The sequence below is a fragment of the Ammodytes marinus genome, assembly GCF_949987685.1.
Source record: "Ammodytes marinus genome assembly, chromosome: 18".
NCBI classification, from domain to species: domain Eukaryota; kingdom Metazoa; phylum Chordata; class Actinopteri; order Uranoscopiformes; family Ammodytidae; genus Ammodytes; species Ammodytes marinus.
In genome coordinates, this window is record NC_137222.1 from 16,815,783 (window position 1) to 16,959,961 (window position 144,179).

Below are 144,179 nucleotides of genomic sequence, written 5' to 3' on the forward strand. Positions count from 1 at the left end.
AATTAAATATACAGTATACAGTATATATTAGAAATCTGATCTATCTGTGGTCACGAGGCCGATCAAAAAAATACACAAATAATTTGTGAAAAAACTGCAGGCAGCCTCATCAGTATGGCTGATGTAGAGAAATGTTAGCTTTTCCTTCATTTTCAACCCAAATACTTACCTTGTAATCTATACTTATTTTCTATTTCAATAATCAGACGTCTGGGGGAAAAAGTCCCTTATGGAAATATTTAAGAGCCTACAGCAGGGAAGGCCAAGTGAAATAGACAATGCATATTTCTTATTTATTACATTTTTCATGAGTGATATACTGTGCCCTAAATATCAGCATTGGCATTGGTTATTGAAAAACACATATTGTTATATATATATATATATATATATATATATATATATATATATATATATATATATATAGAGAGAGAGAGAGAGAGAGAGAGAGAGAGAGAGAGAGAGAGAGAGAGAGAGAGAGGAAAAGGAAACAATATGAGACCAAGTGAAATAAATTGAAACAAAAGGAAGATAGATTGACAGGCATAGATCCTAATCCCTTTGTGCCCTGTGTGTAAATAACATCTAAGCGTCTTATCCTGTTCATTTATGTAAGTGTTTATAAGCTTTTAGAAGCCTTAAATATATTTTGCATAAACCTTTGTGTGGGTGTGTGTAAAGTCATTGTGCCCTTCTGTTTCTAGAGGTGCACATATTCGGACAATTAGTTAGGTTTTTTCAGTATGTATGTGTGCACTCCTTGATTAAACAGCCTCTATATTCTAAGCTGCTTCCTGCTTTCCCAAGGTCCTCTCCAATAAGCTTAACTATAACTCCAGACCACACTGTAACTGTGCTTTTTAATACCAAGTGATGGTAAGTAAAAATAACCTGAGTGTAATATCTTCAGATTAAATACATATTTTCCCCCTGCTGTGCTACCGTAAGCTGTTACCACACACACACACACACACACACACACACACACACCACCACCACCAGGCGCTATACTTATAATCACAGTGGCATAACCATACTTAAAGATATTAAATGTAGCTATAGAAGGCTTTGCAAATTGCACTTTTAAACGTGGCCTGACCTGCAAGGATTTTTGGCACCCTGGAAAAAAATGACTCTGCTTGATGAGTACGTAAACCATCGTATTGTGCCGTATGCAGTCAAACAGAGAGGAGAGGAACCTGTTAAGAGTAATGACTCACTGTAGGTTAGACCAAGAGCAAATACACTAACTGCCAGAGTTGCAGATTTAATTATCAGTGGGACTTTGGAGTTAAGACTCTTTACTTTGGATAATGTAGCAGGCTGATCCAGGCAGTGTGTGGTCCATTATGTTGCAGTTTGTGATGGAATCTTGATAAGGTTGTCAATTGAATGATCTAAAAATGAATAACGATAGAGATGAAAAAGAACAAAGTAAGGATGGCGAGAAAAGCCAATATAAGACTAAAGAAATGGGTAAACAGAAGAAAGAGACAGAGGGGAAATCAGATGGCTTACGTTTTATCACTTTGTAAATTATTTCTCTGGTTAATTTCCTTGTGTATTTAGATGCTTCGTTAATACGGTTCATCTGAGATTCACGCCAATAAAAAAAACTACCGAATGCGAGGGATAGAGGAAGCCGTTTAAGTCGAGAGAACATGAGCCAATATGAGAGGAAAGAAGATTTGGATTGATCATTAGAGATAGGTGGATGAGATAAAGAGAAAGACAGAGACATACAGATATTGGCAGTGGTCCAGTCATCATGCTGAGTAAATCATTTGACTCTCATCAAATGTAGGGTTAAAGACTCAATGTTGCAGTTGCCCTGTTTATTCATAGGAGAAATGCAGATAATGCGTGCATACATACAATATGTCATTGTTCTGTCATCTGGACACCACTGCGTTGGGGGTTGTTGCACATAAACACACATACGCACGCACACACACGCAGTCACACACACACCCACCCACACACCCACACCTGAAGCAAAGCATGCTGGTCTTCAAAGAGCAAGTGGAACCCCACCGTGCGACAGAGTTTCCTCCATTACCTTCTGATATCACACAGAAATACTTGCACACACATGTCTATCGCTCTTTTACCACACACACACACACACAGGAGAGGAGAAGAGACAAAAGGCAAGAAAAGAACAAGAAGAGAGGACAGATGTAAAGGGGACGAGAAAGGAGACAGGAGAGAAAGATGAAAGTATGGGACCAAAAGGAGAGGAGAGAGAAAGACGTGAAAACAACACTCTCTCTGAGCGTCAACTATCGCTTTGTATAAACATAAACAAATATTTGTGGGAGATCGCTGAGTATGCCTTTAAATTCATTTGAATAACTAAATGACTTGATAGAGAGAAAGGAAGAATTTAGAGATAAGAGGTAACAAGATAAAAGGAAAAAGTAGAAGGACAGTATGAGGAAAACGGAATGGGGAGGAGAGCGCATTACATGTGTGTGGAAATGAGAAGGAAGGGGAACAGCCAAACAGAAAACGAGATGAAAGAGGAAGAGTTGTGAAAACTAGGAAAGAAGAAAAGGAGAGGAGTAGAGAAAGGAGATTACACAAGGCAAGATGAAAGGAAGGAAAGAAGAAAGAAGGGGAGAGAGAGAGAGAGGGGAATGTTTTAATACAAGTTGAGAAGTGGTTGAGAAGAAAGGAAAATAAAAAAAGCCGGAAAACGATGAAGGAAAAGGAAAAAGAAGAACAAAAGCCGAGTCAAGGGGAGTGCGTCAAACGATCTCGTCTTTGTTTGTTGCCGCATCTGTGTCAGCGTGATTGCAAAACAAAACAGGCACCGGCAGCTCAGTTAGTTAGTTAGTTAGCAGGGGAATCAGTGAGTACTTAGGCCCAATTATCCACTAAATCTGCCTCTCTCTCTAAATGAGATTATTGCCACACACAGAAGCTGTGGCTCCCATTGGGTTCCATTAACTTTGATTACTCCTCATTATTTACTTACAGCTCTGCCACTGTTATTGCTTTCAACTCACAAACACACACACACACAACACACACACACACACAACACACACACACACACACACACACATACTAACACATAAGAAGAGAGGACGGGGGGCCATGTAAACAGCGAGACACACATTCAGTGTATATATAAAACACATATTAAGACTGGGGAAGCTACACTTAACCAAAGCCCAAAGTGTAAGTAATAAAGACGATATAGTAAAATGACATGTTGGTGTATGGACCTTTTAAACATATGTTTTGGAGCTTAGCAAAATGGAATATGGACACATGATAGAAAAGTGATGCCGAGAGAGCAGGAAACGCAAACAGGAATGGGAAATAAGACTTGGTAAAAGTATACGTGTGTGTCATTGGGGATGTAAGGAGCAAAGGAAAACAAAAGAAGTGAAGAAAAGAGAAAATGACTATTTAAATAGAGAGACCGGGGGAAAGCGCCAAACACCACCGTGAACATTTCATTTCATTGCACACATGCTGCGAGTAGAGTTTTTGAGGTAATAGCGTCAAGCGAAGGAAGGAAGAGGGGAGGAGAAGGAGATGAAGAAAGAAAGCAAGACAGGAGCATTCGTGTAATCCTGGACAGCAACACAAACAGAAATCCAAGGAGATAAAAAGGGGGGGGGGGGGGGGACAGACATTACTCGTGTATTGAGGGGTAAAAAGAAAACATGTCATATCGACGTTACTACATACTGCCATTTATAGTGTTAGCTGACAGCTTTCAGTGGATGGAGTTTGTTCCAGTGAGCAAACTATTTAAGTTGGATTCGAGTTGGGAATATTGTGTCAAACTGCGAGTAAGGCAGAGACTAACTTTCAAGCGTCGGTCATATCAATCATTTTTGTCAATGTTCATATGCACTTGGAAAGATAACCAATGTTGTCCTGCCGATATACAGTAGCTGTATCTTCTTTATCTTACATCAGAAATAATCCATGGGATTTCATTTTTCAAAGTGCTATATGATTACTATCATAATAAAAAAATATCTCCTATCTTTGATGTCTTCCTCAATAAAGGTCTTTGAAGTACAATAAATAATACATGTTTTATTCATGGAACAGAATATGTAACACAAGAGAAAGTGTTGAATTAAATTGGTAGCGAGGCACAGGGGACCTTTTTCAACCCCTAAGCAAACATACTTATTTTCTTTCAGAGTAACACTTATGTATTTAAGGAGGCCCCCTCACTACACAAGAGCCCCCTCCCACAAACCTTTACTGTAGAGAGGAAACAAGTTTGTTTGGTGACTGGAGAGCTGTTCAGTTGTTGTTTTGGGGCCGTGCCGAGCGCTCACGGCACACACCACTCTAGTGCCACACTCTTTGTGCACTGAGCTGCCATACAGGCCAAATCACTAGGGCACAAGTGCATGTGTGTGTAAATGTGTTTTGGCATGGTGAGGTGGTGTGTGTGTGTGTGTGTGTGTGTGTGTGTGTGTGTGTGTGTGTGTGTGTGTGTGTGCGTGCGCGTGCGCGTGCGTGCAAGCATCAGAAACCCATTACCACATCAGCATCAAGAGATCACAGCGGTTTTGCCCCCGAACTTTCTGACGGCGAAGAGAGTGAAAACTACACAGAAAGAGAGGAGTGGATAAAAAAAAGAAAAGAAAAAGGCAAGAACTCAGCTCTGAGGCCTAATTTCACTGACATTGTCCCTCGCCTAATTGCAAAAATCCCTCCGTCTCTCCCCCCTTCCCTGCCGCGCTGCTCTGCCACGCTCCGAGGTAAAAGAGAAGTTGGGTTCTAATTTCATTTCGGTTTTGTCTTAGGACAACTCTTCGATGTTTAATTCTATCCCAATTTCATGTAATCAGGCAAAAGACTTCCCTAGAGGGAGGCCAATGCAGGCCAGGGCCAGGCGTGTGCTATTTGCAAATGTAATTGGTCCACCTTTATTCCGCTCTCCCTGATGTTCAAGGCTGGTCTTTTCTTTTATTTCTCTGGTACATTCTCCATTGTCTTATACCATCCTTCTTTCTCTTGCCATCTTTTCCAGGAGCCCCCACGTCCCCCTCTTCTTCTTCCCATCTCCTTCCTTTTCCTCCTCCCCCTGTACCTCCCCTCCCCTCTGGGCGAAATCCAGCGCGTTTGTTATTGTGATTTCATATTTCCGTCTCATCCCTGCCTCTGCAGCCTCTGGACATTGACTACAAAATCCATTATCATTTGTATATTTTAATTATGCAAATGAGGATAGCTCAGCTGGCCTGTTGGAGGCTGCAGGGGAGGAAGCAGGAACTCCATTGCGGGTGATTACAATTCATCCGCTCGTCTCGCTTTAATTGTAACAAGCTAATTACCTTGTTTCCATTTAGTTTGAACAATGCCAAATAGAAAAGGGAACAGTGATAGCTTTGGCTAAGTCACATGGCAGAGCTATAGCTGACAGGCATATGAGGAAGAGAGGGAGGATGGATGAGGGAGGAGGGAGAAATGAAGGAAGAAAAAGGAGAGACATTTATGATACCAGGAGTTTACAACTCTGGGAACGTATCATTGCAAACATGGTACACATTAGCATGGATGTGTGTTAGCATGCATTTGATTGGCCAATGCAGTGTGTTGCCAGATAAGTCATAGTCAGCCAGGTTTAACTTTTTTACTGTCTTTATGGTCATCGTTCTCTGTATCGTCTCCCCCTGCTGTGCCAACTAAGTGGTCTCTTTGAAATCAGTGAGGGGGGCTGTGTTTTTTCATTCAGGGCTAATGCTGGTCTGAACATACATAGTCTCCCTTGGTGTGCATTAAGTGTTGGTAATAAAATAACTGCATGCTAGGTACTATATGTTTGAGAGTGACACAGCTAGTGATCTTTGGAAGAGAAAAATAATGTTGTGGTTGACAGCTATAATACGACGGGACCTACAGCCTTACATTAGGCCTCCTGCAAAATCATAACTGTCGACTTCAGATAGCTGGGCACATTGAGGCAGAAGTGGAGGGAAAAAAAATCCAAAACAATGTTCACCCTTTAAAATAGGAACAACTTCGGCTATCGTGCCAGATTGTAATTGGCTCATAGTGCATAACACGCTCATAGTCCGCTTAGATCTCTTTTCGTGAGACCAGGTTTTGTGTTTCTGCCAGAGGTGTTCAGTCCCGTGTTCACTCTGTTCAGAGGTTTGTCACTGAAATGAGTCCAGGGCTTCTGGGGATCAAGACCAGGCCTCAGCTGAACAAGATCTCATTATCTCTCTCACACATAGACCCATGCGCACACACACATAGGCACATACTTTACACATGCATACACACACACACACACTGACATGTATTCGCATATGCACCCGCCCTGTCATGCTACAATGAGTAGCATGTCACAATGAGGGACCCCTTTATGTATGTCGCCATGTCCCGCAAACACATGCCTATGTAAAGTACGTATATTACAGATGTAAAGGAGTATACAGTATATTATTCTAGGGAAGGTCCGAAGCCCAAACTTGTCTGTGCAATATTTTTTCTAAGCTGCTTGGCTGTGCCTCTGATGTGTTCCTTTTCTAGTCTTTAATAACTGCACACACAGCCATTTGCATACTGTCTACATACAGTCACTACAGAAATATGTATAAAGGTGCACTCTGATGTACTTATACTTTGTGAACACCACACTCATCAAGACACACAAACACAATCCCAACAATCATGACTCATGCCTCCCACCTACATGCACACATCCACATCGACACTTGACCTACAAACTCTTTTACACACACATTACACACTCATCCCTGCTTCTGTACACCTTGACAGGCGTGTACACGTGCACACACACACACACACACACACACACACACACAAATACAAATACCCTCAGTGTACTTTCTCTCCTGTCTAACATTCAACTTGTCATGCTCCTCTTACCAACTCCCACCTTCTCCATTGCCCACCTACTTTGCGGTGCCATCAGGGAGAGACTTGAAAGGTATTTGAAACTGTGTTCCTTAATCATTTCCCGGATCCCGCAGGACACGCAGTGTGACGTGACAGAGGAAGGACTGAGAGGGGGGGGGGAAGTGTAAGAGGAGGAGAGACATGGAGGGAGGGGGGCAATGTCACACATCACTCAAGTCCTCTCCAAGGGTTCAGAAGAAACGCCCAGTGACACAGATGTAAGGAATTAAATGCAATCAAAAAAAAAAATCACAAACGATCCCAGGTTTTATTAACGATTACAATAAAATGTGTTGAATTTGAAGTGTTTTTTCGCAACAGAGCTGCAGGAATTAGTAAAATTCACAAGACCAGTGATGTGACTCCAGTTATAATCTTTTTTGCAATGAGATCTAAAGTGGGTCACATGCCTCTTTCTGCCACCTCCATCCCCGTCCCATCTGTGACATAAGTAGTTGTATTTTATAATGACATTACATTGCATGGTGAGAGGCTGGATTTATACCCTATGTTGCCTGGCCATTACATTTTTTTAATAATCTATGCTGTTGCTACTTTTCTTAGAATATTCACTAATGCTGTATTCTTAACTCAGCACTCAAAATAAGTAAATTTAGTCTAAGGCCCAAGTTCCTGCCACAGTTGAAGGATCTTGTGGTCTTGTTCACAAGAGAGGGTTAGATGGTGCATGGGCCGAGAAAGTGCACCAATGCAAGTGATGTTGGTATTTTACCAAACTGTTGAGGTGACTGGAGCTGAATGTTAAGGGCAAGCTCTGGATTGACAAGTATTTATCCAATCTCCAACCCTCACTCATGGCCATACAGTCTGGCTGGTGACCATACAGTTTGTTGTGTGACCATACGAATGGGTGAGATCATGGATTGAAGTGGTTAAAAGGAATTTCCTTTGCTGGATTCCTTTCTTTTCAAACAAGTTCATTTTAAGTAGAGAAATAATTAGAATCAGACATCCAGATTTGCTCATTTGCCTCTAAAGTAGCCAGTTATCCGATTAAGATACCAGGCCTGTGTATGCCTCAATCAGGCAGAGCTGAAAACACATTGCTGATTAGAGCCAGTCTGCTACTACTGCTAGTCAGACCCATAAGCAATGAGCCGTATGTTAGATAACCTTTGGTAATCACAGTAGCCTACATGTTCCGTTAAGACATGTCTTTTTCGGGACATTTTAATTAACTTTGCTTTGTTTTTTCTTGCAAAAACCTTCCTCTCAAAACTGTCTCTGTCCGTGGTGCTGAAATACAGAAACCCAAACCAGAACAAGTATTTTATTTTTTCTACTTTGTTTTGTCTGTTCTCCTTCTTAAGTGTAATACTCCCTGCTTTTTACATTACAATTAATATTGAGCAAGCAACAAGAAGGGACACATTATGATCTGTCTGTCCTTAAAAAAATGTGTGGAAATCTGCAGTTACAAAAAATTAGCTGCATTACTTTTTAATCCTAATCCCAGAAACCTATGTCACACAACAATAAAACCACAATGGAAACATCTGGAGCCAATCATTTACATCTCCTTCTACTAACATGTGGAGAGTTAATTTATTTTACGAAGCTGCCGGACACACATATTAATGTATGAATTTTGTATCCTTGCGTGTTTATGAATGACAAATCTCCAGTTCTTGCTGTCCCTATTACCCATACTTGTGTGAGTGGAAGGGACATGAAAAATCAAACACTACAGACCAAACTTGAACATCATTTATAATAATAATTCATTAAACAGACTGCCAGTAGTCGGCTGTTCCATTCTTAGTACTAGTTCATATTAGAATATGATGATGAAACAATGAAATCAATCAAGATCTTTTATTGCAAACTAAGGTGTCAACCATACCAGAAAAAGAAAATCTCTTACACAGAGATTATTTACATCTCAGATGGTCAGGGCGTACTTAACATTAACGTAACCCTCTGCATGAAAATCCGCCACTGGCCAAACCTCTGATCCTGTTATAACTCTCGATTACTTTAATATTCAGATGTCAGGCTATGGGTTTAAGCTTCTGTAAATACCAGAAAGTCTTAATGTATAGAGAGACAGAACGTAGAGTGATTTGTTATCCTTGGTAAATATGCCGCGATCACGGATCACCAAGGACAGTGGCTAAGTGACTTGATGCCTTTTTGACCTATATGAACGGCATTACTGTAAAAAACGCTATGTGTCTCCATCTACCTCTTCTCTCGTGTTGAAAACCCTGTAACTTTAACATTCACATTTGTCCATACTGAAACTTTATATAGATAGACTTGAATACGACATGGCCTCTACGCCTTGAGCAGTTCTCAAGAACTCAGGGCCCAGGCAACACACTTCTCTTCACTTCACTAGTCACTAATAAGCCGTCTTTGTGTGTGTTTGTGTGCGTGTGCGTGTGTGTGTGTGTGTGTGTGTGTTTATTTATTTATTATTCTTTCGGACAATTCCACACAATACACAATTTTCTCTTGCAAATATTCATACATCATACTTTGTGTTGTCCGAAGGGAGACGGAAGAAGCCAAAGGCTTATCAGGTCCCGCCCCCATTTTCATCAAATTCGGATTCAGATACACAGATTACTGTTACAAAATAAAAATAAAACAAACAAAAAACATTATTTTTTATATATATATATAGCTATATATGTATATATACATATATATACACACACACATATATATATATATATATATATATATATATATACACATACTTTTTTTTTAAGAATCTGCAGTCCAATACACAGTCAATTTTAATCTAATTGCTTAAGCTTTTAAAATCAGTTCAGCACAGTTCAGTTTTTCTGTGACAATGCCAAGTGTATAAAGTGTGAAGTGGCCTTGTATTTGGCCTGTTCCATTACTAAACTGGTAGTCTAAACACTTCTGCAAAAGTATTCCAAAACAAGTCTGTCTGCTGGCCTGTATTATTTGTTACAACATTGTAATGAAAGTGACATTGACATTGTGCTCAGGTTATTAGTCTGTAATTTTCAATAATTTTTGAAACATAATTTGCTTTGAAATTGCGCAAACTGCAACTCCCTGTGACAACTTCATCAAGTCCATTCCACAGCTTAATACCATTTACAGATATCGAAAAGGATTTAAGTGTGGTCCGTATATTTTTCTCAGTGAATTTACCTTTTCTTCTTAAATCATGCGAAACTTCTCTGTCTTCAAACATTGCTTGTAAACTGTTAGGAAGGCTTTTCTTTGAAGCCTTGTAAATAATTTGTACTGTGTGGTAATTTACCACATCACGTAATTTGAGAATTCTGCCTTCAATAAAAAAGTTATTAGTGTGTGCCCTGTAATTGGCTTGGTAAATAATTCGTATTGCTTTCTTTTGAAGAATCTCCAACGGGTGCAATGTACCTTTGTAAGTGTTTCCCCATATTTCAGCACAGTAATGCAGATGTGGGGAAACTAAACTCCAGTATAATACAAGCAAGGCCTTTTGATTGAAACAATGTTGTGCTTTCCAAAGTATAGAAATACTCCTGGCTATTTTGCCCCTGAGATGGCTAACTTGTGGTTTCCAGCTTAATTTATCGTCAATTATTACCCCTAGGACTTTGTGTTGCTTGACCCTTTGAATTTCAATCCCATTTACCTTGATTTTTACAGCGACATCTGATGCTCTCCTGCCAAACATCATGAATTTAGTTTTTTCTAAATTTAGTGATAACTTATTTCGGTTTAACCACCCATGTAACTTAGTCAATTCACTGTTTACGATCTCAACCATATTATTCAGATCTTTCCCCGAATAGAAGATGTTTGTGTCGTCCGCAAATAAAATCAACCTTAAGACTTTCGACACTTTATATATGTCATTTATATAAAGCAGGAATAATTTCGGCCCCAAGATTGACCCCTGAGGGACCCCACAAACAATATCTAAGCATGTCGATGTGAACTCCCCTAATTTCACAAATTGTTTCCTGTCATGTAAATAACTTCTGACCCAGTCATGTGCCAAACCTCGAATGCCATATTTCTCCAGTTTATTAAGAAGGATGTCATGATTAATAGTGTCGAATGCTTTTTTGAGGTCTAAGAAAATTCCTATAGAGTACAATTTGTGATCAATAGCATTACTAATAATTTCTACCGATTCAGCCAAGGCCAGTGCGGTGGAATGATTCTTTCTAAAGCCGAATTGACTGTCATACAGAAGTTGATGTTTAGTAATGAATTCATCAAGTCTATTGCTGAATAACTTTTCCAGAATTTTAGAAAATTGTGTTAAAAGTGAGACTGGTCTATAATTAGTAAATGAATGTTCATCACCATTCTTATGTAATGGTATAACCTTAGCTACTTTCATGTTAGAAGGAAAAATTCCTGTTTGAAAAGATAGGTTAAAGAGGTGTGCTAGGGGTTTAATAATACTTTCTTGCACTGATTTGATTACTTTCATGTGAAACCCAAGCGCGTCTCTAGAGGTCTTTGTTTTCATTCCGAGCAATATCTCCCTTATCTCGTTGGCCTCGACTGGCTTCAAAAACATGGAGTGTTGAAGAGACGCTTCATTTTCGCCAGACTCCCCTACACTCTTCCCACAGATCCCTTTTGCTAAATTAGGTCCAATATTAACAAAAAATTCATTTAGTTTATTTACCGCAGTGTTCATGCATTCAAACTTAACGTTATTTTCATGGAAATACTGAGGATAATTATGTATTCTGCTGTCATTTCTTAACACTGTATTTACTATATCCCACAATTTTTTGGGTTGATTTGCATTTGTTTCTAACAACTTACCATAATATTTCTTTTTACAGTCTCTGAGAATGCTATTTAGCTTGTTACGATAGATTTTATATTTTAACTCCGCCTTTGGTGTCCTTGCTTTTATGAATCTTTTGTACAATGTATTTTTCTTTTTGCAAGCATTTATCAAGGATTTAGTTAGCCACTGTTTATCATGTCTTTGCTTTAAGGCCCTTTTTTTTAGTGGACAATTTTTTTCATACAGCCTTTGAAATATCTGCAGGAATAAATCGAAACTTGCATTAACATCCTTCCCCTTGTATACAGAGTCCCAATTTTGCGTCAATAAGTCATTTTTCAGTGCTTCTATCCTCTCATCAGTTTCCAACCTTACAAATATATCTTTGTTTGTTCTCTGCTGCAACTTTTGTTTCCAATCGTATATAGCAAATACAGGTAAATGGTCGCTTATGTCATTAATCAGGAGTCCACTTTCTATTTCATCCCCCATAACATTCGTAAATATGTTGTCTATTAACGTGGCACTATTTACTGTAATCCTGCTTGGCCTTGTAATTAAGGGCTGAATACCCATAACATGCAATGTATTTACAAATTCTTCAGTCAGTGAATTAGTAGTATTTAGTAAATCAATGTTTGTATCCCCACAGATAAATATCTTCTTTTGATTTGACTTAGAAAACAATTCTCCCATGTATTCTATAAAGTCTTCCATTTTTGAATCGGGTGTTCTGTACACACAGCTGATAATTAAACATTTATCCTTCATTAGAATTTCAATAGTCACACATTCCAAAAGGTTATCAATTGCAGTGCACATGCTATTTACGATTTCAAACCTTATATTTTCATCCACAAAAAGGGCCACTCCTCCCCCTCTCTTGTTCATTCTGTTGACACAAACCAGTTTATATCCCTTTAATTGGAAGTCCATGCCTTTTCCATCATTAATCCATGTTTCTGATACAGCAATGATGTTAAACGGGTTGGAGAATTTCTGTAGATAATCCTTAATCTGTGAAAAATTTGTGTAGAGACTTCTGCTATTAAAATGAATGATGGACAATTTCCCATTTGAATGAAAGCGACTTATGAATTGATCCTCAGTATGGTAATGACAGTCTCTATTCCCGATATTGTAGAAATGATTGTCTGGGTCAATTATTTCATTTGGGTCCGAAAATGTGGGTTCCACATAATGATTAGCTAATAACTCTAGCCTTTCATGATCATTTATCCAATCAGTTGTGTTACTCATCCTCGCTGCTTGAGTCGTTCAGGTCCTCTTCCCTCCGGAATTGAACCAGATCTTCCTCGGTTCTGATTTGCACAATTTTAGCTTCTTCGGGTGTAGCTCCATTCATTTTGATGAAGATTCTTCCATCTCTCGTCCAAGTTTGTTGGACCTGTCCACATTTTTTTAACCCTCTAGCTTGATAGGCCAAATAAGCGTTTCTCTTGGTTAGATTTTCGCTCATTCCAATTTGTTCGCCTTTAAGCTTCCTGCCTTGACTGAGCAAATTTATCTTGTGCTTTCTACTCACAAATTTCAGAATGACAGCACGCTTTTTGGCGAATTTTCCCTTCGGGAGAAGAAAACAGGAATCCACGTTCTCCAGATCCAGACTAATGCCTTTGCTTCTCAGGAACATTTCAACCTGGTTTTCCACCGACACATTCCCTGTATCGCCCTCTTCATCTCCACTCACGGCAGTTGCATACGACCTTGGTTTAATAACCATACCAGTCAGTATCACATCTCTGTTTTTTGCTTGTTGATCCTGTTCATCAATTTTATCTCCAAGCTCTTTCAAAAGCTGATCTTTCTTCACATTGACGGCATGAAGTTCCTTCAATTCGTTCATCAGTGGCTTCAGACCAGCAGCAATTTTCTCTTTGATTTTAACCTCAAAACGCCCCATCACTTCTTCCATAATTCCAGCCAGCTCAGCCTTCCGCACTGCTCGCTCATTCTCCCTCTCACTTTTTATTTCTCTCTTCAACTCTGCCAACATTCCTTTCTTCAAGTCTGCCAACTGTTTTTTCATTTCTTCGGCAAAGCCTTTGTCCTCTTCCTTATCAGTGTTTTTTCCTTTATTGGGCATCTTCAGAGAATTTTCAGAGTTTATCAGAATCTGAATTCTCCGCTGCTCTCAGTAAATAGCTGTTCACCCTCGACAAGCCGGAAGTGAAGTTAATGTAGAGTGTAGGAGTGTAGTGCAGTGTAACTAATGTGTAATCAATGAATGATTGCAGTTGCAGTTAACATCGTAATCCAGGAACAACAAATTATCTACATTCAAGATTTACAAGGTGTTCTATCTAAAATAACTTGCCAGTCTACTTTTCCACACCACACAGACTGTCCGATATACCGTCCATTATGTACAGTATGTATATACATACAGATATGCAATAAGAAAGGCCAAATCACTAGGGCACAAGTGTATGTGTGTAAATGTGTTTTGGCATGGTGAGGTTGTGTGTGTGTTAATGTGTGTGTGTGTGTGTGTGTGTGTGTGTGCGTGTGTGTGTGTGTGTGTGCGCGTGCGTGCGAGCATCAGAAACCCATTACCACATCAGCATCAAGAGATCACAGCGGTTTTGCCCCCGAACTTTCTGACGGCAAAGAGAGTGAAAACTACACAGAAAGAGTGGATAAAAAAAAGAAAATAAAAAGGCAAGAACTCAGCTCTGAGGCCTAATCTGAGGCCCCCTTCCCTAAGTAAAATTAATTTCAGATGTTTATGAAATATGTTTGGCCGATGTTTCAAATACATCTCTGCTTATAAAACTGTGATATCCAACAGCTGGACAGACGACAGCCATATAACTAATCTCTCATGACCGGAACGTAGGATTTACAGCCTAGCAGTCTCTAGCAGCAAACTCAAAAAGTCCTGTCCACTACTTATGTTTTAGGATGGGTTGACTTCTTTTTTTCTTTTTCTTTTTTAATATATTTTTGTTGGCATTTTCTGTTATGCTTTATTGATAGTGTAGAGACATAGTTGAAAAAATGGTGCAGAGAGGGGAGTGACATGCAGAGAACGACCGCGGGCTGGAATCGAACCCGGGTCCGCTGCTGGCCGAGGCCCATGGAGGGGACGCCTTACCAACTGAGCTAAAGGCGCCCCCGGGTTGACTTCTTTTTCATGGAATTGAGTGTCCATTTGCTGTTCAGTAATGATTGTGTAACCATGTTGTAAATTGGCTTTTCAGCCATGACCAGCACACATTGTTTGTTTGCTTTCTCAAAAGAGATGTGCATATAGTTTAAAAGTGGTACAAAACTGTTACTTTATTTTAGATAAGACAGTTGCCAACAGACAAATGTATATTTTAATCACAGTGATGGAGCCAGTCGAACACCAGCATATGTATCTGCCTGTCCGTTACCCGTGTGTGTGATATTTTATTTTCTGTAGGCTGTTGATATCTTGTACCAACGTCTACCCAATGAGACCACATCCTTTTCTACACTCCCTTACTCCAATACAATACATGGCTACCAGCATCCCTTACGCCTTTAAAGGCTCTTTAACTAAGTGTGCCCTTTGTGTTTCACATATGACTTACAGGTTTATCATGCTTCTACTGTAGCTCAAATGCAAGGATGAGACTAAGCATAATCCTTGTACTGAATATTCCCCGAACCACCTCAACTGGCTCCATTCCACACAAAGCAGAGCAATGATTATACTCCAAGGTCCTCACAGAAGACTGACCTGCTCACCTTATCTCTAAGAGAGAAGCCAGCCACCCTCCTGGGACAACCCATTTCAGCCACTTGTACCCTTGCTCTCAGTCGTTGGGTCATGACCCAGCCTTCATGACCATAGGTGAGAGTAGGAATGAAGATTGACCAGAAGATTAAGAGCTTTCCCTTCCTGCTCAACTCTCTTTTTATTCACAACGGTGCAGTACAGCGAGTGCTATGCTACCCGTTTTTTTTTAGGAAGGTGTTTAGGAAGGCCAGCAGACAGCACATTCAAAGATCTACTTTCTCTTACATATCTCGTCCGTAGTCTTTGGGGTTCAAATACAACTCAGGGGTTTACCAGCAGGCTGGGATCAGAGAGAGTGAGGCAAACAAATCAGAGAGAGAGAGAGAGAGAGAGAGAGAGAGAGAGATTTAAACGTTCACACTCATTTAGAGATCAGACACTCAGAGGATCATCTTAAAACTGTGTCTGAAAAATGACCATTTTAAATCCCCTTAAGGTTTATTGCGCAATATGACCTCGCATTTCTCTCCTGTACTTGTGCGTGTGTGGCATGAACATGCATATATATCCAAGCAAGCATATATAGTGCAGACACAAACTTACTGTATACTTGATGGACAAAGTATGTCAACACCCTCACATCTAATTCCAAAACCCTAGGCACTATAACAGCCTCTTCTTTTCCAGGAAGGATTTCCGCCATATTTTGTAGCTTGGCTGCGGGGATTACACTTTACAAACCCTAAATGTGTTATTCCAAAACCGGCCCCTGATCTATATTGACTACTAGAGTTCAAAAGACTTTGAAATAAGTGTAAACATGACCTAGTTATTGATACTAGAGAGCACAACGACCAGTAGGAACAATTACACGTTTAAATATAGCGGGAACTAATAGGCCTCACCCCAACCATTTAGGCTAAAGTTGTTCCAGACCAAGGATGTAACCATGTCCACATAGTTTTGACCATATAGCATATACTGTGTGTGACAAACTGTAATAGGTTTTATTTGAATCTCTATTTTTAAAACGTCTATACTTGCGTGTGTCACTTCTTGTTCTCGGCACACAGAGCACTTCATTGTTTCTAATGCTCTGCATTAATGTCTCATGATTAAACTTCTGGGCCAATCAGAATGGCAGAGGGCCTGGGATTACTGTTGCAACATCTGCGGACTATATGCTAATGGACACATATGTTTTTAATGTTTAGATTTAGAAGTCAACATGTTGCTCTTAATTTCATGTCAGAGAAGAAGAGAGGGCAAGTGAGGTTGGACAAGGCATGAGGGGTAGGGGTGGGATTTAGTCTTAAAATAAGTAAATCACGACTGATGACAAGAGACCCACCCAAAGTGTGTGAGTGTCCCTGAGCACTTAAGGAAAACCAAATAGCCCCATCTGTCAATTTTACACTATGTGATTCTTACTTAGCGCGCAGAGCCCCTGTAAGTGTAATATGCTGCGGGGATTTGATAAAAACCAAATACACACGGCAACGGAACAAACATATTTATGCTGTCAGCTATGATTTTTAATCCATGTTTTAGAGTGAAAGCCATTACAGAAAGAGTAGTTTAATGTTTCAAATGTGGGGCAGCAGGGCTGGTTTAGGACAAGAGGAACTAACTGTTCATCTTACAGTTTTTGTCTCTCTATATTGTGTTTGGCAGAAAGTGTGACTATCTAAGTAACAGTATTTTCCAAGTATTTCAGTTTCACTTAAACATTGCAGTCTCTCTGAAAGACATGCTGTGGCGAACAGAACTAAGCTTGCAGTAATGTAAAGACTTAGCCACAGCTGTGCTAGGACGTTAATGCTAACATCAGCACGCTAACATGCTCATAGTGAAAATGCTTACATTGACCATGTTTACGGCCTTAGCTTAGCTCATTAGCAACACAACATATATCTTACGTTGTGGTTACCACGTGTTGCCTTTTCACATCAGATGATGGTGCTAGATAAAAATTTAAGAGATCTCAAACATCGTAAGAATTTGTATTATGGGTAACATGATTTATTTTTTTCAAAATGTAATTTATCCGTCCAAAACTTTCAAATGTTTGAAAATATTTATTTTGAAATATTTCAGTATGGACCAAAGCGGTGGACAAACAGGTCACAGAATGTCAGTTTATTGTGATTGTATGTGTCAACTTGTGGACTGTTTTTTAAAGAGATTGTACGGAATGTATGTTAAGACAGTACTATGTAGCATTTATATTAAGCCACTCAAGTCACTATTGAAGTTCAGGAACAATGTGCAACGACAGGTTTACAAGAAAATCCACTCTGATTAAAGTTAGCCAACAGAATAGATTTAACTGCACTGGTAATCACTCTAAAATGTAATCAAACTCAAACATAAGTATTTTAATTATACAAGGATAATGTATTGCATTTACTGCAGGCTATATTAATGAACCTCAGCTGGTGTAAAATGTTGGTATTAAAAATGTTTTCAATCTCTCCTTTATGCATAACATCTGTCATTAAAAAATGGATAACACTGATGTTGAGGGAAATAATAATCCAACAACAAATAGATGTGAAAAACATCTTAAATGTTCTAATATTTGTGTAGGGATTAAAAAGGTGCCGCGCGTGTGTGTGTGTGTGTGTGTGGGGGGGGGGGGGGTGTGTGTGTGTGTGTGTGTGTAGGCCTATACTTATGTCAGTGAGCATGCATTGTATATGTTTATCAATTTGAACATGTGACTCAAGCTTATTGTGAAATCATCATCAAAAACAACAGACTCACATTATTGTCATCGTTAGCGCCGTCAGAGCAGTGGCAGTGACTCTTTGGTTAATCCTTCCGTACTTCACACAGTGTTGCAGAAGGGTATTTACGCACCAGTGGATCATCAGTAATTCAGCAAGAGATCAGGCAGTGATATTAATAACAATAATAAAGATAAAAGCTGTTTTGACGCCAAGTGGGGGATTACAACAGCAAAAACAATACAGATGCAGAGTACGCCCATATGTGCTGTGTATGATCCTGTTTGGATGAGCAATAAGTCGTATTTTCCAAGAAATTGTGTATGTTTTTGTTGTAAAATGGTCAAATTATTTACACAGTAAAACCCACAATGTCCCAAACATTGTCATGTTTTCCTAATATGTACTTACCAGAAAAGATGGCAAACTAAAAGAAAATAACTGCTTATTAATGACTGAGTAATTCCTTTGCATATAGAAATATATTTAATAAAATAAAATAAATTGTATTTATTATTTATTTTTGTATCTGCAAACCTGCTGTGTGTGTGTGTGTGTGTGTGTGTGTGTGTGTGTGTGTGTGTGTGTGTGTGTGTGTGTGTGTGTGTGTGTGTGTGTGTGTGTGTGTGTGTGTGTGTGTGTGTGTGTGTGTGCGCGCGCGTGTGTGTGTGTGGGTATGTGTGGGTCTGTGTTTGTGCACGGGTGTGTGTGTGTGTGTGTGTGTGTGTGTGTGTGTGTGTGTCATTGTGTGTGCCTATCTGTGCCTATAAGTGATTCAACTTAAGCCACCCCATCCTCTCTCACACACAAACACATGGTATTGTCTCACAGGAAAAAGAGGGCTAATACTTGTTGTTATTTAAACACCAGAGCAGATAGGCGGCTGAGGAATAATTATTTTCTGGAACAATAATTATTACCATTTAATTCTGTTGTTTACCATTTTGCCCGGTGGCCCCACTTTAAAAGCTAGCCGTTCTATCTATAATGGTGAGCCCTTTAGCAGAACTGCATTTAAGACAAATATCAAATAATTAAAAATTAAATAATTGAAAAACAAAAGTGCTGCTTATTTTGTGGGTTTGGACATTGATTGCCAGTTAAACATTTGAACTAATTGTTTCCAGAAGACTGTTTATGGCCGGGTTTGGTATCAGATTACATTTTACCTTATACAGTCTTTAAATGTGTGTTTAATAATTATATGGAGTGGTTAGTTTGACCAAAAATAAGCATATTTCTTGTTTCATGTATGTATCGTAAAATATTGTGGTGTTCTAGCAGTATACGTGTTATATTAACGCCATTGCAACTGCTGCTGAATCACAGTTGTCTATTAAGTTTATGCTATCAACGACTGTACTGTATTCACTCCTATATAAACTCCTTGTTATCCATTAATGTTTTTAATGTCTTCACTCTTCTTTATTTTGACCTGGCAGATGTGTGTCCATGGTGAAATGTTGTTGATCATTTTTGAATTCGGTCTATTTTTCAACACCATACAAACAATAAATAGAGATCAACTCTACACCATGTAATCTGGCAGAGATCTCTGACATTGTACTGTTTGTTTGAGGGGATTACAAACCGGATCACTGGATTACACAATTACAGTGTGTCTGGGGTGAGGAGGTGGGAGGAACGCTGATATGACTCTATGACGACACAAACACTAGACAGACACACTCTCACACACACACACACACACACACACACACACACACACACACACACACACACACACACACACACAACAAACATGCTATGACTCATGCATTTATCACCTGAGTGAAAAAAAACATGCTGATATAGGAATACATATGCCATCTGGTTTGATACTGACTATCATCCGTCTTTCATCTATTATAATAAAACATTTCTGTGTATACCTCTACAAGCTATGCTATACCAACATACTTCAGTTACGTCACTGGATATATTTGCTGTTTCTCTCTGGAAATACATTGGGTATGCAACGAAAAGAGAACATCAGTGGGCCCAGGCTTCCCACTTACAACTTCTCTCCGGGTTTCATTTTTCCAACATGAGAGTTAACTGATCCCCAGCCTGTTTTAACTAAAGAATGACACGGCAACAGTGCACTAATGGGATTGATCTCACAGGAACAATTACAGATGTTTTTACACATCCACATTTGTGGCCAAACATTTGCTGATTGATATCGATGTTGATGAGGTCACAAATGCCTCTCCTCTCTCTTTCACATCCTCCGTTTGATTTCTTTTTGAAAACAAACTCTCTCCTCTTTTTTTTTATTCACCCTCCTCCGGCCTTGTGTCTCTGCATCACTCTCTATGTTGCCTGGTGATTAAGCGGTAGATTAACCTCGAGTCCTCATTAATAATAGACGAATAGAAAAAGCACCGGTGGTTCCGTTTCCTGTCTGCAGCACTAATAGAGCCCTTAACGTTCACATTAACATAGCTCTTGTTTACTCGGGTTGATGGACAGTCAGAAACATTGCAAAGCAGGAAGACGAGAGACACGCAGATGCAGCATGTCATCTGTACAGCGCAAAGCATTCAACCTGCATGACCCAAAGTGTGTGGACACATGAACGTTACACCCATTCAATCCAAACCCCAATTCTGAAGTACACATAGAAACATGTGAACAGGAGTGTCTACAAAAGGTTTGCCTTATATTTCCATATGAATCAGATTCAGGCTTCTGCTGTTGGTTAAATGTGGAGTCTGGAATTCTGGAGAGGGCTTGTCTTGAATGAGCTTTTTGGTCAAATTCAGAAAAAATCTCCTCACGATCTACCTGTACCTGTCTGTACTGTGTGTGGGCTGAAATAAAATATAATGTTAATACCTAGGCTCTACAAATGGGCTCGTTGCTATAGCTACGATGGGCCCCCTTTGTTTACACACCAGTTTATGGATCTTAAACTGTGTATTAACACCAGATTATATTTCAGGGCACACAGAGTATTGACAGGGAGCGGACTGTGAAGAGATAATCACTGATTTTAACAAAAAGTGATTTTGACAACAAGCATTCTCCAGAATCACAGGCCCCACCTTTAATTATCTGGGGCTGTAACTGAGGACAACCTGTGTCCGACAGGTTACAAGTTCAATCCCCACAGTAGCCAGAATGTGTCCCGCTGATGTGCCTTCGAGTTACCTGTCAATTGTTCCATGAGAGCCCCACTTAAATTTAAAATGTAAAAAGACTCAAACACAGGATAAAGAGGATACCTTTTATTTTCAAATGTGCTCATACCAATTATGAATAAGGCTCTTTTCTTACGAGTACAAGGTTTAATAACAATTACGTTTTTTGATGGGAAATAAGGTTACGCACGCACACACACACACACTTACACACACACACACACACACACACACTTACACACACGAAGAGTGAGGAACTACTGAGTACAGGCCTTATGGGACAACATTTGTGGTAATTCATTCAGATTCCATTTTAACGCATTGTGCAGGCCTAAGTGCCAATCTTCCTTTTTGGTGAGTTTCCATGATTTTATGTCCCATATGAAACGATGCAGTTCCCTTCACAATGGCCTATTTAAGTTACATTACCGCCAAATCTTCCCCAGTAAAGAAAATTAAGCCGTGATACTCTGAGATCATCTCGGTTAGTTATCTTCTCCCCGCCGAGATGTGCCGCTTTGACACCCCGTGGAGAACTGAATGATTCTCTTGGACGAGAGATAATAGTCTAATACGGTGTGTCGCTTGCCTATGATCTCTCCCTCTTTCTCTGTCGACTCTGTCTCTTCCTCCCTGATCCAAGAAATAGGTTATATTGTTATTGTTCGGTAATGCTGTTAACCATAATTAGGCATACACGGGTTGTCACGCACACACACACACACACACACACACACAATATGTATTTTATGTATGAGTGGTTCAGCAGACTTTACCAAGCGTGTGCCTTGTACACACTCATAAAAAACAGGTTATCTTGTTATCAACGTGAACGTCATGTAACAATAAGATGATAAGAAGAGTCACTATTCTTCCCCACTGCCTCTTTATTTATTTTCTAGTTTTAAGTTGCTTTTTCTCAACAGCATCGGATTCATTAATAAAATATAAAAACAGCCTGTACCAAAGACTTTCTTGGAACGTCGATATGAGCTATATTCAGAAGTATTAAAAGTCTAAAAACACTGTACTTATGGTTTAACATGCTTTAGCCCATTAACCTCAAATTATATGATATACAGTTTGGCAAGTCACTGCTGACAATTTTCTATGGCATACATGGTTTTTTAATAGATTTCCTGGCTTGGATTGATATCAGAGCTTTGCCACAAGCACTTGAAACATACAAACCAGGGAAAGTGTTGTAAGGAAGCTCTTGGCTCTGAAGTCCATTATGAAAACATGATAATAACACTTTGACCACGAGATAAATACAACTAGACTTTTTAACCTTCAAAACTGGTATATGTTTGTAGTCCTCCATGTGTGGTGGAAAACTGTAAAGCGCTTACACTTGCTCCAGCATGCCATTATTCTAACCCCTTTTAAAATAAAGCATATAAAGTGTTAGATTCAAAACGTCACTGCCTTTACTGTTTACCCTATTTTGTAACACATTCCATAAAGATTTGTGTTTTGGAAGAGCGTCATAAGAGTGTGTGTGTGTGGGGGGGGGGGGGGGGATCACCACAGAAATGAGCAGTTAATACCAAAGATGGAGGGGGAGTTTTATCAAATAATAAAAACACATCTACAAAAGTCTTTACTATGATGAATCTTTGCATTGTCCTAACCACTTCAGACAAGTTGTCTGCACTGTCCTCTCTCACACACACACACACACACACACACACACACACACACACACACACACACACACACACACACACACACACACACTGTCCCCTGCCCCCTCTGACCTTGTTGGTTCTCTGCTTGCCTTGAAAGCGCACTGTAGCGCCCAGCAGTCTGTCTACACTGGAGCTAATTGGCCTGTGCTCAGTGTTCACTGTTAACGTCTCATTACTCATTCCACTTAGAATAACTTCCACAAGTTTGCTTGTGTTCGAGGGTCATTAAAAGCCAAGCTAGCCTTTAATTACGAACCCGGATCATTCAGTAAGTAAGGTTGCATCGCCCAGCAGCTACGAATGTACAGTATCCACACTGTAATCCAGGTATACACATACTATGACTTATAGCTGTTTTATATATATTCATTGCAGGACTGGTTGCCTTTGACCTTTGACCTCTCTGTTTGCATATGTGTCTCAGGGTGAAATTCCAAATAATCAAATATTTTGATTTATATGCAAATTAAATAGCTTCCATAAGTTCCATTGAGAATGTAAGATATTATCTAAAGTGTATGTTTGAACACATTTTATACTTTTTTTTCTTATCACTATGGTTGTCACAACAGGTTGTTTACTTATTTTGCCCTGTATGGCATCATTATGCATTGCCTACACCACTTTAACAGTTGGATATTAAACAGTGACACACTAGCACTCACACCCCTGCACAAACATGCAGTCCATAAACACAAACAATGATCTGCTGTCTAGAGTTTGAAGTCATTTGAGGGATTCAAAAACTAAACACAGTTTAATCTTTGACCTCCCATCATGCAGCCTTTATCTTACCTCCATTACAAATATAATTAATCACATAGCAGAAACCTGGGGGGAAAACGCATTACTTCCTATAGAGATAAAAGCAACACAAATTACAATCCTATGAGGCCTATGAATTCAATCAAAAACAAAGGCAATGCAGTTGTTTAGACAGCTTCTCATTGCTACATTCCAAAGTGTTGTTTTTATTTTATTTTAAGAACAAACATTTATAATAATTCACTCAGGCTTATGTTCCTGATATCTGCTGAAATATGTGAATCTTTAATGGTTGGTCTGCCATGCTAATTGGTACAACCGCCTCAGGCAGCAGGCTGACAAAGTGAGGACAGCATCGTTCACATGGCGACGTCTGTATGCACTGCAAAATAAATACAATCGTGAAAAATAAAAGCTTAATTAGAACAGATGATCTTAACATTTTAAATACCATTATGAATAAAAGAATATTGATTAACGTTTTATAAAACAGAAAACAATGTTTTTTAAGAGTGGCCTGTTAGGCCAACTTTCGTATGAGATGCAGTGTGAGGAGGACTCATATGTTACAAGCCTGAATGTGTAAATAATTAGTTAAGAACTCATTGAATATTTCTTTAAAGGCTGTGTAGCCTAAATATACTTATTTTTCCGCAAGCTCTTCTCATCTCACGTGTTGATAATGCAATAAAACACATGGAAAAGGAAAGAGCGCATACGCATGGGTTCATTCACAGTGGAAGGGGCGCACGCGCGCGCATTCGACCCGCTCGACCCTGTCCCCCTCCACTCCACAATATGTTTTCCTCATCAAGATGAGTGGGTTGACTTAAAAACAACTTAATTTAACTGTCATTATTATTATTTTTCCAATTTATTTAAGATGTGTGTTAATTGTAATGCACAGTAGGCTAAATCTTCACTGCAGATGATCAGAAGACTCCCATTCAGTAAAAGACGTGCGGCATTAACTAAGGATTAAAACTGGGACAAGCAGGGCGACTGCAGCATATTGTAGCCTACATCTGCCTTTAAATCCACAATAAATTAATAAAAGCACTGGTGGCTTCTTACAGGACAGGGTGGAATATGTTGCATGCACCTGGTGCTGTGTCTCAGTTGTATAGGCCTTATCTGAACAATTAAGAGTGAGTTCCGGAAATAGAATGGTAAAAAAAACACACATCACATTTGTTTAAAAAGTTGAGTTAAAATTAATTTTTCGGAAAATAACTAAAAACAAAATGCAAACGATGCTGTGTGGTAATTCATGATAGCCCTAGTGCGTGTTGAGAAATAAAGGTGAAGCTTTCTTATATGTTAATCACTCACCCGGGGCATGTTTCATTTATTGACAGATTTGATGTTAAATGTCTCAAGCTCACTTAGTGTTGTAGCTCTTCATTTATTATGTTTTGAGCTCCCTCTTGCTCTCTTTCTTTCTCCCACTCCCTCTGACTCCCTGCTTTGACCCTTCGAGGTCACACAAGCAATCCTTTTTTTAAACGCATGATTAATTTCTCAGTGGGGCGACCGGCTAATGCATTATGAAAAAAGTGAAATGTATTCCAAAGGGGCTAATAGCGCTATTGTATTCCAATAAGCCTTTCCCTGCTTCACGTGGTTTAGACACGCTCCGCTTTTGACAACATGTCAGAGACGTCTTTTTGTATTTATTTTTTGTACAGGAGAGCCGTGCATCGTTATGCTGTTTCTAAAAAAATGCGCAGTTTCAGTCGCTTCAAAGCTCGCTACTGATTATTTTATTACAGTTGTCTATATTAGATTTGTATTATTAGAAACTAAGGCTATTCCACATTGCTCTGTGAGAGAGTATAAAAGCTTCCAAGCAAACTCATGAATAAATTAATAAAAACATATTTATAGCCTATAGGCTATAACAATATAACTCTAAAGCAATTTTCCAAATGGTTTAAAAACTTTAAAAAAAGAAAAGAAAAACTAACTGATAAGAGTGGACATAAAAATGTAGGCCTACGCTCACCAGGTCAAATATTAGGCCTATAGAAATATTTGCTGACGTGGATTTTTTGTCTGGGCAATGATTTGTTATGCTCATTTAAAGCTACTCAATCTGCTTTTTTTTTTAATTATCCTATTTTGATTTCCTCTCGTCACTCTATTGTGACGTCACCATTTTCAAGCGCTGCACGGCCCGTGCGTGGCTCGTGCCTGTCAACCTCCTCCTCCTCCCCCCCCTGTCCCGTTGTAGCTACAGTGTTCCCGTGGCGTCCGTCCGCGAGACAAAGGCACGCGCGGTGACAGCCTAAATTGGTTTGAAAAGGAGCAGATGGGGCTCGTGCTCTGTCTCTACTGTGTCGCTTATGTTCACACACCCCGGTTTAAGACGGAGCCGAAAAGCGACCCTGTTTTATAGCCTACATATGTTGTTGGGATGAGATTGGGCCAGCAAAAATAATAGTAATGAGCCTTAGAATCCAAAGGCCTTTTAACCATGAGTCTATTAGAACAGGAAATTGTGACAGTGTTAAATTAATGGCGGATATCTAAGTATCTCTTGAATCATCATTATTTTCTAACCAAATCGCTCACAGAACAGTAACAAAAAAAAGACAATAAATGACCTCAGCTTTGAGCAGAAATGTTATAATAATCTTTGAACGAAGCTAGTGAAACAATAGCTGCTTCACATCGACTCTGCTTGTTTTGTCCTCATGGGAATTATTTGACTTAATCTGGATAAATATTGGCCCATATGCCCCAATAACAACAGTGAATGTGCATTGTGCAGAAACGGTTTCTATCATCAGCCATTAAAAGAAAATGTAAATCATCATCTTCATCATAAAAAAAACACATGTTAGAAATGTCCTTGCCCCTGTGGTGACAGTATCCATTCTCATTCTCACCTCTTATAGAGTCCTGTAATAAACTTTAGGGGTCAGTTGTGTTATATTTGGCATTTGAATTGGGAAACTGGCATCCCATTCGAAACAAACCTTGCAGCTGTAAAATTTGTGTAAAATGTTCTACATGATGGGCCACAGAAGAAATGTGTCCTGAAAACAACTTCATTAAGTTGTTTTAATTAACAAGGACAATCTGTTTTTTGGGACACCACTTCACTACACACAGACTTAAATGAGATCCTTTTTTGCATCCTTCAGACATTTGCTGATTACCACGAGGCAGCTAATATCTAGGTTATAGACTTCATATTTAGGTCTGCGCCTTCCCATCTGTAATTTGCATGCATATTTTTAGTGGGAGAAGTAATTGAGCAGCAGGAGCAACATGCCTGGCTCAAGAGCTTGGAGCAGGGGTGTATCATTGGAATCCTTGACCAGTAGAGAGAATAGGCCTACTGATCCGGAACCCCCTCCCAAAAATAAGAATCTTACACTGTTTTTGAGGGCCCTCTTCAGGTGAATTGTAATTGCCTTTTTCTGGCCCTAGATAGAGGATTCTCAGATACTCAATGACAACAGAGGATATACGTAAGCCAGTATGATTCCTGCTGCCTTTAATCTCTTGGGGACAACCTGCACATACAAAGAGAGGTGTATTTCAAAAGGCCTTCTCGTGTTGAATGAGTTAATCAGATGTAGCCTACTGACATTACTCTGATTCTCAGAATGTCTGTCTTCCATCTCAGCCTGTACTTTTTCCTTCTCCAACCCCTACGGCCAGGCTAATGTTTTACTCCACACTGTGTCTGTGTTTAAAAGCCACATTTCCGATGCCAATCTCTTCTGCTGGCTGTGTCTGCTGCCAGCAGTCACTTTTGACATCAGTGTGTTGGTAATTAATTTGCATCTCAGGGGTTGTGTATTACAAAAACTATTAAATGTCAGAGACCCCCCTCCCCACCTCCCCCAACACACATACACACATGGAAACACTCCCCTCGCCTTAACCATGTGCAGTGGACCAGCAGACACCCATCTGATGGCGACAGCTTCTTCTACTGGTTGTAGAGCTGTGCAGTGTCACATTTATTTAAAATCAATAGTGACTAATTCGGTGAATAAACTAAATAGCCTAATGTGATGCTAAATTCAAGGTTTGGTCTATTGTGTTGTCAATATCCTAGTGTATCCTATGGTTAGGCCTAATAGTGGTTTAAACGAATGATCGTTGACGTGCACGCATATATGTGTACCAGGGGCGGTTCTACAGGGGGGCAAGGGGGGGCAGCGGCCCCCCCACTGAAGAGCCTTGCCCCCCCAGCTGCCCCCCTAACTTTTGCATTCTCAAAAATGTACTTATAAGAACAAACCGCCACTATGTCAACAAGCCACTCAAATAATTGAAACAAACAATACATTGAACAAAAGTAAATTATTTTAAATCTAATCTTATGCCCTGCCCCTCAAATACTTAGCCACGGCCCTGCATCATATGCGCATATCAGCGATCACACAGTTTGTCACACACAGCGACTCAGCGCGCTGCTGTGCCATGCAGCCCTGCGAAGAGTAACTGACCTGCTCCGAGCATCTTAAGGTGAAGTCAGTTTACCCTTGTGAATTTTAAACACACCAATTTAACTTAAAGTTAAATTTGTAATGAATGTAATGCAATGTAAAAGTAGCTAATTCATCGATAAGAGCACATCCATTCATCGTTGGCCAAAAGGGAAATCACTCGCTTGTGACTTGTAGGAGCATATTGCCCTTTTATTAATTTGTAGGCCTATTGTAGTACAGGCAAGAGCTTGATAAAAATATTTAAAAAAAACTTGCATGTTCGGATCCATACAATTTAACAGTGGATCGCCGTTTCGAGAGAGAGAGAGAGCGAGCGAGAGAGAGAGAGAGAGAGAGAGAGAGTTGCCGTTTCTGAGGCATTGAGTTACTACAGTGACAGTGCTATAGGAGATCGATCATGTTTGTTTGAATAGCCAAACATAGCCTACTAAAAACTCTCACATATCACAGCAAACGAGCTGCACAAATTAAACCAGGTTACATTAGGCTATCACATGTTAAAGACATGAATAAATAAGTGGAGGAAAAGAAGAAATAAATGTGAGGGATGAAGAGGAGGTTTTATATTCAGATAGAGGGACAGAGGCAGGCAGCAGGAAGATTAAAGGTAGACAGAGGGTCTGACTGCAGTCCCAGTCTAAACTACTGTATTGTTATTCTCCTTCCATATAAATTCCACTAGACTAGAATGATATGTCATGTCACTCAAAATAACATGTTTCAATGATTGCCTGATTTCTGTTGTAGCAATGTGTTGTAGGCCTATAGGGTAAGCTATGTAGGCTTAAGACATAGGCTACAAATGTCTTATTTTATCAGAAATGATGACCAATATAATATATATGGGGATTCCAGCTACCGTCCTCCAATGCCCCCCTGCCAAGACCTCTTGCCCCCCCTTCGCCACCCCATGTAACATTTTCTAGATCCTCCCCTGATGTGTACGCATACTATCCAGGCTCGTGCATCCCGGTAGTCCTGGCTGTTAGTTTGACTTTTCAGCATTTGAGCTATCAAACCGTTATGTTGGCTGTTGTTGGACGGGGCAGCACAGCGCATGAACTAGTGTGTGCGTGCACACGTGTGTGTGTGTGTGTGTGTGTGAGTGTGAGAGAGAGCGCGCGCGTGCGTCCTGGATGGTGGGCTGAGCTCGTGCTGCACGCCAATCAAACCCAAGGCAGGTGCGTGGTCGAGAGAGGGAGAGCGAGAGGGAGAGAGCGAGCGAGCGAGAGAGAGAGAGAGAGAGAGAGAGACGGATTAGGACGGCGCGTGCTGTCTCTGAACGCGAATAAAGCCGGCGCGCGAGCCTCGCAGTTTACTCACATCTCACGAGCAGCTCACTCGACAGTTGTGGACAAAAACTGGTTCCGATTCCGTGTGTTTCCCTCATATCATTTGGGGAAAGTCGGTTGATTTGCGTGATAAATATGACTTTTCTAGAGGTTTGTAGGACGAATCGATTTCTGTCGTAACGGGGATATTTTTGACGTTGTGACCGCTTTGGAATCAGCCGCAGGAGTCAGAGGTAAGGATTGCTTTACCATCTCTGGTGTAAAGTTGGTTTAAATGTTGTTAAACGTTTTTTTTTAAACTGCGTGGGATAGATAACAGGCTTTAAAAAGTATTTTAGAGAAAAAATACTTGTGTGTGTGAATAGCAGCTCACATTCCGTTTCATTAGCCATAACTAGGCTATGTATTTTTATAATAATTATTTTTTAATTATTTAATATTACTATTATTATTATAAGCATTTTGTTAAAAGCCTTCTGTAAACAGTTTAGCCTGCTGTCCCATGGATAGGTTAAACGGACGCAGGCTAAAGTGTGCTGTTTAATAAAGGCCTTCACCGTTCAATTCCAAATAGGCCTACTTACATTTTGATTCGAACTAATCATAAATATGTACGCATAAACATTATGCAATGTAAAGGCAGATTGTACACTCTTGAGTTCGAGTGTAAAGTGTTTTTTTAGGTTCCCTGCATTCTCTTGCGTCCCACTTCTCAGCGGCCAAACAGTTAGTTTTTCGGCCCACACAGTTACACCGTATTTGTCCACATACACTCATAACTGGTTGAAATGTCATACTCATCCCTGGCTCTGCAATGTCAAGACAATATATTGTATTGTATTTTTTGTAATGTGATCTTGAATATAATGTGTAAATAATTGTTTAAAAATGTATTATGAATGTATTTGTTAAACATTTATATTTTTTAAAATTTTGTTAAGTGTTTTTTTATTGAAAATAACTAAAAATAGCATACAATTCAATAAAAATAGTTTAATATTACTTTGCTGAAGGTACAATGAGAATTTCTGAGTATCAATTTCAGAAGATAACTTCGATCCGATTTCCAAGTAACAACGTAGCCTATTTATTGAGCAGACTTTTATTATACAGTAAAAAACCATGCTTCGTATTATACATTCAAATCATTACAGTAGGCCTGTAAATAATTAAAACATCAGCACAATAAATTAAGCTGTTGTCGAGCATATAACAATTTCCAGTTAGACAAAGCCATTATTATTATTTCATGATGATGATTGAAACAAATTATAGACAAATAAATATGAAGACTGAATATTACGAATTAATACAGTATTGGGCTACAGTGTGGAAGCTGAACGTGCCACCGCATCAAAGTGCCCTAGTCAACTTTCATATAGGAACATGGTGACATAACGGTTGACTAAAACTGCTCTGTTTTAAAAAGTACCACCTTAAGTGCCTTCAATTATATCTGTGTGCTTTGTTTGTTGTCTTGATGTCCAAGTATGAACTTTTTAGGTTACACCGTTTCCAAGATATAGCCTAGGCTATTACGAGATGTCAGCACAGAAAATATATACATTAATTTGTGTTAGGTCATAGGGGAAATCTGAATAATGTTATTGCATACACCAATTATTTAAGAAGAGCGTGTCTTTCATATAGTCCAGTTGAAAACACACGCAGGCAAACACACTCATTATTTCAGAGTTATATATGAAGATCTATACAATGGTTGAGAGGCTTTGATTTTTGGTGAAAAAATATTGACTGATATTCTTTTTATTTATTGATATTTGAAATGCCACGTGAAGAAACAAAAAAAGTGTATTTATGTTTGCTGTTAACCGAACACTTCACGTATATAACGGAGCAATGATAATCAAGTACATTCTTAGTTTATAATTTAAGATTACACTCATTGCATGTTGGAAGCAAATCTATTTTTAATTTTTAATTTGTGTAGTGTGAGTGGTACTGTATTTACAGGGTTAATCATTGATTTAATAAATAAAAAAGTTAATACATTGATGAATAACATTTTAGTGATTGTCTATCAGAAACATTTAATTTGAATACATTTAATTTAAAATAATAAAATATTTCAATATCTTCTATGTTTTCTTTTTATTTATTTATTTATTTTTACTTCTATGTTAATTTTTTGAATACAGATTCCACATATCACACAACAAGTCAGAACATATACAGTATTTACACTCAAAAAGGTTTCCGGGCACACAGAACATATATTTACACTGGTTTCCGGGCACACTTATGTGTTCAAATTGTATGATTAATTCTTTTAGATTTCACACATTACCCAGAGAGAAAGTGCATGTCTCTAAACTTGAAAATAAATTGATCATGGTAAAAAAGGGAATTAACACATAGATCTTTGTTTATTTTCATGCAGGTCATTCTGCTTACAGATTTCTTCCAAGTATGGACAAGACCCATATCTCCAACCCTAATGACATCATAATGACGAGCTCAACAGGCCCCTACCAGCAGGAACCCCTGACCCCACCGAGACCCGCCCATCACCACTCCTCCTCCTCTTCCCTCTCCTCCCCGTCTCCCACCTCTTCCCCGCTCAAACCCAACCAGGTTGGCCAGGTCATCCTGTACGGCGTTCCCATCGTTTCCTTGGTCATCGATCACAACGAGAGACTTTGCCTGGCGCAGATTTCCAACACCCTCCTAAAGAACTACAGTTACAATGAGATCCACAACCGTCGCGTGGCTCTGGGCATCACCTGCGTCCAGTGCACTCCGGTTCAGCTGGAGATCCTCCGCAGGGCCGGTGCCATGCCCATCTCCTCGCGCCGCTGTGGCATGATCACCAAGCGCGAGGCCGAACGCCTCTGCAAGTCCTTCCTGGGAGAGAACGCCCCTCCCAAACTGCCCGACAACTTCGCCTTCGACGTGACCCACGAGTGCGCCTGGGGTTGCCGCGGGAACTTCATCCCTGCCCGCTACAACAGCTCCCGGGCCAAGTGCATCAAGTGCTCCTTCTGCAACATGTACTTCTCCCCCAACAAGTTCATCTTCCACTCGCACCGCACGCCCGACGCCAAGTACACCCAGCCCGACGCCGCAAACTTCAACTCCTGGAGACGACACCTCAAGCTCAGCGAGAAGATCCCGGCCGACGAGATGGCGTTCGCCTGGGAGGACGTCAAGGCCATGTTCAACGGAGGCAGCCGCAAGAGAGCGCTGCCCTCCTCGTGCCACAGCTCCTCCATGGGCTCCATGAAGAGCCTCCAGGGGTCGGTGGTGCCTCACATGATGGGACAAGACCCTCAGAAGAGAGCCCGCTACGACGACGAGGACGATATGGACGGCGGCGGACTGTCTCCCCGTAAGATGCAGCGTAGCTACCCCGTCATCCCCGTCCCCAGCAAAGGCTTCGGCATGCTGCAGAAGTTCCCTCCCACGTCGCTCTTCCCCTCGCCGTACCCCTTCCCTGCGTTCGGCCTCTGCCAGCAGAAAAAAGACGACGGTGATGTCTCAGGCGTGCAGAAAGGAGCAGGGGGGTTGTCGGGCCTTTTATGGCCTGGCCGCAAAGACACTTTTTACCCTCCTTTCTGCATGTTTTGGCCTCCGAGAGCGGCGGGAGGAATCCCGGTCCCCACCTACCTCCAGCCTCAGCCCAGCGCCCTCTCTTCCCTGGCGGACAACCCCTCTCTCAGGCAGGCCTTCCTGGATCTCTCGGACCACACTGAACCTGGAGCTGGCAGTGGAAATGGTGTCAGCACTACAATGGCCCCCGGTAGTGAGAGCACCACACCAAGATCCACACTGTTTGACCCAGAGTGCACGACGGTCACTCCCGACCTCCGCCCCCCTGTGACGTCAGAAGGCTGGCTCAAACTCCTGGACGCACCCAACCTCCAGAGCAGGAAGTCCAGCTACGGTTCAGCCTTCCGCCCCGTCGTCAAGGACGCCGAGAGCATCGCCAAGCTCCACGGCAACAATGGAGGAGGAGTAGGAGGAGTCGCCGGGGCAACAGATGAGGACTTTGGGGTAGTTGTTGCCAGGTCGGACCGCCACCACCACCACCAGCAGCGGCTTTCCCCCACCAGCAGCTGTAGTTACGGCAGTGACAGCGGAGGAGAGGTGGAGGGAGCGGAGAGCGAGGAGGAAGGGGAAGTGGATGTGGAGTCGTCGAAACAGGAGGATGATGAGGGGGAAGTGGGCTTCACTAACAGGCCGTCACAGACTCAAAGCAACCTGTACCTTCATCCTGGAGAGCACAGCAGCACCTCCCCTCCCTCCTCCTCCTCTGACCCAGTCCAGCAGGAGTCCCCCATCAGCCTGCCCTCCTCCTCCCCTCCACCCGCCAGCCAGCAGCCCCTCTCCAGCTCCCCCCCACCTCACCGAGAGGACCCGGCGCCTTACAAGAACGTAAGCAATATCCCCCCCAGGCCACTTTAGCTAATTATTATTTAAATGGTGCTGCAGTCAGGCGGGCGATGTGATCTGCATAAGCAGATTGATAGGCTGGTTTGGTTTGGGTCCCTGTAGAAATTGAAACAGTCACCCCGCTCTGATCCGGGCTAATAGGCCCAGGTGTGGCTTGTTTAATGGCCACGGTGTGTTTGTTCTCCCACTGTCACTGCATGCCTGTTAGGGCAACTCTAATCTTTAACCTGTCGACCCCAACATTAGCCCAGGCCTCCGAGAGAGAAGAGGAGGAGGTAGGGAGAGTTGTGAGGGAACAAGTTCAATCAGCCATTGAGTAACTTCAAATGAATGCCACTTATTTCATAGGAATACATAGAATTGATGTATGAACCATTTTTATCCAACTTAGATTTTTACAAAAACGAATGCCACCGTTAGTTGATAGAAAAAAACAAAGCAGAGGATTACATTTCCCAAGCGATAGATGACATTTAAAAATATCCATAGCAGGTGCTGAAAATAAAAAGGAAACCCATATTAATAAAAATGAACCATCACATCAGTACAGCCATTACACATTGCCATATTAAACTACGTTCTACGTTTGTTGAAATTGAACTATAGCCTATACAACGCATATCAGGTATATGAAATTCTAACTGACTGTGTTGTTTCCAGGTGCATAAAAACAGAGATGAAGGACTTCCTGCGTACGCAACCAAAGACAACTCCAGCATTTCTGGTGAGCACAGACACTTTAATCTTTTGTTTCTAAAAAAAATTCTCTGCATATTTTTCTGATGCAAAAAAAAAAATAGATAAAAGGTTCAAATTATACCTAAAAACATTCTTACTGATACGGTTGCTTGCGTCAAAAGTAAAATACAATTTGGGTTTTGGGCAATTTGTCATTTTACAACTGTAAAATATGGCTCTCTTATAAAGTAAAAAATACCCAATACAGTATTTCATTAATATATCATTCAAAAATCACTTTTCTTTCTCTGCTGTTCGCATGGGTGGCTTGAACACTATATTTTTCACCCTGTGGTTGTTTTACAATGTCTTACTTTCATCAAATGTTTGAACAGGTTTTTGCGCCCGTCTCATCAAATCGCATCACACAATCTATTTCGTCCCAAACTGTTACACACTATCTGTTCCATCAGACGTCTGAGTCGCTCGTATTATTGCATCTTTGTTTCATTTAGTGTCTGAGTGAGTGCTTTTATAGTGTCTCTCTCTCTCTGGGTCCCTGTGAGGCTCATATTCCTGTGATGTTTCATTTGCTCCTCTCATCTCCCACTCTGACCTCCTTTGCCGGAGAAAATGTATTATGTGTGTGTGTGTGTGTGTGTTTAGTGGTGCCGGGCGTGCTCACAAACACACATACACACACTTAAATGACACACACCATGCGCACACTTAGTTATCTCCATGTGTCCGGATAACCAGCTCAACCAATGGGCCTTACTGAAACTCTCTCTCTCTCTCTCCGTCTCATTTTCCCTTCAGATGAAAACAAAGAGCAGAATAGTTTCTTTGTAGCGGAGAGTGAGACTTCAGCGCCCGACTTCTGGAGGGAAAGCTCAGGTATTCAAATGATTCTTTCTTTTCTTAAGGGGCTGCACAGGCAGCTGCGGATAGTTAACAACTATTTAATGAGTGAAGACAGCAAAACATTGTTTTTAAATTGGCATGCCATAGGTTCTCCCACAAGTATCATCGTAATCACGGCTAGGTTTAATTTAATTTTTTGCATTTGGTTTGACTCTAGTGTATTAGAATTTCACTTCGCAAATGTGAGGTCTTCATAAAACCTCAGATTGAATCGTGATCAAACATTTAGATAAGGAATAAAAAAAAACAATTGATCCTTTGAAAGACAGTCTAAGCAAAAAAAATGGCAACTAAAACACCCTCACAAAGAAATATAACTTAATTACCTACTTAAGTTACAATGGCATTTTTATTCTTATTACACAAATGAGACAAATAATACTTAAAGCAGCTTCCTTCCACCTCAATCTAATCCTGCTCTTAGAAGTTGAGTTAAGGGATTCATATGAATACACAGAGAGAGATGAAACAGCAGAGGGGAAAAAAAGCTGTTTGTGCCGGCGCTCTGACACGGCTGCTCTGTTTAGCGGCGTTGTCGCCGGGGCTGTTAGTCTCAGGGGGGCCGTTATAGTTCAACAAGAAAACATCAGCTCAGTGATAAGCAGCCACGCTGGCAATCTCCATTCTAGACCCATATCGCCGCCGACATAATTGGCTTTTTTTCCCCTTCCTCAGCGCAAAAAAACCTTTGCTGTTTGAAAAAGATCACAGCTTATTGCCTTTTTATATCTGTCAGGAAGACATTAAAAGTGCTTTATGACATCTGTGCCAACATTTATATCTACCCCCCCTACTCCCTCAAACCCCTACACACACACACCGTAATGATCCCTGCGCATAATGTATAATGTATTTCGAAAAATTACACGAAACAAATTAAATGAGACCACCTTTCCCCTGATTGCCAAACGTCTCCCTGGGCGGTGGGAAGCTCTACGTGATTAGAAGGCCTGATTCCTCTGAGTCCCACCCCCCCTCTCCACTGTCTTTAAACTCTCCCTCTGTTTCTAGGGAGAAAAAATAATCTAATTTTCCATTTATGTAATGCAAACCGCCTTGGCTTTGACTATTCACGGTTAATTGACTGTCAAACGAGGTTGTTATCCTCGGGCACTGTCTGCAAATTTGCTTGTCAAATGAGACAGAGAGGAGAGGAGAGGAAAGGAGAGAGGAGAGCTGCTCTAAATGGGAGAGAGAGCGAGAGGCATAGGGAGGCTTAAGGAGCCGGGATATGAAACGACTGGAGGAGAATATACATATCCAGTTTGCTGGATCGCTTCATTTAAGGTGCACAATGCCTCATTGTCACAATTCAGGCGTTATAGCGCAAACACATCCATACACGCAAAACAATGTAGAAAACTTTCAGACTGGTAAATTTGAAAACAGCATGCGATGAAGATGTTTGTTTGAAGATAAAAGGAAGATGAAGGATGGTGGAAGTTTTAAAGCAACATGTCTGCAGGGACAACGCTTAAAAAAGTCCAGAGACAAAACATATAGGCTATCATGTAACACTGCACAACTATAGATCAAATGGTTTCACAATAATGTACACCTGTTATATTCTCGTGCAGTTTTATAGCAAATGGCGTTTTGCCTGTCTAAACAATTACATTGCTGACATTGTAGTGCAACAGTGTGAGAGAACAGTGAAGAGCAAGCTAGCCTATTTGTGCAGCATAACTGGTGGAATGGCCTTTTAAACATTAACTTTTTCATTACAGACCTTAAAGTCTGTTCTAACAGCCACACAATTAATTTCTGAATGTGAGTGGAGTTTTCTTATTTTCCTTTTAGAAAAAAACAATTTGATCCGACAGCAACAAGAGACTAAACGTGTCAGGGTGTGAGTGCGGTAACGGTTTCAATCTGCAGTGCCGTCATACACTGTGTTAACTTACCACACACTTACGCTGACACCTAGAGGCCATAGAGTGAATAACAGTGTCACAATTCAGACTGACAGACCAGTTAGAGCGAGGGGAAGGGGTCACACTTTTGAATGCAAAAACAAAAGAGAAGATACACAAAGATACAATCAGACAAAACTGTGGGTAATTATTCCATGATAAGATTATGATTATGTTGTTTGAATATGTGTTGCATATGAAATATACTTTCTGATGTCATGGCAAATTTGAACGGAACGACAACTATACTCTTAGTTCCAAATGTAACCGATAAACTGTAACTAAGTCTGAGTTTAAGTATTTATTTTTTGTTCATTTTCAGGTGATCAAAGCCAAGGTGCTACCTCTCCTGTGCCGCTAAAGAAGGACGTCGAGAACATGGAGAAAGGTAATAATTGTTTGTTATTACATGAAGTTTGGCCATACAAATCTAACGCAATTATTTTAGATTGATATGGACTAGAGGAATATAACACAAATGATATATTCATTTGTTTTTCTCCCTCGTCTTATTGCAGAGGAGCTCCAGAAGGTTCTGCTGGAGCAGATTGACTTCAGAAGGAGACTGGAGCAAGAGTTTCACGCTCTGAAGGGCACCTCGCCATTTCCTGTCTTCCGTAAGTCATCCCCCCCCCCTCACTTTGCTATTCTTTTTTTTATGCTATGAAGGGCGACTTCTCCTTCTCTGTCTTTCTTAACTTCTTTTTACTCCTGTGTGCCCCCTCCACACATACCTCTTTCTCTCTCTCTTTCACCCTTTTTTCTCCTTCACCCCTTCATCAGTTGTCATCTATAACTGTTCTTGATCAGTTACCCGAATGGAAAAAAAATAATAAACTGCTCAGGCTAATCTTAGACTTCTACGCTCAATTTTCCAGATAATTTCCAAGACCAGATGAAACGAGAGCTCGCCTACAGAGAGGAGATGGTCCAGCAGTTACAGATGGTAAGACTACTAATGATACAATCAAGTGCTGAATACTGATGGAAAATAATATATTTTTCTGCGCCTTCAAATGACAAATAAAACATCCTTTTATAGTCGCGAGAATACATTTTTTTTTAAACACACTGCTTTGAAAAACAACATTGGTAATGATTTTGAGAATGAATATATTCAAGACTAATTAGGAAGCACTTTACAAAAAAATTAAGTTGCACCGTTTGAAATTGAAAAGAAGAAATCAAAAATGTCAAATGCGACGGGAAAAACTCAAATAATGCTGCAACTACGGCACGCTCGCAAATCCTACAGGCCACAAAACTAAAACACAAATAAATGCAGAATAAATAAAGTCATCAATATAGGACACATAGGTTGTTGCTTATTTGTCCATCAAATAGACGGAGCCAATCATCTAGTTTGTCTTTCATGGGTGAGCGCTTCCTCTACAGCCGTCTGAGTGTTTCCGTCCACATCAATCAGCAGAGCAGCTGGCAGACAGGCTGACAGAAGGTGTTTGTCTTTGCCTTCTGACACATGCAACAACTGCACACACGCTTGTACACACACATGATCGCAAAAAAACCCTGCACATGCACTAAATGTAGCCAGCTCATTTATAAGCATGCACGCGCACACTGAAGTGCACATGCATAAAACATTCCCAATTGACAAATGTGTCTACAAGCAGCAGATGGATCATGTCTGAGAGTAATGACACATTCATTTCACCCAGACAGAAATCTTAAGTTTGTGTTGCTGTGACATATCTTACAATATGACTCAACTTTACTGCCATATTGTCCTTGTTAGTGTTCTCCAGACTTTTTCATTGCTCTCTTTAAAAAAATTAAATTAGAACTGTTGATATTATTTAGGCCTATGGTCAGTTGGATTTCACAGAAGTCTGTATTAATAATCTGTTTCTGTGACATTCATTTTTGAAAAAAATAATGTTGCTTGAGTATACACATACAGTATCCAAATGCTGAGTGTTTAAAAGGAATCTAACATTTGTCTCTAACCTTTGTTTCTCTCAGATTCCCTACGCAAACATCATCAGAAAAGAAAAGATCAGTTCCCATCTCAACAAGTAACTTAAAGGTGATTGTTTTTTTAATTCTCTAGATAATTCAAATCTTGTCAACATAGTCACATCAGGATACAAACATTTCATTTTTTATGACAGAAAAGCAAGCTTTAGTGAAGGACTTCTTTGGAAGTTAGAACTCATATAGCTTGGATCTGTCTTTGACAAACAAATACACTGAGATTGACAATAATTTTGTTTTTTTATTTATATTGTGTCTTCCCAGGCTCAGAGTCAACACAATCCTGTACGAGAGGAAATAACTGGATTTCTGTGGATGGCCCTTCAAAAACAAAAAAAAATAATAATATGAAAATTGACAGAGGAATATTCGAGACAAGAGAAAAACAGACACTATATAGTATATACATTTCTTACCTTTTCCAGAGACAGCACACAGTGCAACCCCTGTTAATAGCACTGCACTTAAATGCTCTCTGGTAAGAATACATTTGGACCAGTTTGCACTGCCAGGAGCAGCACACTGGGTCCAGTTTATTTCCCAAACTGACTGAACTGAAGGGGACACAAACCGGCGACATCAGGGGAAACAGAATGACTCTTACTCTCTCCTCATTGATGTGCTGGCAGTCAGACTCAAAGCTTTTACCAAAGCAACCACAACCTTCCTTTGGTGAATCTTAGGGCTGTTGACGACCACCAGGAAGGCAGCTGTTAGATCCTTAAAAAAAACTGAACTTTTCCAAGCTCTTAAAAATGAAGAGCAAGGGGAGAGAGTGATACCTACAATAATACTATGTGTTATTGTTGATGATGCTGACTGCTGGCCCAACTGTACATACACCAAACTGTGGATGAGGATGGACTTCGCACTAACTTCATTGCTGTTGTTATTATTGTTGTTGCCATGGTACCACCACACGGGGAACCTAATGCAACAAACATACCAACTATAATTTATTTATTTATATAACATTTGATCCCAAAGGGATTCTCCTCGTCGTGTCCAATTGTGTTTATTTACCAAAACAAACTTCCCCTGTGAACACAAATGATGAACATAGTCAGGGTCAGGTCACATGTTGGTGGTGACTTGAAAATGCCAGATGAAGAACAAAACAAAGGGAGACAATTCATTAAGTAGTCTTGGTGTTTAAAACATTGAGATACAATTAGTCCAGTATTAATTAAGGGCAATGTCACATAAAGGGTTTACGCAGTATGCAAACTGTAAACTGGCAGAACAGTTTGTACCCATAGTTTTAGTATTTGGGAGGGATTTCTGACCATAAAAAGGCAGTATTATGTTGCACAGAGATGTTGCTACATCTGATTATACATTTTCACCTCTTCTACTGGAAATCCTGTGACTTATTTGCTAAAAGGTACTTTTTGATTTACCCTCCACTCAGATTGTCTAGCCTTCAGGCTTCACTTCCACACAGCGGTGAAGGTGATGCTGCCATTATAAGCTAAATGTGTTTGGAGCGAGTGAGATGATCAGATGGCGAATAGACATTTAAAGGCCAATTCTGTGAACTTGGTTGCTCTCCAAAAAGGTGTCCGGGCCACAAGTAGAAAAAGACTGAAGTTTGTCAGTGTTGTATATCTATCTGTAAATGATTTCACCTGAATGTATAAAATGTCATACGTGAGAATACTGAACCCCACAGTCAGCCTACAGTATCTATATGTGTTTGGTTGTTTGTTTATTTATTTGAGTATCGGGACCTATGGTCCCTGATTGTGAAAATATTATTTATAATAATGTTAAAGAAATAGAGAATGAGACATGATGATGATGATGCAGTCACATGTTTGTCAGAAAGAATAAAAAGGAGAACTGCCCCACCTTGTTTAGAATGAATGGATAAAGTTGTCATTTACTGAGAGAGATCTTATCAGTATAAACTGTCAATGCATATGTATTTAAATATGTTCTTGTAGTTTCTCTACTATTTATGTGTAAATTAAAAGTCTATACAATAACCAGAATGTCGTTTCATGATAAGGCCTACTTGGTGTTTAAGGGAAATAAATCATTTTAAAGGGTGCTTATGTTTTGATTCAAATCCCTACTTTGAATTGTCTGATGATGTGCAGAATGAACGTATTCCCAATTAATTAAAGAAAAAAAATATGAAAAGACATGAATGGTCAAATACAGTAGGATTCATACAAAATAAAGGGGGGGAAGCGGTGTCACAAATAGCAGCTAAATACCACACATCTGAGACATTTAAACGTGATAATATCTACATTATTTTGTAAATGTGGCTTCATAAAACCAAGTCAGTTCTCGAGATGAAAAACATAGCCTACAGGTCTATGCTTGTATTTAAGCCTATCCCTTTTTCTTTTTTTCTTTAACTTTTCAGGGAGGATGGTTAATCAAATGTGCAATACAATCACTTTTAATTAAAGCTCTGTGCTTAATTAATGGGACACAGTCAGAGCCCTTAGCCTGCATGAAGTGGACGAAGGGACGTCCGTTAAATCTATTTTGCGACCTCGGCTGCCTGTTTACGGCATGTGCATATCTCGGATTGATGAACGGAGAAGAAGAAGCAGAGCAGGAGGAGTATCATAGAGGAGTGGTGGCAGTAGGTGGAGTTTACGGATCTGCCAGCATGGCGTTTACATTGTACTCTCTTATCCAGACCGCTATTCTGTGCACTAATGCGATAGCTGTGCTGCACGAGGAGAGATTTCTTAGCAAGAGTAAGTATTTTTGCCATGGTTTATACAACTTACATCATAATGTATTGTTATGAAGACGGCAACGGCGCTATAACCCGCTAGCCATGGGTTATTAGCTTCCCGTATACGTGTATTGGTACGTACCCTACCCTCTTTGATTAAGTCAATAGGTCCATGCCCGTGTAGGCTACTGTCTATTGTACTGCACTCATTAAGCTAACGTTGATTTGGAGAGACGTGCAGTGTGGTTGGTGCATTTGTTTTCCAAGCTTGGAGCTAAGTATGGGGGGGAATGGATGTAACAATAACATCACACACCTCTTGTCTGTAGTTGTCCTCCTGTAAATGCCCCTCTCTCTGTCTCTTTCTCTCTGTGTCTCCAGTCGGCTGGGGTGTGGACCAGGGAGTTGGAGGTTTTGGGGATGATCCAGGAGTCAAATCCCAGGTCCTCAATCTCATCCGCTCAGTCCGGACCGTCATGAGAGGTTGGAAAATGCTATATTTCCTACATGTTCCTTTATGTTGAGTGATTGTCAGATTCATGTATTATTAGTCAGGCAGAATATCTGATGCCAATGAATGCCTGATTTACCAAATGTTTTGATACTCACAGTGGGTAGAAAAAAACGATTTTCCTTTCTGAACACAAAGCAGCCACCCAATATTTTGTTTAATGAACTGTAGGCCTACACAGTTTGAAGTGATTGTCTTGATATTGTATTGATATCATAGAATAATACATTTACCTATCAATAGTCTTGGTACTTGGCAATTTTCCATTGTCGTTCATTTCCCAAAGAGTAGCCTTCTGCAGTTTGACAACCAGCACTAATATTAGAGGTTGAGGATTTAGCTATTTGTTTACATCTTGTTTTTTTCTTTTCCTGTCTTGTTCTTCACAGTGCCTTTGATAATAGTGAATTCGGCCTGCATCGTCCTGTTGTTACTGTTTGGTTGACAGCGACTATGCCATACACCACAATGAAGCCAGAAGACCAGACATGTGCCAAGGACCACACACACACACACACACACACACACACACACACACACACACCCACACCCACACCCACACCCACACCCACACCCTCACCCACACCCACACCCACACCCACACAGACAGACAGACAGACAGACAGACAGACAGATATATATATCTGTCATTCAGAGACTTCTGCCTTTGCCAGTCATTAGCAGAGAGGAAGAATAATGGTCTCCAAGTCGAACGTATGGATGGTCTGGATTTCCTAACCTGTTTTATCAGTTTAACACCAAAAGGTTGAAAATAATGCCATGCTAGACAGTGAATCTCTCACAACCCAATACTTCTGCTCTCACCACATGTCATTCTGTTCACATTGAGTGGATACCGTTTGACATAATAATACTTGTCAGTCATGTGTTTTTTTTCATGTCACAAAAGGGAAACTTGTTTAATGTTAAGTATTTATTATGTGTTATTGCATTTCCATCCAGGGCTGTTGCTAGCTTTGTCTTTGGCATTATTGGAGTTTCAGAAAGCTCAGTGTTAAATATTTAAGTCTGCCTCCATTTTTTTTTTTTTTTTTATACAGGTATATCCCATTGAGACCGAAGACTCTTTTGCAAGGGAGACCTGTTTTCCTTTCCCACATTACCATTCACACACACATTCATACACCGATAGCAGGCTAACTATCGACATTCACACCAGGCAAGGTGGGTGAAGTGTCTTGCCCAAGGACACAACAACTATGACACAGGTGGCAGGGCGGGGATCGAACCTCCAACCCTTTGATCATCGTTCGACCCGCTCTACCAACTGAGCCACAGTCGCCCAAATTTGTATTTTAGACTTTAGTTTCACTGTGTGTTGTTTTGGTCTACTATGTAAAAGGTTTTAATCTTTTTTCAGGGGGGGGGGGGGGGCACACAGAAACAACATTGTGACCATTGGCTTTAATCAAACTGTTAAACTCTTTAAAATGATTCCAGTTGGTCTTGTCATTACAAATGCAGTGGATTTTTTGTGTGTGTGTTATATACATTTGAAGCAATACTGCCTAATACAACTCAAACCAATGTTTACACAGTGATACCGTCTCAGTGCCTACGCCATTGGGATGCTTTGTTTGTCTTCAAAATAAACGTATTACGCATTTTTAATGAAATTATTTTTGTTGTCTTAGTCTTCTCTTTAAAAAAACCAAAATGTCGATATGAGTATCTGTTGTTTTCCATTTAAATTAGCCTCTAAAACTACTTGATTGTTTGATTTGGTTTGCTGATGCTGAATTCCGGGGTATGGATCAGTGTATTTATTTTGCACAATTTTGCAGATTTATACGTTTTTTTATAGTGTTGTAGATGTAATCTGGCAGAGAAAAACACTCAAAAATAAAAATAAATAAAAATAATAGTGCATTGTCTTGTGTGCAATGCAGCAGTATGTATCCATCCACTTCTCTGTGTAAATATTGACATATTTCTCTGGACTCCGATGTTTCCATCTATCCCCCCTGATCCACTTCATTAATAATCCCCGTATGCTGTGAATTATCATTATTTCCTCCCCCGCTGAGCAAACATTTGTATTAACACCGCTGGCGTTTCAGTTGTAAATAGGTGGGAGGGTGGGGGCTGATCTGCTAGAATTAGAAGCATATGTTTATCAGGGAGATTTGCACAGTAAAGCCACTTTGATCTGTGATTAGTCGCAGTTTAGCCGCGAGTTTGCAGTGAAATCTGTAAGCGATCACGGACGTGGGTTAGTGTCAGGGACCATAGACTATATTAGTGTGTTCAACAACAACTCCTAAAATGTTTTGACAGATACGTTTCCACTCCTTTTTTTTGTTAGTTTTCTCCATTTGAAATTAGAGATCAAATCTATTTAATAAAAAAATGAATTATGATATGGGGGAGAAAATATAAATGAAGCCTATACATAAATAAAAATGATATCATTAAACTTCTTAACATACTAATGTTTCTATTCCAATGATTGTTAATGAGACACAGTGCAGCACACCTGTTTGACTCTGATGGACTACTTCAAGAGCCCAACTCCAAGTCACCATAGGTCTAAACAGATTGTATTTAAATGACATAATTGGAGTCTTCCCCCATCTGTAACCAACATTTCACAGAATTGATATCAACAGCAAACTAAGCATCAAATGAAAATCAATAAGTTAAACTTGTTAAAAAATAATTTAACAACAATGAAATCAGACACCACACATTACATTAAATTAAACCCAGAAGTGTTTTTATATGAAGGTAGTGATTAAGATATTTCATCCAGACAAACACGTTTACAGTGAGAGATTAGTTCTCCGATATCATGTTTTTCACAATTATGAGATATGCCCCAAAAAAACTAAAACTGAAAACTAAACAACAACATTGTGAAAACAGTGTTATTCCCTGGAGGTAGGCCTGAAAGAGGATTTGGTTCAGTGTTGTCTGGCATCATGCAGAGAGAAGGTTATTATCTCTTTGATAATACCTCCCACCATATTAAATCTATCGGAATTCCCCAAAAAGACCCACTAATGCTCATACATCTGTTGGTTGTTAGTGGAATGGGACACATATGTTTTTTTTGTTGCATTATTCTAATGAGTGATTAAATGGTTAAAGGTAGCCTAACCCTCTTATCTGATTATAACCTACATAACATATTGGAAAATAAAAATAATAATAGGGAGGAAGAGGGAGTTATATTAAAAAAAGGAGAGTAGTATTCTGTTAATGTTTTGGTTGTTTTTGACCCCTAAAAAAGTGAATACAAAAAATAAAACATTTACAAATAATAAATAGTTTAAAACACGGGACTTCAAAGAGTAAGAGTAGGTGTGGTTTTTGAGTTACAGGGGGCAGCACAGAGCTCAGAGAACATAGCCCGCTAAGCAGCGAAGAAGAATTTGTCAACAGGAAGAAGGAGGGGAATCTACTGCTGTTGTTAAAAGGTTAGCATACTGTGCAGTTGTTCTGTCTTTCTAAACATTTTAGCCGTTTTCAGTTATTGTGCCTTATTTTGTGGACAAAACCGACGCATTTGGCTTCAGCAATGAAGTCGCTCAATGTGCATACATTAGACCCATAGATTAGACCTTACCAGTGGAATGAATGAATGAATCAATGTCACTTTAATATTCTGCTGCAAGTAGGCTAATGAAGGTTTTTAGAATACTCTTAACTAGGCATGTAGTAGCGTTTGACAAGCATTTTCTTTAATTATCTCATTGCAAAGAGGGGCTAAACCAGTATACATCAGTGATAAAGTTATTATAAAAAAAAATCCAAATTCCATTCCAATAAAGTCTTTACCTAATCACCACATGCACTTGGAGAGCATTAAAGTATTATTAAACTGACTGAGTACTAACATTGCAGGTGATACAGTGAACCTTAAAAGCCACACAGCAAGGAGTTGCACAGATGTGATCAATGCAATTAACAATGGCTGTCTGCATTAGTGTTTGGAATGGTGAAGCATGTTCAGTCACAGCTCTGATGTGATCACACAAGCACGCACACAAAAGCACGTACACACATGCACGGATACAGAAAAATAAGCTTATTCTCAGCTTGGCATATTCTGTCTGCACAGCTTCCAGTTATCAGTTGAGCTAAATACAAATAGTAGATACATGGCCTACAGGCTGTGTGTGTGTGTGTGTGTGTGTGTGTGTGTGTGCATGCTTTGTGTGTTTAAGCTATTTGAGGTAGGTATTAAGAGCATTAATTGTACCCTTTGCATTGATAACTACATGACAGAAATCCAAGCATGTCTAAATAATAGGGGATCACACAGTCAAATATTAATAAAATGCAATCCCAAAATCTGTGTTTCGGGCAGGAGGTCCTAAATAATAATAAAACCGGTCAATAATCCTCTCAATATGTTCTGATGCAGGTTTGAACAACGCAGTAATCTGATAAATTCCGCCACTACCGATGTGAATTATGATTATCATCTCGGAGTCTGAATACATTATTATGAAAGAATAAGCTTTTTTAAATGGAGTAAAGCTCTGTTTACAGCGGGACTTTGGTCATGTTAATCAGAGAGACTGTTCTCCAAGCTGATCTTATATAACAGCGGGCCTGAGTGCTGCAGGTTTTTTGTAAGGACAGTAATCTTTTGAAAATGTCCACAGTTTTACATAATATCTGTTCATTCAAAGGAAGTGTAAGTAGAGTCACAGCGCTCAGCATGTGCCCCTTGCAGGTCTCCAGCATGGCGGGTAGAAGGGCTCTGAAGGCCGTGCTCATAGACCTGAGTGGAACCCTACACATAGAAGACACAGCTGTGCCCGGGGCGCAGGACGCACTCAACAGGTAGAGTGAGTCTGGCATAAAGATGGAGTGTTACTGCCAATCTGAAGCACACACATTTTCTCAGATTATTGCACAAATCCATTTTGATTTCTTCAGGTTACGCCAGGCGTCTGTAGCTGTCAAGTTTGTCACCAACACAACAAAGGAGAGCAAGAGGAACTTACTGGAACGACTGCAACGTCTCAACTTCAACCTCCAGGTGAAATATCCAAAGCCATGTTTCATTTAAGACACAATGCTTTAACTGTAATGTTAAAGGAGTTCATAATGGAGGAGAGGAATTTTTTTGTCAAAAGCTGTTTTTGACCTTTGGAGTGTATTTTCTTTAACTTGATCTTCGGGACATAGGGACATTGCTGCCTGCTGCATTGCCTGTCTTTTTATAACTGCAACTCCCCCTGCAGGAAAAGGAGATCTTCACTTCACTGAGTGCAGCGAGGAGTTTGTTGGAGCAGAAACAACACAGGCCGCTGCTGCTGGTGGAGGACAGCGCACTGGAAGACTTTAATGGTACAGAGCTGTGAGTGTGTGTGTGTGTGTGTGTGTGTGTGTGTGTGTGTGAGTGAGGCAGAGAGTGTGTTTGTGTGTTTGAAATTATTCCGTGGCAAACAAGGGCGTAGGGAGGGTTGTGTATATTATTTTTTTGTTATTTAAACATAAATAAAAAGCTTTTTGAAATAAGTAAATAACTAGCTAGGGCTCGTTCAGCCATTTTGTTTCACCAACGTCACCAAGTAAAACAGGAATCACACTATGTTACACTTAAGTTAGAAGGACATAGCTAATATTTGTTGAAACATATAAACCTTGGTAATCTTTGAATGCACTTGTAGCTATTCTGTACGTATTGCCAGGATCCTCAAAGACTCATCTAACCATCCTAAACAATAAATGTTTTTGTCTGTTGTACAATGACAATATTTACATTTTATTTAATGACTATTGAGTCCTGTTGACCTGGGGTTGTAATGGTATTTTAAGAAGAGGTTGAACGTTTTATTGTTCTGCCAGTGGTGGCTGTATTTGATCAAAGTGAGAATATTTTGCCTGAGCTTATACCTACTGGATATAATGGATTTTAATTCACTCATTAAAATAGACTAATAAATAACAAGTCCAAAGCTCAGCCCTATACTAACTACCTCTTCTGTCTTTGCACCACTCTCTATGTGTGGGCATATACCACAGGCAGTGTTTGTTGAAATTCAGTCTTGTTTGTCAGTGCCCAACACAGTACATCAATATACAAGCATTCATTTAGAGAAGCAGACAAAGAACACTGTAAAAACTCATCACAATTTCGGATTTTATTCAAATAAATGTATCACTGACAACATTTACATGCACAGAACATTCTTTGAAAATAGATTGTTATCTCAATTCATTATACATGGTAAAAATACAGGATATGATTGGTTGAAGGTCCATACTATGGATAAGACAACATTCCAAATAAGGTGTTTCCAGGTCCAGCATCTGCAGGAATATTCACGTTTACATGTCAATCAGCATATTCTGATTGCACCAGTGATGTGGTTGATGCGTCAGACTCATAACATCTGACACTCCTTCTTTTAAAGAGCTTTGTTGCATGTTTACACTCTAGTTCAACAGCCATACACCAGGGCGTGGGTTGTAAAACTGCGGCACATACCGAAGAACATGCAACGAAATCAGATGGGGGAAACATGTAGTAGTTAGGAGAAAGACAGGTAGGGAGAATCCACCTGCTGGACCTGATCTTGATCTTTACTTGTCGAGTTTTGGCCGAACCGCTGCAAACAGCCGCACCAAAAAAAGCAAAGCGCTTGGTGTGATGGCCTGCTGAAGAATTCTTTCTTTTCTTCTCCTTCCTCTCATCCTTTTTGGGAAAATAAAAAAACAACATCAGTTCAGCAATTTTAAATGAATGTCTATAGTTCAAGAAAATCATAAAAGATTATAAAATGACCATGTAAATGCATTCTTACCTTTGACAAGATATTGCCAATTAGGTGAATGAAGCGGTGGCTGTCCTTAGCTTTAACATGTCGTCATTGTTAGGAATATTATATGTGGTTTGACCGGGAGCCCCGAGCGAATATAGCCTAGCTGAGCTGAGCTACGCCGAACTGACACACCTGACACACAGATCAGCTGGGTTAGCTTGTGCCTATTCTTCTCGCGAGCCGCGCGTCCATCAGGACAAATACAGTAAAAAGTATGTTTCACAATTCTGCAGACACACCAACAAATGCATGTAGGCTAGAGCAGAATTAGGCAGATCCCCCACTGATAATTAACATTCAACCCTCAACTTTTTTAACCACCCTCCACTACAAAGCCCTCCAAACCCAAGAGCTGAGCCCAGAAAAGAGTCCCCTATGTCAGTTGGTACAGAGGCTAACTGCCCCCTCTCAGACACACTCTGACTGAATGCCTCACAACAACACAGCTCTTCAAACAGAGTAAAGCAAATTATAGCACAATGTAGAAACCTATCTGGAACATTGGGAAGAAACAACTAAAAGTAGATTGGAATTTTACAATGTACAACATTTAATGAAACAAGGAACATAGTTTTTTTTAACAAGTTCAACTCTGTAATCTCAGATTCCAAAGAGCTGAATGACCTCTCACAATTAAAAATACTCCTCGGAGAAAGAGACAGGGCATATCTTGTGACATGCCAAAACCTGAGGGACAGTGAATGACACACACGGACCCGCACATGCACACAATAATTAATATGATGTTCATATGTGTTTTGTCTTGATATTTGGACTTGTTTTTAGAGCTCTCATGCCAATAAAGCCCCTTTGGATTCAATTGAATTAAATTGAGAGCGAACGGGAGAGAGAAAACGATAGACAGATCTCAGTAGGAGGATAAACTGTTTTTATTTAGATTGATATTTCCATTTTCATTCTTCTGAAACCCAATTTGCTTTTGGCAATCAAGTCAAACAACCTGATAATTGGACATTTCTGCTTAGTTATTCGTGTTATTGTTAAACGAAAAGCCCATAGTGTTGACTTATTGTGACCACTACTGGGAAAACATAAACTAATCAATTTTAAACCATATGAAACAAATGCAAAAAAAACAGCTCCTTTTTGCATTTGTGAATCTGTAGTTGTTTTCTTTTATAGTAAATAAATAATCGTATCAAGAGTCAAACGCACCAATCCCTCTGTGTCTCTGTGTCTGTGTGTCTGTCCATCTCCAGGTATCGACACGTCAGAGCCAAACGCTGTCGTTGTTGGACTCGCTCCTGATCACTTCAACTACCAGACACTCAACAAGGCTTTCAGGTGCTGAACTCATTCATAAGAGAAATTCCTTCAGGGAACATCACATAATGGGTTTCTGAAAGCTTAGATGATAGAATATCCTGATAAGGAAATGTTATAAGACCTTTACTAATTTTGCTCTTTGACCATGGGAAATTGTCATTGTTAGAAATTGCCTTCTCCTGCCAGAGTCCTCTGTGCCAAGAAGGTCTAAACGTTGTTGTTCTTCTCTCTGATGTATTATTTTGATGAATACAACACAGTCTGTTAATCAAGTATGTTTCTCTCTCGTAGAATGATTCTGGATGGTGCTCCTCTCATCGCCATCCATAAGGCTCGCTACTACAAAAGGAAGGACGGTTTGGCCCTTGGCCCCGGGCCCTTTGTGACAGGACTTGAGTACGCCACGGACTGTAAAGCCACTGTGGTTGGAAAGCCGGAAAAAACTTTTTTCACACAGGTTAAAAATGTTTTGTATTTTTACTCAAGCAAGACACTACTTTAGTATTCCAACACAGACAAATAAACATGTTAATACTTTAAATATTATATTTTATGGCCTGGAATCCACCTAATGATATTCTTTGTATGTTTTTGTCAAACTGTAGAGGCCATTTTTAGGAAGTCAGTTTTCAGTTTTGTCCCCCTCTTTTTTTTTGTATTGTTTGATTGGATTTCATGGTTATATAACATGATTCTAAATGAGGCCTCTCATTTTCTTTTTCCCTCAAATAGGCCCTGTCCGATTTAGGTTGTAGCGCAGATGAAGCTGTCATGATTGGAGATGTAAGTATATTGTCAATTGGGATTCGTTAACAGAATGTTTATGAAGCTTATGTTAATACGGTAGAGACGTTAAAAATTGGCTTGTGTTTTCCAATAGGACGCCAGAGATGACGTGGGCGGGGCTCAGGATGCAGGAATGTTAGGAATTCTGGTCCGAACAGGTAAGAACAAAATGTCTTCCTCCCTCCACCACATTCACTTCTGTTTCTATTCTTTCCCTTTGCCAACTACCTAAACTTATAAAAAACTGTGAAATTGTGTCTTCAACTGTAATGTCTTCATTTTATAGCATCCTTTTCATGCATTGCCCTAGGATCTTATCTACATAACTATATATAAAATATACTGTATGTATACTAATATAATTCTAATGATGATTGTTGTTTTTGTGCTTGATGACATGCCACCTTCTCTCCCGTCATCTCTCAGGGAAATACAGAGACGGCGATGAGAATAGAATCGAGCCTCCTCCTCACCTGACATGTGACAGTTTCCCAGCTGCTGTTGAACACATCTTAAAGAACCTGCTATAAATAACAACACACCTCTAGTTTCATTTGTCTTATAGAGTATTTCATTTTCATTGCAAGAAAACACTCCACCACTACTGTGGTACACTAATTGTGTTTTGACAAAGGATGGGGGAGGAATCTATTAAATTATTCCCCTCAGACTGCATAAGGAAAAGTAAGCATTCTGTTATAATCATAATTGTTTCTGTGCATCCCGAAATCGAAAGGATACATTTACACAAATTTCTATTTGAGTGTGGGGACTATTTTTCTCTATAATTCCAAATGGTTAAATAGTAAAAGTAAAATATATTTTACCACTGTAATTATTCATATATAATAACATCACCATGTACAAATAAAAGTTTAAGTGAAACAATATTCAGCTGATTACTATTGTTTGTTATTTTATTTCATTGTGATTATGATCATTGTACAGATAAAACCTTTTATAAGTATGGTAGCACTGGTTAAGTATACCAAAAATGTGTACTTGTTGTTTACACATTTTTTTTCTCGCACATTACGAGATATTAAATATTAATGTTCAAAGTAAAAAAAAAACAATACTTGCCGTGTGGGATTTTTTTTTTAATGAACTTTGTTGTTAAATATTCCACCAGCATTTATATCAGGGGAACAGGTTAATTCAGTTATGTTGAAGTAAGTAATGATGCAGCCATAAGAGCAGTAAGTGATTCAGTAAAGACATACTAGTTGAGAGCACATTCTTGTGACAGTAGCAGGTCAATTTATATACAGTAATACCAATAAAAAGAAAGCTTCTCATTCAGATGTGTTAGTGCAAAGGTCAACATGTGCCTGTGTGTCAGACAGACTCGTACTCTCTCTCCCAGGCCGTGTATCTTTCCATCAGGTTTCGGGTCGACGGTTTGGTGTGCGTGAGGACTTCTAGGAAGTCAGCTGTTGTCACGGTTTCCAGCTGGATGACAGGCATGTCTGTGTCTCCTGTGTGGGAGAATCACAATGAGGATATACAGTGATTTACAGAAAACAGGCTGTTGTTGAGGTCGGTCTTGTAGGTTGTTGAACCACCACTATGTGTGTGTGTGTGTGTGTGTGTGTAGTCGTACCGTCCTGATGCGACTCCAGAGCATCAAAGATCTTGCGGACTGGTCTCATGGCAGCTTCCTTACAGACAAGTTTCACATCAGAGCCAGAATAACCCTCCATCCCCTGAAACAAACACACAAAAACACACACACACACACACACACACACACACACACACACACACACACACACACACACACACACACACACACACACACACACACACACACACACACACACACACACACACACACACACACACACACACACACACACACACACACACACACACACCTTTGCTGATGGGGACTGTTTTTCTTTTCTTTAAAGTAGCAAGCAGGAAATACAGAAGTGAATACATCCCAACATCCAAAGCATGCCAATTATTACATTATACATTCTTTAAAAAAGTATAGAGTAGATACATTACTTAACACTTGTTAACATGTCTTGACAAGTCTTATTGTTAAACACCTTGGCCAGACTTTCATAGTCCAGCTCAGTTTGTAGCTCCACCCCTCCTGTGGAGCTAAGAGGAGGCAGCCAATGAAAGATCATGGCTTGGCGAGCCGGCGGCGAGGGCAGACCAACTAGAATCCTCTTCTCTAACCTCCTCAGCATGGCATGGTCCAGTTCCCTGAGAAAAGAGCAGGGACAGCTACACATTTGCAATGTCATTACAAACAAAGAAAATGCACCTTGCCTGTGTAGGATTCATTCCTTTGTGCAAAATAAAAACACTGATGGCCATTGATGTTTGTTGTTAATGTGGTGTGTGTTGATTTCCCTGCGTTACCATGGCAGATTGGAAGCAGCCAGTACAAACACCAGGTCGTCTGATTTGGCCAGTCCGTCCATCTGAACCAAGAGCTCAGTCTTCATCCTGAGACTCCCCTCATGCTCCCCTCTGAAAACACACACACAAGCCTGCTGTCACATCAACCTCTTATTCACATTGGAAGAACGCATTCATGAAATTACCCCTTTTACATTCAGACCTTTATAGTGGTAGACTAAAGTTCATGTAAATTAACCATAATATTTTTGCATAATAATTTGCATTCAATGTAAAATGGTTGTACAAAACCCAGTCTCAGTGAGATATCTGCCCCACTCAAGGACATTTTGGCAGGACATGTGGCTATACATGGGCAGGCATAGTATACCCTGCGTTCTTTTTACTATACTCCATACTAAAGCATGCAGGTTTGCATACTGAGAAATGCAATTGGATGTAGGAGGACATCCGGGTATTTTTTCAGCATTTGAAATCAGGTATTGGGACATCCTCAATATTTTTTTCTGGCATACCACATAGCACGGATGTATGTTTATTGTAATGCGGGGAAAGTGTATTGCAAGGGGGCCTTCAGCACTGTGGAAAAACAACATTCAGGCAGGGCACTTTATGGCTCAGCAGCTCACCCCATGCCAGTCCCTCTCTGGCTCATCACTGACTCAAGCTCATCCAGGAAGATGGTGGACGGGGCGTGGTACCTGGCCAGCTCAAACAGAACCTGCATACATATAGATAGATTAGATTAAGACAAGATTAGATTTTTTTAAATGGGTAAAACATGTGTAATTGATTATTTTCTTATTTGTTACGTTTGATCAGTTGTGTGTGTGTGTTGACTAATGACTTACCCTGACCAGTTTCTCCGAGTCTCCTCTCCACTTGCTGACAATGCTTGAGGCGGATATGTTGAAGAAGGTCGTCTTACATTCTGTAGCCACGGCCTTGGCCAACAGCGTCTTACCTGTACCTGTGTGTATGTGTGACTTAGTCAAACTCTAAATTACACCATTGATTAAGAGCACACAATCAACATGCTTTTCCTTCATCAGTGGAAGTCCTACCTGGGGGGCCATAGAGCAGCAAGCCCTTCCACGGAGACAGGATGCCTGTGAACAGCTGGGGGTACTGGAAAGAAAGAGAGCGAGAGAGAGACATAGAGAGACAGAGAGAGAGAGAGAGAGACAGAGAGAGAGAAGGTGCTTAATATTAAAACTACAACAACGCATTCAACTCATTTGTGAATTACATAATAATTCTATATAAGAATGTTTTATAGCTGCAAATAATTCTTCTCGCGGACCAATCAGAAGCTGAGCTGTGGGCAAAGAAAACTCATTTTGCCCTGATGTATAGCTGAGTCAGTGCTGCAAATACCACATAGCACAAATTATTCTGAATTTAAAAAGGTGACAAAACAGAGGCTGAAGTCAAATCACCAAAGTGACCTTATACCCCGGACTCGGAGAATGAATAATAATGGATAGAGGTTTGGGAATGTGGAAGGTAGGGTGTTATTCAATAAAGCAGGCCGGCGCAAAAGGAGAGAGACACATCAGTCCTCATCTCCGTCTGCAAATGTCATAAGGGGATGCAGACAACCTGATTTGTTGTCATCATATCCATGAAAGAGGTCTAGGTGATGATGATAGAAGCGTGTGTGTATTTTCTCTGTGTGTGTGTGTGTGTCTTCTACTAATGCTTTTTTTTAGAACCGGTTTTATTTGTGTGTGTGTGTGTGAATTGGTCCGTGTGTATAAATTCTACATGGCATTGTGTGTGTGTGTGCATTTCTCCTGTCTCCCTGCCTATGTATCAATCTGTGTATCTATGTGCGTGTTGGCCCGTATTATCCCCCAGATATAGATTTAATGTCAGCCTAACAGACTGGCCTGACCCCACTGGCCTCCTTCTCTTTAAGCCCTTTAAAGGAGATGTATTCAGAATCGAAGCGGGCCGACCGCTGCTGAAATACCAGAGTGTCCCGGGTAGCGGGCGCACCTTAATGGGATAGACGACGGCCTCTTTGACTAATCGCTTAGCGTCCTCCAGGCCGATGATGTCCTCCCAGCGCACGTTGGGGCTGTGCAAATAGATGTCCTTTAAAAGGGGGGTGACAGGGCACACACACAGACAACAACAAAGCGTGAGGGATGTACATGGAAGATATCAGCTAGCAATCCTGGTATGGCAATTAGGGCGTGTGTAAACAGGTGTCCTTTAGAATGACAAAAAAAGAAAACGTCAGATAAGGCCAACACGGGCCTTCATTAGAACAACAACAGATCAATTGAATCAGGACAGAGCTCTTTGCTGCTCTCTGGTGGACACATTATGCATCAGGTAAATTACTCAAATCAGATTTTTCAAACTATGAGTCTGTGCAACAAGTTCCTATTAAATCGGCAACTCTACTTTTTTATTTTTCATCGTTTGCATTATAGTGTGTGTGTGTGTGTGTGTTGTGTGTGTGTGTGTGTGTGTGTGTGTGTGTGTGTGTGTGTGTGTGTGTGTGTGTGTGTGTGTGTGTGTGTGTGTGTGTGTGTGTGTGTGTGTGTGTGGTGTGTGTGTGTGTGTGTGTGTGTGTATTACCCTGCTGATAATTGCAGCCAGTTCTCTCATCTCACCGGTCATTCCAGAAAAGCCGCTGAGGGGCTTCAGCAGCCGCTCCTGCAACACACCATTAAATCATTGATTTGGCAGTAGTGTGGTACTACAAGGAGTTTTTACTTTTTGTTTGAGTTGTTAGTCCTCATTTATTGTGTGCCATTCTATCCATGTAAGAAATACTGAGAATATTCTAGCATTTTGCATATTTTTTTTGCATTTTCTCAGTTGTGGCTCAGAGGCTCTGGTGTAATTACCATGTGGTCTGAGTCACAGCCAGCTCCTTGGATTAAACCTCTGCCATCAGTCATCTGGTGGTAAGACACACAATACAAGTTTTTTTTTTAATACGTTACTTTTCATTGAACACAGGCATGATAACAAAGTAGACAGCAGGAATTCAGCATACATTTAAATGAATGGTTGTGTGCATATGTATCAGTTTATGTGTATGTTTTGTATCCACTAGGGCCTTGACATAGTCCGCTGTTTACGTTTATCCCAAAATACCTTGCAACTAACTCGCCCATAACAGTGAAAAAATACACATACAATGACTGATTCAGTGACACATTCCAAGATGTGTTCAATAAAAAAAAGCTTTACAAAAAACTTTAAGTAAAACATTGTTTTTACATAAATAATATCATTTATATATAAATATACAAACATGTGGGGAGATCATTTCTCATTTTTAGTTGGAAGATGGGTGTCTCCTTTTCATTTCTACATTTACTAAATTAGGGTGGATATTGAATAATGTCTGCAATGTAAACAAATTAAAGTGTCCTTTAAAAAAATCAATCATAGTCCAGAACCTTTCTGTTCACGGCTGCCTCCCCGGCTGGTCCATTTCTGATGGAGGAAACGTTGAGACCAAACTCTGACGACTCTGGAGGAACACAAGAGCCGTTCTCCTACAAAATGACACATACACACACACAGTCAACAAAAGAATCACCTTTTTCTCTTAATATTCTGATCTTGGCTCCTTCTGTGTGCTATATAGGCTACATTTGTGTTTGAGCTGACGGCTGTCCTCTTGGTTACATTTCCGGACAGTGGGCTCTGGCACTGGCTGATTTTGGGAAGAAGCTTCACAGCTGAACAGGGACTCCTTAGGGACAAAGAGAGACACATAAGACACATAAGTAACTGTGTAAGTTACTCAGTTTGTTAATATTGTGAGCATGTATGGAGACTGTATGACTATAATAAGATTAGAGATGAATAGACTCACCTCTTTACTCCACCACTTTTTGCAACTCTGATTTCAGCTAGAAAAAGGAACAGAAGACATGAATTGACAGCATTTGAGACGGAATGAGTACATCCCCCCAAACTATTTAAAATGGTACCATTGAGCATGAGATATTGTTTTGCTGTGGCTCAGTGTCATATACTATACCTGGTTCGGCCGTTCTTCTGATGAGTTTGGGATACCTCTGGAACTTGACGTAGTGATAGCTCTCGTACTCCATCAGCACCATCTCCAGATCGATGTTATCGCAAACCTCGGACTTCCTCACACCGCCATTCGTCTCCTGGTCCAAGGCCACCGCTGCAGCCACGTAGCTGGTAGGACGGACAAGCCGAATAATTCATACCATAGCACACACATTAGAAAGATCAAAAGGTAACCCAGACAAGGTCAACTATGTCTGATGTCTTGCGAGTCTGTGGGGAACATACATGATTTAGCCTGAATGTGTTTTGCTGATGAATTGCAAGTAGCCGATTAAGTCAGAAACTGTATCTTGGACAGGACACAAAGACTTGTATGGCCTTTTTGTAGGCTTGTTACTGTGGACCCAATATAAATTGGCAGACCCTTTAACTGGCCGTTACTGACTGACATACCTTCTTCTTCAACAAGTGTACTGTGTAGTGTACTATACACTATAGTCTTTCTCCTCTCGTAACATTTGCTGTAACAACTATTGAGTCTAGGCTATGAAATGAGCAACAACTCACACCTTTCTGCTACGAGACCTAACCCTGTCCCAACAGAACAGTCCGTTAGTGACTAACAAGAAGATTTGTACTTTTTATAGGAACTCTAGGCAAAACCAACATTTGAATTGAAAAAAAAAAAAAAAGAATCACACAACCTCATACTGACCCTTGCCCCAGCAGGTGTTGGTAAATGAGGATGAGGAGGCTCTTCCTCCTCATCTCAGTCCTCAGCTCATCCTGTTGAAAGGCAACACAGAGCACACTCAGCACTTAAACTCAGTAGCACCTCAAACAGACCTGCTACACTAACACAAACAGCAATCAGATTTTGATTAAAAGGGGGGAATAGCTAAACAAGTAATTGTTGTTATAATATGGTCATTCTGACGGCAGACATTTCGACTTGACACAGTTATATATTTAGTCTATTTATTACAGTGTCCCAGTTGTAGCATGATAATGATCCACCTAAATGGAATTTAGCCATCAATAACTTGTTATTTACAGTGTTTATCCTCATGGGACATGTATGTGTTGTTAACTAAATAGCTTTTAGTAAACAAATGTCACTGTAACTTAAGTTATATTAAGTACAGTTGGACTAATCTATCATAGGCCTAACAATCATAACACAAAAAAATAGGACGCATCCCTAATTTAATTATATTAATAACACACCTATATTTTGACAAGTCAAACTGTCAGCTGCAAAATAAAGTTCCAGTAATAGAGCGTGAGTAGTGAGTACTATTATAGAACCCTTTCTTCTCCTGGTGGACATGAATAAAGCATAATAATGGGTAGTTCCCTATAAAGTCTATGAGAGTCGTGGACCTATTATACAGGGATGTAGAGAGACAAAGCTCCAATAGAGGGCGACAAATAGCCACAATGACAAGTGAATACCACCTGACCTGACCTGGGTATCTAGGCAACAGCTAGACGCTCTTTAATTGCATGCAAAGCTAGCCTGATTAGCTTAACGGCTAACTGTAACTGTGACTTTTTAGTTACTGTTTATGAATAACACATCCATAAAATACAACGGCATGGGCATGGATACATGTTATAACCAGTATAACGTTACTTAACGTCCGGGACTGTTAATTTGGCCATTAAGCAAAATAAACGTGAAGTTACATGCCCCTATCCCAGGTTAGCTCAAAGTTGTTAGCTTGCCATCAATTGTCAAAGCTGCTGGAAAACACAAACCAACTACACTTCTTATTCACTCACCGCCTCCCGGGCTTGATGTGCCACTTTCATAGATTGATATGAAAGTTCCATCATGATTTTGAAAGGTTAGGTCAGTTTTCTGATCTTCGTCAGGTGTTTCTAAAGTCTGCTCGCCGTGTTTTCGTGTGGGGTCTTTTGCTTTTCCCTCTGGGCTACCGTACCGTACATACATTTAGGCATACAGGTGCTTTCTTTATATGTCCATGTAGGTGTAGTGTTAATTATTTGTCTTCCTGTGTGTGAATGTAAACTACTCTAAAACAAATAATATGCTGCTTAACAATGAATATGTAAAATAAATGACTGGTCAAAACAAGGAGGACAGTAGGCCTATTCCTGTTTGGTAAAGTAAACCATTTTTAAAGTTATTCAAACTGAGGTACCTGGACAAGGAAAAGCAGAGCCTGAGATTAGTTGTTAGCTTTGGAAAATACAGCATGTAAACCTCTGCATAGGAAGGAAATCACGTGAACAGTCATTAAGACTGGTAGGCAGGCTAAATATGACTAAACTATGATTTAATAACAATAACTTATCTGACTGTAGGCTACTTGACTGTACATTGTGATACTGAATATGTCCACCAGAGGGCAGGGGAGAGCTGTATAGTGAATACATTCAAGCTTTGTAATAATGAGGTCCAAATGACCAATGGTTCTTTAGTGATGTTTCATTTGAAAATACACTTATTTATGCAAGCTCAATTGCATGAGGATGTGTTTGACTATTTGTGTATGTATACAGAGACAGGCTTTTTACTAATGTGACTGTTAATCTAGTTTAAAAAAAAATATATTGTTTGCATCCATCCTTTGATTTTTTGTTCTACTTGCATCCCCATGCCGATATTATTTGTGTGTGTGTGTGTGTGTGTGTGTGTGTGTGTGTGTGTGTGTGTGTGTGTGTGTGTGTGTGTGTGTGTGTGTGTGTGTGTGTGTTAAAACTAAAAGGAGATCTGTTTTCCTGATGTCATTAGTCAAAGATGCTGGTATTTCAGCAGCGGTCGTCCCGGCTTCGATTCTGAATACATCTCCTTTAAAGGGCTTATAGAGTAGAGGGCAGTGGGGTCAGGCCAGTCTGTTAGGCTGACATTAAATCTATGTCTATGAAAATATATTATAACACACATACACACTTGAATGGACAGACAGGGAGGAATGAATATCAGAGTGTGCATATGGTTATATATAATGAACACACACAGGCTTCATGCAGTATACATATGGGCTATGACATGTAGGTGTAACCGCACATGCACACACTATCACCTCTATGCACACACCATCACCTATTTGCGCGCGCACACACACACACACACACACACACACACACACACACACACACACACACACACACACACACTTCTATCATCATCACCTAGACCTCTCTCATGGATATGATGAAAACAAATCAGGTTGTCTGCATCCTCTTGGCATTTGCAGATAGAAAATGAGGACTGATGCGTCTCTCCTCTATTCCTCTGGCCTGTTTATTGAAAACACCGTCTGTTCACACGGCGTGCTTCTGCTGCCTACCCACAATCCCCTAACCTCATCTCTGTTTTTATCAACTCCCTGGAGTATATGAAGTGAGCTATGTGATTTCAGTCAGCTTCTGTTTACCACATTACATTACCCCTGATGTTTATTTTTGTTTTCTTCTGCCGGTGAAAGGCATCCACACTAGATCCATAATAACATACTGCTATTTGTAGGTCACAGAAATACAATATACAGGTCCTTCTCATATAATTAGCATATTGTGATAAAGTTCAATATTTTCTGTAATGTACTGATAAACATTAGACTTTCATATATTTTAGATTCATTACACACAACTGAAGTAGTTCAAGCCTTTTATTGTTTTAATATTGATGATTTTGGCAAAAAAGTAAAGAAAAACCAGAAATCCCTATCTCAAAAAATTAGCATATTTCATCCGACCAATAAAAGAAAAGTGTTTTTAATACAAAAAAGTCAACCTTCAAATAATTATGTTCAGTTATGCACTCAATACTTGGTCGGGAATCCTTTCGCAGAAATGACTGCTTCAATGCGGCGTGGCATGGAGGCAATCAGCCTGTGGCACTGCTGAGGTGTTATGGAGGCCCAGGATGCTTCGATAGCGGCCTTAAGCTCATCCACAGTGTTAGGTCTGGTGTCTCTCAACTTCCTCTTCACAATATCCCACAGATTCTCTATGGGGTTCAGGTCAGGAGAGTTGGCAGGCCAATTGAGCACAGTAATACCATGGTCAGTAAACCATTTACCAGTGGTTTTGGCACTGTGAGCAGGTGCCAGGTCTTGTTGAAAAATTACATTTTCATCTCCATAAAGCTTTTCAGCAAATGGAAGCATGAAGTGCTCCAAAATCTCCTGACAGCTAGCTGCATTGACCCTGCCTTTGATAAAACACAGTGGACCAACACCAGCAGCTGACATGGCACCCCAGACCATCACTGACTGTGGGTACTTGACACTGGACTTCAGGCATTTTGGCATTTCCTTCTCCCCAGTCTTCCTCCAGACTCTGGCACCTTGATTTCCGAATTACATGCAAAATTTGCTTTCATCCGAAAAAAGTACTTTGGACCACTGAGCAAAAGTCCAGTGCTGCTTCTCTGTAGCCCAGGTCAGGCGCTTCTGCCGTTGTTTCTGGTTCAAAAGTGGCTTGACCTGGGAAATGCGGCACCTGTAGCCCATTTCCTGCACACGCCTGTGCACGGTGGCTCTGGATGTTTTTACTCCAGACTCAGTCCACTGCTTCCGCAGGTCCCCCAAGGTCTGGAATCGGCCCTTCTCCACAATCCTCCTCAGGGTCCGGACACCTCTTCTGGTTGTGCAGCGTTTTCTGCCACACTTTTTCCTTCCCACAGACTTCCCACTGAGGTGCCTTGATACAGCACTCTGGGAACAGCCTATTCGCTCAGAAATGTCTTTCTGTGTCTTACCCTCTTGCTTGAGGGTGTCAATGATGGCCTTCTGGACAGCAGTCAGGTCGGCAGTCTTACCCATGATTGCGGTTTTGAGTAATGAACCAGGCTGGGAGTTTTTAAAAGCCTCAGGAATCTTTTGCAGGTGTTTAGAGTTAATTAGTTGATTCAGATGATTAGGTTAAGAGCTCGTTTAGAGTACCTTTTCATGATATGCTAATTTTTTGAGATAGGAATTTGGGGTTTTCATGAGCTGTATGCCAAAATCATCAGTATTAAAACAACAAAAGACCTGAAATATTTCAGTTGGTGTGCAATGAATCTAAAATATATGAAAGTTCAATTATTATCATTACATTATGGAAAATAATCAACTTTATCACAATATGCTAATTATATGAGAAGGACCTGTATATACTTTGACTATAGCTGTCCGTTACAAATGAAGTAAACCTGAATAGAGCACTATTATGTTTTCAAATGTTACAATAATGGCAGTTGCCCTCTACTTGTGTGTGAAGCAATAAGTAATAAACCAGTCCCGTGTTGTTTCCTTCAAAAACATTTATTTCTTGTGGAATTGTCAGTTTTCATCTTCACCTTTTTCAATACATTGCACATCCACTCATCAACATTTAAAGTACAGTGATACGTCTTAGTTTTGCCAACAATCCGTGAGACCACACTGCTACTGCTGCTGATGCATAAAAAAAACACACAACTCCAGTGTTATGTAGTTCTACAGTATAATCTTTCACAGAAACCCGAAAAGATCTTGCAGCTGGGTTCAGGCGTCTGAAAATAAGGCTGTTATCCGAACAATAGCAAACTGGGAGATGGAGGATTCAGGATAAGATTTTTTTTCCATTTGCGCTCTGTTGTATCATATTGCCATGTAGAGGACAAGGCCCGTGGATGGATGCGGTTTTGTTTATGCCCTATTGGACTAGTGCAAAGTTCCAGACAATAGACGGAGGCTGAGGACACTGTATTCAAGTAGTTTCACTTGGTCGGAGCACAACATGATTCAGGTATATCTCTACAGTTACATTTTCTAAATAATTGTACCAAGTCTATTTAGGCTCATGAAACTCCTCATGAAACTCTTCTATAACAGATACTGTTTAATGACAAATTAAATCCACCCAAACATTAATGTAGTGTAGTGTCACAGTATAATATACTGCATATAGAGGTCTAAAGTACAGGACAGTAGTGCGTTTTTTTCTCCATTTTCTTAGCCCACGATGAATTGACCAAACATTTCAAAAGGGCTCCCAAAAAAAGTCACAGGGCTGCAACTGTGATTACATTGAATGAATAAACCTGCACCAAAGTTTCAACAGAGCCTGATTTTCCATTTTAGCTAAAGAAAGTTGATATATTTCTCTACAGAAATCTGTCTGTGCACAGTAGCTGTCACACATCATGCCATTGTATCTATAATCATTAACCCGCTGCTGTCTCTGAACTGGTATGAACAAAACACCCCCTTATGATTTTCAACATTTTCAAAAAATATATATATATAATAAACAGATCATCCCTTGTGAACGAGGCAATGTTAAGACAGACATGATCTTTGGAACAAACATGCTTATTGAGGTTGGTCTCTTGTGTTTGATTTAAGACGTTATCTCCATAAAGACCCTCACAGAGAATCCACATGCATATACAGTATCTCACAAAAGTGAGTACACCCCTCATATTTCTTCAAATATTTCATTATATCTTTCCATGGGACAACACTGAAGAAATTACACTTTGATATAATGTAAAGTAGTCAGTGTACAGCTTATATAACAGTGTAAATTTACTGTCGCCTCAAAATAACTCGACACACAACCATTAATGTCTAAACTGAAGGCAACAAAAGTGAGTACACCCCTAAGAAAAAAATTCCAAATTGGGCCCAAAGTGTCAATATTTTGTGTGGCCACCATTATTTTCCAGCACTACCTTAACCCTCTTGGGCATGGAGTTCACCAGAGCTTCACAGGTTCCCACTGGAATCCTCTTGCACTCATTCATGACAACATCACGGAGCTGGTCGATATTAGAGACCTTGCGCTCCTCCATCTCCCGTTTTAAGAACCCCCAAAGATGCTCGATAGGGTTTAGGTCTGGGGACATGCTTGGCCAGTCCATCACCTTTACCCTCAGCTTCTTTAGCAAGCCACTGGTCGTCTTGGAGGTGTGTTTGGGGTCGTTATCATGTTGCAATACTGCCCTGCAGCCCAGTTTAAGAAGGTTGAGTGCACGTTTTCAGCGTCATACCAAGAGGTTGGCTTTGGAAAATTGACGTATGAGTGCTGCCAGCATTGCTGCAGGGCTTGAAGGGGTGGGGGGTCAACCTGTCAGTGCTCAGACCATACGCCACACTCTGCATCATACTGGTCTGCATGGCTGTCGTCCGAGAAGGAAGCCTCTTCTAAAGATGGTGCAAAATAAAGCCCACAAATAGTTTGCTGAAGACAAGCAGACTACGGACATGGATCACTGCAACCATGTCCTGTGGTCTGATGAGACCAAGATAAACTTATTTGGTTCAGATGGTGTTAAGAGTGTGTGGTAGCAACCAGGTGAGGAGTACAAAGACAAGTGTGTATTGCCTATAGTCAAGCATGGTGGTTGGAGTGTCATGGTCTGGGGCTGCATGAGTGCTGCCAGCACTGGGGAGCTACAGTTCATTGAATACCAACATGTACTGTGCCATACTGAAGCAGAGCATGATCCCCTCCCTTCGTAAACTGGGCCGCAGGGCAGTACTACAACATGATAACGACCCCAAACACACCTCCTAACGACCACTGGCTTGCTAAAGAAGCTGAGGGTAAAGGTTATGGACTGGCCAAGCATGTCCCCAGACCTAAACCCTATTGAGCATCTTTGGGGCTTCTTAAAACAGGAGATGGAGGAGCGCAAGGTCTCCAGTATCCACCAGCTCCGTGATGTTGTCATGAATGAGGGGAAGAGGATTCCAGTGGCAACCTGTGAAGCTCTGGTGAACACCATGCCCATGAGGGTTAAGGTAGTGCTGGAAAATAATGGTGGCCACACAAAATATTGACACTTTGGGCCCAATTTGGACATTTTAACTCAGGGGTGTACTCACTTTTGTAACCGGCAGTTTAGACATTAATGGCTGTGTGTCGAGTTATTTTGAGGGGACAGTAAATTTACACTGTTATATAAGCTGTACACACGCTACTTTACATTGTATCAAAGTGTCATTTATTCAGTGTTGTCCCATGAAAAGATATAATGAAATATTTGAAGAAATGTGAGGGGTGTACTCACTTTTGTGAGATACTGTACATATGAGCGGGGTATTTAATAAGAAAAATATAGGTTTTTAGATTTGCTTTAAACTGTTTTTTAAGCCACGTTTACTTTTGCATATGTGTATTAAAGAATCTATTGGTCCAAGGTCAACAACAACAACAACCAGTTTTCGTTTCACAGCTTCAGCAATTTATAGATCAACAATTGTATTAAAAAGTGGTGTGTTGCTAAAAGAGGTATTACTTAAAAGACCCGGTGACACATGTGGCATTATAATTTCTAGAAGAATTTTAGATTTGGCACGAGTAGAAACTGCATGAAAAGGTTTTTTGGGGGGCCTGATTCTTTACGCAAGATACTTAAAGAAGGATGAATGACGTTTTGTTCAAGGGGCATTCAAGGCCTCACACATTGACTGTGCAGGCAGTTTGAGCTCTCGGCGGAATTCTTATTGTGTAGAGTAAGATGCTGAGTATCACTTCTGCTGAGGGATTCTGGGTGACGTGCTAGGGCTTGATTCAGTGACATGTTATTGAACGTTACATATATTTTGGTTAGTGGTAAATGTTGCTGCTGTGTCAAGTTTGATGTCCCAGGGTGAAGGAGGGGGAAAGGGACTCAAACACTTTTCTCATGGACCAGCCTCACTATAGCAGGAAGAACTTGAATACTGTTTTTTTTACTGATGCAAACATTTGGATTGTCTACAATAGTCCAGGTAGAAAAACAAATTATCCTTCACAGATTTGTTTTCCTCATGCTAAACTGTAGTGGTGGTCAGGGGAGAAAAAAAATGATGTGCGATGACAAGTCGTTGGATGTTAACTGTCCCTGTGCGTGGGGTTGTCCGAGGCCTCAAAATACTCCGGCCTGTGCTAGCAGTGTGCCGGCCTCCAGCAGCATCCCCTTGGCGTAGACGCGTACGGTGTAGAACATAGTGAGGAAGTCCTGGGTGCTGAACAGGGTGTCGGCCAGAGCGAATCCCAGCGTGGAGGGGATGAAACCTCGGCCGTACTCCACCATCCACGTCCCCCCGCTCCATTGGACCGACGTGGCCTCGCCTGGGCTGTGTACAATGGTGTCACCTTTAAAAAAAGGGACAAAAATAAAAGATATGACAGTAAAGGAAGAGAAAAAATAAACACTACCTATTTCTGTCAATCAGATACATTTACCCTATTAAATAGGTGGAGTCAGCGATTCTGGCGAAAGCTTGTGGTCCAACTCACTTTTTTGTCAACATCAGTGAGTATCTCCTCCTCATGATCCGCTAACTTTCCGTACTGTGTGTGTGCACTGAAAACTGAACATTTGGTGTTTATACACAGCCTAGGCTCTGTAAAAGCCAAACAGGGATGTGTGGGCCCCATTTGTATACAAACCCTTTGATTACAAACCAGTTAACAGAGCCTAGGTTGTCGTAACAATGGGATTTTTGTTCAAGGGGCACAGAATACGTTCTTCAGAATCGCTGTCTCCATCTTTAATTTAGGATAGACAAAACATTCTTATGACAACACAAAACAGCAGATAAGAAGTCAGTTAGGTGTATTACCTGGGTAGTACATTTCACTCTTGGTCGTGCCCTCCTTCCACTGTCTAAAGGTGCCCGATATGATGGTGTCAGAAATCTCCGCCCAGTAACGACCTGATGGAAATAATTCAAAAAGATTACAAGGAGTCAAAGTTCCACAAAAAAAATAGTAAATGTATTTAAAAAAACAGATGTTGGACTTTACAAAAGGCAAGAGTGCATTCATTCTTTTAACAGTACAAAGACAGCAGTGTGGGGGTGGTCCTCGTCAACATTATTACATATTTCACAAAATGAGTCATACAATCATTTTATTTTCACAATACTTTACTTCCAGCAACTATTTTTTTAATTCAGTGGTGTAGTATGACCACCAAGACAACATCTCTTTCCAATGCCTGTGTGGTTCCTCACCTGAGTGTCCTCCAGTGTCCACTGCAGTGCCAAACAGCAGCACGTACTCTGTGAGCGAGGCGTGGAGGAGACACATGGAGCCCATCCAACCTCCAGCGTTCACAAACACCCACTGCAGGTCCTCATCTGGCAGGATGTGGCCAGGATACCTAAAACAGGTAGGTCAGGTACACATGATTAGCAAGGGTTTTTACACACACACAATTTATCAGTCAATTCATAAACAACATATAAATAATTTGCAACAGCCATTTCTGAAACAGAATGGAGTGGATAGCCACTGAAATAAGCTCACCAACTTGACCCATTTTCAGTCAATCACTATGCTGATAACACATTGATTACTCATTGTAAATACAAAAAATAAAATAAAACACTTTATAGCTGTGTGTATGAATAAAGTTCTGGTATGAAAATCAAAGTAATAGTTACTTCTTCCTGAGCTCCACCACTACTTTGGAGAAGGCCTGCTCATGGTCCTGTCCTGAGAATAGAGACAACAACATTATGAATGGGAGGGGGGAGGACTACCTCTTGGGCTACATACATTGCTGTAGTTTTAGCTTGTATAGAGGTTAAGTGCAGGTCGGTCTCGACTTAACTATACAACTCGTCCGTTACTAAACTCACCTGCGTACTGTTTAGCTAATTTGGCGACGTCTTCTTTGTTGAAAACATACTGCTTGGTGGCCATCCAGTGCCGCAGCAGCAGCACGGTCAGGACGGTGACCGCGGCGAGCACCGACAGTCTTAAACATGTTCGGACGAAAGACATTTTTGTGACAAAACGAAACAGAGAGGGATACAGGGGTAGCAGCAGCAGAGTTGGACTACACGTGTAAACAGCTACAGACAGGTTGCTCCATGGGGCAGGGGGAGTCAGGAGTCCAGCTGACAGCTATTTCCTGGTCAGGTGGGGGCGGGATGCGGCAGCTCAGCCAATCAGAGGACGAGTGAGTCGCGTGGTTGACAGGCAACTTCAGGGTTGCCAGCAAATTGTAAATCCCCCTTTAGGTAGCTTTTCTTTATTTTGCATATTTACATAAATATAGTTATTCCCGTGAGATACATTTTAAGAATGTGTGATTAATTCGAAGATTTAAGTTTAACTGTGTTATTATTTGGTCGTTTTCGACCATACTTTTGTATTATATAGAGGTTTTAATCACACGTTTGATATTTCCCAAAGAGCCCATTTTTTTCGCCTGTCAAAAAAAATCAGGAAATAGGCTAAGGGGTTTTGTGGTCAAGGGGCAGTTGTTTTTATATCGCTGTAAGCTGAAGTTCATAAGGATTTGATGGTTTTAGTTTGACACCGGTGGGGAGACACTCAAACAGCAGACCGACCGACATGAGCGGAAAAAACGAAGTCAGTTTTGACCCAAAAGGTATGGAGCTTTGTGAATTTACCAGAGTTAAAGGCTAATTTCATTCATCCACGATATCGATTCGGGGGCGAGCAGCACAAGGTGCTGTTTACGTCCATGCTTAACCCACAATCCATACGAACAAACCCTTTAAAAATATCTGGCTACATAGGATATGCCTAGCCTACACCATTTAACTTCGCATGGTTAAATTGCACTACAGATCGATCAATTCAAATAAAAAGTTGCCAGTCCAGTAGAGTGGGGGCAATCTGATGATGATGCTAATTTCTTAGTGACATGGTGCTGCTTGTGACAGCCAGCTGTAGCCCAGTCTCGTGACTGTAGTTCCTGCATGCTGTTGTTACTGCTCAACTTGTGCAGCAGCAAACAGTAATCCACATGCTTTAATCATATGTGCCTGAACGTTTTCGGACCAATTCATTGATAATGAAAGTGATTATTATTAGTTGCAGCCATGCCTGACAACATTCAAGTTAACACGTACTATCCTTTACATTTTGACGCTACAGCTAAAGCACTTGACCTTTAGTGACTGGCTTTAGTTGATCAGGTTGACTTGTGTGTAATAGGTCTGACATGATTAGATTCCACTGTTGGTCACTTGTTGGCTCTCAAGAGATCTACACTCTCATGTATGCAATGTGTGCAAAGAGATATCCACTGATTTTGACAAAACATATTTTGATATCATAACCATTCTCCAGTCTCCAAAGTCACACACAATGTGACTTTGTGTGTGTCAGAAGTAAACATTTTCTAAAGGATATTCTCATAACTGAATAAAAAACTTATTTCACAGGAAAATTGGATCGCTGGAACACTGTTTGAAAGCAATCTGAAAAGTTTCTACTTCACTGTTGTTGTTAACAACATCAGGGCCCACAGGTGTTTAGAAATATATTCTAGTCTTACATTTTGTTACAGGTTCCTCTAAAATAATGTTTGTTTTGATTTATGATGATTTATACAAAGAATTTCATGAAGAGAAAATATGTTTTGTAAACTAAATGCAGTATCTGCAAATAGCCTGAAAACAAATCCTCCTATCCTGAAAGTGCATAGTGCACCTTTAATGTCTTATTTTCTCCTGAATCCCTTAAGAGCACCAGCACCTACGTTATAACCCTCTGCGGGACACCTGGGTGCTGGTGTCAGCCCACCGTATGAACAGACCCTGGGCGGGTCAGGTAGAAAAACCTCCAGAAGAACACATACCCAGATCTGACCCCCAAAACCCACTGTGTCCTGGGAACACGCGTGCAAACGGAGAGGTAAGGAGGACAGGTAGACGTGCATTCATTCAGCAGATGCATCAATAGGCCTACTACACATTATACAGCAAATTGCATAATGCTTGCTCAGAGTTCGGGCAACAATATTTGGTTCTCTGCAGTTAACATTTAGCGTCAAGGGTATATTCATACTTAGCGTGTTTTGTTTAGTTAAAATTTGTTGAACATTTATTGGTAGGTAAATGTTCAGCCATGTTTTTTTTTGACTCCAACACCTTGGAATGATAGTTATGGTGACAAGCAGTAACCCTAAAATAACGGGCTTCAGCCTCCCAACATAACTTCACAAACATATAGATGATGTTTACATTACATACTTTTGCATTTGTTAAGCGGACACTTTTATCCAAAGTGACTTACAATAAATGCATGCAGTTAAATCTGGATACAATTCAAGACACCTGCAGGTACCAAACAACATATGGGTATCACACATGGTATTTGCTTTGGACAGAATTGTTATGGTTTTATTCATTTATGTATTTTATATCTGTGTCTGTCTGTTTGTCTCCAGGTAAATCCAGACTATGACAGCACGTTTGTTTTTGGAAATGACTTCCCCGCTCTACAGCCAGATGCTCCAGATCCCGGTGAGGCTGTATTTAAGCATCTGTTCGCAATATCAGAGCGTGCACATTTGTTCAACTGCTTTCAAAAAGCACCCTTTTTTCACATATGTTACACTTTTATATAGTTATTTCGCTAATCAGTGAAATGCAATGTGTGGAAAGTTTACACACACATAGATGTTTTTGTATGCTAAGTTTATTAATGGGTTTATTCTTGTTTAGTCCATAGTTTCTAAATGTACTTTTTACCCTACAACTTTGCTATTTCAATTTTAAGGTTTGAATAGGTTTAAATAATTATTGACGATTGAATTTTCAATACGTTCGTATGGTACGTATACAGCCATTTCCTTAAAGCTTATCTCGCAAATATAATCCTTTTGAGGAGAAGGTATGGGAACAACATATTTTAATTTTGAAATAATTCCATAGCCTTTCAAACTGTGCGATCAGGGCTAATGGGTACAGGTGGATCAATATACGTGTGCCTACAATCACAAAGCATCTTAATTGTTTAATAACACATGATTACGTGTCAATAAAAACAACCAGCATTTGTTTTTGTGCTCCTCAGGTGCCGATCAACATCCATTGTTCCAGTCTAAAGCTGCAAGGGGCGTCTGGTAAGAACAAAGCCCCATGTCCCTTATTGCAGGACTAATCAATGTGTGCTGTCTTACTGTTTGAAGGGCTCTGTTTACATGTGACATTTTAATAAGGGTTTGGATGGAGACACCCAATTGTTATTCATTGGATCATACCAAGGGACTCAAGATGAAATGTAGACAGCAACATCTGTTCCAGTTCATCAAATAGCAACATTTATGTTCGATATTTTACCTGGTGCTTTAAGAAAAAAACTGAAGAAACCACCTGTTACAATGCGATACATATGAAACACATGCATGATATGAATGGCTGGAAGGTTACAATGTATTCAGGCAATACATGTTAAAGAGCGTTACCTTTTTAAAAATTGATGGTACATTCAAATTTATGAGTAATTAAATCGGAGCTGTTGAGTGCAATCAGAGCGAGGTGACTCTCACTTGTTGTTGTTGTGACCATCATTACCGGCTATTAGGTGAAGCTAATTTCGTTTTATCAAGGCTTTGCATGCCACCTGTTTTCAGGACATCGGTGCAAAACAAATTCACAAATCCAAAGAACACATAACATAAATATTTATTGTTTTACCCTGTGGCACCAGCAGATGGCAACGTTTCTCCATCACTCCATTTCACAAGAAATGCTTGATGCTGTGTTGACATAAATTCAGTCCAGTGAGATTTGCACCCCCAGACCCAGTCTCCTGGTAAATAGGGGATTCAAGTCTGCATCCAAATCTTGCTTATGTTTGAGGGTATGTTGAATTTGTGAAATATAGATAAAAAAATAAAAATAAGTAGCTACTGTAGGGGAGAGTGGCCTAAGTTGTGCAACTTTTCACTCAAAGTGACTTTAAAGTAAGGCCTTGACAGTAAAGTCTCCAACTCAAATATGTACATATATTTCAGGGTGTTGTGCATCCCTGGCAATAAAAACTTTGGATCTGGAATAAACTGTTGAAGAAATATAGCTTTCGGAAAAAAAGTTGTCTTGTTGCACAACTTGCCCCCGGTGTGGTGTAAGTTGTGCGGTTGGAGAGAATACCATGGGATGAATTGTGCCATTGATATATATATCTCATAAACTGTAATGCAAGACAAATCCACAAGACAATCACTTATTTATGGTTTATTTAAAGTAAATAAAGTAAATATTTGACAAAGATTGAAGGTCAATTTTCTTAAACAAGGCCTAGCAGATCTAATGGTTTTACCTGCAAAGCTCACAATGACAAAGTCACCATCATCATCTTTCTGACCATCTGAACTCTCATCAGTGGTGTCGTTAAGTGGAATTGAGATGTCACTCTCTTCTGAGCTACTGTAGACAATCACTTTCTTTTGGTGACCAGCGTATACAGCCATGCCACTGGCACAACTCTCAGAAATGTACTTTGCACTAGTTGCTCCGTGCTTGTGGAACTGCCACCTGACAAATGTGATTCCCCCTACATTTCTGCCTTTAAATCAAGGCTCAAAACCCATATGTACACCCTGGTGTTTCCTCCCCATTAACTATCTTACCTCTGCACTACTATCTGTGTTTATGTGGATGTATGGGCTTTATGTCTTTTATTTTGGTTATTGTTATGTTATCTTCATTGTGTATCTACTGAATGCACTATGTACAGCACTTTGGACAGTGCAAACTGTCATAAATGTGCTTTTATAAATACATTGTACTTACTTACTTACTTATAACTCACCTAGGCCCTTTGGCACAAATCACCCCAATCCCAGAAATTTGGATAATAAGCATGATGCAGCAATTTAGGGCTGACATCGTGCTAACTGTATTGACTCAAAATGTAGCATACTAAAGCACTAAAACATGTGTCAAATGTTTTCAAACATGTCTATAATTGTTCAGACACAATAATCAAAAAACCTTGATCATGGAAATTTTACTTTGGAAGGCAAAACACAGTTTTTTGAGCTTAAATGTGCTTATATCTTATTCCTTGTGTCTCCCTTCTTTACAGGATGAGTCAAATGGATGGCTCTTCTTAAATATGTGGTCACATTTCCAATTTCTTCCACGGTTTTCTAGAAACAAGGGGTGGCACAACTTCCAAAATGCACAACTTAGGCCACTCTCCCCTATATAGAAACAGCTTTTCTGATCTCCGTGCCTTGACTGTTGTATTTATTATCAGTCAAAGTCGAGTAGATAGTCTGAGAGAAGCCTGACAGTAGAGCTTAACAAGTTGCAGTGCTCGCTCACATATGCTATAGTATTTACAACATCCACTCAGAGCTAGGTCGCACAAAACCTGAATAATAAAGTTTCCTTCCTATGGATCGGCTAGACTGAAAGCTACATGATGCCTAGCGCGTATAAAGCCCACTAACATTTTATATCAATGACATTATGGCTGTCAGTCTGTAGAAAAACAATGCTTCTTCATCTTTTAAAGAGGTTCTTCCTGAACAATCTCGCATGTCGGGGAATACTTGGATGATTCCGCCTGACTGCTGAAGTTACACAACGGACTGAATAATAGATTGAATCCAAACACTGTGCTCTAAAAGTTAACTCTGTGTTTTAAAATCCCATTTGTTGGCAGATGTTGAAAACTGCCAGTTATTGCTTGTTGCCACACGCACTCACAGTTTTATGAAGCTGGGGAACGGCTCTGATTGGCACTCTGGTTGTTTTGGCTTTGTATTGATTGCATAAATTCCAGAGTAGTTTTTCTTCCTCCAACATATTCAGTCTATGTTTGTTGTTTGTTGTCTTTTCATGTATGTACGTTTGGTCAATACAGTTTTTGTTTGTGCGTCTGATTGGTTTTCTAAATGTGCACAGTCTCATGGTAGCCATGTCAGGGGGGAAAAGTAACTGGGAAACAGGACTAGTGCTTGGTGCCCTGCAGCAATATTCAGACAGCCAATCAAGGGGGGTGGAAACAAAATGGGATTTTGGGGGATTTGGGTCAGAGCCTAAGTCCTGTCACAGAAAGATATAGGTAACATTTAATGTTGCATGGCCTGATGAGGTCCTTACAGTTTCCCTATGAAGGTTATTATTAATCTTTTTTCAGGACATTTGTTTGGCTATGAAAATAATTCAGGAACATTTAAGTCATTTTGGGTAATTAATTCCAATCAATTTTTTAGGATAATCCAGAGACTCACTAGCCTGGTCCTACCAGACCATCGTACTTCATTTCATTTTTACAGAAGGTCTGGAATTGCTCAATTGACAAATGTAAAAACTCACTTGAAGGCAGGTGTCTGTTGAAGTTAAAAACTATTGGATCTGCCCAGTGCCACTCTGGATCTGCCAACCAATCGCATAACGTTTGGTCGTGACGTATTTCATGTGCCGGCTTCTGCAACTGAAACTGGCTCATGTCAATGTTGTCAGCCACTCCCTCTGTTCGCTGATTGGACAGGCAAAAAATATGCAGGAGAAAACCTGCGAATATACCGCAGACCCAGAATGACTACTGAAGGGAAATGAAAATTGAGCGGAAGTAGGTAGGCAGGAGGTGCCAGGCTAGAGACTCACAGCCGAACATGGAATGTCTTTCTGTCAGAATATTAATTACAGCAAAAAAACATAAAGTTCAACAAATATTATGCTTTTCAAAATCACCTTTACTTGGGTTTATAAGTTTCAGTTTTTTTTTTCAAAGCGTACAAATCTTTTTTGGAAGAAAGCTAGCTCAAGCATAATTTCCCGATGAATATAACTTACTAGGTGTTTACTTTACCCTTGGCTCGGACTCACACACACACACACACACACACACACACACACACACACACACACACACACACACACACACACACACACACACACACACACACACACACACACACACACACACACACACACACACACACACACACACACACACACACACACACACACAGATATACCAGAGTGGCTGGCAGCTCCTATAGAACTCATTAACAATTCATTATACCATTTGGTTTTTGCTAAACCCCAATTGTATGTTCAATTATGGATCGTGCCTGTCTGTAGGTATACGTTTCATTTGTTCTGACAGTCAGCATATCCCCAAGGAACCATTGGTAGGCTATGTCTAAGAGCAAACATGTTTTAACAAAACTAAGTACAAATTATCTTTCACCAAACCTCAAAGATTCATAAATATTAAAGTATGTGCCTTGTTTGTAGTTCAAGCCTAGACTCTCTTAAATCCCAAATGTTTACTGCCAGCTGAGGTAGCTCTTTCAACCATTGTTCTTTTGAAAGAGCTACCATTTTGAGGGGGAATAATAAAGTAACACAGTTCCTCAAATATGAAGCGTACATTTCCAGCCCTCCGTAGAGCTAAAAAAATAATGAAGGAGATATCTTCTCTCCCGCTCTCCTTCTTTGAAGTGTGACAGGCTTTTTGACTGTTCACAGCAGTGTCCCTATTGTCTTCCAAAACTTAATCTAACCACCCCATTGGTCTTTAAAAGTTGATGTGACTTCAACTGTATATTATGTGAGTTCCACGAACAGTTTGCCTTCATCTCTCATAACACAAGAAAAGGCAATGATATGATTGAACATGTATTTGTTTAGCCAAAGCCGGCCTTTAAAACTGTTAAAAGAAAATTATCACAATAATAATGCAAAACTTCCTTTATCTGCAAGATTTCAGTTTTATTATGTATTCAGTGCAACCATTATTTTCCCTTGATCTTGAAGAGCACTGCTAACAAGAGCTTCTGCAAAGACAATTCAGAGAAAAAAGACGTCAAAGAATATCTGTTGCTGTTTTCGACAAGCGGTCTCTGGGAAGTGCAATGAATTCACAGCAGTAGGCTATCTACCACTGCATATCAGATATCTATAAAATAAAAGATTACTGTACATTTATTTTGACCAGGCAAGCTGTGAATACAGTAGATCAAGGCTCCTTTTCTTTATGTATTTGATCAAAACCCCAGGTAAGACAGCAGCAGCACATGCATCACTTATTAATCGCAACCACGATCAAAAACAACAACACTTCCTAATAAATAATAGACACACAGCAAGACATCTGACAGAGCAAAGACAGAATGAGGGGTGAAGACGGAATTTTCCTTTGGATGGGTTTCACTTTCACTGGGATTGGTGCAAGACTAAAATAAACTGAGATGAATGTAGTTTCACACTCCTGTCAATGTGCCCATTAGTAAAGCATTGAACCTCCCAATGTATAATTTAAAAATATGACACCCACTGTGATTTTTTTCTATTCCTCATTCCTTTTTTGTGTTTCATAATAATAGGTAGTGACAGATCATTACAGGGCATTACGGCTCCACCTCTATCCATGCTTGAGACATGACTCTAAGGGCGGCAATATCCAGCCATTGCAGACGGATGTACTTTCTCTGTCTATATAGTTCAATCTATAACTATTAGCGCTCGTGTCCAATGCTTATTAACAGGCTTACACGTGGTTGAGCATAGTTAACATAACACTTGCTAAATATCCCAATGACGATACCTTCAGCTACATTGCATGCTGCTGATGTTAGCATTAGGTCCCACATATTGCTACAGAGCATGGTTTCTGACTAAATACAACTTTCTACAGTTTTGAACTTGCTCAACCGATCTTGACCATTACATTTGTATCCTAAATTGTGTGATATCAATTCCACACAGTATGATCTTCAACCATCTACTATCTAACCTCTCTCCTACCATCCTCTCTGTCTCTTGCTTCAACTCTTTTTCCCAGTAAAGTCATGTGTTTCCATCCCTGGTCCGACATCACCCTCCCCCTTATGAAAAAACAAGAGGTTGTCAAGGTGATTGACAAGTGGGCAGGGCTTGTTGAAGAACTAGGCGCCACGTACCCCTGGGTTCAGGTATGGGAGGCTCTGGAAAATACACACGCGCACACACACACACACACACACACACACACACACACACACACACACACACACACACACACACACACACACGCACACGCACACGCACACGCACACGCACACGCACACACACACACACACACACACACACACACACACACACACACACACACACACACACACACACACACACACACACACCACTCCTCACTTCTCTCAGGGCTAGTTACCTCTCTAACTCAGGTAAACTTTTCACCCCATGCTCCAGCATCACTGATCAATGCGTTTTTTTTTTGCCCTTTCCCAATTCTCATTCTACCGTGCCTTAAATAATATGGATTGGATAAAACTTTAATGTAGCCTCTGGGCTGACTTGAACATGTGGGCAGCATCAGTACAGACAGAAGGAAATGGATACGAGGAAATATCAAAGTGTATAAAATGGACGATTCCATATTCTCTATATTACCTCCTGAGATGGTTACAGCAAAAAACGATTATGTGTTTAGTTGATAAATTTTTAGAGAGAAGATGTTTTTTGTAAACATTGATCTTTACTGGATTATTAGGTATACTGGTGAAATGATTTTTAACTGAATCTGGAAAACTAATTTTTGTTTTGTTTGTGAATTGGCACCAAATAATAATAGTGTACCCATTTTTTATAAAACAATTAATCTGGCATATGGTTGTATTTCTATTTCCAACATTATTTCGAATCTAAATTCCTTAAGTTTTTAAGTGCAAGCATCCTTTTTAAGTGTAGACCAGAGCAAAGCACTGAATCAATTAGGATTCCCAAAGACTCTCGCTAAATAGATAAATGCTAACATGGAGAATTAAGTACCAAATATCAGCACCAAGGACAGCACCATCCTCCTAGATTAGCCCCTTAATCCTTTCCTGCTGGAACCAACTATACTAAGGATTTGCTCGCTTCAGTCCACTTTGACTTGGGATTCCTGGCAGAAAACTGTTTTTTTTCAGGACACACACACACACACACACACACACACACACACACACACACACACACACACACACACACACACACACACACACACACACACACACACACACACACACACACAGGTCACATTTCTGACCAAAGGGCTGTCTGTTATCTTCTGTCCGTATCTTTGTAGTATGTTTGATTTGCTTTCCTTTTAGAGTGATTGTTCTGCATATCAGCACAACATGGTATAGGTATACTCAACCTTTCCTCTTATTTTCTGTTTTTAGATCTTTGAGAATAAAGGGGCTATGATGGGCTGTTCAAATCCACATCCTCACTGTCAGGTAGGACACACACACTTTACATACACATAAAAGGGGACACATGTATTGGACTTATACGAGTGAGTGCGCACAACTGTAAACATTGAGCAAGTTCAACCAAGTGAATAATCTACATGACAATATGAAGATCGGGGATAAATCCAGTATATGTAAAACAACCACATATACTTGTCACTTTTTAACACATCCAGGATGTTAGCTTTTTAGATTCCCTATGACAAAGAAGCTGACATTTCAAAAGTGACTCTATTAAAAAGCTTCGAGCCAGACATATCAACATCTTAATGGACTCTGTACTCAAAGATAAACCTTTTCTGATTGGTTAATGCCTTCAAGCAAGATCAAAAACTCAAATAAATATACAGGAATTTGCCCTGTGAAAAAGGGCACAGAAGGAGGGATGATGGCAAAAAACAAGAGGATTTTGGAAGAGCAATTTGTGTTATTATGGTCAAAGTAAAATGTTGCCTAACATGAACCACAACCAATGGGAAGTCATCATTGAAAGAAACCAAGGCACCAAGAACCAAACTCGCCTGTTTTCCACTGAGAGTAATATTGAAGCAGCTTGAAGTCTGTGTATTGTGCTGCAGTGCTGAGAAAGTAGGTAAAACGCAGCTGCCAATTTACAGCTTATTCACTCTCTCACTGAGGAAATTGGTCTCCACATTTCGAGTATAGGGCTTTCTGATTGGTCAGGGAATGTGTTAAAAGGAATAACCTGGCTCTGTGTAAAATACAAAAAAACACAACAACACAAAAACAAAGCAACTGCCAACCCCTGACCCCTTAAATAAGTGTATTCTCTTGGGCTGATCATTGCGATTTTAATCATATTTTAATTTGAATGAATTATATTTCCTCAGGCTTGGAGATAGGTAGAAAGAAAGGTTAACTTGAATCCATGCTGATTGTTTTCTATGGCTGTAATATAGTAATGAACTGCAGAGGGCAGTATGTGACCTCAGAATTACCTGCTTGTATCACGCTGTGTCATCGATGCTTCATGACTTATCTGTTTCCTTTGCTGACAGCTGGGTGTTATTTATTGGTTACCTCAGAGAGTTTTTTTTTTAACCTTTATTTATACAGGTAAATCCCATTGAGACCGAAGACTCTTTTTCAAGGGAGACCTGTTTTCCTTTCCCACGTTACCATTCACACACACACATTCATACACCGATAGCAGGCTAACTATCGACATTCACACGAGGCAAGGTGGGTGAAGTGTCTTGCCCAAGAACACAACAACTATGACACAGGTGGCAGGGCGGGGATCAAACCTCCAACCCTTTGATCATCAGCCGACCCGCTCTACCAACTGAGCCACAGTCGCCCCACAGTCGAGTTGTAGATGCAACCAGTGTTAAAGGGGTAGTTCAGGATTTTAGACATAGGGCCTTATTCCCAAGTTAGCCTTGGTGTTCTTTATCAGTGGAGACAGTTTTCAACACATTTAATTCAGTCCTTCTAGTTGCAGAGTGCGCTCGTGCTAAGCTAGCTCACGGCTTCGGGGGGATACCTAGCCTGCTACTAAAACAGTCTTACCCACTCCACAGTACACCTGAGGCTAATCAATTAAACGCAAGACTATCGATGTAAATGTCTGTGTTGATAGAATAATTTTAGAAATAAAACCAACCTCGCATATTGCATTTTGAGGGACTTTATTCCTGGTAGGCTGCGGCAGCGGCGGACTAATACCTAGGTTACAGGCTCTATAATAGTTTGTTTACCTGCTGCTGTCTTACAGACGCAGAGTACAGTGCACAAAGGAGTTGTATTAGCCTATGCAATAAACAAGATATGGCCACGTTTGGAGGACTTAGCAATGCGTCTGCTTTTGAAGACGATTATGAGGAATTTGTTGTATCCAACGAACCGTACCTGTACGAGCCGGAATACACTGATGAAGAATTGAGAGAGATGGATGCTCAAAGGGCAGAAAGAGAAAGAGCGTCTGTAGAGACAGCCCCCGCTGGAGCTGCAGCAGAGAACCGGGACAGAATGACTGTAGACTGGTGGCAGTGCAGTTTCAGTTTCTGTCCCACGCTGCTCTGTTTACTTTCTGCTGTAGTGATTCGGTTACACAGCAAAGTAAAAGTCCGCTGCTGCTAAGAAAGTAGTCCCTCAAAATGCGATAATTCATGCAATGCGAGGTTGGTTTTATTTCTAAAATTATTCTATCAACACAGACATTTACATCGATAGTCTGGCGTTATAATTGATTAGCCTCAGGTGTACTGTGGAGTGGGTAAGACTGTTTTAGTAGCAGGCTAGGTATCCCCCCGATGCCGTGAGCTAGCTTAGCACGAGCGCACTCTGCAACTAGAAGGACTGAATTAAATGTGTTGAAAACTGTCTCCACTGATAAAGAACACCAAGGCTAATTTGGGAATAAGGCCCTATGTCTAAAATCCTGAACTACCCCTTTAAGGGGAGAAACTTTTCCACTCAATAGGGTTCAACACCCCTCTAATGCAAGTGCTCAGGTGCTTTCTTGTTTGTACTGTGCTGCCACATCAAAAAAATATTTTTGTTTTTAAGCGTGCTTCAAATTATAAATCAAAGCAAGAAGGAGCCGTTTTAAAAGTTTTAGCAGTTTCTTTTCCTGCAGTCCAGATTTTTAAGATATCAAAGTCCAGGGAAAGAGTAGAGTGTGTGTGTGTGTGTGTGTGTGTCTGTGTGTGTGTGTGTGTGTGTGTGTGTGTGTGTGTGTGTGTGTGTGCGTGTGCAAGTGTGCGTGCGGGTGTGTACAGCGAGACAACCCCTCCAGGCCAAAACGTAGGAAGCAAAGATCTAAAACTCTGAAGAATAACGAACAGAAAATGTTAATCATGTTCTGAGGGCAGTGTTGCTTCTGATAACTTTGGCCTCATAGGAACAGAACTCTATATATAAGAGGAAAAGGGAAATGGTATGCCTTGGAATAGTTATGTCCTTTTTTTAATGTAAGTAAAATAAACTATACGCTATTAATTCTTTAAAGTGATCAGACTATGCTTGAGAATATTTCCCTCTCAGGCACAGACATTTTTATAGTTCATATGTTCTCCCTAAAGTAGTAAGTATTTCACTTTTTGAAAGCAGAGCAGAACTTGGAAGATGCAACTAAAACGGCCGATGGTGTCAGAGCAGCTGTTAAAAGTGATGCCTGTTATTTTCAGAATATGTGTCCTGTGGGAACAGAAAATATGGTCTTTGTTTTTCAACTGTGTATCATCTTTATTTTTCCCTGAGAATCAACAGTCTGCTGCTGAATACACAATAGATCCATCCATACAAAAGCACAAGTGTATAATTCCACCAACTGCTACAGGTGTTGTGTAGGGTAACACATATTTCCACAACAACTTTTCTACATGGCTGGTGTGCATGTATGAGTATTTACACTTATAATTGTACACACCGATGTCTGTATCTTTCTGTCTTTCCAGGATCCCGGTCATTAACATAGAACAGCCATTGGCCACTTTTTAAAAGAGTGAATCATATGAAGTGTTTAGCTTCCATTGCAGTAATTGTGTACGCAATCTTACCAAGGCTGCGGGGCAAAGATCCTAACACACATCGATACATTTCAGCTTTCAAGATGAATTCATTGCATTTGCTTTATTATACATGAACTATTATTTATGAACTCAAAAACCCTTTTGACATGCGCCCTCAAGCCTATAGGCCAGCAGCAGGACTCTTTAACTGCCTCGTATTAAAAGCAAAGCTCCTGTTCATCAAGAGATTTTTTTTTCTCTCACTGAATTGAATGCTTTTTTCGATTTTTTTTCCCCTGTGAAGTTCATGCAGCGTTTTTTCCCCTGATACACCGAATCAAAAATACGTAATAGTCTTTGACGGTGTGATTCCTCAGGCAATGCATTGTGGGTGAAGGAGTGGATGAGTGTTTAATCAGAAAACAATTTGCCATGCAGCCTGAAGCAGTTGCTGCTTAGAGCTGCAACAGAATGCCTCTGATTATCATTCCGTCCATGCCTTTGGATCATTGTAATTGGAAAACCCACTCTACTCCTGGTGCCACAAATATGCAATACCTAATCAATATTCCGGTGAAGGTGTCACTGATCAGTGCATGAATACACTTGTTTATCGCAGTCTGTGAGTTTTGCATTCCTGCATATAATTGTTTTAAATTATTTCAGATGCTGATTATGACACCCCCTGCCCCTATATGTAAATACCTCCCATTCAAAACCCTATAGTTAAAATAAGATTACATGCAACTTTATTTTCATTGTGCAGAGTACAAGTACAGAGAAAACAAAATGTAGTTAGCGTCTTTTTTTTCAAGCAGAAATGCAAAAAAAAAAAGCAGAGTATGTTCATGTAATATATAGTAGCTGTTATCGCAGATACTGATGATGCTTTATACAGCAGGGAGTATCAATGTACACGTTAGAGTCATTTAGCACTCTTTGCCTGCTTTTGTAGCATGAAATACCACAAAGTGAAAAGGATACAAAATCTGAATGTCTTTTGTGACTGTGTTGCCAATGGTAAATGGTAAATGGACTTGACTTATATAGCGCCTTCTAGCCGATTTTCTCAGCCCCAAAGCGCTTTACATATCTTACCACATTCACCCATTCATACACACACTCATACACCGCCAATAAAAAGCTTTTTTTTATTTCAGTATAAAAGCTTATTCTGCAGACTCAAAGTGTTTTGTTAACTTTTTTTTCAGTCGCATTCAATACAATCATCTCATTTTACAGTGACTATACCGTCTGCCACATAATGCCAGTTGGTGGCTGATGAGAGAGGGAAAATTCAGCATACATAATGTTTGTGTCTCAGTCGAAAACAGCTGCTGTACACTTTGGAGATGCTGTTAATAACGATCAGGAAGCTAATGTTGTCGGTGAGAGTGTGTTTCTGTCTCCATTAGAGATCGGCTCATTGCCCTGGCATTTACAGTGTGTTTACTAGAGCTGAACCCTTTCGTGTCGATTAGCTCAAATGTTACACCGATTGCTACAGCTGTGATTTAGTGTGACATTACAAATACAAATACCGATATGCATAATGTTAGTCTAATGTTTTTGTTTCCCCTTTCTTTTCTCCTTTTTCTATGTTTTTTTTATTATCATGAGTAGACAGGCAGTTGGTAGTACAGTCCAATGAATCAGGAAGAGCAGGTCACAGACAAGCAACAGGTCATAACATGAGGAAGTGATAACAGGCAGGTTTACAGGGACATGGAAATAGACAGGAAAGGCTGGACCGCTAATTGTGTAGAGTTGTGAAGTTCTTGCATCTCTGAGGGATATTATGGGGATATTCGGTGGGGTTTTGGTGAACAGAGAGGCAGGGAGGCATGAGGAAGCAGGGCAGGTGTCGCTTCACCATACATGGGTCCTGTTTCCCCAATAATAAACCTAGCTCTAGACTATTTGATGTTTACAGATGTTTACATCAATGCACCTTCTGTGCATGTACTCATTCGCACACCATGTATGCTATGCTATGCTAGGCTGATGGATTGGATTGGATTTACTTTATTGATCCCCAATGGGGAAACTGGTTGATATGTATTGTATTGTTTGTATTTAAAAATCACTTTTTTTCTACTGTGTATGTATATATATATATATATTTGCCTATAGTTATGTTTATATTTGTAATAGTTTGTATTTATTTTGAGCACATTGAGGATTGCTGCTACATTATTTACAGTGTGCAATGACCTTATTCAAGGAATAAGTTAAGTCGCCCGATTTCAGTTTGTCATGAATATTTAACATCCATGACAAAATAAGTAACCGTCACAGTTAATATTTGTGGAAAATCATCTTGTATAATTTATTAAGAGTTTAATTCTTAATTCTACTGCATGGGTGTGGTTTCATCAGATACGATTGACATTCGCTTGGTAAAACACATGAACAACATTAAAACTGTCAATGCATTGTTATTAAAATACTGACAAATCCCGTTTGATGAACGGAAGTAGGTGACATCACGGTTTTCCCAACTGAGCCCCGCCTAAGTCGCACCATTGAAACGAGCAGGGACAAGACAAAAGCAATGTAAAAAAAAATATCTCATGTGAAATAACCACCACACTGTTTCAATTTTGGCAGACCATTTTCTTCATGTACTTTCCTTTAATGTCTGTACATTTGCAACCAGGCCGATGTTCTTCTCTGTGATGAGGATATGTGAGCTCAATTACATTTTAGTGTCTACAAGTTGATTGGTACATTATATTGAAATGAATGAATGCAGCGGCTGCAGAGGGGAAAACTCATTTATCAATCCAACAAGCCAGAATGGCAAAAGAAAAGTTAGTTTAGAAATTCAGAGAACACCTGCACCTGTGAAACACTTATTGATTGGAAAAAGTAATGATAAATAACCCCATTACATCTTAGATTAAATGAGGTCATTTGGCATTAGGACATTGGGGAAAAGGTGGGCAGGTACCATATTGTGCCTTTATTTTTCTAAACAGAGGATAACAGACACATAGCTCTCATGTTCTTCTTCTTCCATCTTCTTACTGTTTCCTGTGACCTCATAGGTGTGGGCCAGCAACTTCCTGCCTAACGAGCCGGCTCTGTCAGACCGCTGTCAGAGAGCCTACTATCAGAAACACGGAGAACCGCTGCTTCTGCAATACGCCAAGCAAGAGGCTGAGAAAAAGGTACATACATCTGACTCTTACCATGACATTTGACCAATTAAAACCTTATCTTGAATTAACCAAATGATTACCTCACTGGAATTGGGGAGGATGAGCATGAGCAATATCATGACATCATTTTAACCAACTGTGTGATAATAATGGTTATTAACATACAGCATAGTCATTCTTATAAAAATGGTCTCAAAATACCAGAGTTCTTCAAAACTGGTGACATGGTACTTTTCTCACCATGACTGCCCTCATTGCGTCTCCCTTCACCCATCTACTCCCACTCTTCCCCACCATGCTTCCCCCTCTCTTTCTCTCTCTCTTCATCCGTCTCCTTTTCTCCCCATCAGCATCCTCTGCCTGTCTCTCAGTCAGTGAGGCGTGTGATTGGACAGCGGAGACGCTCATTAGCATAATGCTGCGGCATCCATCTTTAACCTGCGTGAAGATTAGGAAAACCAATGTGTGTGTGTGTGTGTAAGTGTGTGTGTGTGTGTGTGTGTGTGTGTGTGTGTGTGTGTGTGTGTGTGTGTGTGTGTAAGTGTGTGTTTTTGGAGTGATTCCGCAGTCGTGTGTGGAGCATCAGCAGCAGTAATCATCAAAGACAGGCCCTAAAAGAGCACTGGGCGCATTAAGCATGTTGGCAAACGTCTTATTAGGCAGCAGGCATTTCAGTGGAAACCGGGAAAATACTCTCTGCAGGCGAATTAAACCTGACAGAGAGAGCCATGACTTTTTTTGTTTCGCTCCCTTGAGCTGTAGGGAGATGTCTCACTTATGTTACTTATGTTATTTAATACACTTAACGTAAGGTTATATTCACAGCTAACACACATTCTTGGAACTGTCTTCACTTCATTCAGTGATAAGATAATCAAAATGTGATGGCGGCTTAATTTACAGTCGATAGAATTTTTTTTTGTACTTAAATGTGTATATAGGCTACGTTTTTTATCTTAAGGAAAAGTGTGACACATTGGAAAAAAACACGTATTAGGTTACCTGCAATGAGTTACATTAGATGATCAACACCAATTCCACGTCTGTATTATAAATACCTGGAGGCAGCAGCCATTGGCATTATGTATCCTAGACTGCAAACAGGAGTGGGAGGGCAGCTTGCCAAAAGCTACACGCAATATCTTGTTTTCTTTATTCCGTAAAAAAACAGAAAAGGAAAGAACAAAGCATTGTGGTTTCACATGGGCTAGCATGCAATGAGTGGTTGCTGGGCTACCAGTGGGGACTCCATGAAGTTACTGGGCAGATATTTGGCTAAGCTAAACAATGGGTACAACATCATTTCAACTTGGATACACCCGTCTCTTAGAGTTTAACATTCACATTGTTACACCAAAGAAAATGCCATCCAATTTGGGGCAAAGTAAGAGCCAAAACTATACTTTCCTGTTCTTCACCTCAGTGGGTCTTATTTATGCGACTTGTTAACTCTCTTGGAACAAATCACAGCCATTGTTTTTTTTGACTTGCTACTTAACACAACAAGCTGGAATCCACTTGGTGATCTCCAAAGGGAATTATCTACCCTTTTTGTCCTCTTGAACTAAAGCAAATTATTTTGAGTGTCTAAGGGACACATATTGTATTCTTCTCAAAGACGAGTTGGAGTGGGAGAATGGGCTTGATGATAGGAGTATAGGCCCCTACAATGAACCAAAGGAGTTTGAGCACAAAGTAACAGAGGAAGGGAAGCAAGTAGATGAAACACATCTTTTGTGTGTGTGTGTGTGTGTGTGTGTGTGTGTGTGTGTGTGTGTGTGTTTAGAGAATAGCATTAAAGGTTTTGAGAAGAGCAGATTGGACACTTGAATCACCTAGACAGCTGCTCATGGGGACTGACCTTTACAAAATCAGATCTGAGGCAGAATACGCTTGTGTGAGCTTTTGTGTGTTTTTGCAAGGAGGCCTTACACTCAAGAATGTGAGGCGGGTTAAGAAGGAATATTGACCAATTGAGCAGAATCCTGAAATCTTGACCAGAAAAAAAGGTTTCGAAAAAAAGTATAAAGGCATGAGTAAAATACTTTAAGTCGGTGTTTAAAAAATAAATAAAAGTAAAATCAATAATGAAAAACACAATTATGGTCTCACTACTTTGAAATTATTTGTCCTTCGCTAATCACATGCTAATTATTGTTCTTACAAAAACACTCATTCAAAGGGATAGTCAAAGTTGAATTGCATCCGGCACTAAATAGAATCCTATACCGCTAATACAATTCATTAAGAGAAGTGAATACTTTGGGATTCTCTGAGATTAGCCTGTGTTTTCCTCACCAGTTATTAAACACCAACACAATCCCTGTAGATCCCCTAATTACGCACTAATGCCTCGACAAGCTTGTTCTAACCTCATGGAGATTCATGGTCTAGGAATGCCACTTTATTTTTGCTTTGGTGTCTGGTTTCAGATAATCATTTTTTTGTTTTTGTTTAATACGTTTTGATATTATTCACATAGAACAGCACACACATACAATTTGAATACATAATAATACAAAATGAGAAACATTAAATGGAAACCTTCAGAAGAAAGAAAAGAAAAAAGAGGAGAACAAGGAAAACATATAATTTGTCCGCCTACACATTCGTACACACAAACAATAGTTTAGTATACAGACTAAAAGATATATATATATATATATATATATATATATATATATATATATATATATATATATATATATATATATATATATATATATATATATATATATATATATATATATATATATATATATATATATATATATATATATATATATATAGGACATTCTATCAATATATTGACGGATAAAGGAGTGACTCATGCTTCACAATGCATAGTAGATGTATGTGAACCCAAATAACATCTAATAATATATTGGTCACTTCACACTAACAATACAACACTGTCTGGGACACTCGAAAAACGGAAATGTAACATGTGGGAATGCATTTTTGTAACATCTCTATTTCTAAAAAAAATGGTGAAGGGTGATGGCAGAAAGATTCACAATACTCTTTGTTCTGGAACACTGGAATGCCTGGAGGAAGCTCGGGGCATAGGCCAATATCTACACAGAAAGGCGCCACGCAAGGTAAAGTCCTGATCCCAGGACTAGAGGGAGATATTGATTCACCCTGTTGCCCCAAAACAAGATTAATCTAAAAAGTTTCCGGCCCTGCACTATACAGCACAATTATTCAGTTATTCTGACTGATTATGCCTCTGCTCAGGGTTGGGTTAGGCAGAGCGATGCTGACATTACAGGAGATCACTGGAGCCCTCAAGTAAGCATGATAAAAGGCTTGTGTAAAAGGTATTGGCACATTACATTTCTGTTCAATGAAATTGCCCTTCACACCGCTCTGAGAAAGGATGCAGGTCATAATTAAATATTGATCACAGGGATCAAAATATATCAACAGTGCATGGCAGTGAAGACACAGTTTGTGGTCTACTAGTGTGAAAACTGTAATATACAATCACAGCCCATAATAAATATTCTAAATTCAGTGATAAAACACGCTCAAATAATAACTTCTTGGTTTCTAAACACATTGAGTGTTGAACTGTATATTGGTCCACTGAGTGCGTCCACTAGGGCAAAGTTTAAACAAGAGTGAGCTCAGCAAATCTGCTACTGCTGCACAGAAAAGCCATGATTGAATAGGTCTCAGATGGGCTTTGCTAGAAGTGAATTGAAAACAGTCTGAAAAGTAAGGAAAAAATATTAAGATCCCCTTTATGATTTCACAATGAATCTGTGTAACTTGTTGTATGTGAGCACAGGCATATATTGATAAGCAAAATATACTTAGGCAAAGTTACACAGCTACCGCAGCAATTACCTACTGCTGAGAGAGGTCGCCCACAAGCCAATACATGTACACTTCTGCATAAATGGCTAATCATCACACACCTAACAAACCAAGTTACATGTACAGGACCATCAACTATAAATCAGGCGTAGCAAGCAACTCTGTAGGTTGCTGTTTTTGTTGTGTAGCACATTTACTGTTAGGTCAGTCCCACTGCTCTCATACTTTTCTATTTCTAGCAGCAATAACCGCAACTATTTAGCTCTGATAAAATCCACTGTGTGCTATCTTCCTAGCTCCATACAGCAAACAGACAAAGTTAGCAACTAGATGGTGAAAATAGTGGACCATGTAGCAATTAAAAAGACGGACATTTTCCTTGTGCATTGGTGTAGACCAAACATGAGTTTGAAGGAACGTGAGCATTTGACTTGCATACTGTATTTCTAAAAGCACATGAATGCCAAAGTTGCTTTCCGTTTTGCTTACACTTTAAACGGTTATAATCTGCCAGGTCTGTGTGTTTTTCAGCTTGCTTAGGGGTTTCTTCTGCTGCCCCCAAGTGGCCCAAAAACAAAAATCAATGTATACAGCTTCAAAAGCTACGGTCTACTCCTGATTATCCACCCTGCTGCAAATTGTTGTTGGCGCTGTAAGGCCCTTTACACACCAGCATTCCAATGTTGGTCTGCGAGGCATCCAAGGAGTTGTGGTTAGGAAACAATACACGACATACACACAGCTACTGTAAATCCACTGCAGATAAAAACAACAGTTAGAGAGATTGTCCATGTTGTTTATAGGGATTAGTATGGAGTTGCACTTACACCAGATTCCCACTGCTGCTGTTTAGCACACACACACACACACACACACACACACACACACACACACACACACACACACACACACACACACACACACACACACACACACACACACACACACACACACACACACACACACACACACACACACACACACACACACACACACACACACACACACACACACACACACACTGGCCCTGGGACACGCACACTGAGCTGAGCTTTCATTTCTGATGGATGGTAATACGAAGGTCAGGGCGTGTTTGTGCCCACTCATCAGCTTATTAAATCTCATTTTCTGACACATGCTGCATTTAAACAGTTTATGATAATTGGGCTTCTCGCTGAACGCAGTCAATCCTGACCAACTTGTTATATTACCACTTTGAACACGGACTGTTAAAAAAAGTAAGAGCGTGCTTAGTGAACCATTTCTCTGTAATTTTTTAACTTAATATTCCATGTTTTTATTAATTTTATTTTGGGTATGAATACATTCTCTGAGGCGACTTAATAAGCTGAAGCAGTCTGAGGAAGTGCATGTGTTTATTACTGTCTCCTTTTATTTGTATATGAGTGTTGAATACAGAAAATGTGGGTAAATGATGAGCCTTAATTAGGCCTATGTCAAGAGGGATCAGTGGTAGGACTTTGCCACTGTAGTTATTCTGAGTGATTGTTTTCCATATCATTTCAATTCAGCACCTGATACTACATACTAATGTACCACGTAGAGTCATCATTTGGGATTTGTCATCATTTGAGTGTCATCATGGGACTTTTAATTAAGTTCTTCTAGCCTACTTCAGCAACGGAAACTGAAAGCTCTTGTTCAAGCTTTCTTAATACTGTTTTTGGCTTAGTTCATAGTTAAGCTTGACATCTGTACAACAGCTTGTACTGTACATAACATTGCTTCTCTGCACAGCCAAATATATTTTGTTTTTGTATCTTCACTAGGAGCGTGTGGTGGTGGAGAGTTCTGATTGGTTGGCGGTGGTTCCATATTGGGCAACATGGCCCTTCCAGACGCTGTTGTTACCACGACGACACGTCCTCAGAATCAATGACCTGACAGCAGAGGAGAAGGAGGGTGAGTGTGTGTGTGTGTGTGTGTGTGTGTGTGTGTGTGTGTGTGTGTGTGTGTGTGTGTGTGTGTGTGTGTGTGTGTGTGTGTGTGTACAGACTGAGTGAGTGACTGGGAGAGCTATGAGGTAATTAAGACTAGTTTAAGGGGACTTAACTTTGATCCCCTGTGAGTGTGTGTGTGTCTGTGTGTCATTTTTCATGGTCATTCACAGCACATTCAAGCTTCCCCGGGTAGGCAAAATATGTCCATAGGTAGCATTAAAGATGGCACATTTACGTTCTTGATTCTTGCTTGAATTTCTTCTTCATGTCAAACCTCCCAATATTATATACAGGCAGTTTTAAAGACAAAAAAGTGCTCAAGTAATGCATTTAAAAATGGTGTTCTTCCCAAACAGTATGGTGTGTAACTGACACTAGCAGATGTGGCTGTTGTTGTCAACTAATTATTTAGAGGTGAGATTACCTACTATATAACCTCTAAAAAACAAACACCATTGCATCTGTCAATTAAGCAAGGGCTTATTTGAAAGACTTCTGTTGACAGAGTCTGTGTTTAGCCGACTGAGACTGTGTTTTAATGAAGGTGTGAAGCCCACGGCACGTAGATAAAATGGACTCAGTGTGATCAGTGTCTTTTGGGAAACAGCCCCCATCGCCACTATTTCACTCTGAACATGGGAGACAAATCAGTAAGGAATAATGATTCAAAATCAGCTGGAGAAAGGGAGACGTATTTTTTGTCTCAACCCTCTTCTGAGTCAATGCCTCGAGTTCCATCAAACTGTTTCAAATCAATCAAGTTCTGTAGTGTGCCTAGAGACATTGGAAAACAAGTTGGATTTGTTTTTAGGCGAGCCTCTAAGACAGGGATGTAAATTATGATGCAGTGATCAATTATTCACCACTAAGATTTAGATTAATCAAAAGTGTGCTATAACATTACGGGCACAGAGTTTGTGTATGACTGAAATGAGTTGACGGAGTATTTTCAGATGATTTTCATCAACAATCAGTTTTAAATGTATTCTTTATTTGACAGAAAAGGAACAGTGAGAGGTCTTTTGTCTGAAGTTTAAATGCAGCTTTACGTCAAACCAGACTATAGTTACACACTCCTTCAACCATTCATCTCTTGAAAAGTGTTTAAACAATTGGAACAGCACACAATAAACTTGTATGCAGATAATGTATGACAGTGAACAGTCCATTACCCCCAGACTAAGTACATATTCTCATATAATAAATAAGGTCCAGATCAGGCTTTGGCTTGGCGATGGATTGTGTTGTTGATACAAGAATGGGCTGAGTTTTTATTATTTTTTTTGTGTCCTTGTGCTTTTATGCCCTGCAATAATGCACAAAAACTTAAAAAATATATAATGATTAATCGAATCCCATCTGAATTGTGTTAAGCCTTTTATAATGAAAACCTACATTTTATTTTAGTATTCGATTTTTATAATGCCCAATTGGATGGGGTTGTGCATGATGAAATAGTGCACAGCAGGTGTAAAATACAGATTAAAAAAAACAACAATAAATACATTGTATAAGCTTGTAATGATGTATTTGTTATTAATTGGGGTGAATGATGGATTAAGGAAGTTGCTTAACATCTAAATCCCTTTTTTCTCATGTCGACCCGGGGTTTGAGTTAAGTTAAGAGCAACATATTTTTGTGTTTTTGTAATATCCCGCATGGTCTGTCAGACTCATTTTGTTATTTATTATATATTTAGTTTCCCCTTAAGAAGAATACAAGTTTCTTATTCTTTTAGATGTACAGCTTTTAAAGTTGGTCTTTACTCTACTAATTATTAGTTACTATATTTTTTTAGTTTCAACTCAGCTCCCCCCTCATAAAGCTATTCATAAATAACAGTACTCAGATACCTTCTTCTTCCCTCCCATTCACTCACGTTATCTCCCTCTCTTCTTGTTTGTCTGTTTACCAGGTCTGGCAGACATTATGAAGCGACTGCTAACCAAGTACGACAATCTGTTTGAAATCTCTTTCCCCTACTCCATGGGCTGGCACGGTAAGACAAATACTGGGCTGGTTAAAATAAAATAAAAAATAATGTTTTGGTAGAAATATGATACGCTGTTTAAAACCCGCTGTTATTGTAGAGTGACAGAAGGAGCGAGTGACAGATGGTGGGAGAGAGATAAAAGATAATTCTAGTCTAAATACATGAAAATATGTGGAATGATTGGTATATCGGAACACAAACACTGCACACATCAGGCTAGCAATAAACTAAATCATAAACTAAATAGTGCTGGCAGATTGCAGTCTGAATCCAATGTGCTCATCTGTGTCAAAAATCTGCATAAATCAGTCCTGTTTCTTTTTTGTTGTTGTACCAAGTTAAACACAAAAGACAAGCGATAAAGACGGAAGAGATGGGGTCAAATACTTTCAAACCTTAAGTTTTTCTTTACACCTCTCTCTCTCCCTCCCATCTTCATCTCTTTCTACATTTTCCCTCTTTCCATTCTCCCTTTTTCTCGTTCCTTTCTTTTACTTTCTCCTTGAAGTCAGCTTTCACTCTATCTAGTTCTGTTAACATCAGATCTTTACTTCATAAAAGGGCTTTCTCTGCAGCACATCTTCCCCCAATCTTCATGTCTGCACCTTTTTGAGGCTGCAAATCAGTTGGTGTGCTCTCCTGTATTTTTCCTCTAAAATATAATTCCACAATAGAATAGCTTATGGCATGCACCAATGTGGCATTAGTTTCACAAATGAATATGATTAGCTTTTTCAATGTCATGGGATAGATGCGCGTAGGTTAGGGTGCAGTGTAATAGACGTGTATGTCAGCTTTGATGTACCACGCCTATTTTCACTTCCCACATCAGCACATGTAATGGTTTGTATCATGCATCATCATGAAGGAAACTTCCAACAGGTAAATACCATACCAGGTGTTTACCATAAGTGACAGTAGCATGGGGGGGAGACAAATGTATTGTTATGTCTGTTTACCAGCATGGCGGCAGGGCTGTCAATGAGAGAAAACAAATATATTCTTCATTCATTGATTTTCTTTTGGCCTCTTGGGGGCAGTGTGCAAGCTGTAAACACAATACACATGGTCACCATATGAAGTTGATATGCTTAATAAGTTGAAGAAATTAATAATCATTGTAGACCAAATGCGATAATGCCTTTTGTTTGTTGAAATTTGCTTTGAGCTTGACAGGACTCGTGACAATGTTTTTTTTTTGTTCAAACATATACACATACCCAGGCCTGCAGCACATCACTGACTACAGGACCATCACCAGCACCATCAGCTCCACAGACAGCTTGCCATAATCAAGAAAATCAATTTGAGAGGGTACTAAACTTAGCATCAAAGTCCTCTGTTGTAAAGAAATAAGAATAGCAATTGGAATTTTAAATAGTGATTGGTTGATATGTACCTTTAGATAGATAGAGAGAGAGAGAGAGAGAGAGAGAGAGAGAGAGAGAGAGAGAGAGAGAGAGAGAAAACTTGTACCAAAGGTAAGCTGAGTGCAGTGATGCGATGAGTGATGTGTGTGACAGAAAGGAGAGCAGTGTCATCGCGGCTGAGTGCTCACACTTATCCTTGTCTAAGCCAGAGGTTACCGGTTCACTCCCTGCAGCAGTTACGTCCTGCTGAGTTGTTTCAAAGAGAGGAATCAAGTAGCATTTTAAACCAAATATTCGATAATTATTTCATCAATTATCAAATACCTGCAAAACTAATCCCGTTCCCATCACCCTCATCAGCAGTGTATACTATGTGCCGCATATTTTAGCAGGCTAACATGCTAAACTAATATGGTTAGCAAAGAAAAGTATACAAACATCATTAAATTAGCATTAGCATGTCATTGTAAACATGCTCAAGTGAGCGTTTTAACTCAAATAGCTCAAAGCCTCATTGCTAGCACAGCTTTAAAATCTGTTTTGTTCAGACATTTAATGAAAGAGTTTCGTAATCAATTGAGTTTGCCTTGTTTTAAACTTTAATAAATCAATTAAATGAAACCGTTTAAGATGAATGTGTTGTTCCGCACTATTTCAACAATGACCAATGATCACCACCACGAATGCTGGTAAACATCTTATCAACGGGCAACCTGCTCAATAGTCTTGATTAAATCAATTCATCAGGCTGTACACACATACTCTCTATCTCCCAAAGTGCTGCCGATCACGTCAAGGTCTTTAATCTTGTGCTTATGAACGCATTTTTTTCTTTATCTTCTATCATTTTGCCCTTTTTTTTCTCCATTCATCTAATAATTCCAAATGATGGGCCTTTTTATGATCTCTTTCATCTTCCATTGCAAGCTTCAGGCCAAATGAGGTGTGTCTGACTACTACACACTGACTATTTGCTGGAAATGAATCTTGTTTAATGAAGTCTAGAGCTCCCATAGTGAGGCAGTAAGTAATCCAAAATGTAAGATGTTGATGAACGATCAATTTTTTAAGCCATAACTTTATCATCTCAGATTCAATTCGGACAATAAAACGATACAGCTTTTGTGAACAAAAATGTTTTTTTGCAAATGTTTTTTTGTGCGGTCTGGGTTGTTGACAGCAAGGCAGCCCACATGAAAGATAGGTTATTAAAAGAGATATGATATACCCTTACAAACAGCTGGGGGGCAGAAAGAAGGACACGCATGGCATGAGGGGGCCAAAGTCATCCACTCACCTTCTTCTTTTTATTTAGGCTGCTATCTAATCTTTGAAGTAGAATCTCAGTGAAAAGTTGCCTGTGGTGAAGGCTCTCACAGATCTTGTGTATAGCTGTGTGGCTGTAATCTTCCAGTCTGTTTTATTTTTCCCTCAGACAGTGACCTTATAGGTCACGTTGTATCAATGTGTTTTAAGGTTACACGCAGGTAGTTAACAGACTCACCTTATCTGCTGCCGCAAACACAATAATACGATTCACTAGCAGCTGCGATAACTGTGTTTTGTAGTACACAAACACACACACACCCACACACCATCTTCTGGCATTATATGTTTTCGTGATAATCTGATAATATTACCGAGGTGCCAGTTGCACACGTCCTCCCTCTTTTTCATAGTGTAACAGACCTACCTATGTAATTATCTATGAAATATAGCAGTGTGGTCTGTTAGCAAACTCCTTTTTCTTGTTACTAAAATAAGGGAAAAGTCTCAAGAGTGTGAGAAATGCTGGGCAGAGATACAGACAAGGATGCTGAAAGATGAGAGATTGTATATTATTTATGGAATCATTGGTAAAAAACTATTTATTATTTGTGTTTTCCTTTCCTAATGGTTTGTTGTTCCTACTTTCCGAGTGTCGCTACTGTTGCTATCCTTGAAGTTGATGGAATACTTCCAACAGTTTTTTTTTAATTGGTAAAATTATTTTCAACTCCCAAAATAATGGTTATATTTTAACCTTATCAGGGGGGTTAAGGGAAAGAGACTGTTGAGATTGTTTTGTAATTATGTAATGTGCTGCGCTTAGCTTACATTTTGTTTCTCCACACACAGACACACACAGACTCACGCGCACACACATACACATACACACACACACACACACACACACACACACACTGACAAACTAATTTGAAAGCACACACAGACCCGGCTGGCCCACATAAGTAGTTGCGTTATCGCACCATCTGTGTTTGTGCTTTATTTTAGCTCATTTGGAAGCAGCCAGCTCTTAATTTAGAGCCAGGCTTATTAGTGGCAGTGTGGAGATAGAAGCGGTTGGATGGTGCACAAGTCACCTGGGAAATCATGGATTAGATAAAGCTACCTGCTTACTCCTTCAGGACCAAAACACACAACACATTACAGACCGTATTAACTGTCTGGATAAAGGATTTGGACAGAGAGGGAGACAGATAGACATGTAGGGACATAGAAAGGTTACAGTTGTAGAAGGGCCAGACACTAAAGCCTTAATTACAGCACATAAACATTACAGTTCACGCACACACACACACACACACACACACACACACACACACACACACACACACACACACACACACACACACACACACACACACACACTGAAATACTACTTAAAAGCAGGTAATTGTCTTCTAATAGGGGCATCCGTGCCCATGCATTCCTTATCTGGACTCTTCAGTCTTTTCTTTGTCCTTCCTTTTACATCTACCGTCCATTAGTTCCCTTTATGTCTACCTCCCGACGTCTCTATCTGTATCTGATCAGCCCCCACTGTCTACAGGAGCTCTTATGATGTACACAATGTCTCCAGGGATCTATTGTTCTTTAAATTACTCTTGTGTTTTTCCAAGAGAGATATGTATCTAGACTATCTACGTCCTCATTTGATCGCATCATTACCTTCCACCGAGATCAGAAAGCCGACACAGGCGACAAAGCAGGTATTTAAATGGGAAATGCAGTCACAAATTGTTGAAAATGTATCTCGGGTAATGGCCCTCTTGAGAGGGTTTAGAGACGTGCATAATGATGCAATTTTTCACGCAGCAATTTGTAAGTTGTGTCAAGTTAGGCAATGCCGAGGGTGACAAATGAAAGGCAAAACTTGAATAAAAGAGCGGAAAAATGTGATTAATGCGGATGCTTCCATATCTGAAATTGAGGTGATCTAAATGTGTTTGATGGGCATGGAGCTATGCTATGGCCTTTTAACTGGCTGCCCATCCATTTCTCGAATCCAAATCAATGTTCTTGCTGTCACCTGTGGAGCTCTGCATGTACACCTGTAAAAAGCAGCTCAAGACCAATCTGTTTAGACGACTTTTGTGTAGATTTTCTATTTACTGTATTCCTATTGTAATCATTTACACTTTATATTATACCTTAGGCACTTACCACATGAACCCTTTTTCCCCCAATGTTTTTTTTTCAGTCTGTTTAAGGCAAGATTTATTTTGGTTTATTTTGCCTCCATAACAATTTTTCCAATGTGCATGTTACGTTTAGTTTACTCTAACTTCCCTATCTGCATTTCCCCCCCCCGATACAACTGTCTTTATCGGCCTGTTTTAATGTAAGTGAGACAACTGGTGAGGTTGCCTGATTAATTAATATGACATAACAACATAACGACACAACTGAACGCGGGGCTCGCCTCATACCACTGTAAACTCAGCTGACATTTGGTGCTAGCGCTGTTGATTCTTCAGAGGCTGCTTTGGGATATTTGTAGCTCTGTAACCTTGCACTATCAAACTTGTGTGACATGTCAATGGAGAAAATTGCGATCAATCTGGAAGGTAACTTGAGATTGTAAAAAAAAAACCTTTCGACCCATCTGGATAATGTTTTGTCAATGGGTACAGAGCCACAGAGACTGACTGGGTGAGTAGAGCTGGTCCTTACAAGTATATATCTCCACTTTAACACGGTCCTGTCTTTATTTTTAGGTGCCCCCACAGGCCCCCATTTGAAGGAAGACAACGCTCACTGGCAGCTGCACGCTCACTACTACCCTCCTCTGCTGCGGTCAGCCACAGTCAAGAAGTTTATGGTGGGTTACGAGATGCTGGCCCAGGAGCAAAGGGACCTCACCCCTGAACAGGTGAATAACCAAACTTAAGACATTTGCTAAACGCAGCTTTCTACAGATTCCCCTGCAATATACGTGTAGATATAGCTTGTACAAACATTTTCCCTATGTAACTCCTCTCTCCATCGAACCCATTGAGATTACTTTTACTTTCTATTCATCAATGTTATGTCTTCGTTCACAGCTTCTTGCAGTAAAGGGAGCGGGTGGTGATTCTCAGTAATTACTTATATTGCAGCAGAGATAAAAACTTGTGACCTTCAGTATAGGGATGTCTTTCATATTTTGGGGGGGTTATTCCTTTAATATTTTCACCGATTGAATCCCCGTCATCAAAAGGCGATTTTGCTCTTCTATTCATCATGCGTTTGTCTTTTAAATCTTTTCTTGTATTTTTTTCAGGCTGCCGAGAAGCTAAGGAACCTACCAGAAGTGCACTATAAAACCAGAGAGAACCTGGAAAAAGGAGGAGGAACAACAGGGAAAGAAGGCGGAGGAGAGTCCAAGTCAAACTGAAAGGACCTAGGGGGAAATAAAGCTTTAGTGAAACCACAGTGTAATTCTTTCGGGGAATATTGGGTTGATGTTTTTCTTTTTGTTTTGAAAGTACTGTGAAAACATTATTAAAATGTAACCGTCATACATACTTTGAAACATGTTAAAGTGCCTTTCAAAAACACAGGGCTTAAATATGGTCTTTTATACATTGAATGGAAATATTTTAATACATTCTGTGTTCAAACCCTGGGCCCCTTACTGCAATTATGAAATGGACTTCAAACTAAATGCGCCATAAAGCCCGCCCTCAATGTTTTAGGGAGATAGTAAGAAAACATTCTTCTTTTCTTCTGTGCTGTCCCTTCTGTTGGGTTTTAAACAACCTTGGTTTTGTTGTTCGGCCATGAATCGGAAACCTTTCAACCACAAAGCTTTTTCTTCCAAAGACCCAATGAAAAATGTGTTGTTCAAATGAATTCCTTTTTTTTGTAAATCTTTTGACATGGAAATAATTCTCAAAATATTTGAACAGTTTTAAAGCCTCCAAGGTCTAACATACTGTTGCTTCATTTTGAGATGCCATGTCCCCTGTTCAGGTTAACACAGTCAGCATTATCGTGCTATCTTTATTAGGCAGCGTAAGTAGTGTTTTTGAACCTAAATGGCACCTTATCCAGAGTTTAAAATACTGGAAAGATAGTGGTAAATAAGTAAGTTGGTCTAAAATTATTAAATAAAGAATTTTTGAATGTTTGGTATACTTCGTTGTACTCAAATACTGAAGCGACAAACCGTGTTGTTTACACATTATTCAACCCAACACCTGCCAAGCATGAGGTAAATTGGTGCTGAATCCGAAGTGTTCCAAATGAGATAAAGGGATGGAACATTGCTAATCAATGAATGAATAATCATAAAGTGATTTGGGACAGAGCATGGGTTTGAATATTTCAGCACCACAGATAGAGACAAAGCCTGATGTTTAGTATTTCAGCACCATGGAGAGCTACTGTTGGAGACCTGAGGTGAATGTGACTGCCACATGGACAGAGATGTACTGTGTGCATGTTTGGACAGGGTCCTCATGTTAAAGAAAAATCTGATCTATATGTACCGATAGGTTCCTGCAGATATATCAAAACAAATACCACAGTCCACTGCAGCTAAAATGTGTCATTTACTTTGTATAACGGTATTTTTGTTTTTGCTTTAACAGTATTAGCTTCCAGAGCCACAGCAGAAGGACAGTGACACAAAGAGGGAATGTTGTAGAAAGACAGAAACCTTGAAAGGATCCACCCAATTTTTGCTGAATACATGTTGTACAAAGGACATGGATTTTGTCCAAAACTGCTTACAATAGAATTGCTTAAAGAAGGGATTTCTTTGTAGCTGCCAGTGCAGTATGGGCAAGAGAAACACGTTAGGACTACTGTGTATCACACACTGTGGGTGAAGTTTGTATTCAGGGATGTGGATGGGCAGCATCACAAGGTTGTTAACCAGCTGGAAGAACATATATGCAGGCACAGAAGACCATGCTGTTAAGTAATAAACAAGCCAATATATGTTGAATTAACATTCATTTCACATTGGTGTGTTCATGTAAATGTTAGTTCTAATTATGTCATTCTAATTTGCTACTACTTAAACCTAAATTAGAATCTGATTAATCAGCTGTTTCTTGAAAGATTTATGCTGGGAAGTCAAATGAACACTTAGTGACTTGTGACTAATTAAAAGCCTCAAAGGGATCATTGAGAGACCTTGTCCTGCATGGCAAAATGTGCTCACTGGAGAGGACCCACTGAACCAGAGGATTAGGATGCTTGCTCCCTCCAACCGTATTACTTTTACCCATACAAATGAGTGCATGAAAACAAGTTCAACATGCACTTGTGTTTATCGGGTGATATATAATGCGATAAGATATAAGAATGCCAAGTTGATGTGAAATGAGGCGTCTGCTCACGATGACAACAGCAGATGGTAGTGTTGCTTAAAAAGTGAGGAAGATGCAATCTCCGCTTCGTGTAATCTGTTCAACAAAAAAAGCTGTAAGGTCAGAGGTAGTTTGCTGAAGGACATCTCAGCAGGTGGCTTATGCAATATAAGTATGTGTCCTGGAGCGTACACAGAGCCGGCCCAAGCCTTCAGGGGGCCCTAAGCGAAATATGATTAGGGGGCCCCTCTCCAATGTTAGCGCTGCTGAAACTATAGATCTTTGTTAAATATCATTCACACACCCAGTGTTTTTTTCCGCTAGTGCCTCCACTGTGCGGCTGTGCGAAAATATTAGACAGCCAAGATTCAGACCTTCCTAGGGGGGTCCGGGGGTATGCCCCCCCGGGAGATTTTTTTTAACCTTTTTAAAGTGAAATGCATGAATCTGGTGCACTTTGAGAGGAAAATTAAGAGGCTAAATCTGAGAAATTTTGTGTGAACAAATAATTTGGAGACACTGGGTCAGATGAATTAGAAGGTATTGAAGAAGGACACATGGATTTTCCATAAAAATATTAATATAAAATAAAATATTATGGGTTGGGCTTGGAGCTCTTTTTCTTTTACAGGACATATTTCTCTGTAATATAGTGAATGCATTTAAATGCAGTGTGAGGAACGAAGCAGAAGAACTCTGTTGTCCAGCTACTGTATCTTTTTTCCACAGACAAGGCTGACATAGGCTATAGACTATACACAGTGCATGGGCAACTGAGGGCAGCCCCATTTCCAATTGTTTTTAAATAAACTCAATACACACTGTGCATGGATGTGAATGTGACATGATCAGATCATTTCGGATTTCCTCCCAGATGAACTGATTACATTTTTAGGCTATTCATTATCTAGACCAAAACATTTTATTCCTTTTTTTGTATGATAACTCACATTTGCATAGTATGATATTAATATCAAACACACAAAAAAAAAAAAAAAAAATTTTTTTTTAGGGGGCCCCCCAGGCAGTCGGGGGCCCTAAGCGGCCGCTTAGTTCGCTTATGCCTCGGGCCGGCTCTGAGCGTACAGATGGGTTACATTGGGTGTTCCACTTCATAATTACATGGCTACTATGTCACACAACGTGAGCGGTCCCTCGCTATACTCCCTGAAATTCATAACCTTTGTATAGAGATACTAATCTTGTGTTATGTCACAACAGTGCCACAAGATAGATTAAAACATTCAAAATGATGCATGCAGTGTTGTGAGGAAACTAATCACATAAAGGAGAGGACGCCATCTCCACCCTCTCCCACCTCGACTAGGTTAGACAATCACATCTCCTCAACCGGCTTTTAAAGCCATAGTGTGTAACTTTTTCATAAATGAATGTCGGTCACATTCAAGCCGTCGCAAAACGAGTTGACACAAAGTTGATTAAGCCTATCAGGTCCACAAAATGATCTCTGTATTTCTCAGTATGGCAGCGTTTACAAACTGGTGTTGCCCCCCCCAGACAGACACTGGTGCAGGACCTCAGACAAATCCCAAGAAGCGCTCAATGCATTTTTCCTTTGTTGATTCTGCTAAGAAAAAACCTGGACATTTAGCAGAATGTATTAAATCCATGCGTGATCACTGAACACTTACCTCATGTAGATGTGTCGACAGTGTTGTTGTAATTACTCTGAATTCCTCATAGGGGCAACATAAGTATACACACTATAGCTTTCATTTTCTGGGTTTCAACATCTCGTGAGGACCTCTATTGGACCCTTGATCCTCACCTGCACTACTCTCCATACCATTGAGGCTGTCACTATGGTGCATAATAGGAATCTCTCTAAAATCCCACAAACGCATTAATTCATTTTGTACGCCTTTCCTCTTTTTCTCTGTGTTCAACCAGCTGACGTGATCACAGTCCAAAAAGTTGAATTCCAATAATGTTGTTCATGCCAGCAAGACTGAAAAGTCATATCATCGCTAAAACCCAGCTCCAATCCATCTAGCATAATGCTAATGGGCTTCCCTTCACTCTGGTGACTCTTTCCAGTTGTTCTATCTGCACTATCTAATGGTTAGTGATGTGTTTACTGTCAAGACGCATTCATGCACGGCAGATTGGCTGGTACCATTTGTGGAACAAGCACCAGAATGTTGTTAAATAACCACAGAAGTGCTTATGTGCAGCTAAAGTCTGTCATTTGTATTCATTACTCTACACATTTCTACTGCGTGTTGGTGACAGATTATAAACAGATCAACGCAGTGTCATGAGAATCCGTAGATCAATTGCAATGTCTTCCTCCGTTCCCATTGTCTCCATCCAAAACACTGGATTACTGGGCAGAATGTCAACTTCTTTCTAACTAGTCTGCCCAATTATTTTTGCATGAGAAATAGTGAAATGTATCTGAAAATAAACTTTTTTTAAGGTGTCAGACTCATTTCACACACAGGTGTGTTTTTGTTGAGTAAAACAAGCAGTAGAGAAGAAAAGGATGCTGTTTAGCTTCAGTGCTTCACGCTCAGTTACTGTCATGACGACACATTACACTCACATTAGTGTACCTACAGGCCTTCTAGTCATTAGGTAACATTTCTGCTGCAGGGAATGTGTTTTGTTTACCCCGCCCTCCTTGACAGATGAATATTTAACTATCAAGTTCCTCTGACATCTTGTTTCGTAGAGTTGCATCATTTATGTCTGACATCACCTTATTAATTCCTCCCACATCAGAGGAACCTTTGACTCAATTCTGGTTTTACCAACCCCGTTTCAGCACATATTTATTAAAGGTGGATTTCACTTGTATCACATGTACACAATGTGCCTGCTCTGACTTGTTCTCCTCTGCTGATGTTAATGTCTTGTTTGAAGCCTACACCTGTTCCACAAACACATAGGACTATAGTGTGCAGTGTAGTGTCTGACCTGACATGAACTGCAATTTCCAGTGACAGCCTTCATGCTATCTTTGCCAGCCTTTTTTGCTCTATAGTTTGAATATTCTCAATATGGGATAGCAAGATTACAAGATGAAAAAAGCCCTGTCAACTTTTTTTAAACATACTGTACGTATATTGTACACTTCTTAGCTGCTTACCACCCAATGTGGCAGTTACTTGAATGAGCATATTTACCATTTTTTGTCAACCACCCTTGATATCCGTAACTTTTCGCTTTTATTTGTTGTGGTCTCAAGTGTAGGTTGGCAGCAATAATACCCCTGATGCATTCACAGAAGAAAAAGCTGAAGAAAATCTGCCAATATTTATTTAATAGAAACAAAAATGGAATGGAATCAGCATTTATTGTATTTTAGTTTTACTAACACACCAGCTGCTCCCGCCCAGATGAAAACTTTTTTTGGTTTACATTTACACACGCACACGCACACACACACACACACACACACACACACACACACACACACACACACACACACACACACACACACACACACACACACACACACACACACACACACACACACACACACACACACCCCTTTAATTATTGATAGGCTAGAACATCCAGTCAAGCTCAATCTCACTTTCTCCATAAATATTAATATTGATTCCCAGGTTTTTCTAAAATATACGCTTGAACAGGATAGGTGCTCAGCTGCAGTTTACAGACTGCAAGGTTCTTCGAGGGCATGAATGCTGTTAAGACAGTGTGTGTGTGTGTGTGTGTGTGTGTGAGAGAGAGAGTGTATAGCCCTTTTTATGTACTGTGACAGACCTCATTCATTCGGGTCAATATTTACCCAGTCCTCCAGGCTCACCGTGAATCCTCTTCTCATCTATTGCATCACTCCTTGGAGACTGCTGTGTGTGTGTTTCAAGATATACAGTATTGTCAGCCAGATAGAAAGGACTGTGTGTGTGTGTGTGTGTGTGTGTGTGTGTGTGTGTGTGTGTGTGTGTGTGTGTGAGTATGTATGCATGTGTGTTGTGTAACAACTGTGTGTCTCCTCACTGGCAACGGAAGACGGATAGTTTGGCTCCTTTGCCAAATTCTTGCCGCTCGTCTTTTTCAGCTCTCGTCTGGTTAGATACTTGTTCTCCTGTTGCAACTCGTGATGCCAGAAATGCTCTATGAAATCTGATTAGTCAAATTTGCATGTGCTCATTGAACCAACATTTGGAGTTTAGAAAAAGTTACAGAACACAAACATCTTTTTGTTCTATATATAATATCATGAACGATCTGTATCATGGCCTATTGTATATAATAATAGACTGTGGAGATCAGTATATGTTACACATTTATAGTAAAAATCTGGCTATACGAAAGACAGATATATAGAAAACAAAATTCAGTAGGACCAAGTAACAATTATGCAGTGTAGACTATAAAGTATAAGCTGATGTTTATGCAACAGCGTACCTTCTTCAGGGTTTAGGTAGACAATGAGTATGGTAATTTATTAAAAAGCATTCCAACGCAAACAACAGATTAACCCTCAGCTAGCAACAAGTTAATCTGCTAAACAGGTGTGCATGTGATAAAAATAACTATACAGTATGATATTTATATACATTTGCACATCTGTGTTTTTTATTTCCATTTCCATTCCCTTTTTGGTATAGGACGTAAATAAGTAAATATGTCTGCCAGGCATCTACAAAGCCAACATACAGAGTGTGCACATCAATTCACATTCACCTTTTTTCTATTAACAATGCATCTTTCAAGATGTCAATCATATGGGTGGCTGTGGCGAAGCGGGTAGTGCAGTCGTCCACTGGTTTGCAGGGTCGTGGTTGGCTCCCCCATATCCCCGCCATATGTTGAGGTGTCCCTGGGCAAGACAGGTTCACTAAATTGCTCCCGATAGTTAGCATGCGTGGTAGCTGCTGCTATGTGTGCGTGTGTGATTGGGTGAATATGTACAACACAATATAAAGCGCTTTGGGTCTGTGAAAAAACAAAACAGGGAAAAGCACTATATAAGTGGAGTCCATTTACCATACTGCTCCAATTTGCTCCTCTCATATGCTGACTGCTTGGGTTCACCGAGGTTGTAACATACAGTGCATTAAGGTTCATTTTAAGGATTTTGAAGCAGAACTACTCTTCTCTTCTCTCCTCTGGCTGACCACAGAGAGAGGGGGAGATAGATGCAGGCAGAGCTTAAAGCTCAGCGGACTCCAATTAGAGGTAGACGTGAGCGAGCCTCTCTCCTACTAATATGTCACCTCACTGTGTGCTACAGGTTCGGAGATGAGGTAGTGATTTACCACTGGGGAGGCCAGGATACCGCAGAGTGACTTCATTTGAATTTGAAAGAAAAAATGTTATAACACCCACCCACTTCAAGCTACAGCCTCAGAAATAATCATGGATGGCTGTATCATGGCCTCTATGGCACCATACCAGTTTAATGTTAAATAGGTTTTTTTTATATTTTATCTTGGGACAATTGGATTGGATCGTATTGGATTGCAGGATGTTCCTGCGATTTGTTTCAGTTTATAGACCGAGGGCATTTTTTTACAAGGCTCTTGGACACAGCACCCTTCTCCAGTTTCTCCTGTTTGGAGTAGTTTTTTTGCTGTAAAGTTAAATCTCCTTTTAGTTTCTGGTTTGCTCTCCGACAACATCTGAGAAACGTAATGTATAGAAGCCATGGGATTAATAGAGGTTCAATCTTCTGTAGCAGGCTTTGCCAACTTTTGTCTGTACATTGCCGGGTACTTTGAGTGGAAGGTTTTCCAGTGTTTTGTTTTTGCTGAGAAGGTATCTGCTTACATTGAGCACACGATTGATGAGGGAAAGAATCTGTGGGACATGTAAAACTTATCTACAAGAGGCTAAAAAAACTCCACATCTGTAGAGTTGGTTGATCGTTCTATCAGGGTTAACCAATATAAAATTACTCATTTGATCTCATTGCTAAAAAAACAAACATATGTGTAGTTTCTGCCTGCTTAGTATACTATTCAGCCTCAATGCTTTGTGAAACAGCTGCTGACCTTTCTGGCTGAAAAGGCAAATACAGTCCATTCAAAGCCGATTATGTCAAACAGAATGTAATGTGTTTTGCGATTTTCCTTTTCTTTTTAGTTTGATGCATTGAAATCAACAGGAAAACGACAATAGCATTTAGACGTTTGAATCTATGTTTTACTGTTGCAATGGCTATACCAACTTCTGTATGAATTCTGCATGAAACATAAGAAAAATAGATTCTGAACACACACCCACAATAAGAGGTAGACTAAATTTAGTCAAAGACACAAGCAGAGCCGCTGCTAAGCTTTTGGGTGCCCTAAGCTCAATTTTGGGGGGCCCCCGGATCATCTTTTTCCTTTTTAATAAAAAAATAAATGAATAAAAATTATTTAAAAAAATTGGGGGCCCCCCCAGGAACTTGGTGCCCTACGCACTCTGCGTACCCTGCGTATAGGGAGCGGCGGCCCTGGACACAAGTTTCTTGATTGAATACGAGATGGACCAAATCCATTATTTGGAACATATCCAAAAGGGATCAAATTATTTAGCATTTTTTGTTTTGTGTGATCCTGTAAGATAATGTATCCTCTTATAATATACTTCTAGTAGCTAGATAGTCTGCTTCCACTTCTTTATAGAGCCCTGAGACCTATTTGTGCCAAGTTGTAAAAGTAATTTCCTCTGAGAAATTTGAAGAGAAGGTACAAGGGATTTCTGTTTTCTATCTAACAAATGCAACATAACAGCGGTAAACATCAAACCAAGCTGTCTTTTGTGTGCATCACTTTGTGCATCTTTTTTCTTTTTTTTCCTTCAGTTTTCACACCAATCACAATGAATAAAACACCACCAGTACACGGCATGCCTTCATCACACAATAACTCTAAGATGTCAGGGAGAACGGGGACTGTGAACTTGCTTTATATGTATTGAAAGTATGTATTGTATATCTATCTATCTATCTATCTATCTATCTATCTATCTATCTATCTATCTATCTATCTATCTATCTATCTATCTATCTATCTATCTATCTATCTATCTATCTATCTATCTATCTATCTATCTATCTATCTATCTATCTATCTATCTATCTATCTATCTATCTATCTATCTATCTATCTATCTATCTATCTATCGATCTATCTATCTATCTATCTATCTATCTATCTATTTATGTTTTTTAGACCAACCTTTGATTCTGCCTTAGAGCCTCCATATTACAGTTTTTCTCAGTTGCTTTGGTGCTTTTCTCAGATCAGAATGAAAATTCTCATAACTATTAGTTCAACCTCCGCAACATTTAGTCATTTGAGCACATCATAGTAGCAATTTCTCCTTCCTCTGAACAAATTGCAAATGCTTTTGGACATGTATCAGTTGCTTTCATACAATTCTCTGCTTGTCATTTGCTTATGTCATGTCAGTCAAAATGAACTATACTTATGGATGCTGAATAGTCGTTCCCAATAAAACTAATAGTCTTCATTTCATTGCTTGAGTCATTACATACAAAATTGTTGAACTAGTTAACAAATTCTGTTTTTGCTTTTGGGTGCCCTAAGCACAATTTTGGGGGGCCCCCGGATCATCTTTTTCCTTTTTAATAAAAAAAAATTCAAATAAATTAATAAAAATTATTTAAAAAAATTGGGGCCCCCCCCCCAGGAACTTGGTGCCCTACGCGCTCTGCGTACCCTGCGTATAGGGAGCGGCGGCCCTGGACACAAGTTTCTTGATTGAATACGAGATGGACCAAATCCATTATTTGGAACATATCCAAAAGGGATCAAATTATTTAGCATTTTTTGTTTTGTGTGATCCTGTAAGATAATGTATCCTCTTATAATATACTTCTAGTAGCTAGATAGTCTGCTTCCACTTCTTTCTGGAGCGCTGAGACCTATTTGTGCCAAGTTGTAAAAGTAATTTCCTCTGAGAAATTTGAAGAGAAGGTACAAGGGATTTCTGTTTTCTATCTAACAAATGCAACATAACAGTGGTAAACATCAAACCAAGCTGTCTTTTGTGTGCATCACTTCGTGCATCTTTTTTATTCAGTTTTCACACCAATCACAATGAATAAAACACCACCAGTACACGGCATGCCTTCATCACACAATAACTCTAAAATGTCAGGGAGAACGGGGACTGTGAACTTGCTTTATATGTATTGTAAGTATGTATTGTATATCTATCTATCTATCTACGTATCTATCTATCTATCTATCTATCTATCTATCTATCTATCTATCTATCTATCTATCTATCTATCTATCTATCTATCTATCTATCTATCTATCTATCTATCTATCTATCTATCTATCTATCTATCTATCTATGTTTTTTAGACCAACCTTTGATTCTGCCTTAGAGCCTCCATATTACAATTTTTCTCAGTTGCTTTGGTGCTTTTCTCAGATCAGAATGAAAATTCTCATAACTATTAGTTCAACCTCCGCAACATTTAGTCATTTGAGCACATCATAGTAGCAATTTCTCCTTCCTCTGAACAAATTGCAAATACTTTTGGACATGTATCAGTTGCTTTCATACAATTCTCTGCTTGTCATTTGCTTATGTCATGTCAGTCAAAATGAACTATACTTATGGATGCTGAATAGTCGTTCCCAATAAAACTAATAGTCTTCATTTCATTGCTTGAGTCATTACATACAAAATTGTTGAACTAGTTAACAAATTCTGTCAAGCAAATTTTATACCTTTTCTTTATCATAGATACTTTCCTCGCTGCATTGCAAGGGATAATATCCGTTGTGATGTAGATGAAAATATGTGGTCAGACAGACAGGAACGTCTAGATGTGCCAGAATGATTTACCTATATACTGTATGTTCAGTTACAATATGTCCTGTTATATTGTTCACATTTGTGCACAGCTCTACCAAAAGGGTGTTTTTTTATGTTTGTTCTAAACAAGTGACTGAAGTGTATTTTTTTTGCACAATGCTATAGAATTGCAAAGAGCATATACAGTAAAAATGTCAAACATACATATTCAGTGTCTTGTACTCACTTACTCCCCTAACTACAGCAATGTGTAACTTTACTGTAGTTTTCAAATGGCTGTACAGGTAGTATAGTGCTGTCTTGAGCATTTTCAGGTAGTGTCACCGAGTTCTGACCCTTTTTTTGCATTGGAAAACACTGAGAGAATAAACTGTCATTATGAAAACATGACAAAGCCATTTGACTATCTTGTTCATAAACAATGGTGTCAAGACTTCTCATTTTTATGACACTGGCAGTTTCATTGACATGAATACTTGCTTTTGAGGAATAGACTATCCATTTTGAGCAAGTGACGTACTTTTGCAGGTTATCCACTAGGTTTTGCAGTTTGCACTAATTGTTTTGAGAAATGCACTTACTGCTGTGCAAATGTTAATAGTGATGTGAGAAAAGCACCAAAGCGACTGAGAAAAACTGTAAATCAGACCAGCAGTAGCAGACTCCAAACGAGAGTGAAAACAGTTCACAGTTGGATCCCGGAGTCGTACACGGCTGGTGCTATGAAAATGAGCAAAGAATGATAGTTTTTCTACTCTCTAGTGTTACTATGAACAGTGAAACCCTTTGAAAACAAGGCACATCCCAGAGGCAGTGTTATTACTTAAACTGAGCAAAAGCCATTGAAGAGAGACCCATGCTGTGGCCTACTTCATTCTATACAGTGGAGCAGATATATCAACATGAACAACAGAGGGCAGTAAGAGACTTTTCACTAGCAACCGGGCAACTGCTGTGTGCAAATTTTACTGTCCTGTAAAAAGTGCTGATTAATTAAATTAATTATTGAAAGAAATGAACTTGTGTGACTGTTACTAGGGTGAAGGGTACATCTGCTGAATCCAGTCTCCCTGGAAATATAAAATGCAGAAATATTTGAATCATATGCCTTTGGAAAGGGACTGTGGATACCACAATTATAGTGTATTCCACTGTGGTTTATTTTATATAATTTCAAGGGATTCATTATTGTTTTTTCTATATATCCTACATACTTCTTTACCCAGGATAGTTGACTTATTTTGCTTTCTTGAACAAGTCTTGTGAGGTGTGTAACAATCAACCAAAATCTCCTCCTGCTCCCTTTCACCTTTTTGTACTTTTAGAGCTTTAGTGCGTAACTTCTGTCTCCCGCGTGAGGAATTCGGAGTAATTACAACAACACTGTCGGAGCATCTGCATGATGTAAGCCTGCGGTGATCGCACATGTGCAGTATTTCATACCTTCTGTAGAACGTCCAGTTTATTTTCAAAGCAGTAGAAACATCTACTGAAACATTTCGTGCGCTCTACTTGAGCTCCTGCACCAATGTCAAGAGGCGACACCAGTTTATAAATATTGCCAATCTGAGAAATACAGAGAGAGTTGTGTGGGACTTCATCGACTTTATGTTAACTCATTTGGCAATGGCTTGAATGTAACCGAAATTCATTCATATGAAAAAAAGCTACGAACTATTGCTTTAACATCCTTCATCTTATCATCCTCTTTCCTACTCTGCCATTCTCTTATCTTGATCCCCTTTCTCTTGATCTTTCCTATCATTCTACATTCCCTCGCATTTTACGCACTTTGTTCCCCTCTTCTAGCCCTTTTTTCTTATTCTCTCTCTCATCCTCTCCTCCACCACCACAATCGATGATTTATCAGTATAAGGGCTGACTAAGCAGCTGTTGGTGTAGTCATCGTTTTTTTTTTTTTTTTACATTGACAAGAGAAACAGATACAATCGATGTGTAGGAGTTGCATTGCTACCCAGAGAATTAGCAAAGCAAATGCATTCCAGAAGCTGAACATTAGCTCAGCAGCAGCAGCAGCTTCCACTACAGAAAACAGTAGCAGGGCTGGCGGGTTAAGATATGTACTAATGCCTGCAAGACAAACAGGATAAGCACGCAACTACTGTACATCCCACAAGCACCACAGTCACAGAGGAAAAGGGAGAATTGGTTGGACCTGGACGGTAGACAGATATGTCTTCTCCCCGCCATCAGATCATTTGAAAAACAATACAATATATAAACAACTACAAGACACAAACTTAACTTTAGTAGACAAGTAAATACACATAAATACACAGAGAGTCTGCAGATGATAACCCCAAAGCTGGAAAAAAAATCAAGATAGGAAAGATTGAATGCCATAGGACTTCTGGAATCTGCCTCCAGGTCTCTGCGCTACAAGATAGAAAGAGAGAAACAAACAGTGTTTTTATCCTGTTTGCCATAGGGTTGTTAAACAAACACTTGCTAACCTGCGCTATCCGCCATACTGTTATGTGGATGTTATCTCGTTGGGCCACTCTTGTCGTAACGTTTTATCGTCTTGCAGAATGTATTTTTTTTATCATAGCATCTCTTCAAAGCGAGCCTATGAAACCCACTTTATACCCCGTGGGCACAATCTGATTACAGTTTTAATTTTCAATTGTAATTGTATCTGTGTTATCTGGTGTGGAGAGCTTGTTAAAAAGACTTTGAGCTTGCTATAAAGCATGGACATACACTCGCTGTTAGCCGCTTCCACCTTTATTTTATCAAGCGCAGTGATGTATGTTTCAAATCAGGTGTACACTGAGTAAACATTTATCCTCATCTGAAATGTTTTGTCCAACATAGGGTGAAAACAAACACACACACACACACACACACACACACACACACACACACACACACACACACACACACACACACACACACACACACACACACACACACACACACACACACACACACACACACACACACACACACACACACACACACACACACACACACACACACACACACACACACACACACACACACACACACACACACACACACACAATAAATGCCAACCCAAATGTAACGGTTAAAACATTAAAAGTGAAGTTTGTTCATAAATCTGTCAGAATCCTTTTAAGCCAAAATGAATGTATTGTTGTGTTTCAAATGACAACGTGATAACAGTGCAGACATAAAAAAACAGGAGGCAAACTGTTTATCAACCTTAAACTGCAATGACAAAGAAAAAAAGCTGGCCTTCGAAAAGGCATTCTTCTTCTCTGTTTAGCAATGTGGTCCCAGCGGTCAATTTTATAATCCAATGCCACACACTTTGTCTGAGTTCTCTCCTCGTTCATCACTCACACACAACCACGCATGCCTGAGGTGGTCCAGAGACAAACACACCTGGGCATCAGGCCACCTCCAACTTGCTGAAAACAATTCTGCCTCTGACTTTATTATTCCACATTCCCTCATCAATATGTAAAAGATTTAGATCTCCTGCCTCCACATAGTGAGTGAAAAGGTCTTCAGGGCAACAAGATTCATATTAAATATATTTTTTTATTTTAACACTGTTGTTTATTGGAGGTTCTTTTCATATCCCTTGGGAGAGGAAGCAAATACATACTGTGTGACATTATGTCTCTAGTGAAGCTGCTGTGATTGATTTTTTATAGCAGGACATATTTCTGCCTCCAACAACAGCAGCAGCAGCAGAAGCTGTAAATGTCAGGCATTGGTACGACGTGATTCCTTCTAGACTGACCCTCTTTCACCAACCTTTTCAAAAGTAATACAGCGAGAAATGCATCATAGACAAAGGCAAAGATACTATTATGTCAAATATTATTTTTCATGGCATTTTGATTTTTTTTTTTATATCGTTGACAGTTAGCGAGCAGCAGGGATATGTGGAGTGATATAGGATGGATGGTATGTGACAAAGGGCAAAGCCAGAATAAAAAACCTTCTGAAATGTTTTACACCCTCGCTACACCATCGACACTGCTACTTAGAGTTTGTCGTAAACAAACATGAAATAGATTTGGAATGCCTTTATCATTGCAGCTTTCCAGCAAGTTTGCAGTCAGACAAGGCAAACAAATATGCCACAAAAGAAGATGATGAGAATCAGCCGAAACAAACTGAAAACTAAAAATGCAGCTTCAAAACAAGACGTTATAACTATAATTATTATTATTAAGCTAAAGAAATGATAGCCAATTTCAAGATGGGGAGCAGATACAACCAGTACAATGGGTGAAAATAGAATATGTTTCTATTTGTAAGAGGTCTTTTGGAATAATTCCACTGATGCTGGCCATCAAACCCCATGTGACAGGCTGTTTAACCTCAAAGAGGGGGAAGCCAAGACAACAGAGGATGGGAGTGACAGCAAGACAATAACTGCTGCACATGTCAAGAAAATAAGAGCTTTATTTATGCTATATGCTTCAGTGTAAAGCGACAAAGGAACAAATGAAGGAAAAAATAGAAATCTAAAGAGGATGAGGAGAAATAAAGGAAGTCACCCGAGAAGAGAATAACACAACAGAGGCAGACAGAGTGACAGAGTGAGAGATAAGTGAACTGTTGTGCCACCCAGACAACTAGACATAACAGTGACTGGACTGTAGTTGATTTGTATGGGGCAGACAGCATCGGACTCAGGACACTCAGTGGGTGTATGATTGGCAGCTGCTAAATGAGATCCTAAATGTCATTCCAGTTGGCTGTGAACACAACTGCGGTATTAAATCAAACATTCAACTTGCCAAGAATTGTTGCAAGAACTTTAATTAAAGTCACAGAGTTGGCCCAATTCTGTCGTTCTTCCTCCAGCTCCCAACTCCAGCTCTATGGCTTGATAAGGCAGCTGCTCCAAAAATGGTGTGCTGTAATTCAGTACATCTTCACACCATAGACAGTAATGGCCGTGTCATATATTTTACTGATGCATGTAAGCAACACTTGCTCTAGTCTGAAAGGCATGAGTTCTCCCCACCTACCTGTATATGAACCCCACCAACCCTGGACGTTGAGATACTCAGAGGCTCTGTGTTACTATGATACACACTCAGTCGTAATTGAATGGCTTTGGAATTGCTGTTTGACGGATTTTGCACTTTGGTCAAAACAACTCAAGACAGCACTCTCAAACTTTCTTTATCGATTTAATTCGCTTTTCCAACCAAAGGACACAGTCTATTGTTCACTTCTGTCAGATTCAGTTTAAAGCCAGACTCTCCCTACCCAAAATGTTGTCCAATAAACATCCCAGGTCACTAACAAAGGAAATGGAAGGAGAAATCTGACCATCTTCTGGTAAAACATAGTTTGCTTGCCTAGCCAAAAGGTTTTGATAAAAATCAAATAAATTATGCTAAAGTCAAAGAGAAAATGTATATTCCTTAATCTAACTGACTTTTCTGATCAGGGTCAATCTCAATTTGTGCTCATCTACTGTTTATGTGATGCCAAGGTGAGCCATCAAGTAAGTAGTAACTCGATCACAATAGCAATTACTGCTATTGAACAGCATTTTTTATGGTCATTTGTGAATTCCCCCTCATGGGGATTAAAAAAGTCTTATCTTACATTATTTGTACCTATAATACAACCACATATTAACTTATATTTGCAAAATATCTAGTAGCTGAAGGTAGGCAATTATATAAATGTTGTGGAATAAAACATGATTTGCCACTGAAATGTAGTGATGTAGAAGACAAGGGGAACCTAACATGGGACTATTCAAGTTTAAGTACCTCAACATTGTACCAAAGTACTAATCTGACTGTAGACTGAAATGTGTGTGTCAACATGCATCACATCAATGCAAGCCTGTGCACCAGTGTTTGCTGCTAGAGTTGCCTGATAAGTTTTTCTCTCTCAGATCTTCTTCTATCCCAGGGTTGCAGACCAGGCAGAAATGGTGGGCAAATAGCTGTTTAGTAAAGTTTATTGAATGGATCCCAAATACCTGATGCCATGACAAACAGATACTCTTGGAAGGTCTCCAGGTAGTGTTGGGAACCCAGATGTTTCGTCTTCACTCAATGACTGCTGGCTGTCTTTATGAGTGTATACCTGCCTCACTACTGTGACACTGCTCCGAGGGTAGATTATCCTTAGTCTAGTCACACTATGATGTGCCGTGGCAGCAAACAAGGTTAGCCCGGGAGATGGAAGCCTCATTTTCTAGTGATCCAGTCTGTGGATGCTGACGCTGGTTTAGCTGGCTGTAGTCCCATATCTCTGCCTCATCACAATGCTCTATCGTGTTTGCTTTCTTATCTCATTGCCAATGTCCATATATTTAGTCCCTTTAGGCCAGGATCCACCATTTTGATTTGAGGCATACTTTGGCATACTGGATGATTTTTTATCTTGGGACACATTTTGGAGGTGTCAGATATACTGTACCTTAATTGGGCTTGTCTAACTTGCCAATAATGGTGGGATGCACACACGTCCCTTTATATCCCTAACAAGTAAATAATGGCGGCCTACATACACAAAGGAACAGGTCAGTTAGTGCTTAGTCAGTCTGTCTAATCAATGGAAGCTATTCAGAGGACACAATTGCACATGTAGTATTGGCAGAAAGTGACAGATATTACTTCTGTGTACTTTGTTAATTTGGCGTCACCTGTGGTCAATGGTGTTAATGGCGGGTGCATTTCATCAATAGGCTAGTACAGGTCCCCAGTGTTTTGTTCAAAAAGACATGTATTGAACACTGGGGCAAGCAAACATGCCTTAAAGGGCTACTGTGTCATGCCAGACAAATCTTGAAAGGGTTGGAGGGATCCATTGCATTGTGTTGCTTTATAAAGGCAACCAATCAGCAATTTTGTCCGTTACTGACAATCTACTAATGGCAGTGGTAGTTTTTGAAAGGTCACAATTATGAGAATAAGACCTATGTTTAAAAGTACTGGAATTCCCCTTTAATTAAACACTTAATGTATGTAATACAGAACTCAACTAGACATTGACATGCATCGTGTTTGTCATATATTTGTAAGGTTGCCTACTAAAAGAGATGGTGATAACATTCCTCACACATGCAGCAGCCATGGATATTTCTGGTTATATGTTAGGGTTACATGTTCTGATTCAGTATCTAACAACAAGCCATTCAGTGTACCAGCAGCCATGCTCCATCGTTCAGCCTGGCAGCAGCAGGTATAAGCGGTCATACAGCCAGCCAGCAGTTGATAACTTTTGAGACAGCTAGCCAATAGCCAGTTAGCATGCAGCCACCTGGCCAGTAGGCAGCTGGTGAGCAGCCCCTGAACCAGCCAGACACCATCAGAGAACTGTCAATGTGTCAGCTAGGGGAGCCAACAGGGGGCCAGCCATACCACAGAACGACCACCTGACCAAGACTGAGGTGATGAAAAGTGAGCTGCTAAAGCTGTTAAGGGCTTTGAGTAAGGGCAGGTTGGTCCAGACTGAGTATGAGAAAATGGATCTCAAAGATATGCCTAATCATGCCATACTTTAAGAGGTAGGCACATTTATTTGTGTCTAGGAAAAGCATTTAGTCTTATATTTTCTTCAGCATATAAGTAGATTTTACATACAATAACAAATATTCATTAAAGCCATACTGAGAAATACAGAGAAAGTTTAGTGGAGCTGGCTCGTTTGGTGGCTTGAAAGTAGCAGACATTCATTTATATGAGGAAGTTACGCACTGCAGCTTTAAACACATGTGAAATTATAATTAAGGTTATACCTATCCAATTATACAGCAAACAAACACTGGGAGTCAGAATAGCAGAGACAGCGACATAACAGCTGGTAGTATTTATACTTTGTAGCAAACATTTCTAATGGATAATTTGATGGATGTTCGTATGCCATGCTCACTTTTACAGAGAGCAAAACTAACACAACAAGTAAACAAACATAAAATGGGCTTAATGCATCCCCTCAGCAGGCCTAATTTGAAGAAATGATCCTAATAAAGAACATATTTTTAATGCATCCATAAGTCTGCCCCAGAATTTATTTTTTTAAATTGGCAAATTACAGAAAAAGTCAAAGCATGGTAATTTAATCATTCATCCACTCAAGTAAAATGTGGGAATATATTGAGGCTTCGAGCAACTTCGTGGTTTGTGCTTTGATACGTGCATTTTTCTATTGCCTTGTATACCCTCATTGCATCATGGGAAATGTATGGATAATAGATTCCAAGAGTAAAACATGCACATGGGGCCCTGGCGAATATTCCTGATAGTGTTGGTGTTCATCTGACTTCTGCAAACATGAGTTCAAATTTCAGTAAATTCTCTCTTCCATCCTTTTAACTAATTTCTCACATCTGTTCACATTCCACTAATACAAGAGATATCAAAACAACATGTTGTGACTTTACCTTTGTCATGCTTACACAATGATAACCCCTAACTGACCAGCTGAAATTGATGTCCAATAATGCGTTAGGACCGGTTTACATGGTGAGGAATAAGTGCCATAGAGCACAAAAAGCCCGTTGAAGCTTACCAACAAACCCGTTAAGCTTGTTAGCAAGCATTACAATTCGAGGGCTTGGAGCAAAAGCGGTGTAAGTGACATATTTACCAAAACTGACTTTTATATATCATTGTAAAGGTCTTGAATAGTTATATCAAATTGTAAGAGAATAAAAGCCATAGACATTTTTATTTTTGAATTAAAGGCTAAAAACACAAAGGTGTAAGTGAAAAACCATCAATTGAGTTTGGAGCAAAATAGGGGTAAGTGCACTGTGCTTGGCGCACAAAAGGCATACGTGTTAGTCAAGTGCAATATAAATAGGCTACAAGTGCTGACAATATGGATTAATTCCAGAAAAGACCAACATTCATACAGGGCAAGTGTCAAGTGGTTGGGGAATGCTTATACCAATAGTAAATCACGCAATAACTAAAAGTTATTCACAACCCATCTTGGCAAAACACAATCTACCTGTGCATTAGAATTGCATATTTAGCCACATGACCGAAGTAGCTGTTGAGTGTATGACCTCCGCCTCTTCCTGGTATAGATTCCAGACTGTATGCTGACAGCCCCCAGCCACTAACTCTCCACAGCAGCTGTTAGCACTGCTGAGAGCCAAAATGCTACCACTTCGCTGTCCAGGTTCATCAACCACTAAATGCTGTCTACCACAATCTCTGAAATAATGCTAAGATGAGCTTTGGGTACAGCTAGACATGGACAAACAGAGGATGCTACAAAGTTAGATGGTCAATTAAATGTCCTCCATTCATTTAAGCCCTTCAAGTGAGAGAGTATCCATGTGATCTAGGCTACGGTCTGAGCTTGTGTTTCAGTAAATCAAGTTAAAAAAGTAAAGTATGTTATGGTGCTAACTAGAATCACTGGTGTTTGCTTTAGCTTAGCAATTATTTAAAGGAAAAACAACCTGGCTCTCCTCACTAACACTAAACCAGCACTGACTTTTTGATTCTTGAACCCCACAATAAAATGGGATTAGTTAATAAAAAAACATTATTGTATTATGTTGTTGTCGATAATGTGTATTCATGAATCTCAATTTGCTCTTCATAGAATCCTCCTTCCCTGGCTATCAGCTTGTTTTTTTTAAACTATGACCTTCTGTTACACAAATAGTTCAACATCAAACTAAAGGTTTTTCCAATTTTTATGTGACACTTTTTTAAACTGTAGTTTCAGACAGATGGTCAATATAACATCTAGAAAGATTGTTGTCTTCTACACATAATATAGCGCAATGTACTTTTCTGACCCACTGGGTGCACTTAAACCCTCATGTTGGGCTTTTTAATTCCCTTCTCTTATTTTTAATGACCCCAAGTATTAGCTGTAATATAAATATAAAATGTTAGATGATAAAAATGCCCTTCTTTGCAGCCATAAAGCTGTCAAACTACCCTTCCCTCAGCAAAAATAAACCAACACAACATATTCTTCCATTCTTTTAACCCACATTCACACCCATATAATGTGAACACTAAACAGTCCTTTCAGACACAGAGATTAAAAGTGTATATAAGACCTGAGGTGCTTCTGTGTGCAGGCTACGACGTAGCTCGACAAAATAAAGCACACCACCTTACATTGCAGCCATTGACAGTTGGCCTAAACATAAGGCAAGAGTTACTAATTTGAAGCTGATAAACATTTTCATTATTCAATCCAAAACGAAAATGTATAAAAGGTATCGCCAAAAACGAAAAACAGAGTGCATTTGTCCATTGTTTTGAACCAACTAAAAGATTACATTTTTTTTCTATGTTGGTTTCCATCAAATAACGGATGATGCGATGATACCCAGACCATACAGAGTGTCAGCAGAAATAGTGTGTGTGGAAAGGGAAATGTTGTGTGCGAGTTTGGCAGTGAGTGGGTGTGTGTACTTTGTGTATTTTGTGTGTTTGGGTGCTTGTTTGGTACTGATGACAGTAAATGACAGCTGCTGGGTTGTGCAGGGTCCCAGAGCTTGTTATGCACTGACCAGGAATAATAGAGAGGGCCTGCTGACTGTTCACTCTGTGCGCACAAACACACATACATACACACCCAATTTATAAACACTCTGTAGGGCAGTTTCTGTATATACTGTAGATGTCATTTGCAGGCATCTTTCCAAAATAATCTTATTGAGACTGATCCGCAGAGGTTGAAACCTTGTTATGTTGTGTGTAAATATGTGCCTGTATATCTTTTTGGGGACCATTGTTTTTCTAAGTTTTGGCTTGTTATCACTTTTAGGGTCGTGGTTTAAGAGTTAAAGTTTAACTTTAGAGATTTAGAAAGGGTTAGCAATGTACTTGCAATGTTAAGGAAACTAATTTAGGGTCCACATTTCACAGCACTGTGTGGGTGTGTGTGTGTGTTGACATTTCTCCCATGAGGGTCAGTTTGGACACATGTACCCATGTGTGTGTGTGTGTGTGTGTGTGTGTGTGTGTGTGTGTAAGTGAGTGCAAAAGAGTGATGGGGGAGTAATTCAATTTATAAATAAACAGACCATGAAATAGTTTCTCAAAATCTGATGACTCTCCAGTCCAAAATATAGGATTGAATGTTATGTCTGGGGGGATCTCAAGCGTTTAAAGTGTAAGAGTGTGTTTCTCTGTGTGTTAGAGAGAGGGTGTGTAAAATACTTTTGTTCCAATGTGTAGGTAAATACGATTGCTACTTTGGGGCTCATCCTTTTCACATTGAACACAGCGATTATGCATTTCTGTCTGAAACCATGAGGGCAGTCTTTCTTTGCTCCATAATATTTGCATTGAAAAAGTGTGTGTGTGTGTGTGTGTGTGTGTGTGTGTGTGTGTGTGTGTGTGTGTGTGTGTGTGTGTGTGTGTGTGTGTGTGTGTGTGTGTGTGTGTGTGTGTGTGTGTGTGCATGTGTGTGCATGAGGCTGTTGAACAGTATTCAATTTGCTGGCTCATTTACCACAAGTATTTTCAGGTGGGCTGTACATTTAGATGTATAAGTGTAGTTGTGTGTGTGTGTGTGTGTGTGTGTGTGTGTGTGTGTGTGTGTGTGTGTGTGTGTGTGTGTGTGTTGGCTTATTGTTAGCAGTGATTCCCCTAAAGAGCAGTAACCACAGGCAGTTGGAGTCAAAGACAAATCAAGGTTGAACTTTCGCTTGACAAGACAATAAATCAACTGAAATCTTCATTGCTGGACCAGATCGTGTGGACTAGGTGTTGTACATCTTTTCATCTTTAGACACAAGGTGAAACACTTTAGTTATAGAAGACAATAAGCCAATGCAAACGAAGGGACCCAACTGCAATGAAATGTGGCTATATAATAAAGTGTAAATATATATTTTCAAGGGGTCACTGCTGTTAAAAATCAAATCTGTCTTTTCCAGACCTCCTGGGCTTGAAGTTCTTATACCTATAGCTGCAATAATGTACTGTGCACTCATGGTGGACGTCCCTTTTGATTGTGGTCAGTGATGATAGAACAAATCCCTTTTTCATCTATCAATTCCCTCCTCTATTTCTCATACAACCTCCACCCTAAAAAAAAAACGTTGCCATCACTTTTGCTTTCTCTTTTGGCTGGATTCTCTGCCCATATGCCTCCTCCCTCTGCTCATCTTGGCAGCGCGCCTCTCCGGTATTTGGGAATGTCCTGTGGTTCTCCTCTGCCAACTTTCTGTCCTGGCTTTGACTGATTGTCCCAGTGCAGATGATATCGCTCAACTAGACCTTGTCACAAAGGGACATAGGTGCGCGCGTGTGTGTGTGTGTCCGTGTGTGTGTGTGTGTGTGTGTGTGTGTGTGTGTGTGTGTGTGTGTGTGCGTGTGTGTAGGATGAAACCAGAATTATCAACATTTCTTTCTCAACGAGGAAAGGAGAGTGAACATAATCCATGAAAAACTATTTTTTTCAACAAACTTAAAGGAGAGAGAAAACTGTGTGAAACTTACTGTCAGAATTGATTAAAGGTACTTTCTTATCTTCTCAGTGTCATTGTGAAAATAATAGTCGCTCTAGTAGCAGCTCATTAATGCATATACTGTAGTTCTGTGGTGGAGCTATCCGTGGTGCTGAACTGCAAGCTATGCTGGAAGAGGAATTCTTCTCCGAGGTGATTAAAGACGTATAATTAATGCAGATGCTTCCACACAGGGGCCAGATACATTTGTGAATATGGAAATGCTGTGAATCATTTGTTATGTTATATCTATGCAGTTACGATATCTCAGCCCAATTGAATACATACTAATAACGATTGAATTTTCACTCAATTGAGGCAAGTATCACTTCAGACAAGTAGAGACACTTTCATGTTATAATGACAGTCTTTGTTTGAGGTCAGGATGCTAACGTAGCCTCATGGTTAAAACGATAAAATGAAAAATGTATTTTTATGTATTGAGAAGCTTAACTTGGAAGGAAAATGTAATCCACCCTTGACACAACTGCAACTACCTGTAATTGCATTTATTCATATGCAATGTATGCAATTGACCTGGCTCGTCTAGCTCCTTATTCCCCAATGAACACAGTAAGATACATTAACTCTTGATGAAAAATAAGCCTGAATTATTGTCACTTGGTAATGAAATATGAACACTCACAGACTGTTTCCACTCGTATCCCTGTCCCTATCCTGCCAGTTTAGGTTCTGGCACTGATTGAGCAGCACTGAAGTTAGGTTTGGATCGATGCAAGACCACAACATCAAAAGCACAGCAAGGGAGTAATGGCTCAGAATCAAAGCACATCATTTGTCAGTAGGTAGTTGTCTATTTCCATAGGTCTGAAAATATGGGAGTTGCTTGTTAATGGAAAAGTATTAAGCAAAAAAGATATATCAAAGAAAGACAAATTGCTGAATCAAATGTAATATAAAACAAAACATATGACAAGCACACGCTTCAAACAATCTAAGAAAGAAACAGTACATTTTTCAGATAGATTAACTATGTAGCAAGTACATGAATAGCACTTGCATATTATGGAGAAAAATGACTGTGTACTATGCTGCAACCAGATTCATACCACGTCAGCAAAAATGTGTACCAGGGTCTTATGAACACATTGAAGCTAACTAATTAATTTCCATTTAATTAAAACATTATCATACTAAACACACCACAGATACAGGAATATCCCGTTAATTGATTTGTTCTGGACAACAACAATGGTCAGTTGCAGGGTATAGTAGTTGGATGTGTACAGCTTAACTCCAATAAGATCTTAACTGGACTGGTGCCAAGAGGCAAAGTACTCCAAGCATGCAAATGCAAAACTAAATGTTTTGTCTTTGACAAAATAACAAAAAATAAATAAAAAAATGATCAGGATATTTATTTAAGCATTTATATGTAAGACCTGCTACTGAACCCCATTGGCAATTATTGACAGTTTAGTGATGCAAATGTCCTATATGCTTCAATGGGTTTGTTTGTTTGAATCAAATCCATTAAGTAGTATCTTATTCTGCCAGTCTGTTGGTACTTGGAGGGACCAGGCCAATACAAACGACACCCGTTGTCAATTCTAATGTGTATGAAGGTGTGCGGCTACTATATTTACCATACTGTAAATATGGATGAGCCATTTTCAACTGGTGATAACAGTTTGGATCTGTATTAACCATACATCTGGAATTATGCGTGGATCGAGTCAATCTAAATTCCTCCTAACCAGACTACTATACTGTACAGTATATAGTATCAGACAAAATGCTTGTCCAAAACCTTTCAGTTTGATGAGAATGCCAACAGAGTCTCCGTCTACTACATACTGTAAATTGTAGGCCTACAGTACATCGGTAAAAACACTTACGCTGAAATAACCAACATACTTAACTATAATTAGTTTAATTTATATACCAGCCACTCTTACATTGTTTTATTATCACAGAGCAACCTTCAGCCCTTTCAGCAGTTAGCATTTCAAGTCCTTTCAAGCAGATATACACAACTTAATGTCCTTGTTACTCAATTGACTTTTAAATAATGAAATAAAGGAAAAATTAGAGAAGATCTCATTTGTGCCCCCCCCCCATTCAAGCAGCAATGCACTGCTGAAATGCTTCATCAGTGTCTGCCTCATTTCAGCCACCCCGATGTGTCACAGATATTGAAAATCAATTACTAAGCAGTGGCCCTGGGGAATTCACACACATAGGCAAACACACACAAACACGCATGCTGTGCATTGTCCTGCTGGCAGAGACGGAGCGTAGGCCGCTGGGAGTAGAGAAAGTCTCCCGTCGACCAGCAGTCAAACTTTTAATAAACACATTAAATCCTTATGGATCCTCCTGCTGAGCTGCCACTAAACGACACTTGTGAGGAATTAGCAGCAGTCAAGATTAATTGGCTGCCTGGAGAGAGGAGGAGAGGAGGCTGCATGTGAGGGGACGGGAGGAGGAATGAGGGAAAGCAGGTGAACAGAATAGTGGAGGAAGAGAAACAGAATTGAAGGGAGGAGAATTGAAAGACTGGTTAAGAGGTGACAAAGAAAAAGGATGGAGGAGGAGGACAGCAGAGGGAATGAGAACAAGAAAGGGAGTGGACAGAGTGAAGGGAGAGCGAATAATAGCTGTAATTGGGAGCAAATGCTCGGCAAGACTTTAGATTCAGGGTCACTCCAAGGAAACGCAATAGAAAATTAATAACAAAACGTCCAAATTATCATCAGAGATGGATTGGAACAGCTTTATGTACACTATAGCCAACCATTCATCAGCCTGCTACTGCTTCCTTGGAGCTGAACGTGGCAGGAACTAAAGAATAATAAAAAAGTCATTAAAAGTATAAAGTTAAAACATGTCCTTTCCTGTTGATATTTTATCAATTGGTGAAGCAGAGATGGAGGTTGATGGCGTTTTATTGTTTTCACCTAAAAATTTTATTGGAGTGCCACATGAAGAAGACTTTTTTTCCCGTTTTTTTTTAAAGGTAGAGGGGAAAACACCTTTTCCATTACAACTGTGCTGGCAATTTCTTGGTACGCATGTTGAGGGGTGGCCTCAGTTTGAGTTGCTACACTTGTTTGGTGCTACATAGGCCCAGCAATGATTTGAACTGTATGGTGATGTCAACATTGTATCTTTCAAGTTGAACTTGAAATGGAAAAGAAAGAGTCCTATGTCAGTAGTAGCCTGGAGGTTTGAGATGCAACCTTGTGAATTTCAAGGTCACACCTTTGTTTGCATCAGTGACATAACTTGTTGGAAAACAATTGAATGACCCATAACTTCCCCAGTTAAATAAGCTTTGTGTAACTGTTTTACCGGGCATCTCACAAGCCTGAATTTGAATACTATCTATTAATATGAAACATTTTCCATAAGCGAGCATGCATGTCTGTGACTTCTGGATGAAAATAAATCACTTGATAGGAACAAGCAATTTCAAAGTGGGTACCCTTGTGCTGTTATGACTCAGAATCGAATTAACTAAGGGTTCAAAAGTGACTAACAAAGCTTTATTGCACGCAAAATGCCACTTTATGATCATTTGGGGGTCACTAATCTTAAGGTTTTTCAAGATAATTTTTTTGTTCATTTGCTGCTGACAGCGTTAAATGCAGCTCATAATGTGTACTGTGCCTCCTCACCAGACTCTTTAAATGCAGGCAAAAAGTCTTTCATCTAAAATGATCTTTAATAAAGTCCTATTAAGAAACACAGCAACACATGATGGGGCAGGTGGCGGCCATTCAATGACACTTACTGGTGTCAGTGTTAAATACTGTAGTCAGATGGCTTGGTCACAGGTGAGAGAACTGCTCTGTTGATTCACGATCATCTTCGTTAAAACATTTGGTGCCCTAAAACTGGAAGAACAGATGGCACTGCCTGGCACACACACCTATACACAAACACAAACACACACACACACACACACACACACACACACACCAGCTCATGACTTGCTGGGTCAACGATGAAACACATGGTGAAGCCTCATTTTGAGGTGTGAACGAGCAAACACACACATCCACACACACTAAGTACAAAATGAACCTTGCCTTGCAGTGACAGCTGCGAGTGCGTATCCTCTGATCTTTGTCAGTGTGTGTGTGTATAGATTACACCAGTCAGCATGTGTTTTCGGAGATCCGCTTCATCAACAGCTGGCTAATTGCTTCATCAATTAGCAATGAAAATGTTAATGGCGTCTCATTATCAATTATTTAATTTGATATAGTATCACTTATTAATCAAATAGGTAATGTATATTGTCACTGAGATGAGGGCAAGTGCGGTTTAAAATGTGAAATGTGTGAGCAGTTTTAACTGACAAGATAATTGTTGAAAGTTGACTTTTACACAGCATTTATTTATAAATCCATTAAATATAAATAACCTTCATCCCTCTGTGTTACATGCAGCACAATGTATTTTACTTGGTGTACCTTAAGTTCACAGAGATATAATTATTTTTATCGTGTATGTATGTTTCCTCCTGTCAATGCCCTTGCAGTATCATTCCTAACCTCTGCTACCTGTTGGCTTTGCTGTGATTCCTGTATTGATTGTAACATGGCACCACTGTAAGATAGCCTGGTTCTACCAGACCATCGTACTTCATTTCATTTGTACAGAAGGTCTGGAATCGCTCAATTGAGGAGATAGATAGAGAGAGGGAGGTGCGGCAGGTTTGGTGGGTAGTGCAGTTCAATGAGCAACAGGACTGGATAATGACAATCCCACCCTGACATAGTAAGACCATGAAGGCCTAATCAAAGGGAACTATACTAGGAGCATCTCATATCATTATGACTTGAACATGTAGCCACACAGTTTTCAAATCACACGGGGGTCAGGACGTACCACAAATAGGCACCGGCCGGTATGATATTCTGGCGGTATGATAACATTAAAGTTGTAATCCGACATGTCCTAGTGGCCGTAAATGTAGTTGCAGGCACTTCTGGCCCAGCGTTTTTTTTTTTTTTTCAAAACTGAACATAATTGACTGTATGAAGTCAGTTTATTGGTAGTTCTTACCTGCATAATGCTTTCTCTGTGTGTTCTGATCCAACATTGTGACCCAGAAGTTATGAGAAGTACAGACAGAGAGAGTCTGTATCGCTACAGCCGTTGGCGCTCCGAAGTGAGTGACTATTATTTTCACTCACTATTTGATAGATAGGAACTTAAAAGACAATAAACTAGAGGCAGTGAATTACATCTTTAAGCAACCTGGCTGAGTTCCCTGGCCGAATTCAACTTTTTCAGCACCATGGAGAGCGACATAACGATTCCATGTATGGGCTCTAGCTGTTTCTCAGTTATGTGCATACTAATTGAATGCCATATAGACCCATCTTTTCTCTTAACAATTAGCGTTCACAAAAACAGGGAACTCTTAAATGTTCTTTGGGACACTGTAATTCTCAGTAACATTAGCAATTTTACAATTTACTTTTTGCTGCTGTGAGTACCAACCCCCAGTTGTTCAAGTTCCCCGAAATGAAATATTCATGAAAGATGTGGAAATGTTCCCATAGGTTTCATCTTTCAGGAAATGAGTTCTTACTAAAAAAAGAAGCCATTACTGGAAACACCTCAGCACCCCCTGTAGAGCAGGTTGTAAAACAGACACTTTCAAACACAGGCTTCAGTCTTCAGTGACATGCTAGCATCAATCCAACTGTCCAGCAGTGTAGCTTCTAAACCTGTAAGCTGGTAAATGGAACCATTTTGGAGACCCAAAAAATTAAATGTAGACACAGATTTGAATCTGAAATACACCACCGTGTTGCTGGGGGAAATGACTTTGCAATTTTGTTTAGCAGAGTAAACAGTAACAGTCAATTTGCTCACATTGGAGATGGCGGCGAGGGAACATATTGTTTTCTAGTATAATCTCTTCAAAATACGAGGGATTTTATATGATTATTTGCTTCAAAAGGTCCACTCCGTAATTACCATGGGGAGCCCATTACTGGCTTCGCTTACACTGTCAAACTGTAAACTGCTTACATTTATCACCAGCTCCCCGGAATGCTGTCAAACATGTTAATGAGAATGATGTCCCCACACTTTCACAAGCCATAGAATTTAAATGAGTTTATCTTTGTGTCCTTGGGATAACGGTAAAACAATGAATACAAAAGGTTGCAGCAGGAAGTGGTTTTAATAAGCAGGACTGCACTCAAAAATGAAGTAGTCAATAATAAATTAGTGTTCCTCTGCAGATTTGTGTTTTGTCGGATTGGCATTGGCTCTCACGTTACGATTACTGTTTTTGATAAGTTAACAGAGATCTGCTGGAGGATATTCCCTGGAGATAAACAAAAACTCAATTAACTTCTACCAACCCAGACATTGTTAACAGCCATTCAAATAAAGATAGCAAAGAACGTGGGAGGGTAGAAAGCCTGTCACTAACTATATACATTTATTTTCCCACACAGCTGTTGCTCACAAAATGAAGTCCGACTTGTAGACAACAAAGAACAGGAATCTGGTAGTTTGATCAAATGGCTGCAGAAAGTTAAACCTTGGCACCATTTTCCATGCCAACAAGCATGTCAATCATTCAATACTCAGGCACATTTCCCTAACCTGTTCTGGAAATAAATGGACTCCTAGCAACTTATTGATCATACATTTTGAAGTGTTCCCAGGCAGAAAAGAGTGAAGCCAATAGCTGGAGGGGGAAGATATAATAAAACATAAAATACAAATCTACATTTAACAAACATAATATATGAGTGTTATATACAGATAATGATATGCATATTCAGAAGCCAGTTTGCATAATATGTAGACATTCCTTACAATGATGACTGTGTTAGCCTTTCAGCCAAGCAACAGCTAAGGACTATATCATCCAATTACAGTAAGCCTGCTATTCCAAGAGTTCGGCAGTTGCCAGCAGGAGAAAGCGCTGCATACAGTAACTGGTGGAGCTCATTTAGAAGAGCCGCTTGATGTAGCCAAAGGCTAATGTTTCAACAACAGAGTTCAGCCAAATGTCTTTAACTCTGTTCCAGTGTAGTTTGCTTATAATATTCATCTCTTCAGAAATATAGTGAACTGCGATTCTCCACTTATAGAGTGTCTAGTTTTCAGTTATTTGATAACTGCTGTGCGCGCTCAGATGAGAGGAAGAGTTTTCTAAAAATCTACACGTTTTTTTGTGATGTGATTCATGTCAGGTTGCTCTATAGCAGTTTTTAACAAGAAATTAAGACCAGAAAAGTAGTATAATAGGAGATCTTTAAGTTATTGATTGATGTCACATGTCATGCTTTAGTGTGTGTCCTTGTTCGTCTCCTGCTGTTTTGCCCTCTGCTCTCTCTTCTTCCATGACAGGTTTATGCAAAGGATCCACCCTTGGCATTACCCAAACATTAGGCCATCCATGGTTTCAGTATGTGGAACACCTTCAGACTCAGCCACATCTTTATTCATAGCTTTATTTTAGGTTCTAGGTAATCTAGGTTTACTTTCTTTACTTCAAAAACACTAGTGCACACCCTCTTCCTAACTCCAGCACACAAACAAACAAGGATGGTAATTCATTGACATATACCAAGACACTTTTGTATGTCACTCAAATGACAATAAATACCACTTGCGAGTCATTAAACAGTTTCAGCAGTCTAAAACATAAAAAAGCAAACACTCTATTTAATCAACAGATCACATTCTGAAAATATCCCAAAGCAAAACAGAGATAGCATCTTGAGAATGCCAGTACATGTATCACACCTGGGTGGTACATGTACTGACACGTACTGACACGCAGGCACACACGCACGCGCACACACACACACACACACACACACACACACACACACACACACACACACACACACACACACACACACACCTTAACCAGTTTTTTACAGGTAATATGTAATACGTCCTATAGTAAATGAACACAAACTGATCTGAGGGCTATTATTCATGAGTTTTTAATGCTTGTACACTATCTCCCCTACTCTCTTCACACACACAACATTAGTGTGCTATCAAACACACTACAAAAGGCTAATTAGGAATATGCATAGCCTGGACTTAACAAGCTCATTTGTCTCTGGCCATCCACACAGCGCTAACAAGGCCCTCTGCTCATTAAGGCCTTTAAACTGCAGGAAAGAGACAGCCCCCCTGTCAGTTAGCTAACATGCTAAATGAAGGAGGCATCCAGTGTTGACTTTGCTCGGGAGGCTGGAGGTGCGAGATTAGCCTGCTTGACTCGGCACCAAGACAGCAGGGCAAGGTTGGGCTGACCTGAGAGAAGCGCTGCCCAGCAATTTGCACCCAAAAGACAGCAATCATGCTGATGGGATGACTCATGCATGCATCTGTGTTGATGTGTGTGTGTGTGTGTGTGTGTGTGTGTGTGTGATGCACCCGAGTGTGTGCATGGGGAGAGGTTAATTAGTCGCGTTGACTTATTGCATGTGACTGCAAGGATCAGCCAAAAAAAGAAACAAGGTTAAACTGTATAATAGTAACTAAAAAGAAAGTGATCAGACTGAAAATAATTGGAAACAAGAAAACGCACTTGCGATCTCGTTGCTGAAAGACTTTTTCAAAACCTTACAAGCACTCGTCTATGCATAGAGATGAGGAGCCATATTTCATATTGAGTCATCCTCCATTGATGTACTGTGGTAGCTTGTCTATTTATGAACCATACATTAACTCTCCAAGTCTTATAGCTCTGTAGTTAGATGAGTTCAAAGCCAGTATTTTACACATGCACAACATACGTTATTTTAGATTCTACTCTGAGACACACACACACACTTCTTTATTTTCAAACAAAATTCTAGGCTCCTAAACTGCTGGACCCCTACACCGTCTCTGATTGATAAATTCCTCATTGTATCATAAAGAGCAAAGCCAGCCGCTGTGTGAAAGCTCCTTGTATCTGTGGTCTTATTCTTGTTTTACAAACAGTGTCTGAGTGCCACACATATATGGACAAGCAAATCAAAAAAAATTGCTTAATAGGCTTGGTCTTTGAAATACATAATTGCAACTTCTGTTCGCTCTTTATCTTCATTTGTCAATATGTTCATCCGGTTGAGCCTTTACATCAGCATCCCAAAAGGGCTCTTGTATGGGCATTGGAAAAGTATATCTAGTGTTGCAGTATATTTAATGGAGAGTAGCTAAACGACATGTTCTGGCAGAGCAACCATTTAAAGGTACTATAAAGCATACTATTAAGCTAAGGCTAAACTAAACTATTCCTCTGAGTGCTGGTGTAGCTAGATATGCTTTCAGCCACAGGTCTTACTGCATTATTTTGGACTGACTGACTGGGAAAGCACAATAGAACGGTAGAGTAAACGATAAAAGGTACAGAGCATTCTCAGGCAGACCTTGAACGATCTATATCTGGGTGTATCCCATGGTCTTATCTCATGTTGCTCTCAGTTATTATTTAACAGAGCAGAAGATACGTTTTGTAATATGAACACTTGTCAGCAGACATATGTTAAGCCCTGTGGCTTCCACAAACCCTTAATCCAAGTTATTAGATCTCATTCAGTCAGGGACACCAATGCACTAGTACCCATGGGTCTGACATTGAGATGTATTAAAACATATTGCCTCTGCTGCCACCAGAACTAACCTTCAGATATGTTTTTTTTTTACACCATGGACCTATTTTTATTTTGAGCCCTCCCCCCATATGGCACAAGTTCCAACATGTCTTAATGAGGCTGGGATCCAAGGCAAGATACGGTTAAGGCAACACACGATTAACTGTATAGATCCCCGAGGGCCAGGCATGCCAGAGGGGAGATTGAGTTATTGCAGCAGCACATAATGGAGGATGTAGGATGGAGGATAAAGTAAATGGTCCAACAAGGTAGTGTATTATGCCGAAAGAATGTTCTGCAATCAACTTTCCTGAGTTCCCTCCCTGCAAGCCAAAAGGGGAGTAGTAGTGAAGCTGGCAGCCGAACCATGCAGTGCCCACACTGTAGAATACTTCAAGGATTTAGCAATATGAGAATCATTGGGGTCTAATGCTCAAATATTCTGTCCACATTCCAAACCTCATCCAAAGTCTTGGGCATGTACCCCAGTGTCCGGACCGTTGAACTCAAGCTTCTTCTTTTTCCAAGTTTTAATTTTAATTTTTTAGAAATCACAAATATTTCAACCATATACTAATCATATACTCATATAGAGTGATGGCTGGTGATTACTTTCTTGGGTCAGACCATTATCACTGAGAGCTTGTACTTACACATTACTCTTCTGTCAAACATGTTTCACAAAGCTTTGAATTCACCCATAGAAGACTGCTTCTCTGATAAAATGTACTAGTTAATGCACCAAACACACCCATCCACGGCTTAGGTTGGTAACTTATTTTCTAAATGTCTCTTTAAATCACCAAGCGGAAGGATCAGCTAAAACAAATCAAACATTAAGAGGTATGCTGACACGTGTGCGTGGTCACGGCCACTGTTTGTAACATGGAGGTGATTAGCGGTTGTAGCATTAGCTTTGTTTAGTTTGGAGAGTCAAAAGGCAACAAGTGGGATTTCTGCACTGCAGCTTTATTGTAACAACACCACTAGATAAGGGAACAACATGTGTAATGGATCTGCCCCAACTCTCATTACAAAATAAAATTAGTTGTTACTCACAAGTTGCAGAGGTTGACCAGAGGGTGAGTAGCTATAGGAACAAGCTCTTCTTCTTCTTCTTCTTCTTCTTCTTCTTCTTCTTCTTCTTCTTCTTCTTCTTCTTCTTCTTCTTCTTCTTCTTCTTCTTCTTCTTCTTCTTCTTCTTCTTCTTCTTCTTCTTCTTCTTCTTCTTCTTCTTCTTCTTCTTCTTCTTCTTCTTCTTCTTCTTCAAAACAACTGACCAAACAAAAGGATGTGCCATCTAGTGGTGCTAAATTTAACAGGCTGGCTATTAAATTTGTTTTAAAGACAACAGCTAATGGTGAAAGCTAGTGGTATAATACTGGTCTGGTCTGGTATTTTGCACAATATTAAAGTGGACCTATGATGCTTTTTCGACTTTTATGACCTATAAACGTTGTTAGAATGATTTATAGTCATTTTAACCATACTTAAGTGTCAAGTAATTACTTACATGCATTTAGACGTATTCCCTGCTGACCGTCTGGGGTGGCTGTGCAGAGCACTAAACACTAGGGCAGCCGGTCGAGAAATCACGTTTCCTAATATTCTTGTCGTCACGAAATACGGATGTTTCCAGGTATGGTAATGCTGCAACCTGCTCACATGCCCCCACCTTCCTGCTCATAACTGCCCGTGTGCTGCTGAAAATGTTCCGGAAGGAAGGTAACCAATCACAACGGAGTGGGGTTTGCAGGAGGGGGGGGGGGCAGAGAAGCACAGAGCCGAGTGTAGACAGAGACTGCTGAGCGCGCCAGATGAGAGGAAGAGTTTCCCGAAAACCTACATGTTTTTTTGTGCTGTGATTCGTGTCAGGTTGCTCCTTAGGAGTCATAAATGAGACATTAAGACCAGAAAAGTAGTATAATAGGATATCTTTAAACCAAAACTGGTTTGGACATCTGTCAGTCCATATCATTTCCTGTTATAACACAATGCTGATGTCTCCTAATAGCTGTGAATGCAGTTCAGTGGGCAGATAATCAACATGCATTTTGGTATCGACACTGGGTCTAGGTCACAGATGGCTTAAGGGAACACTGCCAAATACTCTATGTGTTGGCTCAGGTGAAATACAAATTGATTGTTTTAGGTTAAATTGTATATGTTTGTGTTTGAGTATGACTGCAGTTCCTATCTTTTACAATACTTTGCTTATATACCTTTTCAGTCTGCTTAAGAGTGTGTGTTGCAGGGAGGGAGAAATAGTTTTCATGATAAAAAAAAGAGTCAAAGCCCAGCCTGCTGTGGCTGTCCGTTTCCTCTTTCACCCTGTCTTGGCAATAAAGTAATGTATTAGCAAACCGTTTCGGCACACAGCATTCTGCGATTGGATTAGACGAAGGCAAAGGCATTTCATTACTGCTGAAGAGCATGACAGGATTTCTCTTGTTATGGACAGAGTAGTGTGTTTGCATGAGGGAGGGGGGTGTGCTAGTGAGAGGCAAAGGCGAAAAGAGTGACACGGAGAGGTAAGCAGAGAAAGGCTGGGTGAGGGAGGAAGGGAAGAAGAGGAAAGTGCGGAGGGAGAGCAGATAAGGAGAACTGTGTGTGTGTGTGTGTGTGTGTGTGTGTGTGTGAGGGGGGGGTAATGGCAGAGGGGGTGGTGTTGATAGCCTCAGGATGTGGTAAATGAGCTCCCGTCAAAACAGGACAGCTCCTACGATGAAGAAGAGGTGTGGAATGCAACCTGTGTATGTGTGTGTGTGTGTGTGTGTGTGTGAGTGTGTTTGTGTGTGTATGCGTTTCTGTGGGAGTGTGTATGTCTTTTCATGAGTGGTTTGCTGCGTTTATGTGTGCATATCACAACTCCTCCATTTTCCCGGGCAGCCCATGGGAAGCCCCACGGCTCGGCTGGCTGCGGTGCACGCCTTGTCCTGACACTGATATGTGGGCTAAAACCAACTCACTTAACTAATCTCTCCCACCTTTTCAGCAGAGCCCTTTTGAGTGTATCCTTGAGGCCACCTTTTCACACTCGTAAAATGTTGGCAAAGCAATTTTCAGTATATTTTCCAACCTGCGGTGTGCACATTCACGTTTGTATAGGGTGTTCAAAAGAAAACTGAATCCGTACCTCTAGTCCTGGATTGCATTATTGTATTAGTTGGTAGTATTTCAGCAGTGTCTCTGCTTTTGTGATCAACTTTTCCACTTTAATATCCTCAGACTTCTGTGCGATTGGTGAAACAGTTTTTCCGCTATACGCAGCATAACCATGTGGCCTATAATTAACCGTTGGCTCACCTTTACATATTACACAGGGATGTCTGATTTATACTATTATTGCATCAGCCTTTAATGGTGGAGGACTTTAATATTCACATCCAAGTATCCTTTAGGACAATTTTTTAATCAATCACATTTGAAACACAGTTCACTAGCCACGGGGAGCACACATCAGCTTGTAAAAGTAATTGTAAGAGTCATGTTTTCTGTAGATCTGGATGGAGCTTTGAGAAGATATGTGATAAAAATACAGTATATGTACAATCTTGGGCAATACGGAGGTTTGATTTTTTAACATAAACACACCTGTTGAAGTGAATTTGGAATTGATGACATACATTTACTATAACAGTACTTGGCTTAAATGCTATCAAGTCAAGACAGATTAATTGCCTCACCTGCTCATGCTCCACAATGAAAAATCAAACGGACCCTCCTTTGTTGCATCTGTGACACACTTTATTCCATATGCTCATCTCAGAATGTCTCGCATTGGTTCTTGTCATCTCTGTCGATATTATGAACATTAGCAGAAGATGGTTCATGATGCTGACACATATATAGCCTTATTAGCAGCACATTCATTAACTGAGTAGCCAATTAGCTGGCTTGTCATCACTACAGTATGTGCACGCTTAGCTAAACACACACACACACACACACACACACACACACACACACACACACACACACACACACACACACACACACACACACACCAGTGGCTACAGGCACAGTTGCACACACACACCTAATGTACAAGCTTGTGAATACGACACAAACCCTCACACAAAACAAATGTGTCAGCAGAAAACCTAATTGGAGGTAGTGAGAGGTAAGCGGGCGAGTGAGAGAAATGGGGAAGATGACGAACAAAGTAAAAGACAGGAGGAAGAAGGGATTCTTTTATTGATTGTGACTTTCAGCACTAAGAGACCAAGGTTTTCTTTTCAAACCCTCACGGAGCGAACGCTATCCAATTATAACAATCCCGCTCTGAGGAGTTGTCAACCACAGAAGAAAAAAATATGAGAACGGGAGGAACCAATGGAGGCAGGAGAGGAGCAGACTGGGTCCAGCAGGGAGGAGAAAGTGAAGAAAGAAGAAAGTTCTGAATCATCATTTCGAAAAAATAAAATCTCTCAAACATCAAACAGCTCTCTACATTAGTAAACAGGACTAATGATGACCAATTTGCTCACAAAAACTGCAGCCAGGAGGACTTTTTTTCCTGCATTTTTGCCAGCTTGCCCCCCCCCCCCCCTTCAAGCACCTGCCAAAACCACACTTTGCTCTGACATAAGACTCATACTTGCAAGGTAAGTGAAAGAAGCTATACGGTACATCATGCTAAATTCAAAACAGACTGGGTGTTTCATCACAAACATACAGGGCTGGGTACCAGCAAGACAGAGCGACTAACTTTTATTTTTGCAGGTGGCTCTATATACGGAAGGGTAAGCTTTATTAGTGTCTAACCAGAACTTGTCCAAGTGCTGATAACACACTAGCTAACAAGCTATAAGCAGGATAAACAGCAGGGTAGCAGTTTTCAGCTGCTCAGTGCAAAACTATATCTGCTGGATATCGCTGGGTTATGCTATCCATCAATGTGACAGGCAAGTCAACACCATAGCACTAATACAGGGCAGGTTAAAATTCACCACTCTCTTTGAGTGCACTCCAGGGTATAGGATGGAATGACCCAAGAATGATGACGCCAAACAGCATATGTGGGCCTGCTATTGTTGCATCTCTTCACTTTCTGTTTACTTGCCCACTGTAATGAACAAGCACTTGGAAGCAGAGACAGGGTGAAGAGACAGATATTGGCAAATGAAGCAAGGGAGGGAAGAGGTGGAAGGAAATGAGAACCGGTGAGGGGTTTGAAGCGGAGGAGTGTAAAGTAAGAATGAAAGCCTTGGAGATTAGAAGTTGATCATCATCAGGGCCAAACTATGCCTCTGTATGATCTCGTACATTTTCTCTTTTCTCTCAATTAAATTCATATCAGAAGATTCTCTACCAGCACATCTGAATGCTTTGCCATTACGTCAGAAGAATACTCATTTATCTGAGGACACAAACATGAGCAGATGTTAATGCAAAACAAGTCCCAACATCATTTTCAATTATCGACTGACTTAATGAGACTATAATTTAATATATATATATTAGCCCTGGTCTCTTAGGATTTATGCATCTCAGACAAGTCATTCATTTTGTGAAGATGTCTGCATTTCTCATAATATATTTTGCTGCTATTAAAACTCCATAAAGTGTCCAATATATTCAACTGGATTTTGACATTTCGATAAGACTGCACATCATGGTTAGAAAAAGAAGGCATTCTCATATTGCTATGTCAATGTAAGAATACTAGGTGGAGAAGGAAGAGCAACAATGTCCTCCTTCCAAACGTCTTAAAGACTGGTTCACAGTTATACCAGAGAGAGGCATCAGGGATGAGCTGCATGCTGATGGTTGCCTAAGCCCCCTTTTAACAAAAACCCTTGCCGGAAGTCTGGAACTATAGAGGATCCAGTAAAATATGGACAACAATTCCCTTCTGAACATTCCTCTTTGCGTTTCCACCTCATCTGAAGAACCGTGAAGATTAGACAAATTAGACCCATGGGGGATTAAGATTAAAATTTAAAAACGATAATTTTACACATGAAGAAACATAATTACGTGTTGTTGTTTTTCTTTTTTTTTCTTTTGCCCAATTCTGATGTTTTAGTCAGATGTAATGAATGGATGAAAAGGACACATGCAGAGGAGGGAAAGAAGTCTAGCTTTATCAGTAATCACCATGAAACAGCTGCTCACTTCCTACAGTATTTTGAATGTGAAGCATTAAAGCATAATGTTTTTCTCCAGTTTTTCAAATTGGTGCAGTAAATTTAGAAAGATAAGACATTTATGGGTGCAGCACATATTTCTTCATGGAGCCAATGAAGCTTTTTGAATACACCTGTGAATGTAAGCTTGACAGTCCTCCTTACTGTACAATACAAAAATAAAAAATAAATAAATAACATTTTACTGATCCAGGGCCCTGCACGTGTTGGGATTAACGAGGCATACCGGAAACTACTACGAGTTAACTACTCAGTTTATACAGGTATACAGCTCTCCAGCTATTTACATACAGTTTTTCTTTAACACAAGATTGTCATATAGCCTACATTAAAGGTGAGAAAGCCAGAAACAAAACAGACACAGCATTGTAAGTAAAGAGTGTAGAGTACCGAGTATGATGGTGATTCATTATCCAACAATTTGTTCTCAAATGTAAAAAAAACTAAATGGTTCCATCTCAACCACACAGATGAATATGCATGACAGTTCTAAACTATCAATTTGGATACATGAAAAAAAAGTAAATGTGAAAGCATTCAAGTGCTGAATAAATGTTAAAAGCATCAATTCACAAGGTACCCACTTAATCTTAAACTAAACTCGAAAAAGGGGGGGGGGATAACTATGCAAGGAAATTCTCTGATACCCGATTGGGATGGAATATATACTCAGAATAGAGGGTGAGCGATGTTAGTACTGCAAGCACTTACCAGGTGCTAAAGGGAATGTTGAATTTGGGAGGTTTTAAGCGATCAGCCTATGTGTTTACATGCATTTTTACCCAAAATATGATAGCTGGATAAAGAACACCGTTATCCCCTTCAACTGGCCATCATTAAATGCCTTTTCCACCACTTCTCACTTAACACAACATTAAAACACTTGCATTCACAAATTTGTGCAAATAAAAAAAGATAGAACAATTTGTGTATTGCAATTCCTGCAACTATACGCTGACAAAAATAATTTTTCATCTTGGAATCAAAACAATGGACTTAAGCCAAGTACTGTAACTAGAGCTGTTAGTTTCACTTTGGCGCTAATCATTGCTTTGTTTTAGCGGATGACATCAGCGGGGTCTCTGTGGGAAGCTATTGGCCCATCTCCTCCTGCTGGGAGCCTGTGGTGGCTCCGGCTGGGAATAAACATCAACAATTAGACAAAACTGATTGCATGGACTGGAGTTAAATTAAATGAATGGACTTCATAATAATGAAATAAGCTATGGTTAGACTGGGACCGCTATGGGACAAGTGTTCATGCATTTGTTTGTAATATTACATTAAACAAGAAAAAGAGTAAGATAATATGACAGGAATACTTTTCGACCATGAAATAAGCAACACCACACATTGCAGATCCAACACATTCAGTAGCAGCTTCTAATTTTTGTCTTGAATAAAAGTTTCTTTAAGCAATAGTCAAGTCTATACGGAAGAGGATTAGGGCCACACATGAAAAAAAAAAAAAGTTCTGACTTTATTCTCAGAATTCTGACATTAATCTCAAAATTCTGAGATTAAAGTCAGAATTCTGAGATTAATGTCAGAATTCTGAATTTTTTTTTCATGTGTGGCCCTAATCCTCTTCCGTAGTCAGTGTCAGTGGTTTCAGAAACATATCTGAAAAATCTCATATCTGCACATACACCGTGGCTTTCTCCCTAGCAATGTTTTTTTCTGATCACAATTCGGCAATCAATTACACTAGTTAGAGATTTTCCATAGTATTTTTTACAGGGACAGCGCACAATTTAAAAACAATTGCACCAGAGTTGGTTGTAAGCTAATTTGCATATGTAGTCCCGTAAATGGTTTTACTAAACACATTGACTTTCAGCTTCACAGTGCAGCTGTCCTAGTTAAAGCTGTCTGATAGACGCGACAGCCTCATCTATTGGTCTGGGGCAACTTACAACAATATGGGAAGTCTTCCACACTTTGGTGGAACTTGAAAATGTCACACTTTCTCAGTTTATTTTCTGCTGCACCTTCCTGTGGATGCTATTTAGGTCTAGCACAGCCCTCTGGCCTCCTCCACAAATGCTGCTCTCCTTTTTCCACTGCAAGCCATAAGGGACTGGTGCAAAATGGGCTTTGGTAGCACTGGGAGTAATCCCCGAGTGGCAGGCAAGTGTTTATAATACAAATTGAAATGGGTAAATCAAAGCAAAAAGTAACACCGGAAGACACTCCAAACTGTATACTATCAACCGCTTGCCTGCTTTTAGCCTGATGGTAGATCTCTGCCTGTCATCACTTGCAATTGGATGCAAGCATGGGTGCATCAACTCAGAATTAAGTCAGTATGAGGAGTGTGCATGGCAGAGCAGTGTGTAGACTCTCCAAAAAGTTCACAAAAAGTAATATATATATAATATGTATTTAAGTAAAGTGTTAATGTGGTTTCAAAAGCCCATCAACTCCATTTCCATTATTCATTTAAAAAAAAAATTGTTATTGAAGAAGTTCTTTTTTTGGGTGGTAATACAACTTAAATGAAAAATGCTAAACAGATATGAACAGTAAGCAGAACAAAAATCTGATGGTCTTTTGTGATTGTTTGTAGATTGGCTGCAGAGCTGACTTTAGATTCCTGTCTTGAAAGTGCGTCCTGAATTTGTATCCCCGGCCCTGCAAAAGGGCAAACACGTATACATGCTCTAACTGGATACAATATGGAGCTATGCCAAAGCTATCCCTCCCTACTAGCACCTCGCTAAGGAGCGTCACTGTGCATAAAGTCAGCTCAGGAGGGCTCTCTGTGTTACAGTTTTTTTCGATCGCTAAACCACAGTGGGCACAACTGGAGCGACATGTGCAAAACTCTAACAACACTGCACAGCAGCAGTTCATGCAAGGTAAGTCACACACGGTAATCAAAATGTCGTTTTCTCAATCACCTCCTATACATCTCTAACACACACATGCAGTCATACAGAGAGGGGTCATTGCGCAGGGTCTGCCCTATATCTCAGAATGTTGTTGATTTGACTAATGTCACTTAGCTCTGGGTGGCATTAATTCATATATTTGCCATTTTGTGTCAAGTCATATCAAATGAGTCCTCCAAATCAAACGACAATTATTCTGTCCATGCCCTTGCCTATGACATATACGTAGCGTGTTCTGATCTAATGAGCTATCTATAAGACGACATACTTCCTTTGTGCCCTGCAAAACAGTTAACACTATGTTTAAGGCTTGGTCAGTTAAAAAAAAAGCAACATGTTGAAGTTTAGGAAGTATGGGTTCAAAACAACTTGTTGTGAGGCACTTGCTGAAGCTTCTGATGCTGTACTCTGTAGGGCGGCCTCCTTCTTCATTGCTTTTATTGTTCCTACTTTAGTTTACCACCCCCAATGTATACCCTTTCATCTGTAAACCATATGCTTTGGGATTTTGAAAGTTCATTTGGAATTTGGAAAGCTGAGCATGCCCTTACCCGTGAAGCGAGTGGTTTCTTGCCATATGCCAGGGAGGCCCAAGAGCAGGCAGGATTTAACTCTGCCAACCAAACAGCAGCAGGTGATTCCAGTGATTACATCTTACCCTCTAGTTGAAAGTGCTAATCAGTGTAATCAATGGCTGGACTATTTGGTCGGAATACAATTTTGCGAAATAATGGCACTCTGTGTAACATTAGTTGGACACATTTGATTTAGGTGATGCCGCCGTAGTATTGATGTGTCCATTACTTCAGGCTCACAACACCGGTAACATTTCTCAAGCGATGCATTTGATTCTCTCTGCTTATAACAGTTAAGCTGTGGTATAATAACTAGGTATATCACAAAAGTATTGGAACTATGTGTTGCTATGAATGTACATATTTTTTTTCCATTTGTGTAAATAGAATATTGTGTGCTGAATTCTCACATCTCTTACACATTATTAACATGTTCATGATCAACATGTAATGCATGCACTAAACATGATGGTAGGCCCTGTACCTGTAGAATGTATGGGTTAATGTTAATGTAAGTTTCTTTACTTACTCTATTTTTAAAGAAGCATGCAGATACGTTCTAATTCACTTAAATACAAATTAAGTGCATAATAGTCTTCTAATGAGAGTGTATCTCTTAATCCAATAAAGTCTTTATATTGTTTCTTCTCTTTTCTCCTTTCATCCTTTAGTTTCCTTTAAATATGCTTCCTATCCTTTCAATCTCTTAGTCTCACCAGCCTCCACTGTCTTCTGGAAACTGATATTAAAGAAACGCTCCCATTATTAATACAACGCCCGGGGATGTAACTGAGTTTTTTGTTCAGTGTTGCATATCTCATGGCCACTAGTTCTGTTCTTTCAAGTTTTGAGATTTTCAACTTCCATTCTTACTGTCTGACTGCCCTGATCACAGCCTTGTATCTTCTGTTGGCATCAGAGAGCAGCGTACAGGGAACCATGAGCAGGACTTAAGGGTGAAATATCAAACACGCATTAGCATACAGATGAGGACATGAAGCTCCGTCTTTGTTTAAACACATTGTGTGATCACGAGTCAACAGCACACAGACTAAACCCTCTGCTGGCAAATGAAAATCAAACTTTAAACAAAAGTAACCTATATTTCAAGTTTGGCTTTCCTTTTCCTTTTGGTAGGTTTGAATGGGATTCTCACTATGTGCTATTCTAATTTATTTCCAAAGGGGTTGGCTCAGTAGATTTAGTTAATACACTTCTTTGCTCAGTCAGCCTAACTTTGACTGACCTCTCAATACCACACACACACACATGCACTTTCACACACGCACACACATAAGACTGTGGCTTTGCGACAGATTTACACTCTATAAACGATTGGCCCATTCGTGTATTGTATTGGTTTGAGCCAAGAATGGAAACAAGGAATGAGCATGAGGACAACACATTAATTTAGTTTATATTGTTACGTTTAACTTTGTTTGCTATTAAAAAAATCGAAGCCAATAGGAACCCAGAGCTGAGCAGATCAACTTTATATTCTCTTCATCTCATGTAGTTCTTTCTATTATGATGACAAACACATTTGGAGGAATCATGAGACATTTTATGGGAAAGTAAATCAGTGCCACAATGACAACGTGGGTTATTGGGCTTCAATTTGTTTGTACACTGAAAATGGGTTCTCGCAAATGCTTGGCCATCACTACATTATTTAGTATGCTGTTAGATACAAAATATTGAGCTTTTGTTAATGGGAGTCCAGCAACACCGCCAGCCTTCTATATTTGGGGAGTTAAAAAGGACAAGAAAGTATGGTCCAGAATGGGGTTGAGCCATTGTGACAGCTGAAGTTTTAACCATACACTACAAAATAAGTCCAGTGTTATGTTTTTTTTTTATAAAAGTGAATTAACAAGTGTTTACAACGGTTATCTGTTATTGTTTATCTTAAAGGGACACTGTGTAACATTTTAAGTAATTTATTAACTTAAATCAATATCCTCATTCATAAATATGTCCTCATTGGTGTACAATCACCTCTGCCAATAATCTGTAAGTATCCTCCTGAGTGAAGAATTACAAATATTAATATACATTTTGTGCATTGAGAGGGTACGTCTTATGGAGGAATCCATGTTTTTGGAATGTCATCAGGTGCATTGTTTATAATTTAGAATTGTTCTTGTCCTTGAAGGCCACTGTAGCTTCTGTTATTATTCAAAAGGCATGGGGTTACCCAGGGAGCGTTGCATTCTAGAACTTTCTAGAACTTTCTTGATGATGTCAGATTACACAGTACCCCTTTAATTGAATGTTGGTTGTGGGTCAGACATTTTGTTGACATTTGGATCAGACAGTGACTGTAATCATTATATGAGATCCAACGATTTACCAAATGGAAAAAATAGAATGTTGGCAAAAAAAAAAGGAAAAAGAAGAATGGAACTCTGTGAGGTAGACTCATGTCACACATCCAATGCATCACAGGCATCTAGAATGTTCACAGTTGGTATCTAAAGCCAGAGCTCACAAATGTATCAAACACTTCCGA

At 39.8% G+C, this 144,179-nt stretch overlaps 6 protein-coding genes across 6 annotated transcripts; 4 read left to right on the forward strand and 2 right to left on the reverse strand.

The window, feature by feature from the left end:
- Positions 1 to 31,917: 31,917 nt before the first annotated feature.
- On the forward strand, positions 31,918 to 39,455 carry skor2 (SKI family transcriptional corepressor 2; the record flags this gene model as incomplete). Its single annotated transcript, XM_080046320.1, has 7 exons — positions 31,918 to 33,882; positions 34,561 to 34,624; positions 35,398 to 35,475; positions 37,738 to 37,803; positions 37,934 to 38,032; positions 38,294 to 38,361; positions 39,399 to 39,455. 7 exons carry the CDS (start codon positions 31,918 to 31,920, stop codon positions 39,453 to 39,455), a joined length of 2,397 nt encoding a protein of 798 aa, XP_079902446.1.
- Positions 39,456 to 42,001: 2,546 nt separating this feature from the next.
- ier3ip1 (immediate early response 3 interacting protein 1) lies at positions 42,002 to 44,249 on the forward strand. The gene is made up of 3 exons (XM_080047245.1): positions 42,002 to 42,130; positions 42,493 to 42,594; positions 43,012 to 44,249. The coding sequence occupies exons 1-3, from the start codon at positions 42,040 to 42,042 to the stop codon at positions 43,065 to 43,067; spliced, it is 249 nt and encodes an 82-aa protein (XP_079903371.1). The 5' UTR covers positions 42,002 to 42,039; the 3' UTR covers positions 43,068 to 44,249.
- A 1,778-nt stretch (positions 44,250 to 46,027) lies between these two features.
- On the forward strand, positions 46,028 to 52,176 carry hdhd2 (haloacid dehalogenase-like hydrolase domain containing 2). Its single transcript, XM_080047194.1, has 9 exons — positions 46,028 to 46,062; positions 47,328 to 47,437; positions 47,534 to 47,636; positions 47,842 to 47,947; positions 50,646 to 50,730; positions 51,004 to 51,169; positions 51,445 to 51,495; positions 51,593 to 51,656; positions 51,925 to 52,176. The coding sequence occupies exons 2-9, from the start codon at positions 47,337 to 47,339 to the stop codon at positions 52,026 to 52,028; spliced, it is 780 nt and encodes a 259-aa protein (XP_079903320.1). The 5' UTR covers positions 46,028 to 46,062; positions 47,328 to 47,336; the 3' UTR covers positions 52,029 to 52,176.
- A 660-nt stretch (positions 52,177 to 52,836) lies between these two features.
- On the reverse strand, positions 52,837 to 59,730 carry katnal2 (katanin p60 subunit A-like 2; the record flags this gene model as incomplete). Its single annotated transcript, XM_080047185.1, has 16 exons — positions 52,837 to 52,976; positions 53,102 to 53,204; positions 53,556 to 53,718; positions 53,878 to 53,988; positions 54,507 to 54,598; positions 54,729 to 54,847; positions 54,942 to 55,005; positions 55,879 to 55,977; positions 56,470 to 56,547; positions 56,742 to 56,795; positions 57,303 to 57,401; positions 57,499 to 57,601; positions 57,725 to 57,761; positions 57,893 to 58,059; positions 58,607 to 58,677; positions 59,677 to 59,730. 16 exons carry the CDS (start codon positions 59,728 to 59,730, stop codon positions 52,837 to 52,839), a joined length of 1,554 nt encoding a protein of 517 aa, XP_079903311.1.
- A 3,466-nt stretch (positions 59,731 to 63,196) lies between these two features.
- Positions 63,197 to 68,738, reverse strand: sigmar1 (sigma non-opioid intracellular receptor 1). Its single transcript, XM_080046672.1, has 5 exons — positions 68,472 to 68,738; positions 68,274 to 68,325; positions 67,842 to 67,990; positions 67,449 to 67,541; positions 63,197 to 66,978 (listed from the first exon to the last, which is right to left on the reverse strand). The coding sequence occupies exons 1-5, from the start codon at positions 68,614 to 68,616 to the stop codon at positions 66,749 to 66,751; spliced, it is 669 nt and encodes a 222-aa protein (XP_079902798.1). The 5' UTR covers positions 68,617 to 68,738; the 3' UTR covers positions 63,197 to 66,748.
- A 354-nt stretch (positions 68,739 to 69,092) lies between these two features.
- galt (galactose-1-phosphate uridylyltransferase) lies at positions 69,093 to 99,986 on the forward strand. Its single transcript, XM_080046231.1, has 11 exons — positions 69,093 to 69,229; positions 70,334 to 70,503; positions 71,039 to 71,114; positions 71,668 to 71,716; positions 77,401 to 77,530; positions 78,779 to 78,835; positions 85,377 to 85,499; positions 91,106 to 91,238; positions 93,193 to 93,276; positions 98,642 to 98,796; positions 99,187 to 99,986. Exons 1-11 carry the CDS (start codon positions 69,193 to 69,195, stop codon positions 99,298 to 99,300), a joined length of 1,128 nt encoding a protein of 375 aa, XP_079902357.1. The 5' UTR covers positions 69,093 to 69,192; the 3' UTR covers positions 99,301 to 99,986.
- Positions 99,987 to 144,179: the final 44,193 nt, after the last annotated feature.

Bases quoted from the DNA above. Each gene is read 5' to 3' on its own strand.
- ier3ip1 (XM_080047245.1), top strand. From the start codon at position 42,040: ATGGCGTTTACATTGTACTCTCTTATCCAGACCGCTATTCTGTGCACT. The intron at 42,131-42,492 runs GTAAGTATTTTT...CTGTGTCTCCAG, and splicing joins GGAGAGATTTCTTAGCAAGA to TCGGCTGGGGTGTGGACCAG. The intron at 42,595-43,011 runs GTTGGAAAATGC...TGTTCTTCACAG, and splicing joins AGTCCGGACCGTCATGAGAG to TGCCTTTGATAATAGTGAAT.
- hdhd2 (XM_080047194.1), top strand. From the start codon at position 47,337: ATGGCGGGTAGAAGGGCTCTGAAGGCCGTGCTCATAGACCTGAGTGGA. The intron at 47,637-47,841 runs GTGAAATATCCA...CTCCCCCTGCAG, and splicing joins GTCTCAACTTCAACCTCCAG to GAAAAGGAGATCTTCACTTC. The intron at 51,496-51,592 runs GTAAGTATATTG...GTTTTCCAATAG, and splicing joins AAGCTGTCATGATTGGAGAT to GACGCCAGAGATGACGTGGG.
- sigmar1 (XM_080046672.1), bottom strand. From the start codon at position 68,616: ATGTCTTTCGTCCGAACATGTTTAAGACTGTCGGTGCTCGCCGCGGTC. The intron at 67,542-67,841 runs GTGAGGAACCAC...TATTTCCATCAG, and splicing joins GGACACTGGAGGACACTCAG to GTCGTTACTGGGCGGAGATT. The intron at 66,979-67,448 runs GTAATACACCTA...CTTTTTTTAAAG, and splicing joins GAGTGAAATGTACTACCCAG to GTGACACCATTGTACACAGC.
- galt (XM_080046231.1), top strand. From the start codon at position 69,193: ATGAGCGGAAAAAACGAAGTCAGTTTTGACCCAAAAG. The intron at 77,531-78,778 runs GTATGGGAGGCT...TTCTGTTTTTAG, and splicing joins CCACGTACCCCTGGGTTCAG to ATCTTTGAGAATAAAGGGGC. The intron at 91,239-93,192 runs GTGAGTGTGTGT...TCTGTTTACCAG, and splicing joins GACAGCAGAGGAGAAGGAGG to GTCTGGCAGACATTATGAAG.